Here is a 122,872-nt window from a genome sequence, read left to right on the forward strand (position 1 = left end):
TGCAGAAATATATTCCTTTTCTCAAACTCCTGAGCCAGCTTTTCACAACACCTGGCTATAGCTTTTGCTTCTCCTGACAGAGTACAGGAGCTAGAACTGTTAAAGGCTAAAATGCACACCTTTATGGAAAGAAAGACAGGCGCCTTTGAGATCTCCTCTGCGGCAATGCTTCAACCACCATTTTCCCTCCAACCACCTCTGCCTGTAACCTGCTCTGGCAGTGGATCACCTTCACAGCATTTTCAAGGGAAATGACCCCTGCACAGTGGATGGCAGCAACTTCTCCCGCAGAGGAATCCAATATGGCATTAAGCACAGTGCCCCAGTATTTCAGGAGCATTGTCAAAGCTACTTGGAGCATACAAAGGAGAGGTTGGGTTATTTCAGGATTTGAAAAATTCAAGGAGCCTTGTGGGATCCTCCTGGAGAAACAACTTGGCAATTTCCCAGGATTTTTCTCTGAACACTGCTTCACATTTGAGCAGGATCTTTCCCATCCATTGGTAATAGAGTCCATTTCCACAGAACACGAATATCAGCTGAGGGGGAACCCAGGTTTGAACTGTTCCCTCCTTGGCTGCTGATTGTAGATGTTGCCTTAGATGCTATGAGGAAGGGATTACAAATGCTTTCCTGTACAGGTAGCTTGTGTGGCTCCTTCTGCAAGATGCTGTGTGGGCCAGATTTTGCAGTAATACTTAAATACTTTGACCCATATAGTAAGCCATGTCTTCCTTTGGGAGCTGAAGGGACTTCCTGGAACCTGCAGACTGTAAAAATGTTTCATTTAGCCTCCTAAGATTCTGGGATTACTGCTTCAACTGTCTGATGACAACATGAACGTTGGTTCCCCCCAAATCCAAAACTGCTAACCCTAGCTCCCCTGATAAATCCTTAGGATTCTTCCCAAGCCTCCAGGCTTGCTGGAATGGACAGATTCAAAACCTCTTAGTGTTTATGCAGTTTACACTGTCTACATAGCACAAAGATGGAAGGATCTTCACATGGTACATCATTAGAAGCAACTTAATGAGGCCTATTATTCCCACTGCAGATTCAGTGTGGCCACCATTTCTGCCTTTCACTGACCAACCTTCAGAACAGGAGTCCCCTGTTGCTTGTTTCTCCCAGTGGTGTTTGCCAAGGTCTCCACTTTAGTGGGACCTCCAGCAGACATTCCCATGCTGTGAGCCTAGTTGTAGTGTACTCTTAATGGGTCAACATGAGTCAAATAGATGCTCCTCTGTAGGACCCTCTCCTGCTCCTCTGAGATGGTCTGGCGATGAGAGTAGCTGACTTTGATTGACAAGCAATGGCATTGATGACTCCCCAGACTGTGGTATGGCCTTCTAGTGCTTGATAAAGGAAATAATAAAAATATTTCCGCTTTTATTTCCAAAATTAATTATAAGGCTAAGAGTGATGATAAGTAAATAATGTAAGTTTTTAATGACTGTCAATATAAGGAATTATGCTAACTGAGGATCAATAAAACATTGTTCTGACTTCTCCCTCTTTTACTATCTAGCACAATGCTTCACAAATTTTGGAGTGAATGTTAAGATCTGGGGAATTTGGGAATGACATCACCAAAATAGCAATGTAGGAAGACCTCCATCCCTTCACAAAGATCAACAATCAGACAGCTATCCATGAATAAAAATGGCTCTGGGAGAGCTCAGGAGTCCTCTTAAGAAACTTTAGCAACAAACACAGTGGAACAAACAACCTGAGAATAACTGCATAAGAGAAGAAGAACACTTCATTTTTGCCTGCATCATCTCACCTCTCAAGTGGGCACTGCTCAGTGCCAGAAGGGAAATCCCCAGCCAGAAAGAGTTCCACTGACCAGAAAAGGAAAAGCAGAGTGAGTGACCAGCTTCCCCAGCCTTCAGGGTACCACACAAAGGTCCCACTTCACTTTTACCCCATCCAGAGACCAACAAAAGTGAGATGTACAGAGATGGCTAGGAACAAGAAGAAACACAGGAGCTACTAATAGCAGCCATGCAGCAGGACCCTCTGCAGAGAAACCCAGCAGCTTTTGCCACTGAAGAAATCGATAGCCAACTTAGCCTCCATGGAACCCCTGCAGTTTTCACCAGCTTTGACCCCACAGGTACTGGAATTTGCTGACACCAGTTGTCTGAGTCTCTTCCCACTACTTCCCCTCTCTGGCTCCCAAAAGAGCCTGGAAACTGCACCAGCAGTCAGCCCAGGCCTCTGTAGTTGCACAATTGTAAGATGCCAGCCTAGGCCTGACACTGACCCCACCACCATGTGTGCACTTGGGGCTAGCCCATCCAGCTGTGCACTTGCACACTGCAAGCCTGACAACTTTCACTGGCCTCCACTGAAATGTGCATGCCTGGAGTAAGACTGTGGTGGCATAGGGGAGCACACCGTCAGCCAGGACTTCTGTAATTGCTTGTGGGCCTGGATTAGGCCCTGTATTCTATCACTGGCCGGTGCCACAGCTAGCCCCTCCAGCTGTGCACCCACACACCCTAGGTGTGACTCCTGTCAACAGTCTACACTGCTGTGCACCCATGGCAATACCCAGCAGCCACAGGAGTGCATGCCAGTGAGCCTGTAGTGGGGCTTTACTTGGCTGCCTGCCCTAACCCCACCACTACATTATGTGCCCAACTGGCACATGACACTACACAGGCACCTGCAGCTAGACCCTGCAGCCTAGTATGTCACCACAAGCTCTGGCAACCACCATTACTGCCTGGTTCCTAGCCATCGTACTTGGAAGTGCCACTGAGGACTTCAACGGCCCTTGAAGCCACTACGGACCCGTTGAATGCTCACCAATGACCACAGGGGTATCAATCCTGTGGACCGCAGTGGCCTGAGCCAAAGAGGCCCATCGCCACCCACACCCCACACTTGGTGTCCTGCATCAGCATGCCCCCACTCTGAGGTAAAAGTCTTTTATTACCAAAGTCAGGACATAAAGTTCAGGAGAGGTGACTACTTCAAAACAGATGTTATACATATAAATGTTTCACATAAGCCTCATGGGTAACCAGAAAGCAGAAACCTACAATAGATTCACAAAAGATAAATAGAAGAGAGTCAAAGCATACCACTACAGAAAATCGTCAATTCAGAAAGGAAGTCAGCAAAAGAGGAAGACTGGTATAAGGGAACTATAAAACAGCTAGGAAAAATAAGATGGTGTAAGTAAGTCTTTACCTATCAATAATTACTCGAAACGAAAATGCACTGATTTCTCCCATGAAAAGACATAGAGTGGCTGAATGGATAAAATATATAAGCCCCAAATATATGCTTCCTACAAGAGACTCATTTCAGCTTTAATATACATAGGCTAAAAGTGAATGGATGGAAAAATATATTCCATGCAAGTGGAAACCAAAAGAGAGAAGGAGTAACTATTCTTACATTAGACAAAATAGACTTTAAGCCAAAAATAGTAACAAAAGACAAAGAAGGTCATTATATAATGATACAAGAGTCAATTGATCAAGAAGATACAGCAATCATGAATATACATATGCATCCAACATGAGAGCACCTACTTCAAATACTACTAGATCTGAAGAGAGGGGTGGGGTGCCAGGGTGGCACAGTTGGTAAAGCAGCCAGATCTTGGCTTTGGCTTAGGTCATGATCAGGGTCATGAGACGGAGCCCCACGTCAAGCTCTACACTCAATACAGAGTCTGCTTAAGACTCTCTCTCCCTCTGCCTTTGCCCCTACCCACTGCACACACTCTCCTTCTAAAATAAATAAATAAATCTTAAAAAAAAAGGTCTGACGAGAGAAACAGACAATACTATAAGAGTGGAAGACTACAATACCCTACTTCCAACAGTAGATAAACCATCCAGACAGAAAATCAACAAGTAAATAAATGTCGGGGGGGAAGAGGGCAATAATAAATATCAGAGCAGAAATAAATAAGAGACCAGAAAAATCATAGAAAAGATCAAGAAAACTAAACAAAATTTTGACTACACTAAGAAGAAGAAAACAAAAATTTGGCTACACAAATAAAATCAGAAATGATTTTTCTATTTCTTCCTGATTCAGTTTTGGAAGATTATATGTTCCTAGGATTTTATCCATTTCTTCTAGGTTGTCCAATTTGTTGGCATATAATTTTTCACAGGATTCTCTTATAATACTTTGTATTTCTGTGGTATCAGTTGTTACTTCTCCTCTTCCATTTCTGATTTTATTTCTTTGGGTCCTTTCTCTTTTTTTCTTGGTCACAAAATACCTCATATAGACAAAGAAACCTTGAGAAAAAAAAAAACAAAGCTGGAGGTATCACAATTCCAGATTTCAAGATATACAACAAAGCTGTAGTAATCAAAACATTATGGTACTGGCACAAAAATAGACACATAGAGCAGTGGAACAGAAAAGAGCTCAGAAACAACCCTATACTCATGAGGTCAATTATTCTATGACAAAGGAGGCAAGAATACAAAATGGGGAAAAGACAATCTCTTCAATAAATGGTATTGGGAAAACAGGACAGCTATATAAAAGAATAAAACTGGGCCACTTTCTGAAACCATACACAGGGGCGCCTGGGTGGCCCAGTTGGTTGGGCGTCTGCCTTCGGCTCGGGTCATAATCCCGGAGTCCTGGGATCGAGCCCCGTGTCGGGCTCCCTGCTCAGCGGGTGCTTCTCCTTCTCCCTCTCCTCTCACATAATATGGAAGTTTCTCAAAAAAATTAAAAGTAGAAATACCATATGACCCAGTAATTGCACTACTATTTACCCAAGAAAATGAAAACACTAATTTGAAAAGACATATACATCCCTCTATTTATTGCAGCACTATTGACAATAGCCAAGATATGAAAGCAACCTACATGTCTATCAATAGACAAATGGATAAGGAAGAAATACAAAATGGAATTTTATGCAGTCTTAAAAAGGATGAGATCGTGACATAAGCAACAAAATGGACGGACATGGAGGGTATTATGCTAAGTGAATTAAGTCATACTGAGAAAGACAAATGTGGAATCCAGAAAACCCAAATGAATAAACGGACAAAATGCAGAATCAGACCTATAAATACAGAGAATAAACTGATGGTTGCCAGTGGAGTAGGGGTGAAGGCATGGGCGAAAATGTTTGAAGGGGAGTGGAAGATACAGACTTCTAGCTATGCAATAGATAAGCCATGGAAATAAAAGGCAAAGCATAGGGAATATAGTCAATGTTATTGTGATCGTTTGTATCGTGAAACATGGTAGCTATAGGGGCAGTTAGCATCTGCCTTCAGCTCAGATCATGATCTCAGGGTTCTGGGATCAAGTCCTGCATTGGGCTCCCTGCCCAGCAGGGAGTCTGCTTCCCCCTCTTCCTCTGCCCCTCCTCCCTGGCTTGTGCTCTCTCTTTCAAATAAATAAATAAAAGTTTTCTTTTTTTAGTGGTTTAAAAAACAACATGGTAGCTACATTTGTGGTGAGCATAGCATAAGGTATAGAGAAACTGAATGAGTATGTTGTACACCTGAAACTAATGTAACACTGTGTTAACTACACACAAATAGAAAAATCTTTTAACTAAATAAAATCAGAAATGAAAGAGGAGACATTATAACTGACGCCACAAGTATACAAGTATCATAAAAGATGACTGTGAACAATTATATGGTAACAACCGGAAACCTAAAAGAAACATATAAATTCAGAAAAACATATAACCTATAAAGACGGAATCATGAAGAAATAGAAAATACAAACAGACCAATAATGAGTAAACGACATTGAATCAGTAATCAAAAACCTCTCAACAACAAAAAGACCAGGACCAGATGGTTACATGGATTGAATTCTACCAAACATTAAAGAAGCATTAACAGCAATCCTTATCAAATTCTTCCAAACAATTGAAGAGGAAGGAACACTCCCAAATTCATTTTACATGGCCAGCATCGTTCTGTCACCAAAGCCAGATAAGAACACTACAAGAAAAAAACAAAACAAAACAAAACCACCCCAAAACCACAGACCAATATCCCCTCTGAACGTAGATGCAAAAATTCTCAATAAATATTAGCAAAACAAACTCAACATCACAGTAAAAGTATCATACATTATGATCAAGCAGGATTCATCCTTGTGATGCAGGGATGGTTCAATATATGCAAATCAATAAAAACAATAATAAGAATAGATAATAAATACATCTTTAGTAGAATAAAAGATAAAAATCATATGATAATCTCAGTAGATGCATAAAAAGCAACTGACAGAATTCAACATCCATTCATGATAAGAACCCTCAACAAATTAGGTATAGAAAGAAACATACCTCAACATAATAAGAGCCACATACAGGACAAGCCCACATATATCACACTCAATGATGAAAGCTTGAAAGCTTTTCATCAAGATCAGGAACAAGGCAAGGATGCCCATTCTCACCACACCTACTCAGTGCAATCAGCAAGGAAAAAAATTAAAAGTCTTCTAAATCAGAAAGGAAAAAGTAAGTTGTATCTATTTGCAAATGACATGATTTTATATATAGAAAATCCTAAACATCACACCAAAGCCATTCTGATCTTTTAAATTGGACCTACCCAGTAAAGGGTTAGAATCTCAAATCTATCAAGAACTTATAAAACTAACACACAAAATGAATAATCCAATTTAAAAATGTGCAGAAGACACAGACATTTTTCCAGAGAAGACATACAGATGGCCAACACACACATTTGAAAACATGCTCATTATCATGTATCATCAGGGAAATGCAAATCAAAACTACAATGAGATATCACTGCACACCTGTCAGAATGGCTAAAATGAAAAACACAAGAAGTAACAGGTGTTGGTGAGGAGGTGGAGCAAAAGGAACCCTCTTGCAATGTTGGTGGTGCAAATGCAAACTAGTATAGCCACTGTGGAAAACAGTATGGATGTTCCTCAAAAAGTTAAAAAAAGAACTAACTACCCTACTGGGTTTTTTGTTTTTGGGGTTTTGTTGTTGTTGTTGTTCGTTTTTGTGTTTGTTTTTTGCACTACTGGGTTTTTAACCAAAGATTACAGAAACACAAATTCAAAGGGATACGTACACTCCTATATTTATTGCAGAATTACTTACAATAGCCAAGATATGGAAGCAACCCAAGTGTCCATTGATAGATTAATGGATAAAGAAGATGTGGTATATATAAATGGAATATTTTTCAGCCATAAAGAAAAAACAAAATCTTGCCATTTGCAGCAACATGGATAAAACTAGAGAATATAATGCTAAGTGAAATAAGTCAGTCAGAGAAAGACAAATACCATATGATTTTACTCATATTTGGAACCTAAGAAACAAAACAAATGAGCAAAGAGGAAAAAAACAGAGAAGACAAACCAAAAACCAGCCTCTTAACTATAGAAAACAAACTGATGGTAACCAGAGGGGAGGTGGGTGGGGAGATGGGTGAAATAGGTGATGGGAATTAAAGAGGGCACTTGCGATGAGCACTGAGTAATTAACATAAAAAAAAATTTTAAAGGCAAACTATGAAATGGGGAGAAAATATTTCCAAACCATAACCAGTAAGGGGTTAATATTTAAATATACAAGGAACTCATGTATTTCAATAGAGAGCTAGATAACCCAATTGAAATATGGTCAAAAGACCTGAATAGACATTATTCCAAGACATAAAAATGTCCGACCCATACATGAAAACGTGTTCAACATCACTAATCACCAGAGAAATTCAAATCAAAACTACAACGAGAAATACCTTTATACTTGTTACAATGTCTATTATCAAAAAAACAAGAGGTACCAAATGCTGCTGAGAATGTGGAGGAAAGGGAACACTCATACATTGTTGGTGGGAATGTAAACTGGTACAGCTGCCACTGAAAACAGTATGGAGGTTCCTTAAGAAATTACAAATAGAACTACCATATGATCCATGAGTCCCACTTCTGGGTATATTTATCCAAATGAAATTAAATTATCTCAAAAAGACATCTATACTCTTATGTTCACAGCAGTATTCACAACAGCCAAGGTATGGGAAAAATCCTGTTTCCATTGATGGATGAGTGGATAAAGTAAATGTGATGGATGATGATAGATAGATAGATAGATAGATAGACAGATAGACAGATAGATAGATAGATAGATAGATAGATAGATAGATAGATAGATAGATAGATAGGAATATTATCCTTTAAAATAAGAAAATCCTATCATTTGCAAAAACATGAATAGACCCAGAAGCATTATGCTAAGTAAGAAAGAGAAAATAATTACTGCATGATACCATGTATATGTGGAATCTAAAAAAACTGTTTTTGAACTTGAACTCATATAAACACAGTAGAATGGTGGTTGCAGGGGCTGGATGGTGGGGAAAATGTGTAGAGGTTGGTAGTTGCACACAAGCTTTTAGTTATAACATGAATAAGGTTTGAAGATCTAATGTATAATGTGGTGGCTATAGTTGATAATTCTGTGTTGTATAATTGAAATTTACTAAGAAACTAAAACAAGTGTTCTCACCAATAAATAAATAAATAAATAAAGTAGGGGGCAGAATGCATTAATTAACTAGATTGTGAGAATCCTTTCACAATGTATACATATATCAACTCATCACATTACACATTTTTAAAGATCTTTATTTAAATTCTAGTTAACATACCGTGCAATATTGGTTTCAGGAGTAGAATCCAGTGATTCATCACTTACATACAACACCCAGTGTTCATCATAACAAGTGCCCTCTTTAATACTCATCATCCATCTAGCCCATCCCCCACCCACCTCCCTCCATCACCACTGAGTTTGTTCTCTATAGTTAAGAGTCTCTTATGGTTTGGTTCCCTCTTTTTTTTCACCTCCCATATGTTCCTTTGTTTTGTTTCCTAAGTTCAACATATGAGTGAAATCATATGGTATTTGTCTTTCTCTGACTGACTTATTTTGCTTAGTGTAATACACTCTAGTTCTATCCACACTGGTGCAAATGGTAAGATTTTATTCTTTTTGGTGGCTGAATAATATTCCTATATATATGTATAGGAATATTGTATATATATATATATGCACCCCATCTTCTCTATCCATTCATCAGTCAATGGACATTTGGGTTCTTTCTCCAGTTTGGCTATTGTTGATAATGCTGTTATAAACATCAGGGGAACTATACCCCTTTGAATCTGTAGTTTTGTATCCTTTGGGTAAATACCAAGTAGTACAATTGCTGGATCATAGGGTAGTTCTATTTTTAAATTTTTGAGGAAACTCCATACTGTTTTCCAGAGTACCTGCACCGGTTTGCATTCCCACCAGGAGTGCAAGGGGGTTCCCCTTTCTCCGCATCCTCACCAACACATGTTGTTTCTTGTGTTGTTAATTTTAGCCATTCTGACAGGTGTGAGGTGGTATCTCATCGTGGCTTTGATTTGCATTTCCTTGATGAGGAGTGATGTTGAGCACCTTTTCATGTGTCTGTTAGCCACCTGGATGTCTTCTTTGTAAAACTGTCTATTCATATTTTCCTCCCATTTCTTAACTGGATTATTTGTTTTCTGGGTGTTGATTTTGGTAAGTTCTTTATAAATTTTGGATACTAACCATTTATCAGATATGCCATTTGCAAATATCTTTCTCCCATTCCATAGGCTGCCTTTTAGTTTTGTTTCCTTCGCTGCGCACAAGCTTTTTATATTGATGAAGTCCCAATAGTTCATTTTTGCTCTTGTTTCCCTTGCCTCTGGTGATGTGTCTAGTAAGAAGCTGCCCCAGCCAAGGTCAGAGAGGTTGCTGCCAATGTTCTCCTCCAGGATTTTGATGGTTTCCTGTCTCACACTTCAGTCCTTCAACCATTTTGAATTTACTTTTATGTATGGTGTAAGAAGGTGGTACAGTTTCATTCTTCTGCATGTTGCTGTCCAGTTTTCTCAAACCATTTGTTGAATATCCATTGGATATTCTTTCCTGTATTATTGAAGATTGGTTGACTGTGTAGTTGTGGATCCACTTCTGGGTTTTCTATTCTGTTCCATTGATCTATGTGTTTTTGTGCCAGCAGTATAGTGCCTTGATGACTACAGTTTTGTAATAGAGCTTGAAATCCAGAATCACGATGCCTCCAGCTTTGTTTTCCCTTGTTCAGGATTGCTTTGGCTATTCAGAGTCTTTCGTGGTTTCATATGAATTTTAGGATTGTTTGTTCGAGTTCTGTGAAAAATGCTGGTGGGATTTTGATAGGGATTGTGTTAAATGTGTAGATTACTTTGGGTAGCAGAGACATTTTAACAATGCTTGTTCCAATCTATGAGCATGGAATGTTTTTCCATTTCTTTGTGTCCTCTTCAAGTATTCTCTTTAAGTATTTAATTTTTTATGCAATTGCAAATGGTATCAATTCCTCGATTTCTTTTTCTGCTACTTCATTATTGGTGTATAGAAATGCAACAGATTTTTATGTTAATTTTATGTCCTGTGACTTTGCTGAATTCATGCATTAGTTCTAGCAATTTTTTGGTGGAGTCTTTCAGGTTTTCTACATAGAGTATCGTGTTGTCTGCAAATAGTGAAAGTTTGACTTCTTCCTTGCAGACTTGGATGCCTTTTATTTCTTTTTGTTGTCTGATTGCTGAGGCTAAGACTGCCAGTACTGTTAAATAGTAATGGTGAGAGTGGATATCCCTGTCTTGTTCCTGACCGTAGGGAAAAAGCTCTCAGTTTTTCCCCATTGAGGATGATATTACCTGTGGGTCTTTCCTATATGGCCTTTATGATATTGAGGTAGGTTCCATCTATCCCTACTTTGTAGAGGGTTTTCATCAAGAACGGATGATGTTTCTTGTCAAGTGCTTTTTCTGTATCCATTTAGAGGATCATATGGTTCTTATCCTTTTATTAATGTGGTGTATCACATTGATTTGTAAATATTGAACCACTCCTGCAACACAGGAATAAATCCCACTTGATTAGGGTGAATAATTCTTTTAATGTATTGTTCACTTTGATTTGCTAGTCATGTTCATCAGAGATACTGGCCTGTAGTTCTCCTTTTTAGTGGGGTGTTTGGTTTTCACATTGTACATTTTAAATTAAAAAATAAAAAAGAACAAAAGTGTAGTCATTCCCATTTTCTGATAGTTGTCCCTACCCTTAACCTTTATTTCTTGTTAAAAGTAGATCTTCAGGGTTGTTTTTGTTTGTTTGTTTTTTAGTTTAGTTTAGTTGTTTAGTTTATTATGTTATGTTAGTCACCATAGAATACATCATTTGTTTTTGATGTAGTGATCCACGAGTCATTGTTTTCATATAACACCCAGTGCTCCATGCAGTACGTGCCCTCCTTAATACCCATCACCAGGCTAACCCATCCCCAACCCCCCTCCCCTCTAAAACCCTCAGTCTGTTTCTCGGAGTCCATAGTCTCTCATGGATCATCTCCCCTCCGATTTCCCCCCCTTCATTTTTCCCTTCCTTCTCCTAATGTCCTCCCTGCTATTCCTTGTGTTCCACAAATAAGTGAAACCGTATGATAATTGACTTTCTCTGCTTGACTTATTTCACTTAGCATAATCTCCTCCAGTCCCAACCATGTGGATGTAAAAGTTGGGTATTCATCCCTTCTGATGGCTGAGCAGTATTTCATTGTATATATGGACCACATCTTTACCCATCCATCTGTTGAAAGGCATCTCAGCTCCTTCCACAGCTTGGCTATTGTGGACATTGCTGCTACGAACACTGGGGTGCATATGGCCCTTCTTTTCACTACATCTGTGTCTTTGGGGTAAATACCCAGTAGTGCAATTGCTGGGTCATAGGGTAGTTCTATGTTTAATTTTTTGAGGAACCTCTACACTGTTTTCCAAAATGGCTCTACCAACTTGCATTCCCACCAACAGTGTAAGAGGGTTCCCCATTCTCCAAAACCTCTCCAACATTTGTTTCTTGCCTTGTCAATTTTTGCCATTCTAACTGGCGTAAGGTGGTATCTCAGTGTGGTTTTGATTTTAATTTCCCTGATGGCTAATGATGATGAACATTTTTTCATGTGTCTGTTAGCCATTTGTATGTCTTCTTTTGAAAAGTGTTCATGTCTCCTGCCTATTTTTTGACTTGATTATTTGTTTTTTGGGTGTTGAGTTTGAGAAGTTCTTTATAAATCTTGGATATCAGTCCTTTGTCTGTAGTGCCATTTGTAAATATCTTCTCCCATTCTGTGGGTTGCCTCTTTGTTTTTTGACTGTTTCCTTTGCTGTGCAGAATCTTTTTATCTTGATGAAGTCCCAAAAGCTCGTTTTTGCTTTTGTTTCACTTGCCTTTGGAGATGTTATCTTGAAAGAAGTTGCTGTGGCCGATGTCAAAGAGGTTACTCCCTATGTTCTCCTCTAGGATTTTGATGGATTCCTGTCTCACATTGAGATCTTTCATCCATTTTGAGTTTATCTTTCTGTATAGTGTTAGAGGATGGTTGAGTTTTATTCTTCTGTATAGAGCTGTCCAATTTTGCCAGCACCATCTATTGACGAGACTGTCCTTTTTCCATTGCATAATTTTTCCTGCTTTGTCGAAGATATTTGACCATAGAGTTGAGGGTCCATATCTGGGCTCTCTATTCTGTTCCATTGGTCTATATGTCTGTTTTGGGGCCAGTACCATGCTCTCTGGGTGATCACTGCTTTGTAATATAGCTTGAAATCAGGCAACGTGATGCCCCCAGCTTTGTTTTTCTTTTTCAACATTTCCTTGGCGATTCGGGGTCTCTTCTGATTCCATACAAATTTTAGGATTGTTCCAACACTTTGAAAAATGTCATGGGAATTTTGATCGGGATGGCGTTGAAGGTATAGATTGCTCTGGGTAGCATAGACATTTTAACAATGTTTATTCTCCTCTTATTAATGTGTTCTATGACATTGATTGACTTGCGAATGTTGAACCACCCTTGCATCCCGGGGATAAATCCCACTTGGTCGTGGTGGATGATCCTTTTAATGTACTGTTGGACCCTATTTGCTAGGATTTTATTGAGAATTTTGGAATCCATATTCATCAGGGATATCGATTGGAAATTCTCTTTTTGATGGGGTCCTTGCCTGGATTGGGGGTTAAGGTAATGCTGGCCTCATAGAATGAGTCTGGAAGCTTTCCTTCTGTTTCTATTTCTTGAAACAGCTTCAGGAGAATAGGGATTATTTCTTCTTTGAATGTTTGGTAGAATTCCCCAGGGAATCCATCAGGCCTTGGACTCTTGTTTTTTGGGAGGTTTTTGCTCACTGCTTCAATCCCTTTACTGGTTATTGGCCTATTCAGGTTGTCAATTTCTTCCTGTTTCAGTCTAGGCAGTTTATAGGTTTCCAGGAAGGCATCCCTTTCTTCCAGGTTGCTCAATTTATTGCAATATAGTTGTTGATAATAATTTCTAATAATTGATTCTGTTTCCTTGCTGTTAGTCAATTTTATTAATTTGGGTCCTTTCTCTTTTCTTTTGGATAAGTCTGGCCAGTGGCTTTTGATCTTATTAATTCTTTCAAAGGACCAGCTTCTGGTTTCGTTGATCTGATCCACTGTGTTTCTGGTTTCTAACTGATTGATCAATGCTCTAATCTTAATTATTTCTCTTCTAATGCATAGCTTAGGAATCGTTTGTTGCTTTTTCTCTGGTTCTTTAAGCTGTAAAGTTAGTTGGTGAATTCGGGGTTTTTCTATTTTTTGAGTGAGGCTTGGATGGCTATGTATTTCCCCCTTAGGACCGCCTTTGCTGTATCCCATAGGTTTTGGACCGATGTGTTTTCGTTCTCATTGGTTTCCATGAATTGTGTAAGTTCTTCTTTGATTTCCTGGTTGACCCAAACATTCTTGAGCAGAGTGGTCTTTAGCTTCCAAGTGTTTGAATTTCTTCCAAACTTTTTCTTGTGGTTGAGTTCCAGTTTTAAAGCATTATGGTCTGAGAAGATTCAGGGAATAATCTCAGTCTTTTGGTGTCGGTTGAGACCTGATTTGTGGTGCAGTATGTGGTCTATTCTGGAGAAAGTTCCATGTGCACTCGAGAAGAATGAGTATTCTGTTGTTTTAGGGTGGAATGTTCTGTATATAACTATGAGGTCCATCTGGTCCAGTGTGTCATGCAAAGCTCTTGTTTCTTTGTTGATATTCTGCTTAGATGATCTGTCTATTGCTGAGAGTGGAGTATTGAGGTCTCCTACAATTAACACATTGTTATCAATATGACTCTCTTTTGGTTAACAGTTGGCCTATGTAGATGGCTCCTCCCATGTTGGGGGTGTAGATATTTACAATTGTTAGATCTTCTTGTTGGATATATCCTTTAAGAATGATATAGTGTCCTTCTGTGTCTCTAATTACAGTCTTTAGCTTAAAATCTAATTTGTCTGATATAAAAATTGCTACCCCAGCTTACTTTTGAGGTCCGTTGGCATGGAAGATGGATATCCATCCCATCGCTTTCAGTCTGGATGTATCTTTAGGTTGAAAACGAGTCTCTTGTAGACAGCATATGGATGGGTCCTGTCTTTTTATCCAATCTGCAATCCTGTGCCGTTTTATGGGAGCATTTAGGCCGTTCAAGTTGAGAGTGACTATTGAGAGATATGAATTTATTGTCATCATGTTGCCTGTGAAGACCTTGTCTTTATAGATTGCCTCTGTAAATTTCAGTTCTATATCACTCTTGGGGTCTTTCTCCTTTTATAGAACCCCCCTTAATATTTCTTGCACGGCTGGCTTAATGGTCACATATTCTTTCAGTTTCTGCTGCTCTTGGAAGCTCTGCATCTCTCCATCCATTCTAAATGACAGCCTCGCCGCATAAAGTATTCTTGGCTGCATGTGTCTGAATAGGTCTTGCCAGCCCTTTCTGACTTGCCAGGTCTCTGTGGATAGGTCTGACATTATTCTGATGTTCCTCCCTCTGTATGTAAGCAATCTCTTCCCCCTAACTGCCCTTAAGACGGTTTCCTTGGTTCTAAGATTTGCGAGTTTTACTATTACATACCGGGGCGTTGGCCTGTTTTCCTTGATCTTGGGAGGGGTCCTCTCTGCTTCTAGGACACAAATATTTGTTTCATTCCCCAGATTAGGGAAGTTCTCAGCTAGATTTGCTCAAATATATCTTCTAGTCCTCTCTCGCCACCCCCTCACAGATCCCAGTAATTCTGACATTGGAACGTTTCATGGTGTCACTTATTTCTCTGATTCTCTTTTCATGGATTCTGAGTTGTTTTTCCCTGGCCTCCTCTTTTTCCTTCTTGTCTATTAATTGGTCTTCTAGATCACTAAGTCATTCTTCTGCCTTGCTTACCCTAGCTGTTAGATTATCTAGATTAGATTGGATCTCACTGATAGCATTTTTAAGTTCTGCCAGTTCAGCTTTCATTTCTGCCCTTAGAGACTCTACATTGCCATTAATCAATTTCTCCATCCTAGCTACTGTCTTGACAATTGCTACCCTGAATTCCATCTCTGACATCTTGGTTATATCTGTATGCATTTATGAATCTGTGGCAGAAGTCACAGTCTCTTGAGTCTTTCCTATTTTGGGGGTTCCTTCTCTGAGTCATTCTGTTGAGGGGTGGTTGAGGGAATGTACAGAGTCCAAATTATTGACCACGACCCAAGCAAGATGCACCTTTTTATAGGAACTTTAGGGTTGCTGGACTCTTGTTCTCCAGGCTGTCTTCTGGGGGAGGGGCCTGCCGTGCTGTTACTCAGGCAACCTTGTTTGGGCAGTTGCCCTACCCCCTGTGGCAGGGGCTGGGCTCAGTGAAAACCCGTTTTGGGGGGCTTTTGTTCTCTGGCGGCTTTCCTTGGCGGCTTTCTGCGTCTCTTCTGAGAGCCAGCGCAGAAGAGATCGTTTCCAACCCTCTCTGCCTCAGAGCAGAAATATCGCAGTCTGTTCTTCGGTGAGCTATCCAGGCCACACTATCTCCGTTTCTGTGTGTGCTGCTATGAACTGCAGCATCCTGGGTTGTGAGCCCCTCAGCAGCACTCCCAGTCCTCGCCTCCTGGTCGGGGCATGTCTCTGCCCTTTGTGTCTCTAAAACCGACAGCCTCCCCCAGTTCCCATGCACCCCACTGCTCCACGTTTCAGTCTGGGGACTGCCCTAAAGTCCCTTCCCTGCCGCTACCGGTGTGCGAGTCTGTGCCCCGTCCCCAGCGCGGGAGGCTATCGCTCACTAGCGGTGTAGGATCCTGACGGCCATGCTCCCTCCTGCTGCCGTTTATCCTCCGATAGCTGCCCGCGGAATCACGGCTCCCCGCTTCATACCTCCAAATCAACCGCCTGTGATATTCTGTTTGTAGAGATCCAGATATATCTTCTTATATCTCAGGGTGATTTCCTGGGTGTTCAAAGTGGTCTGGTAGATATCCAGCCCAATTCAGGGACCGGTTGGTAAAGGGTCCCCTACTCCTCCACCATCTTTTCCTCCCCTGAAGTAGATCCTCAGTTAATGATTAAAAAAACAAAACATATTCTTCAAATAATGAAAAACTATATTATTTAAATAGATTTTTTTAAAGACCCGAAGAAAACTTATTTTAAAAATGCCTTAACCCCAACTGAAATTTCTATGGATAGGTAAGACAGCAGACTGGATACAGCAGAGGTGAAAATTAACTAGGAAAATAGAAGAAATAATTGAGGATATAAGGGAAGAGACCAAAAGACAACCATGGAGACATGAAAGAGAGGTTAAGAAATATGGGGCCTAGATAAGAAAGTCTAAATATGTTTAATCTGAGACACCAAATCAGATTCAAAAGGCCAAATGAATTTTGATTATGTTCAGTTAGCCAGCATACAGTACATCATAAGTTTTTGTTGTAGTGTTCAACAATTCATTAGTTGCCTATAACACCCAGTGCTCACCCCAACACGTGCCCTCCTTAATACCCATCGGTCGGTTACCCCATCCCCCTACCCCTCCCTTCTGTAACCCTCAGTTTGTTTCCTGGAGTCCAGAGTCTCTCATGGTTTGTCTCCCTCTCTGATTTCTTCCCATTCAGTTTTCCCTCCCTTCCCCTGTGGTCCTCCGCTCTATTCCTTATGTTCCACATAGGAGCTTGACTTATTTCACTTGGCATAATCCCCTCCACTTCCATCCATGTCAAGGCAAATGGTGAGTATTCATCCCTTCTGATGGCTGAGTAATATTCCATTGTATATATGTACCACATCTGTAACCATTCATCTGTTGAAGGGCCTCTCAGTTCCTTCCACAGTTTGGCTATTGTGGACATTGCTGCTATGAACTATGGGGTGCATGTGCCCCTTATTTTTACTACATACATATCTTCAGGGTAAATGCCTAGTAGTGCAATAGCTGGGTCATAGGGTAGCTGTATGTTTAATCTCTTGAGGAACCTCCATACTGTTTTCCAGAGTGGCTGTACAAGCTTGCATTCCCACCAACAGTGTAAGAGGGTTCCCTTTTCTCCACACCTTTTCCTGTCTCGTTCATTTTGGCCATTCTAACTGGTGTAAGGTGGTATCTCATTGTGGTTTTGATTTGTATTTCCCTGATGGCTAGCGATGTTGAACATTTTTTTTAATGTGTCTGTTAGCCATTTGGATGTCTTCTTCAGAGAAGTGTCTTTTCATATCTTCTGCCCATTTCTTGACTGGTTTGTTTTTGGGGTGTTGAGTTTGAGAAGTTCTTTATAGATCTTGGATATCAGCCCCTTATCTGAAATGTCATTTGCAAACATCTTCTCCCATCCTTTGGATTGCCTCTTAGTTTTGTTGACTGCTTCCTTTGCTGTGCAAAAGCTTTTTATCTTGATGAAGTCCCAAATGTTCATTTCTGCTTTTGTTTCTGCTGCTTTTAGAGACGTGACTTGAAAAAGTTCTTGTGGCCAATGTCAAAGAGGTTATTGCCTATGTTCTCCTCTAGGATTTAATGGATTCTTGTCTCACATAGAGGTCTTTCACCCATTTTATCTTTGTGTATGGTGTAAGAGGATGTCTCGTTTTATTCTTCTGCATGTGGTTGTCGAGTTTTCCCAGCACCATTTATTGAAGAGACTGTCTTTTTTTTCCCATTCGATGTTCTTTCCTGCTTTGTCAAAGATTAGTTGACCATAGAGTTGAGAGTCCATTTCTGGGGTCTCTACTCTGTTCCACTGATCTATGTGTCTGTTTTTGTGCCAATACCATACTGTCTTGACTACAGCTTTGTAATATAGCTTGAAGTCAGGCACTGTGGTACCTCCAGCTTTGGTTTTCTTTTTGAACATTCCCCTGGCAATTCAGGGTCTTTTCTGTTCCATAGCAATTTTAGCATTATTTGTTCCAGCTCTGTGAAAAATGTCAATGGTATTTTGAAAGAGATTGCATTGAAAGGGTAAATTGCTCTGGGAAGCATAGACATTTTAACGATATTTATCCTTCCAATCCATGAGCATGGGATGTTTTTCCATCTCTTTGTGTCTTCCTCAATTTCTTTCATAAGTGTTCTGTAGCTTCTAGAATACAGGTCCTTTACCTGCTAGGTTACGTTTATTCCTAGGTATATTTTGGTTTTTGGAGCTGCTGTAAATGGAATTCTAATTATGGAACATTATTAAGATAAATAGCAAGACACCAAATCTAGACCCATGATAGCGTACCTGCAGTAAACACAAAAAGAAAAAGAATTCCTCCCCCACCCCGCCCGCAAGAGTAAAATCTTTAGAGCAACCAAAAATTGTGGGGAAAAGGAGCAGAGTGGGGAACAGATTATGTTCAAAGGAGAAACAGGCAGACAGCTAATTTCTAAAGAGCAATTATGAGAGACAAAGGGCAGTGGAATGACATTTTCTGTATGATCAAAGAAAGTAACTACTCACCTAGGATTCTCTATGCTGTGAAAATGTGTATCAAGAGTAAGAGGAAATAAAGGCATTTTTATTCTTTTTTCAAGATTTTATTTATTTGGAAGAGAGTGAGAGAGAAGGAGCGAGAGAAGAAGAACAAGTGAGGGGAGGGGCAGAGAGAGAGAGGGAGAGTCAGACTCCACGCTGAGCAGTGAGCCTGAAGTGGGGCTCAATCCCAGGACCCTGGGATCATGACCTGAGCCAAAGGCAGACACTTAATCAACTGAGCCACCCAGGCGCCCAATAAAGACATCTTAAACAGAGATTCATTACCTGGCAGCTCTCGCTCATGGAAATTTTAAAGAATGTACATAAACAAACAGAAGAAAAATAATCCCAAGTAGAAATTCTGAGATGCAAGAGGAGAGGGGAAAAAAATAATTAAATATGTCCTTCAATTTAAATGAACACTGACAGTATCATATAAAAGTTATAAAAATGTTGAGTATTTTTTAAAGATACAAGAGAGAATTAAAACACAAAGCAACAATACACATAAGTTTGGAGCCATGTAAATTGAGTTAAAAGCATTCAAAACTCCTTGCATTATCATTATCCATGAACAGAGAGGACAAAATCCTCACCAAAATTTCATCATATCAAGAGTAGCAATGTATGAAACAGACGAATGAAATCACAACTAAATTTAGTTTACCTAAGAAATGCAAGGTTGGTTTGACATGAGCACTTAATGTAATTCACGACATTGACAAATTTTTTTAAAATTATCTCAATATATGCAAAACAAACATCTATTATCTTTCAACATTCATGATAAAACTTAGAAAACGAGTAGTAGAAGGGAACTTTGTTAATAGAATCGTAACAGAAAGACCCTAGGTGACCCCATAATAAATGCCCTTTGGTGTTCTCACCTTTTACAATCCTTTGCCCTTAAGTGTAGCCAAGCTCTGTGACTTGACTCTAGCCATTAGAAAATGGCAAATGTAATGGAATTTTGCAGATACAATGGTTAATTTTGAGTTGATCAAAAGGGGATTATTCTATGTAAGCCTGATTTAAGCAGGTGAAACCCTTAAAAGAGGACTGAGCCCTCTCTGCAGTGAAATTCTCCTTGTTGGCCTCATGAGGTAAGCAGCCATATTGGGGAAGCCTACCTGGCCAAGAACAAGGAACAACCTTGCTATAGACTATTTGTTCCCCCCACTCCCAAATTCATGTATTAAATCTTAATGTTCCATGTAATAGTATTTGGAGGTGGGGGCTTTGGGAAGTGATGAAGTCATGAAGGTGGAGCCCTCATGAATGGGATTAGTGCCCTTGTAAATAAAGGATACCTGAGAGAGCTCCCTTGGCCCTGTGCCTTATGAGGAAACAGGAGGAAGACCAGCATCCATGAACCAGGAAGCCGGCCCTCACTGGACACTGAATCTGCCAGTGCCTTGATTTTGGACTTCCTAGCCTCCAGAATTGGGAGAAACAATATAATAAGACAGTTTAGCAAGATAGGTGAATCTAAGCTCAATATACAGAATACTGTTATTTCTATAAGCTAGCAACAAACAGGAAATGAAATTGATTTTTGAAAATAATATCTATAATGGGGTCAAAAGTATTCAATTACTGGGAATAAATCTAAAAAACATCGGCAGGACCTTTATAGGAAATTTTTTAACATTGAGAGTTAATCAACTGAAATACTGTTAGGAAAACTCAGTATTATGTCTTTTCCCTATAAAGTATTTATAGATTCAATGCAATTCTAATCAGAATCTTTGCTTTGTAAAGCGTGACAAGTTGATTATAAAAGACCTATGGAGCCTTTTCCCCCCTCTCTTCTTTCTATTCCCAAATTTTCAGTTCAAAAGCATAGAAACAGGGAGCTGTGGTGGCCCAGAGTGTGGTGTTGGAGCCTGGCTAGAATGGGGAAGGCATAAAAGTGGGAGAGCCACCCTGCAGTGTTGGAACACCCCTGAAAGGTCAACAACAGAGAATGTGGTATCACGGACTGAAGGGAAAGAACAGTCCAGCATGGGGTTTTCAGAGCCTGTGGGGGCAGTAAATCATCTGCAGAAGACGTGGCCTGGCACAGGGTGTCTGAGAAAGGAGATATTTACATGTCTCAAAGTACTTCCCCTAAAATACTAATGAGTTAAAAAGTGGAAAGTTAACATTCCAGAGGAGAAACCTGGCAGATATTACCTCCAGGATCAATGCTCACATCACCAACAATGGGACAAACCAAATTGTAGGTCACATGATAGGATGCAATGAGAAGAGTAGAGGACCACTTCAGTCATACTCTTGCTAAAAATGTATGATCTGAATTTTTTTTAAGTTTTTTTTTTTTTTTTTTTTTAAATTTGTCAGCGAGAGAGAAAACACAAGCAGGGGGCGTGGCAGGCAGAGGGAGAAGCAGGCTCCCCACTGAGCAGGGAGCCCGATGCAGGACTTGATCCCAAGACACCAGGATCATGACCTGAGCTGAAGGCAGTTGCTTAACCAACTGAGCCACCCAGGCATCCCTGATCTGAATTTTATCATAAGGAAACATAAGAAAAACCCACATTGAAAGACATTCTCCATTACTGGAATTAACTCTTTAATAAAAGATTAAAAGTCATGAAAATTAAGGAAAGACTAAGGAACTATTCTAAACTGAAAGAACTAAGAGACACAACATCTGAATTAAATACATGGCTCTGAACAGGACCTTCCGTGCGTATAGGATATTACAGACAAGTGACAAAACTTAAAAATATGATGATTAAATGACAGAATGTACAGGGTGCCTGGGTGGCTCAGTTGGTTAAGCGTCTGCCTTCGGCTCAGCTCATGATTCTGGGGTCCTGGGATCGAGCCCCATGTCGGGCTCTCTGCTCAGTGGGGAGCCTGCTTCTCCCTCTCCCTCTGCTTGCCGCTCTGCCTACTTGTGCTCTCACTGTCAAATAAATAAATACAATCTTTTAAAAAAATGATAGAATGTATAGTTGACATGGTTTGAATGGGTGCACTTATAGGCAGATGTTTTCAATAAATACATGATAGTACTCTAAATGTATTTTCTTTTATGATTTCAATAACATTTTTTCTCTAGCTTACTTTATTCTAAGAATATAATATGGAATACATATAACATACAAAACACAGGTTAATTGACTGTTCTGGTACCAGTAAGTTTTCTGGTCAACAGCAGATTATTAGTAAAGTCAAAAGTTGGGGAGTCAAAAGTTATTCACATATTTCTGACTGCAAAGGGTCAGTGCCCCTAACCCCGACATTATTCAAGTGTTAATTGTATGAGAGTTAATTGTCTGATTGTCAGGGTTGTACAGTAGTTATGTGGAATGTACTGACTTGTAGGATATAAATGCTAGGGGAATCAGGCATAATTTAACAATTTACCTGCAAATCGTTCTGGGGTGGAAAAGTTCTTTTTTCTCCAATTTTTCTTTTCTCTAATTTTAAGACTGTTTTCAAAAAGTAAATCAAAAATAAACAGAAAAGGTGAAAAGCCTTAGGCAAATCTTATTTCACCATGAGGAAAGAGCTACGAATCAGTACTTGAAATTAAAATTAAAATTATACGTAGGTTTTATGGCACTATAAAAATTGTAATATATACAAACACTGACAATAGCCTTAGCAGCAATATATCAAAATGATGTCTGTGTAAACCTCTAGGTCCATATGTAGTAATAAAAACTGGAAAATACAAAAAGGCTATCAATTAACACCACTGAAGTACTAACGACAATTTGGTTGGTTGGGTGCTGTTTAAAAAGCTGGTAGTTGGGCAGCCTGAAGCATGTAAAACTCAACAGTGCTGGTTTCCACATATAAAACCTGCTTAAAAGTTAATTAGGTGCCAAGAAACATAGCTTAAAATATTATATAAACTTTCATTACACATATGATCCAAACCCGTTTCCTTTAATAAAGATTTTCACACATCATACGTTTAGTAGGACACAATTAAGATGTTATACAAACATCCAGTAAATGAATTATTATTGATCTTTCAGAGCATGTACTTTTTCTTCAAAATCTGTAAAAATTCTTTTGACGATTTCTCTAGTAGATCGTACTTTACATGTGGTTCACAAGTAGATTCTAAAGAGGAGGTCTTATACAATGAGTCTGATTCAAATTCAGCAGCAGCTGAAAAGAAAAAATTACATTCTTTATCTAAAATTTTAACTTTGTAGTTAACTACAAGTTAGTAAAAAACAAAGTTGAAGCCTTATGAGTGTTAAGAAGAATGAAAAATATCTGCATAGAACTACAAAATACAAGATGACTTTTAAATATATTTTGCTCATGGTTGCCCACCAAGTTAATTGCTATTGTGGATAAATATCAGAGCTTCTAGTTTCTCATTACGAGACGAAATTACATGATGATGACAGAGCCCACCCCTGAACAACCATATACTATAAACTGAAAAAGCAAACAGGCAATTTTAGAGTTGAATATACCATGACAGGTATAAAACAAGACACTATAAGAACACACAAAAGGGACATCCTACTTTTCTATCAATATTGTCTGCTTTTTGGTGGAGGTGATATGTAAACTGATACCTGAAGTACAAGGAAAAAGTGTGCCAGGTGGAGGGAAGACACATATACAAAGAACATATACAAAGAGTGAGGAAGAACACTTGTGGAATTGCAAGTAGTCTACGCTAAAGAGGTGCTAGAGCAAAGCAACAGAGTAGGGTAAGTAGCGACAGAGAAGGCTGAATAATCTGGCAAGAACCAAATTGATTTGGGTGTTTTTATTCCATATAAGGAACTTGGAATTTTACTCAATGGCAAAAGGTAAACCAATGACAAAATCAATGACTGGAGATTTAAATACCATCTGTCAAGTGACAGCTATATGGACTATAATTGCTTAACTATTACTAAGACAAGTCTGGTTTTTTTGGTCTTATACCACTAGCAGAAACAAGAATTTGAGAAATCCCACTTATTCAGGTTGACGGTTCCATAGGAGAGGCAGAAGTGAAGAAAGATTATAGCCAGAAATAATAACAGATACGTAGACGTTTGGAGATTTTTTAAAAAAGTCTGAACAAACACTATGATTAAATGAGGAATAAGTATGTTCTTCATTATGTTTATGTTTTACATTTTTATTAGATAGATATAAAAAAATTTATGTAGTACCTATTATCCAAACAAGGGAAAGGGATGCCATTTACTATTCATAGTTTATTTCCAAAATCAATGATCATCTTAATTCATAAATTTGGCAACATACCTTCTTCTAGTTCTCTAGTTATATTCCTTTCCATCTCCCGCTGCATCTGAAATAAGTCAAATATTATTTATAATGTTCAAGTTAAAGAGACATTACTGTAGGAATTATATATAGCTTATGAAATGCGGTCTTTAAATAACACTTTTAGAGACTAAAACTAAGTTAGGGATTGCTTCAATAGAAAGATAATCACATAAATAAAATAAATCCCTACTTATTTTAATCTTAGGTAACTGAGAAGAAACATATGTAATGCTATTTAGATGAATCTGATAAAAAGTACAATTAATATAGGTCTATTGAATATAGACTTTCTGGAAGAAGAGGAAGATGGCGGAGGAGTAGAGGACCATAGTTTTGTTGGTCCCTAGAATTTAGCTGGGTAGCTTTCCCCAAATCATTCTGAAGACCTGTGAACTCAACCTGAGATCTAAGAAAAGAACTGTTGCAATTCTACAAATAGAAAAGCAACCACTTTCTGCAAGGTAGGAGGTGTGGAGAAGCGAATCTGAGGTGGTGTATGGGAAGATAAACCGTGGGGGCGAGGGAGCCTACATAAGCCGGCTATCAGAAAGTGATAAAGCAGTGGTGCGCAAATCGGAACTTTTAGAAGTCCGCTCCGGCGAGGGACATCCCTGCTTGAAAGGCACTCAGGTGGAGAAGCAGGGTGGAACCCTAGGTGGAACAGCCTTATCTCAGGATCCCCAAGGTCACAGAAAGAATGGGGGTGCCTGAGTATGGGAGAGTTCCCAGGCATTTGAGCAGTGAAGCCGGCTGCAGTCAGAGAGTTGAGGAGGGGGGCGTTCAGCTCAGTGTTGCCATAAACCACAAACCGCAGCCAGTTGGGCGACCGCTCTCAGAGCAGGGGCCATACAAGTGGCAGAACCAGGGCAAGACCTCCCTCCCTCTCCCAGGAGGAGCAGCATGAATGCATGCCACAGGAGACTGCAAAGTTTGGAAACTCCAAAGGGAGTTGGTGTGGCTGAGATAAAAATGTTCAGTCACAGGCTGGGTGTACACAGAAGGCAGACAGAAACCAGGGAGATAAGAGTGATTGACAGCTTCTCCGTGAGGGCACACTGAAGAGCGGAGGGTGCCAGCTTTCAGCTCCAGGGCTGGACGCTGGGAGGCTGACATTTTCATTCTCATCCTATAAAGTGGTGCGGAAAGCCTTCAGGGAACAAAAGCCACATAGAGCAATCCCGAGGCCCTGACTTAGGCTGGCCCCTGGCAAGGGCAGTGCAATACTGCCGGAGCAAAGGCCCCTGGGAATCAGCACAACAGGCCTCTCCTCCAGAAAATCAGCAAGAACATCCGGCTAAGACCAAGTTTACCGATCACACAGAACTGCAAAACTCCAGCACTAGACGAAAATACTATATAGAAGTCAAGGCTTTTTCTCATGATTCCTTAATCTCTCAATTGTAATTTTTCTTCCTTTACAACCAATTTCTTATTTTATCAACTCGTTTTTTAAAAATGTTTTTAACGTTCATTTTTATAATTACATTCTATACTTTCATTGTATTTAATTTTATTTTTGCATATATATAAGTTTTTCTTTCTTTACAATTTTGGGATGTAGTTTCTTCTAACAAACAGACCAAAATACACCCAGAATCTAGTGTATTGCTCTGTTCTCATCAGCTGTCCGATTATATTCTCTTTCGACTTTAATTCTTAGTTTACTTATTTTTGTGGCTTCAGGTCTCCTCTGATTTGTTAAGAGTAGATTTCTCTGGGGGCGTTGTTGCTCTTTTAGTATTTTGTTCTCTCATTCATCTATTCTTCTCTGGACAGAATGACTAGATGGAAAAACTCACCTCAAATAAGAGAACAAGAGGCAGTACTGACTGACAGGGACCTCATCAGTATGGATAAAAGTAAGATGCTGGAATTAGAGCTTGGAATAACAATCCTAAAGATACTAGCTGGGCTTGAAAAAGCATAGAAGACACTACAGAATGCCTTTCTGGAGAAATAAAAGAACTAAAATCTTAACAAATCGAAATCAAAAGGCTATTAATAAGCTGCACTAAAAAATGGAGGCTCTCCCTCTGGAAAACAGTATGGAGGTTCCTCAAGAAGTTAAAAATAGAGCTACCCGATGACCCAGTAATTGTACTACAAGGTATTGACCCCAAAGATGCAAATGTAGTGATCAGAAGGGGCACCTGGACACCAATTTTTATAGCAGGAATATCCACAATAGCCAAACTGTGGAAACAGCCCAAATGTCCATCAACAGATGAATGGATAAAGAAGATGCGGTATATATAAATACAATGGAATATTACTACGCCATCAGAAGGATGAAATCTTACAATTTACATTGACGTGGATGGAAATGGAAGGTATTATGCTGAGAGAAAAGTCAATCGGGGAAAGACAGTTAGCATATGGTTTCATACACATGTGAAATATAAGAAACAGTGCAGAGAATCATAGGGGAAGGGAGAGAAAACTAAAATGGGAAGAAACCAGAGAGGGAAACAAACCATGAGAGACTCTTAACTATAGGAAACCAACTTGAGGTTTGCTGGAGGGGAGGTGGGTGGGGGGATGGGGTAAGTGGGTGATGGGCATGAAGGAGGGCACGTGATGTGTAGAGCCCTGGCTGTTATATACAACTGATGATTCACTGAACACTACATCTGAAACTAATGATATAACATATGTCAGCTAACTGAAGAGAAATTTTAGGGGTGCCTGGGTGGCTCACTTGGTTAAGCGGCTGTGTTCAGCTCAGGTCATAATCCCAGGGTCTTGGGATCGAACCCATGTTGGGCTCCTTGCTCAGCGGGGAGTCTGCTTCTCCCTCTCTGTGCTCTCTCACTATCTCTCTGTGTCAAATAAATAAATAAAATCCTTAAAATAAAAAGAAATTTTAAAGAATTTATCACATACATATGGGTAAGGGTGAAATAAAACATTATTTACTTATCTTTTCCAGACTTACTAAGCTATACTTAATAAAAATTATGTATTTAAAATAAAAAAAATTTGGAGGCTCTGCTAGGATAAATGAGGCAGAAAGGAGAAGTAGTGATACAGAAGACAAAATAAAATGTGGCACCTGGGTGGCTCCGTCGTTAAGCATCTGCCTTTGGCTCAGGTCATGATCCCAGGGTCCTGGGATCGAGCCCCGCATCAGGCTCTCTGTTCAGCAGAAAGCCTGCTTCTTCCTCACCCATGACCCCTGCTTATGTTCCCTCTCTTGCTGTGTCTACTCTGTCAATAAAATAAATGAAATCTTTAAAAAAATTTTAAAAAATTAAGAAATGATGGAGAATAAGAAAGCTGAGAAAAAAGAGAGATAAACAACCACTGGATCATGAGGCGAGAATTCAAGAGATAAGTGATACCGTAAAGCGAAACAATATTAGAATAATTGGGATCCAAGAAGAGGAAGGGGGGTTGGCAGAAGGTATATTTGAGAAATGATAGCGGAGAACCTCCCTAATCTGGGGAAGGAAACAGGCATTCAGATCCAGGAGGCACAGAGAACCCAACCCCCTTCAACATCAATAAAAACAGGTCAACACCTCGACATATAGTAGTGAAGCCTGCACATTTCAGAGACAAAGAGAAAATCCTGAAAGCAGCTCGGCACAAGAGGTCCTTAACCGACAAGGGTAGAAACGTTAGACTGGCAGCAGACCTAACCACAGAGACCTGGCGGGCCAGTAAGGACTGGCAGGATATATTCAGGGTGCTAAAGGAGAAAAATATGCAGCCAAGAATACTTTATTTCTCCAGCAAGGCTGTCATTCAAAATTGAAGGAGACATAAAAGAGTTTCCAGGACAAAGAGAAACTGAAACATTTCTGATCACTAAACCAGCCCTGCAAGAAATATTAAAGGAGATCCTTTACGCAAAGAGAGAACCCCAAAGTAACACAGACTAGAAAGGAACGGAGACAATATACAGAAACAGGGACGTTACAGGTAATACAAAGGCACTAAATTCATAGCTTTCAATAGTTACCCTGAATGTGAATGGGCCAAATGCCCCAATCAAAAGACGCAGGGTATCAGACTGGATAAAAAAGCAAGACCCATCGATATGCTGTCTGCAAGAGACTCATTTTAGACCCAAGGACACCTCCAGATTCAAAGTGAGGGAGTGGAAAACCACTTATCATGCTAATGGACATCAAAAGAAAGCTGGGGTAGCAATCCTTATACCAGACAAATTGGATTTTAAACCAAAGACTGTAATAAGAGATGAGGAAGGACAGTATCATAATGAAAGGGGTCTATCCAACAAGAAGATCTAACAATTGTAAATATCTGTGCCCCTAACATGGGAGCAGCCGATTACATAAACCAATTAATAACAAAATTAAAGAAACACATTGATGATGATACATTAACAAGAGTGAATGACACACTGGACTGTGGGAACAGAACGCCACAACCACCACCGGTGCAGGTTCGTTCGGCCTCCGAGATCTCTGAGAAAACTTGAGATTGCAGGGTTAAAAATGACCTGAAAGGATCAGAGTGAAATGCCCTTGGGACGTGTGTGGTCTGTTCTAAAATAGGCAGCAGCAGATGTTTTGCAGATAGGAAGCCACCTGTAAACAGCACGCTGTGCACTCCCCTCTTTGTTCCCTTGCCCTGTAAATAGCACGCTGTGCACTCCCCTCTTCGTTCCCTTGTCCTGCTTTAAAGATTCTTATCATACACGCTGGACTAATCCTATGTACATGGAAGAATGTGCCTTACTAAGCCCCTGCTGTAAACCATTCTAGATCTATATTGCTGTACGATTATGGAAAATAAACCTCGGGACCTCGGGCTGATTGCTCGGGGTCCCCTGTGCCTCGCTCTACCGTCGTCTCTTTTCCTCAGTTCCTTCGCCGCCCCAGGTCCACGACTCTCCAAGGTCGACACTGGACCAGATGGACTTCACAGATATATTCAGAGCATTCCAACCTAAAGCTACAGAATACACATTCTTCTCGAACGCACGTGCAACTTTCTCCAGAAGAGATCACATACTGGGTCGCAAATCAGGTCTCAACCGGTACCAAAAGTATGGGATCATTCCCTGCATATTTTCACACCACAACGCCTTGAAACTTGGACTCAATCACAAGAGGAAATTTGCAAAGAACTCAAACACATGGAAGTTAAAGTTAATGAATGGGTCAACCAGGAAACTAAAGAAGAATTAAAAGAATTCATGGAAACAAAGGAAAATGAAAACACAACTGTTCAAAACCTTCACGATGCAGCAAAGGCAGTCCTGGGGGCGGGGGGAAGTATAGAGCAGTAACAGCCTAAGAAAGGTCCTAAATACACAACCTAACCTTAAACTTAAAGGAGCTGGAGAAAGAACAGCAAATAAAGCCTAAACCCAGCAGGAGACAAGAATTAATGACGACCAGAGCAGAAATCAATGAAATAGAAACCAAAAGAACAGTAGAACACAGCCATGAAACTAGGAGCTGATTCTTTGATCTTTGAATGAATTAATAGGATCGATAAACCCCTCGCCAGATTTGGCAAAAAGAAAAGAGAAAGGATCCAAATCAATAAAATCATGAATGAAAGAGGAGAGATCACAACCAACACTAGGGAAGTACAAACAATTTTAAGAACATATTATGAAAGACTATATGCCAACAAATCAGGCAATCTGGAAGAAATGGATGCATTCCCAGAGACGTGCAACCTACCAAAACTGAAACAGGAAAAAACAAAAAAACCCGAACAGACCCACAACCAGCAAGGAAATTGAAGCAGTAATCAAAAATCTCCCAACAAACAAAACTCCAGGGCCGGATGGCTTCCCTGGGGAGTTCTAACAAACACTTAAGGAGGAATTAATGCCTATTCTTCTGAAGCGGTTTCAAAAAATAGAAATGGAAGGAAAACTTCCAAACTCTTTCTATAGCAGGCATTGGTGGTATAGTGGTGAGCATAGCTGCCTTCCAAACTCTTTCTAGGAGGCCAGCATTACCTTGATCCCCAAACCAGACAAAGACCCCACCAAAAAGGAGAATTACAGGCCAGTATCCCTGATGAACACGGATGCAAAAGTTCTCATCAAGATACTCGCCAATAGGAGCCAACAGTACATTAAGAGGATTATTCACCACGACCAAGTGGGACTTATTCCTGGGCTGCAAAGGTGGTTCAACATCCGCAAATCAATCAATGTGATATGCTACATTAATAAAAGGAAGGACAAGAACCATATGATCCGCTCAATAGATGCAGAAAAAGCATCTGACAAAGTACAGCATGCTTTCTTGATTAAAACTCTTCACGGTGCAGGGATAGAGGGCACATACCTCAATACCATAAAAGCCATCTATGACACGGTGCAGGGATAGAGGGCACATACCTCAATACCATAAAAGCCATCTATGAAAAGCCCATGGTGAATATCATTCTCAATGGGGAAAAACTGCGAGCTTCTCCCCTAAGGTCAGGAACACGGCAGGGATGTCCACTCTCACCACTGTTGTCCAACATGACACTAGCAGTCCTAGCCTCAGCAATCAGACAACGAAAAGAAATAAAAGGCATCGGAATCGGCAAAGGAGTCAAACGCTCACTCTTCGCAGATGACGAAATACTCTATGTGGAAAACCCAAAAGACTCCACCCCAAAATTGCTAGAACTCATACAGGAATTCAGCAAAGTGGCAGGATATAAAACCAATGCACAGAAATCAGTTGCATTTCTATACACTAACAACGAGACAGAAGAAAGAGAAATTAAGGAATCGAACCCATTTACAATTGCACCCAAAACCATAAGATACCTAGGAATAAACCTAACCAAAGAGGCAAAGGATGTGTACTCTGAAAACTATAGAACACTCACGAGAGAAACTGAGGAAGACACAAAGAAATGGAAAAACACCCCATGTTCATGGACTGGAAGAACAAATTTGTTAAAATCTCTATGCTACCGCGACCCAGAGCAATCTGTGCATTCAAGGCAATCTCTATCAAAATACCATCAACTTGTTTCACAGAGCTGGAACAAATGACCCTAAAATGTGTACGGAACCAGAAAAGACCCCGAAGAGCCAAAGGAATGTTGAGAAAGAAAACCAAAGCTGGTGGCATCACAATTCCGGTCCTCAAGCTCTATGACAAAGCTGTCATCATCAAGACAGTATGGTACTGGCACAAAAACAGACACATCGGCCAATGAAACAGAACAGCGAACCCAGAAATGGACCCTCAACTCTATGGTCACCTAATCTTCGGCAGAGTGGGAAAGAATAGCCAATGGAAAAAAGACAGTCTCTTCACCAAATGGTGTTGGGAAAATTGGACAGCCACACGCAGAAGAATGAAACTGGACCGTTTTCTTACACCATACACAAAAATAGACTCAAAATGGATGTAAGACCTAAATGTGAGACAGGAACTCATCAAAATCCTAGAGGAGAACACAGGCAGCAACTTCTGTGACCTGGGTCGCAGCAACTTCTTGCTAGACACGTCTCCAAAGGCAAGGGAAACAAAGACTTCATCAAGATAAAAAGCTTTTGCACAGCAAAGGAAGCAGTCGACAAAACCAAAAGACGACTGACAGAATGGGAGAAGATATTTGCAAATGACCTATCAGATAAAGGGCTAGTATGCAAAATCTATATATAAAGAACTTATCAAACTCAACCCCCAAAGAACAAATAATCCAGTCAAGAAATGGGAGGAAGGGGCGCCTGGGTGGCTCAGCCGGTTAAACGACTGCCTTCGGCTCCGGTCATGATCCCGGAGTCCCAGGATCCCGCATCCGGCTCCCTGCTCAGCAGGGAGTCTGCTTCTCCCTCTGAGTCTGCTCTCCCTCCTATGAGAGGGGGGAGCCCTCTCATGTGCTCTCTCTCTCAAATAAATACAATCTTTAAAAAAATAAAAAAGAAAATGGGTGGAAGATGTGACCAGACATTTCTCCAAAGAAGACATTCAAATGGTCAACAGATACATGAAAAAATGCCCAATATCACTCGGCATCAGGGAAATAAAGACAAATCAAAACCACAATGAGGTATCACCTCACACCTGTTGGAACGGCTAAAATGCACAAGTCGGGAAGCAGATGCGGGTGGGGATGCAGAGAATGGGGAACCCTCCCTCCCACTCTGTTGCTGAGAATGCAAGCTGGTGTAGCCACTCTGGAAAACAGTACGGAGGTTCCTCCAAAAAGTGAATATAGAGCTACCCAACGACCCAGCAACTGCAATACTAGGGATTTACCCCAAAGATAGAAATGCAGTGATCCGAAGGGGCAACTATATCCCAATGTTTATAGCAATTTTATGTATTTGAGAAAGAGAGATAGAGACAGTGCACGAGTGGGGGGAGGGGCCGACGGAGAGGGAGCAGCAGACTCCCACTGAGCAGAGAGCCTGAAGCGGGGCTTTATCCCAGAACCCTGGAATCATGACCTGAGCTGAAGACAGACACTTAACTGACTGAACCACCAAGGCACCCCTCAGTACCCTACTTTAGACCCCATTTTGGGCATTCAATGAAAGGATACCTTTTACAAGAAAGGTCTAAGTAAGAACATTCTAGATGGGAATACTTGTAATATACAGTTGATCCTTGACCAACATGTGTTTGAATGGTACAGGTCTACTCTACTTACACATGGACTTTTTTTGATACTGCATCGTAGTGTATTTTCTCTTATGTTTTTCTCAATAACATTTTCTTTGCTAGCTTATTTTATTGTGAGAATACAGTACATAATACATGTAATGTACAAAACATGTGTTAATGGATTATTTAATGTTATGGGTAAGGCTTCCAGAAGAAAGAGAAATCAAGTCGAACTAGGCTATTAGTAGTTTAGTTTTTTAGATCCCATGCATAAGTGAAATCATACGGGTATTTGCCTTTCTCTGAGTTATTTTACTTAGCAAAACACTGGGTCTACCAGTGTTGTCACAAATGGCAAGATCCCATTCTTTTTTATAGCTGAGTAATATTTCATTGTATACATATAACATATCTTCTTTATCCATTCGTCTGTTGATGGACCCTGAGGTTGCTTCCATACTCTCGTTATTGTAAGTAACGTTTCAAAAAACACAGGGGTGCATACAACTTTTCGAATTAGTGTTTTCATTTTCTTTGGGTAAATCTCAGGAGTGGAATTACTGAATTGTATCGTATTTCTATTTTTAATTTTTTGAGGAACCATAACACTTTTTGACAGTAACATTATATTCAGGATTTAGACAACGAATAATCTGACAACATTACTAGGCAGGCCTTGTAAAATTAATGACTCAATACCACTTGATGGGAGAAACTTTTATTGAAGCAATTTTATAATACCATTAATAAATACTATGTAAAATATAAACCACTTTTTCATATGACGTGACTTAAGGAACTACCAACGTAATGTTATTATCTTTTCCCCAAAGCTCGTTTCCTAAATATTTACTTCTGTGACCTTTGTTTATTTCCAGGTGAGAATTGTGCTTAGATAGCAGAAATAGCTTTAAGTCCATTAATAAATAGAACACATTTGCAATTTTATTTATACTTTTCCACTTATCAAAGATACAGGAGGGTAAGAAAATTATACACAGAAAAACAATGTACAATGTATCAGCAAATTTTAATTTGAAGAATTATTAACTACAAGGATTTTCTCATAACTGTTCGTTTTCAAACTATGCCCACAGAAATCTAAGGTTCCACTGGGGACACAGCAGGATTGAGGGAAAAGGAAGTCTACAGGTGTAGTCCCATCTCTCCTTTAGCTGAACAGCTCTACCTGCCTCTGTTTTATATAATACAGTTTAATGCAAAAAAAATTTTTTTCCAAAGGTATAAAAGTCACTAACTTCGTCAAAGTCCCTAATCTTACATACGAGACAAAAAGGCCCCAGAGAGATTGTAGTTTGCCTGAGGTCAAAAAACCACCTAGTTGCCAGCCGGGAATGTGGTGTAGGTCTTACTGAGCCTAGAGTTTTATGCCAGTTACTTCCTCATATTCAGGAACAACGCATGCATTTTCAACTATAACTCAGAGAATATGAATACATAAAACTTTGTCATGTGGCTCTATAATAATGTTCAGGCATTAGGCACAAAATAGCTTTCTAACTAAATTATAAATTTTAAAGTCATGAACAAAAATAGAGGAACAGAAGTTATCTTAACTCCTATTAGTAACAGTCAACATACGCAGGATTTACAAGCACAAAATTTTTTAACCAAAGGACAAGGAGCTTGAAGGAGAACATCTTTAGTTGAACCAAAGAACCTGAACCTGAGGAAATTCTTCCTTGAAAGAATTATCCATTTCCTTCAAATAAAACTTGGTTTGTCAAAATCAATCAACAAATGAGTTACCTATGTTGTGGGTTATTTATAACAAAATTTAAAACACAAAACAGATTTCTCTTTACCATCTAGCATGCTCTGACCAACCTCTCATCATTAGTTGGTATGTACAAAAGACATGATTAACTTTAATTATAATTTAAATCAAGTCAGAAATTATAGGTAAACCTTCATTTCCATGCGAGGACTTTTCTCTACTTCCTCACGACAGGAAGGGAGATTTACCTAAAGGGTGAATTTGGGAGAAGGCACTAAGCAATGCCTACGTGGTTCCAAATCTCTTCTTTGAAAAGATGTGCCTGCCACAGTAACATGAATTCAAGTCTGCTCTCATCTTTGTGGGATGGGCATCAAACATTTGTTCCTTCCATTACAACTGTGTGTGGAAGCGTCTAATTTGGGATAAAGTACTGGGAAGCTCGCTGTAGCTACATACCTAAACCATATCCTCCTATTTGTTTGTATGTATTAGTAATAAAGTTACTAAGCTTATCTCCATCTGCCTGACTCCTGTGTTCTCAACTCAGAAAGAGAAGAGCAATGTCATCTGCCACCTACTCCACCACAGTTCCAACAAGAAAAATGACCAGACAACACTTAAAATGTTTTCTCCTTCCTTGACTTTATAACTAACATTCATTGTTCAAAGCAACATACTTGGAAGAGGGAAAAAGCTGGAAAAGAACAATTTCAGAAATAAACATACAAAGTCAGACAAAATGAGGAGACAGAGGAGTATGTTCCAAATGAAAGAACAATACAACACTGCAGAAAAATAACTAAATGAAACCGAGATAAGTAATCTACCTGATAAAGAGTTCAAAGTAATGGACATAAGGATGCTCAGCAAACTTGGGAGAAGAATGGATGGATTCAGTGAGAACTTCAACAAAGAGAAAATATAAAGAAGAACCCATCAGAGCTAAAGAATACAATAACTGAAATGAAAAATACACCAGAGGGAATCGACAGCAGATTAAAAGCTGCAGAACAGATCCGTGATCTGCAAGACAGGGTACTAGAAATCCCCCAAGCCAAAAGGAAAAAAAAGAATTTTAAAAATGAGGACAGGCTAAGGGACCTCCTAGGATTGAGCCCCACATCAGGCGCCCTGATCAGGGAGCTTCCTTCTTCTCCCTTTCCCTCGGGCCTTCCCCTCCCACTGGTGTTCTCGCTCGCTTGCTCTGCTCTCTCTCTCTCTCATAAATAAATTAAAATTAAAAAAAAAAAAGGAGGGGTGCCTGGGTGGCTCAGTCGTTAAGCGTCCGCCTTCGGCTCAGGTCATGATCCCAGGGTCCTGGGATCGAGCCCCACATCGGGCTCCCTGATCAGGAGGAAGCCTGCTTCTCTCTCTCCCACTTACCCTGCTTGTGCTCTCTCTCTGGCTGTCTCTGTCAAATGAATAAATAAAATCTTAAAAAAAAAAAAAAAAAAGGAAAGGCCATAACTAGAAGTAAAAAAATTATGAAAGAAAGTTTTATTGGTAAAAGCAAACATACAGTAAAGGTAATAGATCAATCACATTTATAAGGCCAGTACGAAGGTTAAGACAAAAGTAGTAATATCAATTATATCTACAGTAATTAGTTAAGGGATACACAAAATAAAAAGATGTAAACTAAGCCATCAAATAAATAAAACAAGGTGGGGTGTAAAAATGTAGTGTTTTTAAAATGTGTTTGAACTTAAGTAACCATCAACTTAAAATAAACTGCTATATACATAGGATGTTACATATGAACTTCATGGTGATCACAAACCAAAAATCGAAAGGCATCCAAGCATAACACTAAAGAAAGTCCTCAAATTAGAAGGGAAGAGAGCAAGACAATAACGATGCCGAATGAAAGAACAAGACTGAGGCCTCATTTACCCTGAGCCTATGCTCCTTTTGTCTACGTTAATAAGACCATGAATATACCATCAAAACCATTAAACCTATGTGCATTCATTGAAATGGATATTTTAATAACAATGATACACAATGGAAACTAGCTGCTATTTAAAGACTCCCTATCATTCCCATATTAGTCATCAATCATTCAAGTGATGACAAGGTAGATATACGTGAACTTTTTTTAAAAAATTCAAATTGTGGGGCGTCTGGGTGGCTCAGTCAGTTAAGTGTCTGATCTTGATTTTGGCTCAGGTCATGATCTCAGGGTTGTGAGACTGAGCTCTACATGGGGCTCCGCACTGAGCATGGAGCCTGCTTACCCTCTGCTCCTCACCCCCTGCCTGTACTCCCTCTCTGAAAAAAAAAAAAAAAAAAATCAAATATTTGCTTGATTTAACTACATAGAAAATGCTCTACAACTGCTCAACAAGACATTTTGTAAAACGTGAAACAGAAGTGTTATAAGTAAAAAAAAAAAAATGCTATAAGTAAGAAAGCAATTAAGAATGTACTCTCATGTAAGAAAATAGGTCATGAGACTGGGCCCTACATAGGGTTCACGCTCAGTGGGGAGTCTGCTTGAAAGTCTCATGCTCTCTCTCCCTCTTGTGCACTCTCTCTCTCTAAAATAATAAAATCTGGGGCGCCTGGGTGGCTCAGTCGGTTAAGCCACTGCCTTCAGCTCAAGTCATGATCCTGGAGTCCCAGGATCGAGTCCCGCATCGGACTCCCTGTTTGGCAGGGAGTCTGCTTCTCCCTCTGACCCTCCTCCCTCTCATGCTCTCTCTCTTGCTCTCAAATAAATAAATAAAATCTTTAAAATGATAAAATCTTTAGGGGCGCCTGGGTGGCTCAGTCGTTGAGCATCTGCCTTTGGCTCAGGTCATGACACCAGGGTCCTGGGAGCGAGCCCCGCATCGGACTCCCTGCTTGGAGGGAAGCCTGCTTCTCCCTCTCCCACTGCCCCTGTTTGTGTTCCCTCTCTCGCTGTGTCTCTCTCTGTCAAATAAATAAATAAAATCTTCAAAAAATAAAATTAAATAAATAAATCTTTAAAAAAAAATATGTCAGTTTAGTTATATTTATTAAATAAAGCTAATAATAGGTATCTCTTGAAAGTAAGAGCTCCAGGAACTAAAAAAATATCATAAAATTTCTGTCTCATTTCTTTATTAGCACATATAATTATGACTTTCACTTAGTGTGCATTAGTCAGTTAAACAACTCAGAATTTCACCAAATTAACAAACTATAGAAATGATCCCTGAAAGTACAGTCTTAGAATTTCACCAAATTAACAAACTATAGAAATGATCCCTGAAAGTAGTCTCAGAATTTCACCAAATTAAAAACAAAAATTCTATCAGAAATCTGAAACCCAAGAAAAAAAAAAAACATAACTAACCTTGGTCAAGAAAGTCTCAATGCCATTATTTGTAGGCCGTGAGCGTGGGGTAAAAATCACTAGGTTTTCTCTTGGAGCAACATTTCTATTGAGCAGTGAACTATTATTAATATTTCTAACAGAAGGCAAGTCTAGGACACGCCTCATAGTAATAGTATTAATCAAAGACTGTTTTTGCTGTTTCTCCACCGGAAGTCTGGTACTGCTCTCTGCCAGCTTCTCATTAGTCCTGTTAAGACTACAAAACACAGCGCTTAGTATTTCATTTCTCCCCACATCATTCCTAAATGACTTGCATTTTTTGAAAGTTTCCATAATAGTAAACAGAATGTGCCATTAAACGGTGTTTTAACACTGAAAATGTGACAGAGCAGACCTACAATATATAATGATAGGTTTAAAATTGTTCTAAAGAAGTACATATATTTCTAGAGATTCCTAACTAACAAGTAATTCAAATTAAGGAGGGAGAGAAACGGCTATTAGTGATGCACAATGCTTAACAGGTAATACATGCTGCCTTCTGGAATGGCTGTACTTACAAGGTTCTTGAGGATGCCACGACACATACTTATATTTAGTAAAGCAGCATGCCATTACATATACTTATATTTAGTAAACCAGTTTAGAGATACAAAAATATAAAACCATCCCGGGGGGCTGGGTGCTCGGTCAGTGAACCATCTGCCTTCCGCTCAGGTCATGACCCCAGAGTCCTGGAATCGAGCCCCTGCTTTTCCCTCAACCTCTTCCTGCCGCTCCCCCTGCTTGAGCTCACTCGCTTGCTCTCTGTCAAATAAATACATAAAATCTTTGAAATAAAAATAAAAATAAACCATCCCTCAAAGACATTTTCAAGTATTGGCTTTCACCACTCTTGTACATTTCACTCATTATCTCAGAGAAATTGAGCATTTGACACTGAGGAATAATTTAGACCAACAACTGCTAGATGGCAGAGTTGTGATCAGAAAGACAGAAAACAGCTCCGGAGGCAATTAGGTTATAACACAGTTACCAGGGTACTGGAGGTGGAATCTACCCTTTCTGTCTTTCACCCAGCCCCTCCTCATGTCCACCATGGTGCTATTTTTAGCCACTTTGGGAATTATGCTGCCTTTCACCCCTAGGTGAATCTTGTTGTATTTCACATGTATACCTTTATGTAAGGTAGAAAAACTATATAAAGAACAGTTTGTTTCAAAGCACCCTCTATTTGGTAATAATAACAAAAATCACAATCAAAAAAGTAAATTTACCAAGCTGCCAGGATGTGCAGTTTGGGTTAAAGATGTACTCTTCCAAAAATAAACTCACTAATATTAAGAAACTCATTGCTATTCAGGGCAATTCTGACAAACAATTTTATAATAACATGCTGTCTAAATAATAAAGCTTCTAACAATTAGCTTAAAGACTAGGAGATCAGATTAACTGAAAATATTAAGGGGAAAAAAATAAAATCATGTAAAACCGAAAAAAGGAGGAGAGAGGCAAACTGTCTTGGACTAACATTTCAAAGGTAAGTTCTTTTACAAACATCGTTTTCCAAAATTAAACTATCTTACTCATCTCATGAACTTGGCTCCATAAAAATTATGCTTTAGAGGCAAATTAACAAGCTAAATCTATTTTCTATGATTCTGTTTTAACTTACTTGCTCAGTTCATTTGTCAATGACGTTTGAACTTTTAATTCTTCTACGTAGAGTTGCTTGTGTTTTTCCAATTCTGTTTTATAAAAATCTCGAGAACTTTTCATTCTGGATAGTTCAAATTCCAATTCTTTAATTCGGAGTTCCATTTGACTTCTTATTGAAGCATTATTAGTTTCTCTTAACTGTCCTAACCTTTCTTGAGATGCTACTTGTGTCTAAAGCAAATTAAAAGCATAGTTTTAAAACTGGGTAAATACAGTATATTTCTTTCCTTTAGTTTTGAGTCAATGATTCAGAGAGCAATTGTAAATGTGAAAAAAAAGCTGAAGTGTAAAATATTTCTCATCAATGTCAACTGAATTAAATCTGAATGATAAAGTTCAATCATTCTTATATTAGAACTCATGCAATCTGATAATTCAGAGAATAAGAGAATCCTTTAAAAACTTTAAAAAGTGAACAATACAACTTAAGAATAATCCAAAAACAGGGGGTGCCTGGCTGGCTTAGTCGGTTGAGCGCCAGACTCTGGGTTTCTGCTCAATCGTGATCTCAGGGTCCTGAGATTAAAGCCCTGTGTCGTACTCAGCATGGAGTCTGCCTGGGATTCTCTCTCTCCCTCTGTGCATCCTCTCACCCGTGCTTTCCAGATAAATAAATAAATAAATAAATATCTTTAAAAAAAATAATCCAAGTATGGTACCATCTTTTTTTTCCCAGCAGGCTCCATGCTGGGCTTGATTTCACGAGCCTGAGCTGCTCAACCAACTGAGCCACCCAGGCACCCCATGGTTAAAATTTTTAAAAGACCATTTTTTCTTTTCCTGTCAATAGTCTTGTTTTATACCAACTGGTCTTAAAAAATAAAATGATTCTCTACTGTGAATCATTCTGAAAAATCAATTTAGTGAGAATAATGATGAAAAGTGAAATTTTTAAAGAGAAGGAACAAATGTTCCTTCAAATTTACCAAATGGCTATCAAGGAAGTAGAGGAAAATTATACAATGCATATAACCAAAATGTAACTTGCAGTGAAATGATTAAAGCATACTACAGATCAGTAAATTAACCTGTAAAAACAGACTGGCTTCTTTTAATTTTTCTGTTACGTCCAATCTTATTCTTTCTTCAAGCTCCCATTTATATTGTTCTATTTTACTGTATTCTACCATACTGAGTTCTAAATGACTTCTGAGGTGTACTACTTGTTGTTCCAACTTCTTTTTATTCTTCTCTAGTTTTTCATATTTCTTCTGCATTTCCTTCATAGATGATAACTCCTGGGTAAGAAGCTGGTTTTTTGCATCCAGGTATAGACATTTTGAAGATGCACTTTCCAGTTTTGCTGTAAGATCACCAACCTGCATGAATAAAATAATACCGTTTGGAAGTAGAGTGAAAATAGTCTAATGCAAAACTATGACCAAATTTTTTTTTTAAAGATTTTATTTTTAAGTCTCTACACCCAACACGGGGCTTGAACTCACAACCCCCAAGATCAAGAGCCACATGCTCTACTGACAGAGCCAGCCAGGTGCCCAAATTTTAAAATAAATTCATTTTCAACAAAATGTTATCTATACTCGAAGTAGAGTCTTGGAATGTGGAACCTCAAATAACTCAGAAAATCAAGAACAAAATTAAAACCACTAGTAGTTATTAAAACAGATCTCTGCTATTGTTCTCTTGGCCACACATTTATACTTTTATTTTTCTAGGATTGTTTCAGATCTTTCCTCCATAAAATAACTGTTAGTCATCTCATAGTAGAACGTCTCTTAACCCTTCCCTCATCTTAACACTGTCCCTGTTCATCATCAGACTTTGAAGAAAATGTTTAAAGAAAATTATATTTAAAAATCTAGATACTCATTCTTCTATCATAAAATATTATTTCTCATGAATTCATGAGGAATAACGTGTTTAGAAAGGCTCATAAACTACATTTTATAAATTTATAATTTTAAATTTATATAATGTAGTTTAAAATTTATAATTTTAAGTTTTATATAATGCAGTTTTATAAGCCTGATGCCAATAAATACAAATTTCAAATATAAGGACCTTTCCTAAAAACAGCTTCAACTGATTTTACCTTTTCATCATTATTTTTTCTAGAATTTAAATGGCCAAAATTTACTTGTTAAATACAGAGGTTCTTACCCATATTAATACTAAGGGTTAATGAAAATTTTTAAAAAGTGGTTATATTTACATTTTAGTTTCTAAAGATGCCCTAGAAACATTTTCATCCATAGCTTAAGATACCCTGGGTTTTGTGAGATCATACCTTTTTAAGATCATCTCCGAAAAATTCCTATGCAGGCCCCATTACAGTTTTGGTGATCGTCTGACTTTAGAATGAGATACCCTCATTCTCTGCAAGCATTTCAAGCATCTCTGCAAGGTTTCAATTTCTTCTTTTCTATTAACTACGTTTCTCTTTAAACAAAGTTTAAGTCTTCTCGATATTACATAAAAACTTTTGCTTAGCTCTGGCAGCTTTTTCTATCATCCTGCTCCTCCCCTTTCACGGGACTTGAACATTCTTTAATGTGTCATCTCATCCACAGATTCATCTTTCCAACACTTATTGTCTTCTTTTACACTAAAATCTGAGTTTCAATCCTGGAATTCCACTAAAAAATTTTGAGGGTCATCAAGGATCTTTTTTTTAAAGTCTTTATCCTGCTGTACTTCTCAGCAACAGCTGAAAACAATGACCATACCCTCCCTCTGCTCTTCTAATCCCATTTTATTTCTAAATGACAGCAACCGCTGTTAGTCCCTGACCCTTGCTATTCCTCATATCAAATCCTCTCACAGTTGGTTCAGTCTCAAGGCTTCAAAACCAGATTCTCTAATCTACATTTCCAGCCTTGGCCCCTTTACTGAGGTCATCTCTACTTTCCGATCTTCCTTCTAGTTCGTCACAGACAATATTCTCAACCACACACTCAAAAACCATTACCTGATGTGGATTACCTTTATAGACAGCTAAATTTTTTTAAGTTTTTAAAATTTTTTTCTTTCAAGTAGAGAGTGCTGAATAGGGGAAGGAGCAGAGGGAGAGGGAGAAGCGGACTCCCAGCTGAGCAGGGCTCCATCTCAGGACCCTGAGATCATGGTCTGAGCCGAAAGCAGACGCTTAACTGACTGAGCCACCCAGGTACCCCTAGACAGCTAATCTTGTACCTTTTCTGTTGACTCTTTTTGGTATTACTTTGAGTGTACTGTTATTTTATAATCGCAGGGGGCACCCTGACCCTTAGGATGCTGACCACCATACTCTGTCTTGCTTTTCTTTTCTGATGCAAATGTCTCTCACAAGGGTCAGGCTATCAATGGTTTGCCTTTGTTTTCTTCTGAATAATTTCCTATTCCATAGAGATTTGATCTTATGGAAGTCTTCTTCTGAAGTTCTTTTCAGACACATACTTGACGATATTGTTTGGAAGCTTAAGTCAGCCTAGAGCTATCTCTTCTTCCCAATCCAGATTCTTCACCTCAAAACTATGTCCATCCAATATCTTAACCCAGGTAGTCTCTGCCTTAGGGATTCATGAGATAAAATCCTTCTAGAGATGTGAGGACTATGGACTGAGTTGGTTGAAAGCTAAGTTTTTGTTTCACAGGGTAGACCTTAAAGTGGCTAATAATTTTATGTCATAACCCTAATTCATTTCCATTGGCATCTACAGAATATCTACGGATATTCTTACAAACTTTACAAGATTTGATACCTTCCTTAATAGATTTCTATATGACACCGTAGGGGGACAACTCCTGGCATTCTCATTCACATATTGTCATGTTACTTGCTCAATGAAAAGTACAGTAATACAATGTGACTAATTTATATGACATCTAGAAAAAAAATAATTTTCGATGTTTCTTTGGCCACAAAAAGGACCAGTCAACAGAATGTGCTCGTTCCCCTGACAGGTAGAGCTGTATAATGAAATTTGCAAGTATGCAGCTTTTGTGACTAAAAGAAACTAGTGGTAGGTACATCTACGTCATTGTTCCAACTTAGGACTCACAATGCAGTCTTCTCATCTTAAATCATTGGTAGCCTCTCCTATGAAGGAGGGTATAAATGGCATGATAATCCGGTGCTGCTTGGTAAATAGTTATATAGTTTTCACTACATATCAATAAGTTGGAATCCTGGATTGCACATTAATTTTTTCTGAGATTGGATTGTTAAATCTCTGAAAGGCTGATTAACTCAAATGAATGAGAAAAAAAATTAGTTCCTGAACTTGCAGTGAATGCTAGGAGCACTATGTTACTATGTAAGGCCCTGATTGATCAGTCGTTTCCACTTTTTCACTGGCATCTCTTTTCCTTTTCAAAATCCAACAAAGAGAAAAATATATTCCTTTGAGAAAAATGTTTGCATAATGACCTAGTAGTCATTCTTGATGAAGACAACAAATTACAAATTTATAATTATAAATCACAACAAACTGTCATTAAAGTAATCCATTCTCAAATCTCACTGAAGGGTTTAGATGACAAGAGAAAGTCAGAATTCAACATCAAATTATTACTCAAAGTTTGGGAATTTTTAAACATACTGAAAAATATTAGTAGGGACTCAGACGTTTATATACCAATATTCACAGCAGCATTACTAAACAATAGCCAAAAGGTGGAAAAACTCAATTGTCCACTGACAGATAAATAAAATGTGGTATGTATAAAATATTGCTTATCTTAGACTACCACAATCTTTTTTATTACAGTCTTACTATAAAAAGTATTACTTTATGAATTCAGTCAACTTCATCTATGAAGAGGAATGATACTACCAGTAGCAAGGAGCAATATGAATATAATAAACATTTTTATCAGTGAGAATTTTCATATTATACAAAATAGTCTTATATACTACTATAGAGAAATAGAAAGTCCTTTTCAGTAGGACAGAAATTAAGAGACTGACTTACCGAACTTGTACTTAACAGGTTTTCCTGAAGTTGTTCAATTTTGCCCTCTTGTTTTTTGACTGTAACTTTTAACTTGTCATTTTCAACTCCAAGCCTAAAATGAATATTTTTAAAATTACTCTCACACGCAAATTTTAAAAGTACCGTATAATTTCTAAACAAACATCTGAAGGTCTTACATAAATTCTTAAAAATTTAAAAAGTAGAAGATTTGGCAATTGTGCCATTTTTCTGGTTGTGTTTTGTAGTTAATGTGCAAAATTTAAAGATAATATGCAAAATTTATGGATTTCAAAATAGCGCAAAGCTGAAACTTTTATCCAGCTTCACAATGATGTACTTATTATCGTAACTGATATCTTTCTCATACTACACTGCTTATCTGCTTTAGAAATACTCAAGTTATTTTCTGTGCTGCTTTAAATTGTACTTTTGCACGTGATCTTTCAACGTTTCAATACATCTTACAGCCTCTGCATGTCGATCTTGTGCTTCTTGCAACTAAGAAAGAAAAAAAAGAAATAATTTTAACTACTGGGAATCTAGTATAAAACCATCATCAGCTGTCTTTGTAAATAAAATTTTATTGGGTACAGCTACACTCTCCTCTCCATACTGATTTATGGCTACAGCAGAGTTGAACTGCTGCAACAGAGACCTATGGCCTACGAAGCCTAAAACATTTACAGGGAATCTGTTTCTCTCTCTCTCAAATAAATAAAATCTTAAAATATTTACAATCCCCTTACAAAAAAGTTTGCTGATTTCTCCAGTTACTAAAATGTAACATGTTTAATGTTTTTAAATTATATTTTATCAGCTAAACCTACAAATTTATATATTGGTCAAAGGGGGAAAGATAGGAAATTACCTTATGGGAAACATTTCCATTTTTGTATTCTAAGCACCACATCAATTATAATTTTAAATATTCACATATGTGAATGACCATGGCTATTCCAGGGATTATAAAAGTTAACATGTTGCTTTCAGTGACAACTAGATATTTCATGGAATAGTATGAGAGGCATTATCTTCGTAGGAACCACAATGCCTGGGGTCTGAATCCCAACTCACGGGTATTAGCTGTGTGACCTGGAACAAATTACTTAAAATTTCTGTGTCTCAGTTTCTTCTCTGTAAAATGAAGATAATAAAAGTATCTACCACACTGGGATGTGGGGAAGTTAATTTAGGATATATACATGACCTACTTTTTTTTATTTTTATTTTTTAAAGATTCTATTTATTTGACAGAGAGAGAGAGAGACAGCGAGAGAGGGAACACTAGCAGGGAGAGTGGGAGAGGGAGAAGCAGGCTTCCCACAGAGCAGAGAGCCCGATGCAGGACTTACTTGATCCCGGGACCCTGGGATCATGACCTGAGCCGAAGGCAGACACTTAACAACTGAACCACCCAGGCGCCCCTGTAAATGAACTATTTAGAAGGGTATGTGGCAGGGCGCCTGGGTGGCTCAGTTGGTTAAGCGACTGCCTTCGGCTCAGGTCATGATCCTGGAGTCCCGGGATCGAGTCCCACATCGGGCTCCCTGCTCAGCGGGGAGTCTGCTTCTCCCTCTGACCCTCTTCCCTCTCGTGCTCTCTATCTCTCATTCTCTCTCAAAAAAATAAATAAAATCTTTAAAAAAATAAAAGAAGGTAAGTGGCACACACCAAATTTTGTCTGCAATTAGCATTATTATAGTTGCTGTATGTTATGTTCTAAAAATATTTGATATTTTAGGCAGATGGCAGGCCAATGAAAGTGGTCTCTTATACAAGTTATATTGAAATTGTTCTTCCTACCACTGAAAGGGGCAGCAAATGAGGAGCATGAGGCCCAGAATAAGAATACATCCTCAGTACTTCAAAAAACTTTTACCAATTCCACTAGCTAACAGTACTTTTTCCACTTATAATTTTAACTTACTTCCTCTCTATACTACTCAGTGGACAATCTCATGGACTACAGTGCAAAACAGTACCTCCTAGACTGAGTAATAAATATTTACAGGACCATCAGAGGCAAGGTAAAGCCACTGACGTGGAAATAATGGACTCTTGCTAAATCAACATTCCCAAATCATTTCACGTTTACATTATCTTAGCAACTGTTTGTGTTACACCACTTTAGCAAGTACTCTGATGAATACATTAAGGCTACGTGGTATGGCATATCAGAAAAAACTGTCCCCAGGGGCGCCTGGCTGGCTCAGTGGGAAGAACATGCGACTCTTGACCTTGGGGTCATGAGTTCAAGCCCCACAATGGGTGTAGTAATTACATAAATAAATAAATTCACAAACAAACTTTAAAAAAGAGGTAAAAACAAAAAGAAAAAAGAAAAAAGAAAAGCTGTCCTCGAGCTTTATAGTTGGTAAAGTAATCTCAGTACTGGCTGCAAAATGAAGAAAGGCAAATTTAGACTGTTTTTCCACAGTGAGGGGGAAAAAACAAGCATTTGATTGAACACCTCTCCTCTGTCAGATTAAATGCTCTCAATTTTACATTTAATTGCTTCAAATACATTTAGAATAAAAGCTTTGTTATGTCAGTGTTTTCAATCAGAAATTACTGACATGCTATAAAGTACTTAATTTTATCCTAAAAACTGTTAAGTTAAAATATTCTCAATTTATACAAGGATAGGTACCATGCATATCCCACACCTTCCCCCTTAGATAAACGTGGACGTAGAAAGACAAAATTCTCTCTCATGAAAAAAATAAAACCAACGTAAAATAAAGGACTAAACCGTTCTGCACAGACTAGATGAGACGAGTGTGAAGACAGTAAAGGCCGTGGGAATTAGAATAGTCAGAGAGAGCTTCATGGAGAATGAGAGACTAGGAGCCAGGTCTGAACAGTGTAGGACTAGGCAAGAGGAAGGGAAATTAAAAGGACAGAAAGGACACCACGAGGAAAAGGCTGAGAGAGGGTGAAATCAACCCAATCCACTCCGAGGATGAAATCTGACGGCAGGGAAATCAAAACAGATGCCCAGACAATAATTAAATGAACGTTCAGAGCAGCATTAATGGCCATAAAGTGGGAAACAACCCAAAGGTGCATGAAATGATGAACGAACAAGGGTTTTGGCCCACAATGGAGTAGTGTTTGACAATAAAAAAACAATGAAGCACTGATAGACGCTGTAACACAGATGAACCCTGAAAAGAGGAAGTGAAAGAAGCTAGTCACAAAGGACCACACACCGTGTGACTCCCTGTAGATGAAATATTCAGAATAGGCAACTCGATAGAGGCGGGAAGTAGACTGGTGGTTGCCTGAGGCTGGGGGCTCAAGGGCGAAGGGTTTCTTTTCAGGGTGATGAAAATGTTCTACTTGATGGCAGTGATAGTTGCACAACTCTATGAATACCATCAGAAACATTGAACTATACATGTTAAATGGGCGAATTGTATGGTATGTGCATTATATCTCAATAAAGTTTTTAAAAAATCCACTGGGGGCGCCGGGGTGGCTCGGTCATTAAGAGGTTGCCTTTGGCTCAGGTCATGGGGGCAGGGTCCTGGGATCCAGCCCCACATCAGGCTCCCTGCTCGGCGGGAAGCCTGCTTCTCCCTCTCCCACTCCCCCTGCTTGTGTTCCCTGTCTCGCTGTGTCTCTTTCAGACAAATAAAATCTTAAAAAAAAAAAAAAAATCCAATGGCAGGACCTAGATAATTTTCTTAATTCTTAATTTCTTAATTCTATCTTTTGGGTGTATATACTACATATGATCTGAACATTTCTATGCATTTACAATATATCTAAAAGGAAAAGAAAATGAAGGAAATGCCTAAGTTCAACTGGTTTGTAAAATGACTTTTCTGTACAAGTTATCCTAAAATCAGTACAGATTCTATATCCATTCATAAAAGTGAACATGAGAAATAAGACAATTTTCTGAAACATTCCATTAAACATTATCTTCTGATTTTATATGGCTCACTCATCATGGTAACAGAGATACCATTAAAAAACATTGCAACTGAGTGGCTCAGTTGCTTAAGCATCCAACTCATGATTTCAGCTCAGGATCATGGAATCGAGCTGGCGTGGGGCTCTGTGCTGGGCAAGGAGTCTGCTCGAGATTCTCTCCCTCTCCCTCTGCCTCTCCCCGCACTCACGCGTGTGCATGTGCACGTGCTCTCGCTCTCTCTCAAATAATACATAAATCTTTAAAAAAATTGTTTAGTAGGAAAAAACAAGTCCCTCAATTTCTGTGAGGGATGCACAAGTCTCAACTTTCCTAAGGGTAAATACTGTAAGAAAAAAAAAACGTATAACACAAATAGAAGAATGAAAGTCAAAGTTTAAGAAATAAGTGCATTGTGAAGATACTAAAATTGCACTAAATTATAATGAAAATACAAAAGAAAGTGGTCCATGGAAATTAGCATCCTAAAACACTTTATATTAACCTGCTACAGATTAACTGTTGACACATGCTACATTCAAAACATACCTGACGTCTGATTTCACCTAATTTCTTCCTCAAATCCTGTGTCTCATCTTCTAAATTAATACGGCAACGTGATGTAACCTCCAGTGAAGCCTCTGACATAGACTGTTTTTTTAGGGCATCAGCCAGTTCTAGCTGAAGGTGTCTCACGGCTACCTAATAAGACGTTTGTTACTGATTTTATAAATTATCTTACTATTAAGTTATGTTAATAATACGTAACTCGAACATATGTACTTTGAAAAATATCACCACATACAGGTGTGATCCTCCTGCCTGGTCAGTATTAGGTTACTTAGATAATTAATTCAGCCCCACTATCCATTCCTTGTTGATGAATCTGCAAAGCTTCCCAGCCTACTGAAGTCTCAAAAAGAAATGGGTATATAGGTGAGCCTAGCAGTGGTAAATTCAACATTATGAAATGTTTTCCCTCTTTTTTATTAGAGGCTTAAATTAATGTCAAAGTTCCTCACATATTCCATCCTCTGCTCAAATCCTTCCAAGAGATTACTATCTCAGAACAAAAGTGAAGTCATTCTAATGGGCTTCGAGGCCCTAGATAACCTGGCTTTCACCTCCCTCCCTGACCTCCATTCCTGCTACACAAGAATCCTGCCGCCCCCCATTAATCTGAAAATGGAGATCCAATGCCAAATTAATATATTACAGATACAATTCTCTTTGTATTGGACAAACTCATGCCCAAATGATAGTAATTGAGCTTTGAAAGAAGCAAATTATTTGTAAAATTGCCTTAAAAAATTATAAATAGCAGTGGGAAGATTAAATCAAACAGTTTTGCTAAAGCTCACCACAGTTGTCCCAAATTATAATTTAATGAAAAGTGCCTGCAAAGAGTTAAAAGGTCATAAGATACATGATTTCAGACTAAAAATTCAAATTTATATAAATAAAAATAAAATTATTCCAACCTAAGATGTATAAAAAGCTACCAAAGGAAAAGTACTGACATAGAGCATCTACACTTCAGTTCATGTGGGAAATCTGGAATAAACCGTCAAGTCCATCCACTTAATTGAATCTCAATTTCAAAATGCTCATTTCAGGTATGAACATTTCCATTTATCTATTCATCATGGTATTAAAATGTGGTGACAAAGATTAAAGTTATTATTTTAGCAGTATAAGACTAAATTATTAATATCAGCCTACTATCTATTAACAATTGATAACTTAACCTCTTAAACTTTCATAGACGACACAACAATTTTATTCAAATTAAAGCACCTCTCAAATCTTAATTTTTATTTACTGGATACAAGTTATGCTGAATTAGTGTCTCTATATTTTTTATATTCAACTAGATTCAAAATTCAGCCATAATCATTCAGGTCATGATCTCGGGGTCATGAGGTGGAGTTCTCTGATGTGGAGCCCTCTTGGGATTCTCTCTCCCTCTCCCTCTGCCCCACTCCCTTTCATGTGCAGGTGCACTCTTTCTCTCTAAAAATAGTAATAATCAAATATTACTTGGAATTTTCTCTTAGAAAGCTTGAAAAATATTTATCTTTCTGGATACTTACTTCTCTTTCTGCTTTCTCCTTTTCATACTGATACATTCTTTCTTTTAAAAGATTACATTCATTGATTAACTCTTTATTTCTTTCTTCCAGCCAAAGACCTTGTTTTTCACTTTCAGCTTGAAGTTTTTTTATGATATCCTGAAACTGGTCTTGGATATTAATTACGACATTTTCTTTACTGGCAGCTTTGTTGTGAGCATCGTCTAGTTGCTGTTGAAGCAACATATTTTCACTTTGTAGTTGAGATAATCTCTCCTCTAAGGATTCCTGCTTTCCGTGTTCATTTTGATACATGTGTTTCATTTCCTTTTTCTGACACTGTGTTTGACTTAGGTCTCTTTGTACACATTCTAAAGCCAAAGTCTTTTCCCTGAGAGCATCTCTTGTGTGATGGAGCTCAATTTCTAGAGTATTGAATTTACTTTCAGCTTTAGAAAGGTTTTGAGAAAGAAGCTCATTGTTTTCTTTTAGGTTAGACACATCAAACTTCAGTTTGTCCTGCAGACGAAACCATTCATCTTCTGCTCTCTGGAAAGCAAGTTCTAGGTCTCTTTTTGATGCCTGACTTTGATCATAATCCTCTATAGCAGTAGCTAGTCTAGCTCGGTAAGATTCAACTTTTCTGTCCAGTCTGTCTTTGTTTTGCTTTTCATTCTCCAGTTTAGACTTTAGCATTGTATTCTCAGTGGTCAGAGCATTAATCTGTCCACTATATTCTAATATTGTTTTTGTTAATGTTTCCACCTTCAGTTTTATGATCTCTTGAAGACTGACATTCTTTTCTTTTATAATTTCAATGCCTTCACAATATTTCTTTTCCATGTCCTGGTTCTTATTGTTTATTGTGTCTCGATCCAGTCTTAGCATGGCAATTTCATCCTGCCACATGTGGGTTTTAGGCAACAGATCTTCTTCTTTTTCATGACTATTAGAAATCTAAGTAAAACAAAAGAGACTTTTAGCTGGAATTCAATAAAATGACATTATCATGATTTTCTCTGAAATTAAAGAATAACGTATGTTTATACAATGAATAGGTTGCAGTTGGTGGATAGCCCAACTGGAAAAAAATAAAGTTGGGTCCAAACCTCAAACTTTAGACCAGCATAAATTCCCACAGGTTCAAAAATTTAATTGAAGACAGTGAATGCATGAAAGGAAAAAAGAAACCAAGACAAAATTTTTAAGAATCTCAGAACTGGAAAGGTCTTTCTCTGATTTACAACAAACCCAGAAAGCCTGAAATAAAAGATTAATAAATCTGATTACACTAAAAACTGAATTTACAGTCTGATATCTAACACAGCTCCCCCACAATAAAATCCCTAGCTCTGCATTTATTTTGACAGATTAAATTTCCTAAAATTCTTTTTTCCTGACAATATTCCATAGAAATTCTACTTTTCTAACGTTTCTATAATCAGTTATAAGAATTACACCTACTGATAACTGACAAATCTAAGCACTATAGTATAAACACTTCTACATACATCAGTGAACTTTTTGGTGATCACAATTCTAGAATGGAGAGCTTAAAAACATTAAGTGAGCTGCAGGACTCTCCCCGGGTCTTCTTACTTCACTACTAGTGCTCTTACACCAAACCGCAGCTCTTCTCTAGTGTAAATCATAAATACAAAAGAAGCCTTATGTTTCAAAATACTGATGGTAAATAAGGTAAAATTTATACAGCTCTTAGAAAAATCATGAGATTATTTGCTGCTGCAATAAATTTTATTTCCTCTTCATGATGTTTAAAATGTTTAAAATAGGGGAAAATACACTGAGCTATTTTAGGAGGAATACAACCCTCATCAATACGTTATCATTAGCATAGGATTGTTTCAAAAGCGCTTTGGATACTACTTGGAGCAAATGGCTACTTTTCTCAAAAGTAGAGACTAAATCCAAAATAAAGTCTCTGAACAGGCTACACTCTTCCTCCTGTTCATCACTGGCAGTGTTAAGCTAACTTCTCTTTCAATACAGAGGTGATGAAGTAACTGCCAAAAATTGAAACATATGTTGTTAGTAGCAATAGTTTTGAGCATATGGAAAGCTCATCAATTCTTATGGAAAATAATAAAAGCCTCTCCTTTGGATGAGGACATTATGAACGTCACTATTTGACTCTTGCAGACAAACGCATTTAAATTAAGGATATTACTTTATCCACTGGACCAAAAATGTCACCACCCCCTTGGTCCCCCCAAATACATACACACACACACATATGCTTTAAAAATCCTCTATGCTTTCCATGATCTACGGTGTTGGTTTTTAAAATATATATATGCATACATGGAGAAAAAATAATTTTAGAAAATAAAATGTATATATATACAAATACATACACATATGTACTTAAAAATAACTAAAGAAAATACCCCAGAATTCATTCTGTTATTAGCCACTTCCATCTCTGTTTGTTTGCAAAAGTGATTCTTTAGGATTCCATCTTGTAATACTCTGGCATTCTGTTCTTGAGAAAGTTGTAACTTAGCATCATTTCGCTCTTCTACAACCTAGAGATATGTTTTCATTAGGATTTTGGATCACACCATTAAAAAAAAGTCAAAAGCTTAAGAGAACTTAAAAAAAATGTTCAAAAGTAGTAGCCTTTTTAAATACAAGGATTTTTATCCTGCCTGAATAACTCAAATTTTAATTTGAATGACAGCTAAATTTGTCATAAAGTAAAAGTACAAGAAGATATAGAATGTGAAATAAAATTTCTTTACAAAACATTGAACTAGTTCCATCATAGTCTCAAGGCGATTTAGCCTGTACTTTAACATTAAAAATCCAAAACTGGGGTGCCTGGGTGGCTCAGTTGGTTAAGTGTCCTACCTTTGCTTTTGGCTCAGGTCATGGTCTCAGGGTTGTAAGATCCAACCCCGAGTCGGGCTCTTCATTCAGCGCACAGTCTGCTTGAGCTTCTTATTCTTTTCCCTCCCTCTCCCTCCCCCTTTACTCCTTCCCTTGCTCATGCTCTCTCTCTAAAAATAAATAAAATCTTAAAAAAGAAAAGCCAACATTCACATTTATCTCAATTTACCTTCTATCCCTTCATTCAGGAAATATATAGAGAGCATACAGGAGAAGCCAAGAATCCCAATAAGTTAATAATTTTAGCTAAAAATATTATAGTTCCTATTAGGATAAAATTAAAGTTTTTATCTATTTTATACCTAAATAATATACATTAAATCAAGGGGATATTATAAATAATATTGATCGAAATAGGCAATTTTTATCAAAGATTTACCTGATCCAAATTATTTCTTACAGTCCTCAATTCCACATCTAGTGTTCCAAGAGAAACTTCAAGTTGTTGTTTCATTTCGATTTCTTTATTATACTGCTCTTCTTTTTCTCTGAATTGCTCCCTCATTTTTTCATATAATATATCAGCATTTCTTCTTTTTTCTTTTTCACGTTTTAAGGTAAATCTGCAAATAAATGTGCTTATTTTAAAATGTTTTGTAAGCGATAAAAAGTTCATTTTATGATCTGGTTCCACATACGTTGGTTTATTAGCCAAATGAAATTTCTATGTTCTCAATTTTTTTCCTTTCTCGGGCTCATGTTTAATTTCTCACTTCAATCTCTTCCAAAAGATATATATAGTTGAAAAGAAGCAATGAGAAAGCATTACGTAGCTTAGTAATAAGTTTTAGTACTAACTCTGGTAGATATTGTAGAGAAAGGAATTTTGAAATTATTCAAGAAAGTTAGAATTAAAAATTATCATTTTTCCCATATAGTCATAATTACTCCTCCTCCATTAGAACAGATAATTGAGTTATTAATTAAAAAGAGAAGTTGCTCTTTATAAAAAAGTTTATAAATTCACTAGAAGTACATTTCTATTTCACAAAACATCACAGGTACCTCCAAAAATAATTTGCAGTATAAGACAGCATCTGCAGATGTCATTTACACAACATACACCTGCAGATTACTGTGATCCAGGACGAGGCTGGGGAGTCGAATATCTGTTGCCCTATACATTTTATGTTTCTTCTGCAATACTCTCAATTTACCTTGTTGATTATTATTCATTTTTTTTAAGATTTTATTTATTTATTTGACAGAGAGAGAGAGCACAAGCAGAGGGAGCAGCAGGCAGAGGGAGAAGTAGGCTCCCTGCCGAGCAGAGATCTGGAGATGGGGCTCGATCCCAGGACACCTGAGCCGAAGGCAGACCCTTAACCAACAGAGCCACCCAGGCGCCCCTATTATCCATTTTATAAATCATTTGAAAACCCCTTTTAGAACAACACAGGATCCACATTAAGTAAACAATAAAGAGTCGTACGTGCTTACAGCATAGACTTTTGGATTAATTTTATAAGAGAGAGATTGAAAAAACTGAGCAGTAATCATTTTCCATCTTACTTTTTAATCGCTGCGTATGTTTAAAACTGAATAAATTTTAAAAGTTTTCCTGTCTTGAGAAAAATGGCCGTTTCATACTCTGTTGATGGGCATAGAAATTAATATAAACTTCCCTGAGAACAGTTTAAAAATAGGATCAAAGACCTTCTTTAAAAATTTTTATACTTTAAGCAAACAATACTATATTGAAGAATTTATTCCAAGTAAGTAACCAGAATTGTAGAAATAGATTTATATAAAAGATATTCCTTACAGCATTAATTAAAGTATAGAAAAATGGAAAATAACCAAAATTCAATTTGTTAAACAAGGAGGATTCCATATGGTGGACTTCTATATGGTCATTAAAATTATGATATGGAATATACATTAAATTATCAGTAGAAGTATTCACTGTCAAGAACTTGCTGAATTATTTTGAAGAATCTCATGCTTCACACTACTAAAGAAGTTGTCTTCCCTAGAAAAATTCCAGAAGGTAAGGTAGCAATTATAACACTTCTCCTACACATCTGTATTACAAAAGTAAGTAGTTCAAGGGGAACCTGGCTGGCTCACTTGGTAGAGCATGCAACTCTTGACCTCGTAGCTGTGAGTTCAAGCCCCACACTGGGTGTGGAGCCTATTAAAAAAAAAAAAAAAAGGTAAATAGTTCAAATATTTCCTTAAAACCAAGATGTCATACCTCAAACGGCCAAGCTCTTGTTCCCATTTCACTTTTTGATGCTCCAACTGCGATTTCAATTCGTTTGTTTCTGATAGCTCCTTTTGTAGTCCATTAACCTTATTTTCCATTTTTTTATTTTTTCTTTTAAGTTGTTCTACTAATCTTTCATACGAAAGAATCACATCCTGGATTTTTAGTAAACTAGCAGAATCTACATCAGAGAAAAAAACAAGAATAAATAAAACATATAGGGCGCCTAGGTGGCTCAGTTGGTTAAGCATCCAACTCTTGGTTTCGGCACCGGTCGTAATCTCAGAGTCCTGGGATCGAGCCCCGCATCGGGCTCCACACTCAGCACGGGGTCTGCTTGAGATTCTTTCCCCCCTTCCCCTCTGTTCTTCTCTCCCACCCCCCCGCTCATACTCTCTCTCTCTCTCTCTCTCAAATAAATTAAATCTTTAAAAAAAAAGAAATAAAATATATGAGTATTTTTTGCATATGAAGGACTATGTGTTTTCCCATTCACTCACTCATGCATTAAACTAATATATATTGAATGACTTCAATATAAAAGATATTTTAGAGGTGCCTGGGTGGCTCAGTCAGTTAACTGTCTGCCTTCAGCTCAAGTCATGATCTCAGGGTCCTGGGATCAAGCCCCGTGTCAGACTCCCTGCTTACTGGGGAGTCTGCTTCTCCCTCTGCCCTGCCCCTTCCCCCGCTCGTGCCCTCTCACTCTCCTTCTCTCAAATAAATGAATACAATCTTTAAAAAAGGAAAGAAAAAATGACCAAAACCTTTCTAAATAATGAAAACTATCATCCCACAGATCCAGAACGATCTGGCTAGGAGAGAAGAAATGGAAGTAAGCTATTATACTTTTCTTAAACTACTATGATGGGGTATAACATTACTCAAAGGTGGACTGTGATGCTTAAGTCATATACTTTAAACCCTAATCACTAAAATAGCACAACTAAAGAGTTATAGCTAGAGTAAGCAAAATACACACACACGCATACTCACATAAATAAAACTAAATCATAAAAATTACTTGATTAATCTAAAAGAAAGCAGAAAAAGAAGAGAATAGGAGCAAAAAGCAGAAAGGACAGATGGAAGTCAAACGATATGATGACAGATTCAAATCCACCACATCAATAATCACATTAAATGAAAATGGTCCAAAAGCCTCAAGGAAAAGGCAGACTGTCAAAATGGATGAAAAAGGAAGACCCAACTATATGCCACCCATTAAAAAAATACACCTTAAGTGTAAAGACACAAATTTTTTAAAAGGCCAGAAATATGACAGACCACACTAACAACTTGACAAAAGAAGGCTGAGCCTGAGTGGCTATACTAATACCAGACAAAATAGATTTCATGGCAAAACACATTAGCAGCAATAAATAAGGTCATTTTATAATGATAGAAGGGTCAATTAAAAGAAGCATAACAAACCTAAATGTTTATGCATCTATTAATAGGTTCAAAATACATAAAGCAAAAATCGATAGCATTACAGAGAAACAGGCAAATTCACAATTATAATCTGAGATTTCAATAGGCAGAAAATCAGCAAGGATATAGTAGACTGGAACACCACCATGCTTCTCAGCTATCCATGGAACACTTACCAAAGGAGACTATATTTTGGGTCATAAAATAAATTGTAATAAAAGGAGCAAGTCAAAAGGACTGAAGTCATGAAAGTGTGCTCTGTGACCACAAACTAATTAACACACATCTAAATAACCCCTAGGTCAGGGCACCTGGATGGCTCAATTGATTAAGCATCTGCCTTCAGCTCAGGTCATGATCTCAGGGTCCTGGGATCAAGCCCTACATTTGGCTCCCTGCTCAGAGGGGAGGCTGCTTCCCCTCCAGCTCATGCTCTCTCTCTTTCTCTCTCTCTCTCACACACACACATAAATAAAATCTTTAAATAACCCCCGGGGTCAAAGAAGTAATGACAAAAGAAATTAGAAAGTATTCTGAATTGAATACACATATTAGAATTTCTGAAATCCTGCTATAGTAGCACTCATATGAACATTTACAGCACTGAATGTATATATTAAAAAAGAAGAAAAGTCTCAAATTGATGACCTTTGCCTCCACCTTAAGAAATCAGTAAATTAGTAGTTAAAGTTTGGTAACCTTTGGTTATGTAGAAAATCTGACAGAATTTTTTAAAAAGCTACTAGAACTAATAAATGAACTCATCAAGTTTGGAGGATACAGAATCATTATACAAAAATCAACTGTATTTCTACATATTAGCAATAGACAAAAATTAAAATTTAAGAATTAAAAATTAATTTTAATTATTAATTAAAAAATTGAAACTGTATTGAAAAATAAAAAATAACCACAGGTAGTAACATAAAAGACAGAAAGACTTATACACTAAAAACTACAAAATATTACCAAGAAAATTAAAGAAGACTTATATAAATGGAGAGATATACCCTGTTTGGGGTTGAAAAGTTCAATATTGTTAAGATTAATCTGTAGATTCAACATAATCCAAACCTGATCTCCAGAAGACCACCAGAGTCGTTTTTTTGTTTTTTTTTTTTTTTTGAGAAAATGACAAACTGATTCTAAAATTCATGTGGAAAAAATAAATAAATAAATACAATTCATGTTCTGGAAACACAAAGGATCTAGAATAGAATACCAAAGAACCCTGAAAAAGAACAAAACTGGAGGACTAACACTAACTACCTGAATTCAAAAATCATCACACACTGGTAGTAATTAAAACAGCATGATATTGACATAAAGAAGGTCCAAGAGATCAATGGGACAGTCCATAAATAAACCCACACACATATGGTCAAGTGGTCCTGACAAAGACACAATGGCAGGAAGTGGAGAAAACATAGCCTTTTCAACAAATGGTGCTGGAACAACTGGATATCCATATGCAAAAAGAATGAACCTGGATCCATACTATGCATCATAAATAAAAAAAAGAATAGAGAATGGGGGCGCCTGGGTGTCCCAGTTGGCTGAGTGTCAGCCTTGGCTCAGGTCATGCTCCCAGGGTCCTGGGATCGAGCCCCATGTCCAGCTCTCTGTTCAGGGGGACCCTGCTTTTCTCTCTCCCTCAGCCTGCCATTCCCCCTGCTCATGTTCTCTCTCTGTCAAATAAATAAATAAAATCTTAAAAAAGAATACAAAATGATGACACGGATCACATGGATCACAGATCTAAATGTAAGACCTAAAACTATAAAACTTTGTTTTAAACTACGAAACTTCTAAAAGAAAGCATGAGAGAAAACCTCTGACTTTGTGCTAGGCAAAGATTTCTTAGATAGGAACACTGAAAGCAAAAATCCATAGAACAAATGGATAAACCAGATTTCATCAAAAAGAAAAACTGCTCTTCAAAAGACACTGTGGAGAGAATGAAAAGTCACAGATTGGGAGAAAATAGAGGTGAGGGGCGCCTGGGTGGCTCAGTCATTAAGCGTCTGCCTTCGGCTCAGGTCATTATCCCGGGGTCCTGGGATCGAGCCCCGCATCGGGCTTCCTGCTCAGCGGAGAGTCTGCTTCTCCCTCTTCCACTCCCCCTGCTTGTGTTCCCTCTCTAGCTGTCTCTCTCTCTGTCAAATTAATAAATAAAATCTTAAAAAAATATATAGGTGATAAAGGAACTATCTAGAATATACAAAGAATTCTCAAAACTCAAGAAATAAGAAAACAACCTAATTTTTAAAATGAGAAAGGATTTGGATAGTTCAAAGCAGATATACAGATGGCAAATAAGCACATGAAAATATGCTCAACATTATCAGTTATTAGGGAAATGTATATTGAAACCATAATGATATATATATTACATACCCATCAGAATGGCTAAGATTTAAAAAACTGACAATACTAAGTGTTCATGAATATACAGGGAGAAATTAGAACTCTCATACACTGCTGCTGGGAATGGAAAATGGTACAACTACTTTAGAAAACAATTTAGCAGTTTCATGATAAGGGAATATAAAGAGACATGAGACTTACGGGTGATAGATATGTCAACTGCCTGAATTACAGTTATGTTTTCATAGGCATATACATATGTCAAAACTATCAAAGTATACACTTCCTATATGTGCAGTTTACCTAACTAAAGCTGTTGGGGGAAAAAAAAGCTCTATTATAGGAAAAAACATCGAAAACAGTGGCTGAGACACAGATGGAAAGAAGGATCTGAAACAGGGGTGCCTGGGTGGCTCAGTTGTTAAGCGTCTGCCTTCGGCTCAGGTCATGATCCCAGAGTCCTGGGATCGAGGCCCGCATCCGGTTCCCTGCTCCGCGGGGAGCCTGCTTCTCCCTCTCCCACTGCCCCTACTTGTGTTTCCTCTCTCGCTGTGTCTCTCTCTGTCAAATAAATAAAATCTTTAAAATTAAAAAAAAAGAAGGATATGAAACAATACAAGATGAAGCTAGAGTACTGCGGTCTTTCATCTTAGAGCAATGAGAAGTAATAGCTAAGCTTTAAGCAAGGGGGTAATGTGATGAAACATGAATTTTTAAAAATGATGATAACTACGGTTGCAGTGGAGACCAAGATTCTGGGAGGTGGAATGACAGGGAAAACAGTCCTGAGGTTATTTCAGTATTCTAGGAGAAAAATAATGGTAACCCGACCTTGGGTGAAGGCACAGAATAGAAGCGGAGTTAATAACACATCATGTGTGCCATTCCCATGACAAAACATAGAGTGGAAATTATAGCCCTTTGGCTGAGAGTTTTCAACAGTTCTCTGTTTTCATATACAACATATTTCTGAGATGAGTACCGCATGAGTGTTGTGTGGTACAGCACTATACAAGACGTGCACGTATTATTACGGTGATATACGTACAAAGGCTTTATATTGATAAATGGTCCTACCTTTACAATCCTTGCCAACTTGTGCAGGTAGCGACATGCAACTCATATAATTAGAGCAAGGCAACTTGGAATCCTCTGAAGCTGTTCCAGATGACTCAGTTAAGTCAAGGTCATCCATAAAATTCATTTGCTTTTTGACCTACAAATAAAAAATACTATTTCAGCTACCTAGAGCAATCTACACATTCAATGCAATCCCCATCAAAATACCATCCACTTTTTTCAAAGAAATGGAACAAATAATCCTAAAATTTGTATGGAACCAGAAGAGACCCCGAATAGCCAGAGGAATGTTGAAAAAGAAAAGCAAAGCTGGCGGCATCACAATTCCGGACTTCCAGATCTATTACAAAGCTGTCATCATCAAGACAGTATGGTACTGGCACAAAAACAGACACATAGATCAATGGAACAGAAGAGAGAGCCCAGCAATGGACCCTCAACTCTATGGTCAACTTATCTTTGACAAAGCAGGAAAGAATGTCCAATGGAAAAAAGACAGTCTCTTCAACAAATGGTGTGGGGAAAATTGGACAGCCACATGCAGAAGAATGAAACTGGACCATTTCCTTACACCACACACAAAAATAGACTCCAAATGGTTGAAAGACCTAAACGTGAGACAGGAGTCCATCAAAATCTTAAAGGAGAACACAGGTAGCAAACTCTTCGACCTCAGCCGCAGCAACTTCTTCCTAGAAACATCACCAAAGGCACGGGAAGCCAGGGCAAAAATGAACTATTGGGATTTCATCAAGATAAAAAGCATTTGCACAGCAAAAGAAATAGTCCACAAAACCAAAAGACAACCGACAGAATGGGAGAAAATATTTGCAAATGACATATCAGATAAAGGGCTAGTATCCAAAATCTATAAAGAACTTATAAAACTCAACAACCAAAGAACAAATAATCCAATCAAGAAATGGGCAGAAAACATGAACAGACATTTTTCCAAAGAAGACATCCAAATGGCCAACAGGCACATGAAAAAGTGCTCAACATCACTCGGCATCAGGGAAATCCAAATCAAAACCTCAATGAGATACTACCTCATACCAGTCAGAATGGCTAAAATTAACAAGTCAGGGAACGACAGATGTTGGCGGGGATGTGGAGAAAGGGGAACCCTCCTACACTGTTGGTGGGAATGCAGGCTGGTGCAACCCCTCTGGAAAACAGTATGGAGGTTCCTCAAACAGTTGAAAGTAGAGCTACCATTCGATCCAGCAACTGCACTACTGGGTATTTACCCCAAAGATACAAATGTAGGGACCCGAAGGGGTACGTGCGCCCCAATGTTTATAGCAGCAATGTCCACAATAGCCAAACTGTGGAAAGAGCCAAGATGTCCATCAACAGATGAATGGATAAAGAAGATGTGGTATATATACACAATGGAATATTATGCAGCCATCAAAAGGAATGAGATCTTGTCATTTGCAACGACGTGGATGGAACTGGAGGGTGTTATGCTTAGTGAAATAAGTCAATCAGAGAAAGACATGTATCATATGACCTCGCTGATATGAGGAATTCTTAATCTCAGGAACAAACTGAGGGTTGCTGGAGTGGTCGGGGGTGGGAGGGATGGGGTGGCTGGGTGATAGACATTGGGGAGGGTATGTGCTATGGTGAGTGCTGTGAATTGTGCAAGACTGTTGAATCACAGATCTGTACTTCTGAAACAAATAATGCAACATATTTTCAGAAAAAAGAAAAAGAAGAAGATACCAGGAGAGGAGGAATGAAGGGGAGTAAGTCAGAGGGGGAGACGAACCAGGAGAGATGATGGACTCTGAAAAACAAACTGAGGGTTCTGGAGGGGAGGAGGGTAGGCGGATGGGTTACCCTGGAGATGGGTATTAAAGAGGACACATTCTGCATGGAGCACTGGGTGTTATGTACAAACAATGAATCATGGAACACTACACCAAAACAAATGATGTAATATATGGTGATTAACATAACAATAAAAAATTTAAAAAAAATACTATTTCAAAATGTCCCCCAAATAGTCATAAAATATACCAAGTGTAGAGAGATGATCAATACCCATCTTTTTATAAGAGCAAAAACATAGGTACTTTTTAAAAGAACTGATTTTTATCAAAACGACCTTTATCAATAATTAGTACTTCTGAATAACTTTTTCACAATAAATGTCTATACAACAAAGGAAGATTTTCTATTTTTTCACTATACCTTTCCTAAAGTAATTTCTTACCATGGAATAACATTTCTAATAAGTATTATTTATCAAAGTAATATAAGAAAGTGAAAATTAAAAAATTCATAAATGAAATAAAATTATATATATATTTTTTACCTCTTTCTTTTCATGAGATGTTTTCTTTGCACGTCTAAGAAAAAAAAACAATTCCTTTCAGGCAAGTATTAAATACTTAAAATACAAAGAATATCTAAATCATAGCTAAACAATATTAATAATATTAACAAAGCATTAAATTTAGATAAAATGGACAAAAAGCAAAGGAAAATCAAGTTACTTGCATTATTTGATACGAAGAAATACACCACATTTTTTGTTGTCATGTTCAATAAAAACAAGCTTTTATTGGCTCTAAAAACTATCTGGAAAGTGCAAGTTGAGTTCTTATATGAAAGAAACCCTTTTTTAATAATCATACTAGTGTTTTGAGGATTTACTGTGCAACTACTATGCCTCATTATGAACGCTGTACACATCTTAAAAGTATTTTAAGCCTCACAACAATCTTATAAACATAGGTAATCATATTAGGTATTTTACACAGGAAGAAAATGAGGCACAGAAATAAGTAACTTCCCCAAGCCCATACAACTGGTCAGGAGTAGACCCAGAATTCAAATCCAAGATATGTGCCTTCAAAAACATGTGTTTTACAATATGTGGTGAAAGTAATATTTAAGTCTTTCTAACTAATATGATAGCAAATGAATCTACTATTATTCCATTTCTAGCTATAATTATACTCTATGAATCTTACACATATTTTTTAAAATAAAAAGACTTCATACCTAGGCAATATTGAAAATCCACTCTCAATAAACTAAAGATCTGCTTCTTCTAAAGAAGTTCATCAATGGCATTCATTTATTCATTCAACTGTTTATTCACAACTACATACTTATGGAGCACACAGTATGTGTCAATGACACTGTTGGTACAGGAACCATGGCTTTTATAATTTAGAACTTTTATACTCTAAAAGTAATAATCTATGATAGATTGTTTATTTTTCAACTATAAATAAAGTCTTTTCCCTTTCCCCAGAATCTAAACAAATATTAACTTAATACAACCAGATACTTCAAAGTCCCTAACAAAAACATTGCTATTCATGATACTGTCAAAGGCACTGAATATCTAAAATCATCAAGGAATGATCAGTACCACTCAGAATGGCCTAAGAGTTTGTATATTTACTATTATCTATATATTTTTAAGTCTATGAAAGATAGTATCTGCACATTCAATTATATGAGAATACTCCACTGTGGAACCCATTCTGAATAAACAACTTCTTGCCACGGGCACCTGGGTGGCTCAGTCGTTTAAGCATCTGCCTTCGGCTCACAAGCCCCACATCGGGCTCCCTGTTCAGCGGGAGTCTGCTTTTCCCTCTCCCACTCTCCCTGCTTCTGTTTCCTCTCTCGCTATGTCTCTGTCCAAAAAATGAAATCTTAAAACAAACAAAGAAACAAAAAAACCACCTCTTGCCACAAAACTACATGAATAGGAGTACTAAGGACAATTACTGTAATCTTTAAAAGATAATGTAATACAGGGGCGCCTGGGTGGCTCAGTCATTAAGCATCTGCCTTCGGCTCAGGTCATGGTCCCGGGGTCCTGGGATCGAGTCCCACATCAGGCTCCCTGCTCGACGGGGAGCCTGCTTCTCCCTCTCCCTCTGCCTGCCGCTCCCCCTGCTTGTGCATTCTCTCTCTGTGTGTCAAGCAAATACAAAAATCTTAAAATAGGGGCGCCTGGGTGGCTCAGTCGTTAGGCGTATGCCTTCGGCTCAGGTCATGATCCCGGGATCCTGGGATCCAGTCCCACATCCGGCTCCCTGCTAGGCAGGGAGCCTGCTTCTCCCTCTGCCTCTGCCTGCCGCTCCCCCGGCTTCTACTCTCTCTCTCTGTCAAATAAAAACTAAAAACTCTTAAAAAAAAAAAAGATAATGTAATACAATCAATAAGCTTTCTAATATTTGGAAATGTAAACAAAATTAAATAACCATGTCTATCTCTATTGGATCATCTCCAGCAGCATACAAATGTACTCTAAAAGCTCCCATCTTAAAAAAGGAAAGACAATTCCCTTGAATTCCACATTCTTTTTCAGTTATCATCCATTTCTCTATTACCTTTCCCCATAAAAATTCTCTAAGGAGTTGTTTCGACTTATCCATTACAGTCCAGCTTCCATGGAGACTACAGAAACTGCTCCTTGTCAGAGTCCCTTGTCCTCATCTTAACCTTTCAAGCCGTGTGTCTGATATACTTGACTATTTCCTGCCCGAGCCTATACCTACACTACAGCGTTTTATTTCCAGAAAAAGTGATCACTGCTAAACTTCCTTCAGAGGGAAATGAAGAATTTATAGCTTTTACCTTCCTTCATCCTGATCCATTTCACCTGAAGTGCTCTCATCATTCACTTGTAGTGGACACGAAGTTACGGAATCGGCCTTCTCAAGCCCTGGCGTAGTCACAGATACTTTTGATGTCCATTTTTCATTTTCATCTTTCCTTACTTCCTTCATATGCAAACCAGGATCACTACTTTTAAAAATCCAGTTAAAATATCCATTAAAAAACCAATGTTTTCTAATAATTTTACTGGTAAAGAATAAAAACAATTTTTTTGTAAAATTCTGTTAGCCATCTCAATTGGCATTTATTAATTCACAGAACAGTTATGAAATCCAACCATATACAAGGAAATACACATCCCTTGCTTCAAAGACAGATACATATACAACAACAATACAGTGTCATTTGTGGGGACAAAACTGCTATGGATCTCTTTGTAGGAGCTGTGGAATCAAGGACCATACAGCAAGGGACCTCGGAAAAGTCTTGCCTACCCATGCATGAGGTGACGGGCACACTCACTACATTCCCAGCTGTGGACCCAGCAATAGCCCACAAATCGGTTCCAGCCCCTTCCTCTCAGCCACATCTGGGAGCCCCTGGGAAACACAGTCTTAGATAATCACCCATGGATGAGAGAGACTTTTTGGAAAACCAGGTTTCCTGCAGAAAAGTTCCAGCACACCACCAGAGCAGAAAAAATATCAGGTTTGGACACATTGGAAAGGTAGTCATCAAAGGCTACTTCAAATGCAAAGACAGCAATGCAAAACTTCAAAGAATATAAAAAGTCAAGGATATAGGACACAAAATCTTCCAGTAATTGATCTCAAACACATGGAGATCTGTAATTTATCCAAAAAAGAATTCAAAATAGCAGTTTTAAGGAAACTTAATGAGCTACAAGAAAACACAAAAAGCCAATTCAGGGCTGCCTGGGTGGCTCAGTCAGGTGAGCATCTGACTCTTGGTTTTGTCTCAGGTCATGATCTCAGGGTCATGAGATCCAGCTGTGCATCCTGCTTACACTCAGTGCAGAGTCTTCTTATCCCTCTCCCTCTATTTCCCCCACTCACACACACGCTCTCTCTAAAATAAATAAATAAAATCTTTACAAAAAAAAAAAAGCGCCAATTCAATAAAATGAGAAAAACACTGTATGAATAAAATGAGAAGTTTAATAAAGCGTTGGAAGGGAATCTGGGTGGCTCAGTCAGTTAGATGTCTGACTCTTGATTTCGGCTCAGGTCATGATCTCAGGGTCGTGGGATGGAGCCCTGGGTCGGCTTGAGAGTCTCTCACCCTCTCTCTGTCCCTCCCCCGACCTGCTCTTTTCTCTCTCTCCCTCAAAGAAATATGTAAAATCTTTTCTTTAGAAAAGAGCTGGAAATAGTAAAAAAGAATTAAACAAAAATTCTGGAGCTGAATAATATAGTGAATGAAATGCAAAAAAGCAATAGAAATCACTGACAGGAAAATGGATCAAAGAAAAAATCTGTGAATTTAAAATTTTCAAATTTTAAAACTTTCAAATTATCCAATCAAGGAGGTGAAAGATATGTACACTAAAAACTACAAGACTTTGATAAAAGAGAGAGCAGAGACACAAATAGGAAGATACCTCGTTGTTTATGGATTGGAAAAATTAATATTAAACATCCACATTATTCAAAGCCATCTACAGATTCAATGCAATCTCTGTCAAAATTCCAGTGACATTTTGCACAGAAATAGGAAAAACAATCCTTAAATTTGTATGGAACAAAAAGGACCCCAAACAGCCAAAGCAGCCCTGAGAGAGAACAACAAAGGTGGAAGCATCACACTTCCTGTTTTCAAACTGTTACAAAGCTGCAGTCACCAAAACAGAATATGGAACCTGCATAAAAACAAACACAAAGACCAATGAGACAGAATCAAGAACCCAAAAATAAACCCATGCATATAGTCAAGAACACTCAAAGAAGAAAAGATAATCTCTTCAATAAATGATGCTGAGAAAACGGCATATTCACATACAAAAGAATGAAACTGGACCCCTAACTTACATCACTCACAAAAATTAACCCAAACTGGATCAAAGACTCAAATGTACAACCTTGAGCCATAAAACTCCTACAAGAAAACAGGGAAAACACTCCCTGACGTTGATCTTGGCAATGATTTTGGATATGACATCCAAAGTACAAGCAACCAAAGCAAAAACAATGGAACAATGTTTCTCCACAGCAAAAGAAACAAGCAACACTCTAGTTCCATTTACGTCAAGTATAGGGGAAGGAAGGGAAAAATAAGATAAAAACAGAGAGGGTGGCAAACCATAAGAGACTCTTAACTATAGGAAACAAACTGAGGGCTGCTGGAGGGGAGGTGCGTGGGAAGACGGTGTAACTGGGTGATGGGCATTAGGGAGGGCACTTGTGATGAGCATTGGGTATTACATGCGAGGGATGAATCACTAAAGTCTAGCCCTGAAACTAATAATACAATATATGTTAACTAACTTGAACTTAAGTAAAATCTAAAAAAACAAAAAAGAAACAAGTAACATAATGAAAAGGCAACCTACAGAATGGAAGAAAATATCTGCAAACCACATATCTGAAAAAAGGCTAATATCTAAAATATATGAGGAATTCATACAATTCAACAGCAAAAAACAAATCCTTCAAATAAAAACTCAGCAAAGCACCCTTACAGACAACTTTCCTCAGAAGATATGCAAATGGCCAACGGTACCAAAAAAGGGGCTCAACATCACTATTCATCAGGGAAACGCAAATCAAAACCACAATCATATATCTATCACCTCACACCGGTTAAATGGCTTTTATCAAAAAGACAAGAGATACCACTGGCAAAGATGTACAGAAAAGGGAATCCTTGTACACCGTTACGGGACTGTAAATTGGTACAGCCGCTATACAAAACACTGTGGAGGTTCCTCAAAAAACTAAAAATAGAACTATCATATGCTGCAGTAATCCCATGTCTGGGAACATATCTGATGGAAACGAAATCATCATCTCGAAGTGATATCTGCACCCCTGTTTACTGCAGCATTATTTACAAGAGCCAAGACAGGGAAGCAACCTAAGTGTCCATCAATGGATCCATGGGTTTAAAAAATGTGGTATATATTTACAATGGAATATTTTAGCCACAAAAGAGGGAAACCTTGCCATTTGCGACAACAGAAATGAACCTTGAGGGAATTATGCTAAATGAAATAAGTCACACAAAAAGACAAATACTGTATGATCTGACTTACATGTAGAATCTTAGAAAAAAAACAACAAATTTACACCCTGCTGCTTGCCAGGGGTAGGAGGCTGTGGGAAATGGGTAGATACTGGCCAAAGGATACAAACTTCCTGTTACAAGATTAGTAAGTTCTGAGGGTCTAATGTACGGAATGGTGATTACAGTTAACAATACTGTATTATATATTTGAAAGTTGCTAAGAGAGTTGCTAAAACAGAAATGATAACTATGTGAGATGATGGAGTTAACACTCTTACCATTTTACAATATAAAAGTGTATTAAATTAATATACGTATACCCTAGACTTACACAGTTATCTGTCAATTATAGCTCAATAAATCTGGAGAAAATTCAAAAATACTCATCTGTCATTATATATATCACTCAAAAATAGCAATAACCTGGTTAATTTTGTTTGAAAATAAAAGGATTTGGGGGTGCCTGGGTGGCTCAGTCGGTTAAGTGTCTGCCTTGGCTCAGGTCATAATCTCCAGGTCCTGGGATCTAGCCCTGCATCAGGCTCCCCACTGAGCTTCTACCTCTCCCTCTGCACCTCCCTCCTACTTGTGTGCTCACTCTCTCGCTCTCTTTCTCTCTCTCTCTCTCTCTTACAGATACATAAAAAAATTTTTAATTCTTTTAAAGAAAATGATTTGGTGACTTTTGTATACTTTTAGCCAAGTATTTAATCCTAATATAAAAAGCTAGATTTACCAACAGAACATTATGGTTACTTTTTCATGGACTAAATGTATGCAAGAGAATATTAGCAGCATATAGCTACCTAAATTTACAAAAAGAATGAAATTTCCCACAGGAGATTATTAATTTAGGAATTGAACATGAGCCCCTAAGAGCACTGGAAACCAAAACAGAGCTAGCAATTATTGTTTTAAAACTGTTACACAGATAACTCTTCTAGTTAAAATTTAACATCCAAAAAAGAAGGATCTTCCTGAAGGCAATTATTACACAATTCTTCTTAACCCAAATCTCAAAAATAAATCTATAATTACAGAATATGAAATAGCTTTCATTTTGAACACAGTTGATCGAAGCAACTTTTAAATAGAAAACATCTAGTTAAAGTCACCTCAAACTTGGGGGGGGGACCCAAATATGAAACCATGGGAAAAGAAGCCAGCACAACCAGTTTTAAATGTGTGTGACTGATCAACGCCCACTGGCCTCACTCACCAACCAACCAGTGTCAGCTCCTCCCTTCTCAAAGAAAGCCAGTAGGAGACAAAACCATTCCATACACATTCCTCACGTGCCAACCAATCAACAACAGTCTCACCCAAATTACCATGCTCTTTCACATGATGACAAACCACTTAATTCTCTGAAAGTCCCCCAAACCTTAAACTCTACTCTTCCCAAAACCCTATATAAGAATAGCAGACTGCTCTGTCAGAAAAGACTCTAAGTGACCAGCATAGGTCTATCTTACTAGTAGCCAATAAATTCCAACTTCATCTTTTTATTTCAGATATTGAGGGCTCATAATCTTTTGGCAAGAATTTTTAAAGTCCTATAATTTGCCACCATATTTCGTTTTCCTTAATAAAATATAAATGAAGTTTGTTATTCCTCTGATCCACTTTACCATAATTAAAACTAACATAAATACCAGTAAAAGAATAAATAGCAAGTAACCACAACATTGGGCCCCCAAAATAAAAAAAAATGCATACAACTGACAGATTAAATTGTCAGAATGGACCCATATCAAACTTCCTTTTTGTTTAAGTGAGAGTATTATGTTAAAAAACAATACATGCCGGTGAAACTCCATCCACTCAATAAACATTTGCTGAATAGAACTGTACATGCTAGGACGTTTTCTAGGCCCTGAGGACGTGGCGATGAACAGATAAAAATCCTACTCATGAGTGAAGTAAACACAATAACAATAAACTACACAGGCAAGATAGTACTAGAGGAGAAAAACTAAAGCAGAGAAATCAAATTTTGATGTGCCGTAGGGAAAGAGGTAATCAGGATAACCAAGAAAGGCCTTGCTAAGAAAGTAACTGTTAAGCACAAAATTGAAGGGGAGGGGGGGAAAGGAAGGAGCAAGGAGCAAGGAAGCCATGAGGGCATTGGAGGGAAAAGCACTCCAGAGTCAACAGCAAGGACAGAGGGATGCTCGAAGTGTTTGTAGTGAGGGGAAAAAAGTGAGAAATTCAGTGTGGCTGGACAGCATGAAAGGGACAGAAAATAGGAGTGAGGCAGTAAGGGATAGGGAGAGACCAAGATGAACAGATCATACAAGGCCTTGTAGGTGTTACAAAGAACTCTGGCATGTACTCTGAGTGAAACAGGAGGCAAGTGGGTCTTGAGCAGAGGAAGACATAATCTGACTTACGTTTTAATAGATCCACTGTGTTCAGAATTAATGGAAACAGAGAAAAGACAAAAGAACAAACAAGAAGACCAATTAGTTAATTATTACACTTATACACACAACAGATGATAGTGGCTTGGTCATGGAAGATGTGTTTGGCTTCTGGATATATTTTGAAGGAAGATCTGACAAGATCTGCTGACAGATTAGATGTGACATGTATGAAAAAGAAAAAGACATGAGTCAAAGATGATACCAAGTTTTCTGGCAGAGCAACTGGAAGAATTGTCATTAACTCAATTAGGAAAGACAAGAAGGGCCGGTATAAGAAAGAATATCAGTAGTTCGATTTTGGACATGTTAAGTTCGTAAGACCCAAGAGCTATCCCAAAGAGACATCAAATAGGCAGTTTAATATGTAGGTCCGGAATTACGCAGAGAGATTTGGGCTGGAGATAGAAACTTGAAGATCATTAGAATACACAAGATAGTAAAAGTCAAGAGAAGGAAAATCAAGGACTGATTCCTGGAAGATGTCAATGTGTAAGTAAGAGGTGGGGGATGAGGAGAAAGCAGCAAATCAGGCTGAGATGTACAGACTAGGAAGGCAGGGGGAAAACCAGGGGAGTGAGTGAGATCCTGGAAGCTCAGTGAAGACAGAATTTTGGAGAAGAGAGTTCTCCGTTGGGTCAAATATTGCTGATAGGTTAAATAAAATGAGATCTAAGAAATTATGTCTAGATTTATTAAAATGAAAATCAGTGGAAACCTTTGTAAAATCAATTCTGGAGTAGTGGGAGTGAAAATTACTAGACAGAATTCAAGAGTGAATGGGAGGTAAATCCGGACCAGTGAGTGTACATGGTTCTTTTAAGGATTTCATAGCTAAGAGGAAAGATCATAGATGATTTAATTTTCTTGTTTGGTTCAATCCTTACACAATGATGATGTAGTATTTTTGTAATATATTTTGTAATATAGTTTTTTAAATTACATACATGTAGCACTAAATGTTTTTTAAAAAAATGCCAGACCAAGGGGGCACCTGGGTGGCTCAGTCGGTTAAACCTCTTGATTTTGGCTCAGGTCATGATCTCTCGGTTGTGCGATCGAGCCCCGCCTGGGGCTCTGCTCTCAGTGCCAAGTCCGCTTGTCCCTCTCCCTCACCATGCACTCTCTCTCTCTAATATAAATAAAATCTTAAAAAAAAAAAGGCAGACCAAGGCATTAAATAATTCACAAAATTATACAACCAAAAGACTCCTTAAAAATTTTCTAGATGTAGTGTATATATATATAACACTATATAACCTGATAATCATTTTTTCTCATGCTTAGAAAGACCAAAGAAAAACTATTAAGTTTGAAGAGCAGTATTTCATACTTGATAAAAATCATCTAACTCTAGGATATATCCAAAATAATTAGTCATATTAAAATTCTATAAGAGGGGCGCCTGGGTGGCTCAGTTGTTAAGCGTCTCCCTTCAGCTCAGGTCATGGTCTCAGGGTGCTGGGATCGAACCCCACATCGGGCTCCCAGCTCCGTGGGAAGCCTGCTTCTCCCTCTCCCACTCCCCCTGCTTGTGTTCCCTCTCTCGCTGTGTCTCTCTCTGTCACATAAATAAATAAAATCTTTAAAAAAAATTAAGTTAAAATAAAAAAATTTAAAAAAATAATATTCTGTAAGAGAAGTATAAGGGGTTTGGAATGCAGAAAATATTCCTATTCTGTAAACTGAATTTTCGTAAATTTTAGAATATGAAGTTACTGTTGAAAAATCTGGTGTGGTGCATACAGAAATATATTCTCTTTAAAAAGGAAGGTTAATAGCATGCATGCAAGGTACCTTACAAAGATTCACTGCATTAGCAACATCTTGGTTTATAGCACAAGGATCATCAAATCAAATGTTTATATAGAATATGGGACAAGTTGACATACGAAATCTCTTGGTAATATTCAGATCAATTTGAGGGTCCAAGATTTGAACACTCAAGCTCAACGGGACCAAAACCCAAAACCTAATAACTAGCAATTTTGTTCGTAATAAGACAGAGTGCCAGTGTAGCAGGTAACTTCCTTTAGCAACTCAGCAGATATTAAAAGTATTCTAAAATTTGCATAAGACATGACATCAAACCGAATACTTTAAATATACTTTGTTAAACAATCAGTACACTGTCGACCTAAACTCCTTTTTTCAAATGGTCGCATATTACATTGTTTTATAGGGGTGACAACTTACTTCCTTATCGACAGATATTTAGACTACCTCCAACTTTTTGATATGAGAATGCTATAATAAACATTCTCAACATATGTCATATTTTATATATATAATAATGTACAATAAATGTCCTTAGAATGTGTGTGTGTGTGTGTGTGTTTACACCAGTCATGTTTTCCTAGAGGATCTAGTCCTGGCAATGAAGCGTTGGAATAAAGGGACAGCATCTGGGGCGCCTGCATGGCTCAGTCGTTAGGCGTCTGCCTTCGGCTCAGGTCATGATCCCAGGGTCCTGGGATCGAGCCCCGCACTGGGCTCCCTGCTCGGCGGGAAGCCTGCTTCTCCCTTTCCCACTCCCCCTGCTTGTGTTCCCTCTCTCGCTGTGTCTCTCTCTCTCTGTCAAATAAAGAAATAAAATCTTTTAAAAAAATAAATTTAAAAAAGGGACACCATATTTAAAATTTTTGAAGCACACTGCTAAATCACCCTTCAGAAAGGATTTACCAATTTCATCTAACAACAGTGTATAGGAATGCCTTTTTCCTCACATTTGCTAACTTTGGGTATTAATTTTTTAATAAAATATTTACCACAATGACTGCAAAAAATGGTATCTCGTTATTTGCATTTTCTGATTAGCACCCAGGACGGAATAGCCCTACTAAAAATATAAAATTTGTTAATCATGAATGTTAGCTCCAACTAGAATTTGTTTTATAGGAAAATAATAATTACCTACTATTTAAATATTGCTATAGGCTCACCCATCAGAATCTTCCTTTTTCCCAACAGGAAAGAGGTGGTTTTCAGTTTTTCCACTCTCTCTTTGTTGAATTAGTCCAGCAGCAGCAGCAGCGACAGCACACACGTTTTCGAATACTGCTATCCTACTACTTTGGTGTCTCTTCTTTTCTTCATTAATCTTTAATAGAAATTTGATATTAAGGATAATTGTTACTACTTTGTTCATTAAAAAGAACTTTTTGCATTAATTATACATTTTTTCAAGATTTTATATATTTATCAGAGAGAGAGCACAAGCAGAGGGAGGGAGGTGCAGACAGAGGGAGAAGCAGGCTCCCGCTGAGGAGGGAGCCCGATGCGGGACACGATCCCAGGACCCTGATATCAGACCTGAGCCGAAGGCAGATTCTTAAGGACTGAGCCACCCAGGCATCCCAGAAATTTTTTTCTTAATTATAACATTTGACTCTTAGTCTGTCGTAATTTTAATCGATAAAAATATTTTGTGTTTAGCTTTATCATTATAAATAATTGCAATTTTTATAAATTCTGCTTCATTTCTGTTTGAGTAAAAACAGCAGAATTGGGACGCGTGGGTGGCTCAGCTGGTTAAGCGTCTGCCTTCGGCTCGGGTCTGATCCAGGGTCCTGGGATCGAGGCCCGCATCAGGCGCCTTGCTCAGCGGGAAGCGTGCTTCTCCCTCTGCCTGCCGCTCCTCCTGCTTGTGCTCTCTCTCTCTCTCTCTGTCTGACAAATAAATAAAATCTTTAAAAAATAATTAATTAAAACAGAATTTTCCCAAATTTGAAAAAGGGCTTTCTTAATTTTGTATTCATATCCACGCTTTGCTCCCTACCATTCCCCACCCCACCCCATCTGACCAGCAGATACAAAGAAATAAAAAGACAAAGACACAAAATGTGTCTTCTGTCGTTACCACCTGGATTTTGCAAAAAACAGCCAGATTTAAAGGATGTGACATTGTGGTGCTCCATGAACAAACAGAAGTTTTCCTCTTTCTGCACTGAGCTATTTTTTCCCCAACTACCTTTTACAATTCTTTTTTCATTTGGATCCTAGGGCTATCAAAAAAGTGACAGTGTTCATTAAAATATATGAACCAAATTTCACCACAACACAAAAAGAACAGAGTGAAACTGATGTTAGTGTAGAATTTTGGGAAATGAGTAATGCTCCCCAAATTCCACATTCAGTAACCATAAAATTTTATAGCTAGAGGATATAAAAGTAATTATCAACTTTAATCCTATTTTCCACTGATAAATGGGAGTAAAACCAAAAAAGGTTAATTTTGTCCAAAGTTCCTAAAGTGGCATTACCTAGCATCTTATGGCACCGAAAGAGATGATACAATTCTTTGATGCTGAATCAGGTAAGTTATCAAACACATTCATTAAATTAATCAGATACATTAAAAGTATGACACTGGCACAGTAATTTAATATCTTAATTGGGGACAAGGTGCTTAGCTACTTCTTCTTTTAGAGGAGGATATCTCTAGATTTTTGTCTAGTTTTAAAACTCAAATCACCTCAAAAGTCTGTTTTCTCCCTTCGAGTTAAATACTGAAGGTTTCTGAAGGTTTCTGCCACCTACATTATAAAAATCATACATGTCAAAATGTACCATACTTTACTAAACATAATATGAAGGTTTGACTCAACAGAAACATATGAGAATGGTGACCAAAAAAAGTGGAGGGGGGCGCCTGGGTGGCTCAGTCAGTTGGGCCTCTGACTCTTGATTTTGGCTCAGCTCATGATCTCGAGGTTGTGGGATTGAGCCCCGCATCAGGCTCCATGCTCAGTGGGGAGTCTACCTACCTCTCTACCTCTCTCTCTCTCTCTCTCTCCCCCCCTCTCTCCCTTTGCCCCTCCCTGTGGCCCATGCTCTCTCAATAAATAAATAAATCTTAAAAAAAGAGTCTGTTTTTAAAAAATGTGGAGGAAGAAAGTGATAATCCAAATATTTGTTATTAAAAATATCTCAAAGTGGTCCTGTTGGAATTCTAAGTTCCAAGAGTACAAAGCAGAAAAGATTGCACATACTGAAACAATAAATAGGTTTAGGTGAAATATTTCTTTATATCTTTTCTCTTAGTCACTGCTTCTTTCCCATTTTATTGTTTATGGAAATGCAGTTTATATTTAAGCCAATAGATAAAAATAAAAACCCAGGAGATGGGGCACCTGGATGGCTCAGCGGTTAAGCGTCTGCCTTCAGCTCAGGTCATGATCCCAGGGGCCTGGGATGGAGCGCCATGTCAGGCTCCCTGCTCAGCAGAGAGTCTGCTTCTCCCCTTCTCTCTCCCTCTGCCTCTCACCCAGGCGCCCCGATAATTGCATTTTTTAAGGAATTTTCTTTACGGTTACTCTGGTTCATGAGGTCACATGGTGCATAGCTAAATTCGTTCCCAAGTTCACATGCCACTTGGGAGACTGACGGAGAAACTTAAGGAAAACAAATCATAAGAATGTTTTCCTGCACTCCTATCATTTAGATAGCAGAAATAATCTATTTCCGAACACAATTACGTATTTAGACAACCCCATTTTATACACGATCTCTTCTCCTAAGTGGAAAATCAAAATGACTCAGATAACTGATAAAGAGAAAAAAACAAAAGAGCAGCAGCAAAGTGAACCTCTTACCTCTTTTTGAAGTTGAACTTTCTCTTTTTCCAAATCCAGGAAATCTATCTGTAACATGCCTATCTCGTTCTTAAACTTTTGAACATCTTGCTGTATTTCTTCTTTTAGATATACTTCTGATGTTCCGTAACTACGTGGTGGAGAAGAACTCTCATTTTCTACTTCGGATTCCATACTTCTATAGTTATTAGTACTGTCATTATCTGCACAGAATGGCTTCCGGAACAAGTCTTTTGTCTTCTTGTAAGTGTCTGTAACAGCAGAACTATTGTGCCTTTTTATTTGAGCCATCTGTCTCACCTCATTGGAGCTGGAAAACCTTTTGTCACAAAGGCTTTCCGAATGACTAGACTGAGGTATATGTCCCATCTCTAATTTAGAATTAGTGCTATTTTGGTTCATACTTTTTGCCATTGGCATGTCAAGCTCTTGGTCTTCTTTCACTTCAAACATAGCAAGTGGGTTCCTTACTTTTTTATTTTCTGTATCACTTTTAAAACTCTTATTTTTGTTAAAAACATGCTCAGTGTCTGGTTTGTTATCATTTTCACAGTCCGATTTATTTTCACTTAAAGCAAAATCAGAAGATGACTGCCAAGCATATTTGAGACTAGACGTTTTTTGTTCAGCAGATGCCTGAAATACTAGAGGGACAGGCACTGCAAATGTATCCCTTTTCTCACAATCGAGTCTGTCATTTGTCAAGTTAGAAGGTATTTCCATTACGTTTGCTCCTTCTTTAAAGTTACCATGTAGTGACTCTTCCTTAGGATAAGGAGCAATTTTGTATCTTTCACAAGTTTTACCAAACTTCCTCTTTAACTCACTGGTGATGAGTTTTAAATTCTTTTTCCACTCTAATTTGCCTTGTTTGATCCAGAGTTCCTCATGCTTCTGCACAGGAGGATGTTCTGAATATACAGCTATATGAGCCTCTCTATCACAGTTCTTATTCATCTCTGGTTCTCGAGACTTTTTTTGCAGATGCAAGAGTGGAACATTAATTTGCTTGGTTTGATTTTCAGATGTCTTTTCCGCCAGGATACATGTTTGTAAAATAACTTTATCCTTAAGTAATCAAGTACGGACAAAGAAAAATTAGAAAATAATTAAAATTTAACTGTTAGATTTCTTAATCTATGTAAGCTGCTCCCAAGTCACTGGATTGTAACAAAGAAGGAAAAATAACTCGCCCTAGCTTAAGACAGAAGAAAAACATAAATCCATCAACTTAACTTTGTCAGTGTTTTGGAAATAAACAATTCATTCCATGTTCCATCTACCAAAAAATGAATTACATTATTTTTAATGTGACAAACTTAAAAACATTTTACCTCACCATACATTACATAGTGAGCCCCTACCGTGCACTTGAGGATTTTCTTTAAAGACTAATAACTAGAGAATAGGCAAATTTTAAATTATTAGGAGCCAAAATCAATTAACATCAATCAGAAAGAAAATTCCTAAATCTTAATTCAATTTATATACTATGGTAGTGTTATACATCACTATAATTATCTGCTTCTATCCAGCTCTAATATAATGTCCACTGAGGGTGGATAAGAAAAATGTTAATAATACTGATTTCCTACGCTGAAATGAAATAACTGAGTTATGGTTTATTACCCAACTACAGTCCCATCCTGGAAGGTGGGATTCTAGGCAATTGGCAATTGTGCTGATTTTATGACCCCACTCTCTGAAGTCAACTACACAGGGATCACAAGGCAAAACAATCTTTAATCTTGGCATTAGTGATGGGCAATACAGAACTGCACATTTGGAACCATTGAGAATAATTACTCCTACGTGGATCTAAGTCAGTAGTCATCATTTTTATGCTGCTCATAATTTCAACTGCTTAAACATATGATTCAATATTTGGTGTTACCTTCTTGATCACATAAAAAGTGACAAAAATGGAAGAAGCAAACACTGTTCAGGAATTTTTTTATTCTCTCAATTCCAAGGATGAAGTTTTAGCTATAAGTTACTATAAATTCTAACAATAGTTAAAGGTTTGTAACTTGTAAAATTTTATAAAAACTAAATATTAAATTACAATCTATTGACCTCAATATGTCCATTCAAAAGATAATTTCATTTGAACTATATTATTAAAGCAGGAAAAACAATATAAAAGCAGAAATTTACATTTAAATTTAACTTTTTACATACCTGTAAGTGCTTATTGTCCCTTTCATCAAGTCTTTTTTCCTCTTCCTCTGATGTCCTTTCTAAGTCTCCTTCTGCTGGCAAATCTATATATTTAGTTAAAATGCACTACTAAGAATGGTTAGGTAAAAGCTGTAACCTTCTTAAAAATAGAAAATAACATTTCATCTTTTGATAGTTTAAATTAAACTTAATCTTTAGCTGAATATTTACTTTAAGAAATATTTTTAATTATCAAAAAATTCAACAAACCATTTGAGAAATACTAAATGTCACCAGGTTAAAGACATACAAACATCTCAAAGATTCTTTCACAAGTTCATCCACCTAAGATCAATGAACAAAACACTCAGAAACAAAATTTTAAAATGCAGCAGAAACATGAAAAATCACAACAGTCTATTCTTTACCTTGTAACAGCATATCTTAAAACCCAAAGCTTCAACTACAACATTATTCATGGTTTCCAAAATTATTACTATTTTTTATGCCTTTATTAGTGTACAACCTTCCTATGGGTGTATGTCGCTGCTGAGTGTAAACAGTTCTGAAATGTTTTCCTCTCCTACTTGATAAATTTCTTCACATATTTTAGGACACAGACTGCTATGTAAAGTCATCCTTGATTATGGCTAGTCTTCCCCAGATTAATAGGTGTCTCTTTCTTCAGGGGTACTTTAGTACTTTACAGATTTTTCTAGTGTATCTTCACCACCTGAACTGTAAAGTACTTCTTTCTATATCTATTTCTTTTGCTCCTGGACTGTATGGGACAATCTCTCTCACTCTCTCTCTTTTTTTAGAGAGGGGGAGGAGCAGAGAGAGAGAGAGAGAGAATCTTGACGAGGCTCCAAGCCCAGCACTGAGCCCCACATGGGCCTCGATCTCACAACTCTGAAGTCATGACCTGAGCCGAAATCAAGAGTTGGACGCTCAACCGACTGAGCCACACAGGTGCCCCTGTATGGGGCAATCTCTTAACTCATCTCTATGTAAAGTCTTTATTTTACTCAGTTATTATTTACTGAGTTCCCAGTAAGTGCTAGGCACCCAGGTTTCAAGAAGCACGTAGATAAAAGGTATCAGGAATGGTTTTTCTGGAGCTAATGCCTGAACTGAAACTGAAAACAGTGAGGTCAGCCAGATTCAAAGGGGTTAGAGGGAGAAAAACAGGGAGAGTATGCAAGGCTGTAGGAAGACAAGGGAGAGAAGCACACGACAGGGTAAATATTTGTCTAAAAGGGAGAGAAGCACACAACAGGGTGCTTTTCGTCTAAAATACAGGGATGTAAGAGGAAGACATCACCAGCAGTTCAGAATGCCAGAGAAAAGGGCAGACGGCAGAAAGGGCTAGAGAGTTTGGCAGAAGTCAAGATTATGAAAGCTTTATATGTAAGTTTAAGGTACCTGGACACAAACATATTTTCAACAGTGGTTCCTAGTCATATTGACATTTGAGACAGATCACTCTAAATGCTGTGAAGAGGGATGAATTTGAGGGGCACTGTCACACAAGATGGGAGATGAATTACAAGGCAGTACTGCAAAACAAAGATGAAGTACACCTGAACTGATAGAATATGTTCAGAAATATTGAGGATATGAAATTATCAGGGCACAGTACAGAATAAATCTGTATTAAATGAAAAAGCACACAATCGTGGGTCCCTAGAGAACTAATTTTGCTCACTACTTTATAAAAGGCATCAAGTGAGAAGAGAAACAATCCACATGAACTGTTTTAACTTGCTTGTATTTCTAACTTTTGTTTCAGATCTTCCTTTGTTACAGGAGCCGGTAGGTATTTTAAAAGTCGTCCTTCTTGGATCTACCAAGCTCAGGAAGAAGTAACATCAAACAAGTCACTTGTAGAGGTAAATAACTTTAGATTTCTTGCCTGTATTCACTACTCTAGGAGATCGTTGAAAATCTTTTGAAAACACAGTGTTAATTCTACAATTTAGAAAGAACCTAAAACTACAGGGGTGAAAAAAATATTGTATGATTTATTAGTACAGACCTGATCACATGACTGATAAAAGGTATGGAATTAACTGGTACATTAAATAGAGCACACATTAGATGTGGTTAATCAAAAGACTATCTTAGTAGAATGAAAACTGACTTTCCAAATATTATTTTTAAATAATATAGTGCTCCTTAAAACCAGTATTCCATTTATTCATTAAAAAAAATAAAGGGAGGTGTCTGGGTGACTCAGTCAGTTAAACGGCTGCCTTCGGCTCAGGTCATGATCCCAGGGTTCTGGGATCGAGTCCTGCATCGGACTCCCCGCTCAGCGGGGAGTCTGCTTCTCCCTCTGACCCTCCGCCCTCTCATACTCTCTCTCTCTCAAAGAAATAAAATCTTGGGGGGAAAAAAAAAGGAAATAATGTATAATAAGCTTTCAATATGGAAACAGGACTACAAAAAAGGAAAAAAATCAATTTAATTGCCACAGAATTTTTAGATACTGAAAATCTTTTGTATTTCAAAATGAGTGTCATACTTACTGATAATAAAAATTTTAGCATTTAGGGAATGAATGCTATAATCTCTTTTGTTTCCAAAATTAGTTTGATTTGGTAGATCATGTTAGTCTTTAAAAAGTTTTTTGGAAACAGCTATCATATCAAAAAATTAGCTATCTGAAAAAAGAAAAACAGCCAAAGCTTCCATATTCAAATTAATCTCATTTGAATAATGAATACCAATACAACATATATATATTTGATGTCCCATAGATCTGAGGAGGATGAATGAGTGGCTGTTTTACCCCAAGTTTAGCACTCCATCTGCTTTCAGTATTCTTTTTGGAGCAGCTGTAATTTAATCTGCTTTAGTGCAAATACACTCAAGCCATCTAAAGTGAATTCTCTCAAGTTTCCTCAGCAACTCCAAAATTTCCCAGCTACCACGCCTTTCTTTCTTCCCTCCTTCCCTTCACTATCCACCTTCTTCAAAAGTAATTTCTGGGGGCGCCTGGGTGGCACAGTCAGTTGGGTGTCTTGGCTCTTGATTTCAGCTCAGGGCATGATGTCGGGGTCCAGGGACTGAGCCCCACATTGGCCTCCAGGCTCAGCAGGGAGTCTGCTTAAGGATACTCTCTTCCTCTCCCGTTGACCCTCGCCCGGGTTGCTCTCTCTCTCTCTCTTTCTCTCTAAGATAAATAAATAAGTCTTTAAAAAAAGTAATTTCTGGCTCTACGGTCTTGACTGTTCTGCTTTTACATCCCTTTGATTATGGATTATCTCCACCACTTCTTTCCTCTTTGTTTAGCAGTAGTATCTTACATCTATAACCTCTATTTCTCCATCTCCTTGCTCCCCTCTAGCTAAAAACATGCTCAGCAATAACAACAAAGTCATACTTTTCCTTGATCCTATTATGTCTTGAACTATCCAGTGGCCCTTCCAGATTTCTCTATAGGGAAGTCTACAACCTTGCTACGGAGCACATGACCCAAGGACCACCAACACTGGCATCACCTGAGAGGTCAGAATGCAGAATCCCAGACCTGCTGCTCACAATGTGCATTTTTAACAAGGTCTCGGATGATTCACTACAATTTGAGAAATTCTGGTCCATACGGAGTCTGCTGCCACATTCCTTTACCTTAACTTAACCTTCTAGAAAAAGCCTCAAGTTCCTCACTATCGATTCTCCAAAACTGAAAATGTATTGAAAGTCATAAACTTTCGAGGTGCCTGGGTGGCTCAGTTGTTAAGCGTCTGCCTTCAGCTCAGGTCATGGTCTCGGCGTCCTGGGATCGAGCCCCACATTGGGCTCCCTGCTTGGCGGGAAGCCTGCTTCTCCCTCTCCCACTCCCCCTGCTTGTGTTCCCTCTCTCGCTGTCTCTCTCTCTGTGTCAAATAAATAAATAAAATTTTTTTAAAAAGTCATAAACTTTCTCATGGACTTTTTATCAGGGCGAAAGCTTCCTTGATCTCCCCTAACTGACCCTGCTCTCTTCTTCCTTCCAATTCTCTTATTTTGCACTAAATGATACTATCTTATGAAGTGCCACCATTTTGTATGACATTAAGATATATACATTTATAGCCGACTAGGACATAGCTCTGCATAATCAGCTACGCCGGTCCTTAATGTCTTCCCAACAGTGAGGACATCAGGAAGAGTGGAAAAATTTTGGCATACTTCTCTGACAAACTTTGGTACTGGAAGCTCACTTGGTATTATTCCTGCATTTCAAATACTCTGCTCTTCCTTTTAAAAGAATTATTTTATGTTACCACCTTCCACTATGAGGAGCTGCTTTGCCCTTCATTTACTCCCGGTACTCTCCGCCTTTCTCATCATTCCCTCTTTTGCTCTTTTCCTCTTATTTCCTGATGTTCCTTAGGTCTTAGAGTATCTTGAAATGGAACCAGTAATTTAGCTGCTTCAGTGGCGCTCTCAATTTGATCTGTTGCTGACACCTGATAAGATACCAATTTATCTCCTTTTCACATCTTTCTCCTTTCTATGCATTTAATAGGTGATTTTCTTTGGATATTAGAACATATTACTATTCCCATTTTAAATTAACATTCTATCAAGTGACTTTTTAATAAAATACAATTCTTACCTTCTACTTCTTCACTTAATATACGTGGTCCTTTCTGATCCGCAGCTCCAGATAAACGTTTCACGTCTTTCTCTGGAAGACTCTCAGAAATACTCTGTTAAAATTAACATCAAAAATGAGCTGCATAAAGACTTCCGAATCCTTTTCTAAGAAAATATCTGAATTTCCTACTTTAACAGCAACTAGACTTACAAATAAGAAAAGCATGTATTGAAAACCAAAACACCTAAAAATCTCATATATACTTTCTAGATTAAGTGTACCTTTTAATCTCCATTTGCCCCCTGACTCTGTAAACTGAACATGGAAGGCCAGAGTAAATACTTTCATAGACAGAAGACTGATTTCTATGTACCTTTCAACAGGAACTCACAAAACACCTAACTCTCCTTTGCATTTCCCACCAAAATAAAAGGACATTAAAAATATGTATTTAAACGAATTCTTTAATAAGTATATTTGCTACAACTGTAAACTGTTCCTGACGGTAGAAACGTTTTCAGTGCTCAAAGAAGAAGATATTGGACATGATGAGAAACCTTGGAGTATATCATGTTGAGTATAAACAGAACATTGTGGTAGCTGCTGCTTCATTTAGATAAACAAAGGCTTAGAATTTTTATTGATAGGAAAAATGGTTGAATGAAATGTTAAAGTAGGAAGAAAAACCTTTCTTGAAATTATATTTAAATAATAGCAAAACATTTTCGATACAGGTATGAAACTCTTCAAAAAGTCTAGTAAGCTTTCATAAGGGACGAATAAGAACATTTATTTATTAATTACCTAAAATGTACCAGGCACTTATTTTAGTATGCACATTTTCTTTTCTACACCCAACAGTAACAATAAGGATTATGACAATGGGCTGAATCTTCCTGCTTCCTGGTCATTCCAAGACATAAGAGTGAAATGATGAATAGATGTGATCCATGGTTCTCTGTCTAGAACATCCTTCTCCAAGATCCTCATACAATGGGTCCTTCTCATCCACCACTTGGCAGCTCTTGCCGCATTCAGAGAGATCTTTCCTGACTAACAAAATTCCACTCCCATTCTCATCCCCATCCTAATGACAAACTCCCCCCAAATTCCCTAACCTAACATTTCCATTTTCTTTATACGAAGCACTTATAGTAACTTACAATGGATTGTTGTTTCCTTATTTTTTCTGCTCCTACCACTACAGCCTAACCCCTCAACTTATACAGCCTGGTACATGGGTGATATTCAATAACAGAAATCTATTTAAGGTCAAAACATTTAAAATAATCTCACTGAGGGGGATGCCTATGTGGCAGAGTCAGTTAAGTGTCCAACTCTTGATTTCAGCTCACAGTTCACGCTCTCAGGGTCATGAGATCAAGCCCCATGTCGGGCTCCGTGCTGAGCATGAAGCCTACTTGGGATTCTCTCTCTCCCTCTTCTTCTGCCCCTCCCCACCCCTCGCACACGCTCTCTCTCTCTCTCTCTCTAAGAAATAAAGAAAATCATCTCACTGAGAAGGTCTCAAGTACCAAGTCACTATACTGTCAACCCTTACACAATGCAAGGGGTTAAGGGCGTTCACAGCCGTGCAGTCAAAAATCCACATCTAACTTTTGATTCCCCAAAAATTTAACTACTAATCTCCTATTGAACTTCCTACTTTAATAGCGATTAGACTTAAAATAGGAAAAATGTAAATTAAAAATCAAAACATTTAAATAAAAGACCTCGTATCTGCTCTCTAGATCTAATCTACGTCTTAATCCTCATTTGGCCCTGGACTCTGTAAAGTGAGCATGGAAGGTCAGAGTAAATTATAACCTAATGCTGACCTTACCAATAATGTAACGTCAATTAACACATTTTGTATGTTACATGTATTATATACTGGATTCTTACAATATAAAGAAAAGGCTATTAAGAAAACCATAAGGAAAACAGATTAACAGTACTGTACTGTATCAAAAAAGTCTGTGTGTAAGTGGACGCACAATTCAAACTCATCCCGTTCAAGGGTCAACTGTAACCTATACAGTGTCACTGAAACTTAACATATCCCAAATTAGAAATCCACCTGCCCGTTCTAACTTTGCCATTCTTTTCTTGACACTACTGCCATTTATTTTATTGTCCTTCAGAAATCTTCACGTTTAAAAAAGTGTCCTCAGTATTTAATAAATCACTAAATACTGCTGTGATCATTTTTGTCCTGTGTTTCTCTAGCAACCTTTACAGTACACAAAGTGTTTTCACGTTTGTTACCACATTCGTTCATTACACATACCTGAGAGGTAGGTATTAGTACCACTTTTATGAATGAGGTCACTGACATTCAAACAGGTTAAACAAGTTTTTCTGGGATCCCACAGCTACCAAGTGACAGAACCAGGATGCTAGCATATCTTTTGACTTCAAACACGGTGCTTGCACCATTGTGTAGCACCTGCCTGTGCTAAGAGGTCAGGCCCTTTTTACCTCCTTTCATGGTCTGTCACCTTAGAATAGGTCATCATTACTTTATACTTATGTTACTACAAGTATGGCTGCCACAAAGATACTTAACACTATTTTAACTATCCAAAATGGCTTTTACCTATTAAAACACCACTGAACCAGGGATGCCTGGGTGGTTCAGTTGGTTCTGGGATCTAGCCCCATGTGCTCAGTGGGGAGCCTGCTTCTCCCGCTCCCTCCGCACCTCCCCCAGCTCACGCTGTCTTTCTCTCTCAAATAAATAAATAAAATCTTTTAAAAAATAAATAAATAAAACACCACTAAACCAACTTGTTATTATAATCCCAAAGCTCCTTGTAAATCCACTTGACAATCCAAATATAATACTTTCAGGGCCCCTGGATGGCTCAGTCAGTTGACTGTCCAACTCTTGGTATCAGTAGTGCTCTGCGCCCAGAGTGGAGTCTGCTGCAGATTCTCACTCTCCCTCCTGCTCACTCTCTCTCTCAAATAAATAAATAAAATCTTTTTTAAAATAAATAAAACACCAATAAAACAAATTCTTATTATATTCCAAATGCCCCTTGTAAATCTACTTGACAATCCAAATATAATACTTTCAGGGCCCCTGGATGGCTCAGTCAGTTGAGTGTCCAACTCTTGGTATCAGTAGGGCTCTGCACCCAGAGTGGACTCTGCTTTAGATTCTCTCTCCCTCCCCCTCCTGCTCACTCAATCTCTCTCTCAAACATATAAATAAAATCTTAAAAAAAAAATATATATATATATATAAAATACTTTCAAGTGATTCAATATCTGATGCTATCTTCTTTATCACATGAAAAGTCACAAAAATGGAAGAAGCAAACACTATTCGGGAATTTTTTTTTTCCTCTCAATTCCAAGGATGAAGTTTAGCTATAAGTTACTATAAATTCTAACAATAGTTTAAGTTTTGTAACTTACAAAATTTTATAAAAAGTAAATATTAAGTTATAATCTACTGACTTCAATATGTCCATTCAAAAGATAATATCATTTGAACTATGTTACCTTATTAAAGCAGGAAAAACAATATAAAAGCGGAAATTTAAATTTAAGTTTAAATTTTTACATACCTGTAGGTGGTTATTTTCACTTTCATCAAGTCTTTTTTGCTCTTCCTCTGATGTCCTTTCTAAGTTTCGTTCTGCTGGCAAATCTATACATTTAGATAGAATGCACTACTTAGAATGGTTAGATAAAAGCTATAACCTTCTTAAAAATAGAAAATAACATTTCATCTATTGATGGTTTAAATTAAACTTAATCTTTAGCTGAATATTTACTTTAAGAAATACTTTTAATTATCAAAAAATTCAACAAACCATTTGGGAAATACTAAATGTCACCAGGTTAAAGACATACAAACATCTCAACGATTCATTCACAAGTTCATCCACCTAATATCAATGAACAATATACTCAGAAACAAAATTTTAAAATGCAGCAGAAACATGAAAAATCACAACAGACTATTCTTTACCTTGTAACAGCACCTCTTAACACCCAAAGCTTCAACTACAACATTATTCATGGTTTCCAAAATTATTACTATTTTTTATGCCTTTATTAGTGTACAACCTTCCTATGGGTGTATGTCGCTGCTGAGTGTAAACAGTTCTGAAATGTTTTCCTCTCCTACTTGATAAATTTCTTCACATCTTTTAGGACACAGACTGCTATGTAAAGTCATCCTTGATTATGGCTAGTCTTCCCCAGATTAATAGGTGTCTCTTTCTTCAGGGGTACCTTAGTACTTTACGGATTTTTCTAGTGTATCTTCACCACCTGAACTGTAAAGTACTTCTTTCTATATCTATTTCTTTGGCTCCTGGACTGTATGGGACAATCTTCTCTCACTCTCTCTCTTTTTTTAGAGAGGGGGAGGAGCAGAGAGAGAGAGAGAGAGAATCTTGACCAGGCTCCAAGCCCAGCACTGAGCCCCACACGGGCCTCGATCTCACAACTCTGAGGTCATGACCTGAGCCGAAATCAAGAGTTGGACGCTCAACCGACTGAGCCACACAGGTGCCCCTGTATGGGGCAATCTCTTAAGTCATCTCTATGTAAACAGTCTTTATTTTACTCAGTTATTATTTACTGAGTTCCCAGTAAGTGCTAGGCACCCAGGTTTCAAGAAGCACGTAGATAAAAGGTGTCAGGAATGGTTTTTCTGGAGATAATGCCTGAACCGAAACTGAAAACAGTGAGGTCAGCCAGATTCAAAGGGGTTAGAGGGAGAAAAACAGGGAGAGTATGCAAGGCTGTAGGAAGACAAGGGAGAGAAGCACACAGCAGGGTAAATATTTGTCTAAAAGGGAGAGAAGCACACAACAGGGTAAGTATTTGTCTAAAATACAGGGATGTAAGAGGAAGACATCACCAGCAGTTCAGAATGCCAGAGAAAAGGGCAGATGGCAGAAAGGGCTAGAGAGTTTGGCCAAAGTCAAGATTATGAAAGCTTTATATGTAAGTTCAAGATACCTGGACACCAATATATATTTTTTTAAAGATTTTATTTATTTATTTGATAGAGAGAATGAGATAGAGCATGAGAGGGGGGAGGGTCAGAGGGAGAAGCAGACTCCCTGCTGAGCAGGGAGCCCGATGTGGGACTCGATCCCAGGACTCCAGGATCATGATCTCAGCGGAAGGCAGTCGCTTAACCAACTGAGGCACCCAGGCGCCCACAAATACATTTTCAACAGTGGTTCCTAGTCATATTGACATTTGAGACAGATCACTCAAAATGCTGTGGAGAGGGATGAATTTGAGGGGCACTGTCACACAAGATGGGAGATGAATTACAAGGCAGTACTACAAAATAAAGATGAAGTACACCTGAACTGACAGAATGGGTCCAGAAATATTGAGGATATAAAATCATCAGGGCACAGTACAGAATAAATCTGTATTAAATGAAAAAGCACACAATCGTGGGTCCCTAGAGAACTAACTTTGCTCACCACTTTATAAAAGGCATCAAGTGAGAAGAGAAACAATCTACATGAACTGTTTTAACTTGCTTGTATTTCTAATTTTTGTTTCAGATCTTCCTTTGTTACAGGAGCCTGTAGGTATTTTAAAAGTCCTCCTTGGATCTACCAAGCTCAGGAAGAAGTAACAGCAAACAAGTCACTTGTAGAGGTAAATAACTTTGGATTTCTTGCTGTACTCACTACTCTAGGAGATAATTGAAAATCTTTTGAAAACACAGTGTTAATTCTACAAGTAAAGACAGAACATAAAACTACAAGGGTGAAAAAAATATTGTACGATTTATTAGTACAGACCTGATCATATGACTGATAAAAGGCATGGAATTAACTGGTACATTAAGTAGAGCACACATTAGTTGTGGTTAATCAAAAGACTGAGTATCTTAGTAGAATGAAAACTGACTTTCCATATATTATTTTTAAATAATATAGTGCTCCTTAAAACCAGTATTCCATTTATTCATTAAAAATAATAAAGGGACGTGCCTGGGTGGCTCAGTCAGTTAAACGGCTGCCTTTAGCTCAGGTCATGATCGCAGGGTCCTGGGATCAAGCCCCGCATCGGGCTCCCTGCTCAGAGGAGAGCCTGCTTCTCCCTCTGCCACTCCTCCCACTCGTTCTCTCAATTTCTCTCTCTCTCAAATAAATAAAAATTTTCAATAACAATAATAATAATAAAGGGGCATCTGGGTGGCTCAGTGAGTTAAGTGTCCAACTTTTGATTTAGGCTCAGGTCATGTTCTCAGGGTCATGAGATGGAGCCCCCCCTTAGGCCCTGTGCTGAGCATGAAGCCTGCTTGGGATTCTCTCTCTCCCTATCCCTCTCTCTCTCTCTCTCTCTCTCTCTAAAAAGATAAAATAAAAATAATAAAACAAGGAGATGGACTATGCATACATAGCTGAGAAGATGATACTATATAGTAAATTCTCAACTATTCCCATTACTGCTGGGAAAGCCAACTCTAAAAAAAAAAAGTCATAGAGAACATAGGAAATATTTTAATACTTGATTTGGGAAGGTGCTTTTTTTAGTTACAATGAATACAGCTTGACCAATACTTGTGAATTTAGAGCTATAAAATAAAGCTAGGAAACTATGTTTTGAGTAAGCAATCTTTAGATCTCTACCTAGTATTCCCAACTGGTCCCAAAGTTCTAAATATAATCCTGCTACCTACTCTCAAGTGAATGCTAAAAACTAACCCAAAGGAAATTACATTCTCCTAATTCTTATTCAGGTGTTGCTTTGGTTAGAGGAAGAATACAAATGTCTTGCTAAAAGATATTCTGTTTGGTTGTAGGTTGCATAAAAGGAGTAAACACAAAGTAAATTTTGCCACAAAAGTATTTTTGAAAAATCAGAACTATGGTGAAGTCATGGAGAGGCTGAATTCTCTATGCTTCTTTATTACCTTGTTTGTGCTCTCTGCTTTCTGGTAGCTGTGATTTATACAGGTCATGGAGTTTATAATTCTCTAACAGAAACACAACTCCAATATCATTAATCTTTACTTTCTCTATGAAGGTCGTCTGTCCAAATCCTCTGGATGCTGACTGATTTTGGGTCACCAAGTGTGATACAGATGGGCATTCATCATCAACTCTCAAAGCCCTGGATCTTTGACAAGACACAGTACTGTGAGCCAAACACACTGAAGACTTCCAACTGGACAAAGCTGAAAATAAAATTTCACTCATTAGAATGTAAGTAATAAAATAAACTTAGCTAATTTGTATAAATCCCTTTGTCAGAGGAGTCACATGTCCTACTCTTTTCCCAGACACACTACTACTGATTCGTACCTTATTGTATATTACATGTCCTATACTTGCCATTCATACCGCTGAATTTAACGGTCTCTCTTTTTTTAATTCTCTAGTATTACAGACTTTAATTTACTCACCAAGCTCTATTACATATAGAGCTTTTGTTCGTTAATAATTAAGATTTTCCAGGGTACGAATTTTTTTACTAACAAAATTTATGTCTAACCTTTTCTTTTTTAATACACACCGTGGGGGCGCCTGGGTGGCTCAGTCGGTTAAGCGGCTGCCTTCGGCTCATGTCATGATGTCGGGGTCCTGGGATTGAGCCCCGCATCGGGCTCCCTGCTCAGTGGGGAGTCTGCTTCTTCCTCTCCCTCTGCCTGACTCTCTGCCTACTTGTGCTTTCTTTCTATCTCTCTGTCAAATAAATAAATAAAATCTTTAAATAAATAAATAAATAAATAAATATGTACCGTGTATTCTAAAGACATGGGTTTTAAAAACACTTTTAATGAATGGTTCTACTTTTAATTACAGTGAGATGGTCTCTCCTCAATGCACCAATATCTTCAGAAATTTTTTTTTATTTTTTTAAAGATTTTATTTCTTTGTTCAGAGAGAGAGCGAGCGAGCACAAGCAGGGAGAGCAGCAGAGGCAGAGGGAGAAGCAGGCTCCTCACTGAGCAAGGATCCCAACATGGGACTCGATCCCAGGATCCTGGGATCATGACCTGAGCCAGAGGCAGACGCTCAACTGACTGAGTCACCTAGGCATCCCTATCTTCAGAAATTTTTAAGCCTTGGATAAACACCATAAATTTATCTGAGAAATGAAAGCCTCGGGTGATCTAATCATTTCCATGTAAAAACAGAGTAAGTCTCAGTAGACACTAGATCCAAAAACTACAGTGCCATGAAACAGAAAATGAATATATAACAAAAATACTTAACTTTTTTTTTAAACAAGATTGTCTGATTTGAACCTCTTAAGACAAGTGAAAGAAAAAAGCAAGAAATGCAGAAATGAAACCTTAATGCCCATTTCACCACAAGGGCCCCTTTATCATTTTGTGTCCATGAACCCTGTACATGGTTTAAAACAGTTCTCCCATGTCATCTGAGAATCCCCGGAGTTCCAACATCCACCCATTCAATAACGCTAAATGTTATTTGACATTTTCACTCTCATTCTCTTATTAAGTGTACGGTGACGTTTTCTAAAGATATGAGACGTGACAGCATCACAACTCGCATGATTAGTGGGTCATGGCTCTAATGGCTAACAACGTATGATCATGTACGCTTGTATTTTAAATGCTTGTTTTAATTTCTAATATTGTAAATATCAACACTTAAACAGAAGTTCTTTGGAATTCCTAATAATTTTTAAATAGTATAAAAGGACCCTAAGGCCAATAAGTTTAAGAAATATGGTTTTAAAAGATTGTGTCTACAAAATATTAAGATATAACTAATTACTTCCCGCATTTTTAATAATCAAAGACACCCCCCCACACACACACACACACACAGACACTGCTAATCAGAACACCTGTTTGGCTTAAGATGATCAACATAGTAACACTAAGATGAAATAAACTTAAAACACAATTGACATGTTAGCAAGTGGAGGTCAGAATTGAAATAAACACTGTGAACACTGGAAAAATCTTAGAGTCTAATAATTAACTTCTGGGAATCCCAAGGAAGTAATGGGATTTGAAACTGGGAACTTCAGGATTTCAAAACATAAAAGTAGAAACTAGAGCTAAAGCTTACATTTTTAAAATCTTTTTCTTATGCTTATAAATATCTTTTGTTCAAACATGGGTATCAACAATGGTATCTAACTTATTTATGTCAAATCCTTCAGTTAAATTTGCCACCAAAAAAAAAAAAAAATTCAGAATAAGAAGACTGTGAGCATTTCAAATATTTTAGTGTACTTCTTTCCACTGTTAAATTTGTATTGTAAAATTTACCTGATTTGGATGTTTGTTTTTCCTTCACTTCTACTGTTTTAGTAGGAACGGAATCTTTCACTTCAACGGTAGGCTGAATGGGTATTGAAACAATATGATTAAGACATGATGTACCTTTCATACAATCTGTAGTTAAAAATTCAAAATGAAAATATAAAAGTTTTACCTTCACGTAAGGATATATTTTAGGAGAATCTAAAACGAAAAATGGACATATAGTTAATTATATGTAAACATGAAAGCCAATTAAACATTCATGCACTTCGTACTAAGCTGAATCCTCAGGCTTGGCTCTGAAAATGATTACATTAGGTTTTGGTGTTCTGTTTCTGGAGATAGGAAGGTGGGTTAGGACAGCGACAAGAGAGAAATATGAACGCATTATAAATATTGAAAAAAAAATACAAATACGTGTTCAACAGAACATGCAGTTAGGATTTCAAAAGTAAGATTATGTTTCAAATGACTATAACTAAAACAGAAAAGTGCACATATACCAATGTGAACACGGTGACTGATGGGGAGAAAAGCAATTTTTAATCAGAGGAACAAATCATGACCTGAGAGGATAAACGTGAAAGCCAATGGTAGAAGGCAATAGAACACCCTTAATGCAGTACAGCAGAATCATTTCTACCATTATACTACAAGTATTTACCATGTTCTTCAACTTGTTCCATAATATAGGCAGTACACAGTTGTGATGATAGTTCAACTGAAGGCATAATTAAGTTTTCATCAGAGAAAGTGTTATGAATTGATCAGCTTCGATATACACTTGTAGGGATAATACTAATAGAAGTGTTCATCTTTGTCCATACCCATGTGGCCTACTGGTATGCCTACATTTCTTGTATCGTCTAGTTTAGCCATCTTAAAATTTCTTGATCCACTCACACAAGAAGGTATATAAAACACATCTAAAAAATAGTGTCTATCAGGGAGCCTGGGTGGCTCAGTTGGTTAAGCGACTGCCTTTGGCTCAGGTCATGATCCTGGAGTCCTGGGATTGAGTCCCGCATCAGGCTCCCTGCTCAGCAGGGAGTCTGCTTCTCCCTCTGACCCTGCCCCCCTCATGCTCTATCTCATTCTCTCTCTCAAATAAATAAAATCTTAAAAAAAAGGAAATAATGTATAATAAGCTTTCAATATGGAAATAGGACTACCAAAATAGAAAAAATCAATTTAATTGCCACAGAAATTTTAGATACTGAAAATCTTTTCTATTTCAAAATCAGTGTCATACTTACTGATAATAACAATTTTAGCATTTAGGGAATGAACGCTATAATCTCTTTTGTTTCCAAAATTAGTTTGATTTGGTAGATCATGTTAGTCTTTAAAAAGGTTTTTTTGAAACAGCTATATCAAAAAATTAGCTTTCTTAAAAAAGAAAAACAGCCAAAGCTTCCATATTCAAATTAATCTCATTTGAATAATGAATACCAATACAACATATATATATTTGATGTCCCATAGATCTGAGGAGGATGAATGAGTGGCTGTTTTACCCCAAGTTTAGCACTCCATCTGCTTTCAGTATTCTTTGTGGAGCAACTGTAATTTAAGCTGCTTTAGTGCAAATACACTCAAGCCATCTAAAGTGAATTCTCTCAAGTTTCCTCAGCAACTCCAAAATTTCCCAGCTACCACGCCTTTCTTTCTTCCCTCCTTCCCTTCACTATCCACCTTCTTCAAAAGTAATTTCTGGGGGCGCCTGGGTGGCACAGTCAGTTGGGTGTCTTGGCTCTTGATTTCAGCTCAGGGCATGATGTCGGGGTCCAGGGACTGAGCCCCACATTGGCCTTCAGGCTCAGCAGGGAGTCTGCTTAAGGATACTCTCTTCCTCTCCCGTTGACCCTCGCCCGGGTTGCTCTCTCTCTCTCTTTCTCTCTAAGATAAATAAATAAGTCTTTAAAAAAAGTAATTTCTGGCTCTACGGTCTTGACTGTTCTGCATCCCTTCGATTACGGATTGTCTCTACCACTTCTTTCCTCTTTGTTTAGCAGTAGTATCTTACATCTATAACCTCTATTTCTCCATCTCCGTGCTCCCCTCTAGCTAAAAACATGCTCAGCAATAACAACAAAGTCATGCTCTTCCTTGATCCTATTATGTCTTGAACTATCCAGTGGCCCTTCCAGATTTCTCTATAGGGAAGTCTACATCCTTGCTACGGAGCACATGACCCAAGGACCACCAACACTGGCATCACCTGAGAGGTCAGAATGCAGAATCCCAGACCTGCTGCTCACAATGTGCATTTTTAACAAGGTCTCGGATGATTCACTACAATTTGAGAAATTCTGGTCCATACGGAGTCTGCTGCCACATTCCTTTACCTTAACTTAACCTTCTAAAGAAAGCCTCAAGTTCCTCACTATCGATTCTCCAAAACTGAAAATGTATTAAAAGTCATAAACTTTCGAGGTGCCTCGGTGGCTCAGTTGTTAAGCGTCTGCCTTCAGCTCAGGTCGTGGTCTCGGCGTCCTGGGATCGAGCCCCACATTGGGCTCCCTGCTTGGCGGGAAGCCTGCTTCTCCCTCTCCCACTCCCCCTGCTTGTGTTCCCTCTCTCGCTGTCTCTCTCTCTGTGTCAAATAAATAAATAAAATTTTTTTAAAAAGTCATAAACTTTCTCATGGACTTTTTATCAGGGCGAAAGCTTCCTTGATCTCCCCTAACTGACCCTGCTCTCTTCTTCCTTCCAATTCTCTTACTTTGCACTAAATGATACTATCTTATGAAGTGCCACCATTTTGTATGACATTAAGATATATACATTTATAGCCGACTAGGACATAGCTCTGCATAATCAGCTACGCCGGTCCTTAATGTCTTCCCAACAGTGAGGACATCAGGAAGAGTGGAAAAATTTTGGCATACTACTCTGACAAACTTTGGTACTGGAAGCTCACTTGATATTATTCCTGCATTTCAAATACTCTGCTCTTCCTTTTAAAAGAATTATTTTATGTTACCACCTTCCACTATAAAGAGTTGCTTTGCCCTTCATTTACTCCCGGTACTCTCTGCCTTTCTCATCATTCCCTCTTTTACTCTTTTCCTCTTATTTCCTGATGTTCCTTAGGTCTTAGAGTATCTTGAAATGGAACCAGTAATTTAGCTCCTTCAGTGGCACTCTCAATTTGATCTGTTGCTGACACCTGATAAGATACCAATTTATCTCCTTTTCACATCTTTCTCCTTTCTATGCATTTAATAGGTGATTTTCTTTGGATATTAGAACATATCACTATTCCCATTTTAAATTAACATTCTATCAAGTGACTTTTTAATAAAATACAATTCTTACCTTCTACTTCTTCACTTAATATACGTGGTCCTTTCTGATCCGCAGCTCCAGATAAACGTTTCACGTCTTTCTCTGGAAGACTCTCAGAAATACTCTGTTAAAATTAACATCAAAAATGAGCTGCATAAAGACTTCCGAATCCTTTTCTAAGAAAATATCTGAATTTCCTACTTTAACAGCAATCAGACTTCAAATAAGAAAAGCATGTATTGAAAACCAAAACATCTAAAAATCTCATATATACTTTCTAGATTAAGTGTACCTTTTAATCTACATTTGCTCCGACTCTGTAAACCAAACATGGAAGGTCAGAGTAAATACTTTCATAGACGGAAGACTGATTTCTATGTACCTTTCAACAGGAACTAACAAAACACCTAACTCTCCTTTGCATTTCCCACCAAAATAAAAGGACATTAAAAATATGTATTTAAACAAATTCTCTCATAAGTATATTTGCTACAAATTTAAACTGTTCCTGGCGGCAGAAACGTTTTCAGTGCTAAAATAAGAAGATACTTGACATGATGAGAAACCTTGGAGTATATCATGTTGAGTATAAACAGAACATTGTGGTAGCTGCTGCTTCATTTAGATAAACAAAGGCTTGGAATTTTTATTGATAGGAAAAATGGTTGAATGAAATGGCAAAGTAGGAAGAAAAACCTTTCTTGAAATTATATTTAAATAATAGCAAAAAATTTTAGATTCAGGTATGAAACTCTTCAAAAAGTATAGTAAGCTTTCCAAAGGGAAAAATAAAAACATTCATTTATTAATTACCTAAAAAGTACCAGGCACTTATTTTAGTATGCACATTTTCTTTTCTACACCCAACAGTAACAACAATGATTATGACAATGGGGTGGATCTTCCTGCTTCCTGGTCATTCCAAGACATAAGAGTGAAATGATGAACAGATGTGATCCATGGTTCTCTCTGTCTGGAATGTCCCTCTCCAAGACCTTCGCACGACCGGTCCTTCTCATCCGCCACTTGGCAGCTCTTGCCACATTCAGAGAGATCTTTCCTGACTAGCGAAATTCCACTCCCATTCTCATCCCCATCCTAAATAAACTCACCCAAAATTACCTAACATAACATTGCCATTTTCTTTATATGAAGCACTCATAGTAACTTACAATGGATTGTTGTTTCCTTATTTTTTCTGCTCCTACCACTACAGCCTAACCCCTCAACTTATACAGCCTGGTACATGGGTGATATTCAATAACAGAAATCTATTTAAGGTCAAAACATTTAAAATAATCTCACTGAGGGGGTGCCCTTGTGGCAGAGTCAGTTAAGTGTGCAACTCTTGATTGCAGCTCAGTTCATGATCTCAGGATCATGAGATCAAGCCCCATGTTGGGCTCCGTGCTGAGCATGAAGCCTACTTGGGATTCTCTCTCTCCCTCTTCTTCTGCCCCTCCCCACCCCTCTCACACGCTCTCTCTCTCTCTAAAAAAGAAATAAAATCATCTCACTGAGAAGGTCTCAAGTACCAAGTCACAATACTGTCGACCCTTATACAATGCAAGGGTTAAGGGCGTTCACAGCCGTGCAGCCAAAAATCCACATCTAACTTTTGATTCCCCAAAAACTTAACTACTAATCTCCTATTGAACTTCCTACTTTAAAAGCAATTAGACTTAAAAATAGGAAAAATGTAAATTGAAAACCAAAACATTTAAATAGAAGACCTCGTATCGGTTCTCTAGATCTAATCTACGTCTTAATCCTCATTTGGCCATTGACTGTAAAGTGAGCATGGAAGGTCAGAGTAAATTATAACCTAATGCTGACCTTACCAATAATGTAAAATCAATTAACACATTTTCATGTTATATGTATTATATACTGGATTCTTACAATATAAAGAAAAGGCTATTAAGAAAATCATAAGGAAAACAGATTAACAGTACTGTACTATATCAAAAAAAGTCTGTGTAAGTGGACACACAATTCAAACTCATCCCGTCCAAGGGTCAACTGTATACCTATACAATGTCACTGAAACTTAACATATCCCAAATTAGAAATCCACCTGCCCGTTCTAACTTTGCCATTCTTTTCTTGACACTACTGCCATTTATTTTATTGTCCTTCAGAAATCTTCACATTTAAAAAAAGTGTCCTCAGTATTTAATAAATCACTAAATACTGCTGTGATCATTTTTGTCCTGTATTTCTCTAGCAGCCTTTACAGTATACAAAGTGTTTTCACGTTTGTTACCACATTTGTTCATTACACATACCTGAGAGGTAGGTATTAGTACCATTTTTATGAATGAGGTCACTGACATTCAAACAGGTTAAACAAGTTTTTCTGGGATCCCACAGCTACCAAGTGACAGAACCAGGATGCTAGCATATCTTTTGACTTCAAACACGGTGTTTGCACCATTGTATAGCACCTGCCTGTGCTAAGAGCTCAGGCCCTTTTTACCTCTTTCCATGGTCTGTCACCTTAAAATAGGTCATCATTACTTTATACTTATGTTACTACAAGTATGGCTGCCACAAAGATACTTAATGCATACTATTTTAACTATCCAAAATGGCTTTTACCTATTAAAACACCACTGAACCAGGGATGCCTGGGTGGCTCAGTTGGTTCTGGGATCTAGCCCCATGTGCTCAGTGGGGAGCCTGCTTCTCCCTCTCCCTCCGCACCTCCCCCAGCTCACACTCTCTTTCTCTCTCTCTCTCTCAAATAAATAAATAAAATCTTTTTAAAAATAAATAAATAAAACACCAATAAAACAATTTGTTATTATATTCCAAATTCTCCTTGTAAATCCACTTGACAATCTAAATATAATACTTTCAGGGCCCCTGGATGGCTCAGTCAGTTGAGTGTCCAACTCTTGGTATCAGTAGTGCTCTGTGCCCAGAGTGGAGTCCGCTTTAGATTTTCTCTCCCTCTCTCCCTGGCTCACTCACTCTCTCTCTCTCAAATAAATAAATAAAATGTTAAAAAAAAAATATATATATATATATATATATAAAATACTTTGAAGTCCCAGGCATTAGCTTTTCAATTTCCAAGTTGTAAAAAACTATAATCCAAACTTTCTAGATCTCATTAGGAATTTTGCACATCCATATAAACCACAGAATCACATCCGGCCATAGGTTGGCCTGGAGTAATTCTTTAGTTTTTTAAATAACTGAATTTCAAAACCCAAACTACTTCCTTATCACTCCTGAGCCTTGGTTTTCTGAAATAATACTACACAGCTTTCATTAAGTTAAACTTGCAAAATAGCAGAACTGTATTATGCTGTATTATTATACTTAGCACATAATTATTTTGTCAATTACAGGTAAAAAGTATAAGGAAATAGTTTTTATGGGCAAATGCAGAGATGACAGAGTAGAGGCTAAGCATCCCTTTTATGATTTAACATCATTCAATGCTTACATATTTTTTAAGATTTTATTTATTTGACAGAGAGACAGCAAGAGAGGGAACACAAACGGGGGAGTGGGAGAGGGGGAAGCCGGCCTCCCGCTGAGCAGGAAGCCCGATGCTGGGCTCGATCCCAGGACCCTGGGATCATGACCTGAGCCGAAGGCAGACACTTAACTGACTGAGCCACCCAGGTGCCCCACAATGCTTATATTTTAAAATAAGAAGAAGAAAACAGTACCTCAGAATCCAAAGGTGATTCTCCATCTTCCTCTTCTCCTAATCCTAATGCTGACATCGTAACTATAAAGTACAGTCACAGATACATTAATGAAACATTATTATGAATTTTAAACGTATATACAAGCTTATCCCCACTCTTGAATATTTCAATAAAATTAATAGCAGTAAAGATTTTCAGAGGTGGAATTATTTTCAGGAAGAAAAAGTTGGTAGTAGTCGGGATACTTAATAAGAAAGACAGCAAAAGAAAAATATGTTAATGAAATGCGCAACATATCTGGATCTACATACTTTCAGATTTTTTTATACTAGCATTTGAGCATAGGAAAAAATTCATAGATGTTTACTAACTTACCACTACTATTACTTTTGTATGCTCTATCAGCAGAAGTCAGATTGTCATTAACTGTTTGCTCTTGTGGAGCACTTTCAGTAATACTAATACCATCGTCCTGTTTTCCAATTGCTGGCTGCACCTCTCCTTCCTATAAAAACAACACAAAACAAAAACCCAACTTCAGAAAACATCACATTAATTCACTTATTCACTCACTCACTCACTCACTCACTCAGAATGACAAATACATACCGTACCCGTCAAGTCATAGGCACTCTCCTGGGAGAAGCTGGAAATACAAACGACAGAGACTGCCCTGTATGCTAGCAGGCTAGAGACGGACAACGACAAGTAAGAACAGAAGAGTATCATTTACTAGTTCTACAGGTGAAGTGAATAAAGCACAGTGAAGGCACAAAGGAGAAAAGAGATGCATATGAGAAGCTGAGGAAATGCTGCAGACAGGGCTGTATATTGAAAGACAGACCGAAGGACATTCTAGAAAAGGTAGAATGAGCGAAAGGATGAAGTATGAAATAACACAGTAAGTGATGACAGCTCCAGAATGTGGCAAAACTGGAACACAATTCTTGGGAATGGGATAGAGAGAGATAATTGGAAAATCAGGACTGAACCAAAAAAGGCAAGTGTCATGCTAGAATATGAACTTTCTCCTTCATGTAATGGGGATCCACTAAATAAGCAGAGGAGTTACATCGTCAGAAATATATTTTAGAAAGGTCTGACAGCAACGTGAAGATGAACATAAAGGAACCAAAACCAGAAGAGTATTTCAGAACTATGTGAGAGAGTGAATTATGATAAGATATGAAAAATGGTAAGCAGGGACAAAATACTGAATGTGGTGATTTTTTTGTTTTGTTTTTTATTTTTTTTTTAAGATTTTTTATTTATTTCTCAGAGAGAAAGCACAGGGCAGGAGTGTCAGGCAGAGAGAGAAGCAGGCTTCCCGCTGAGCAAGGAACCCAACTTGGGACTGGATCCCAGGACCCCTGGATCATGATCTGAGCTGAAGGCAGCCCCTTAACGGAGGGAGCCTCCCAGGCGTCCCTTTTTCTAATTTAAATTCAATTAATTAACATATAATGTATTACTGGTTTCAGAGGTAGGGATGTGGTGATTTCTTTTTTTTAAAGATTTACTTAATTTTGAGAGAGAGTGTGCGTGCGTGCAGGGGGAGGGGCAGAGGGACAGGAAGAGAGAGAATCCTCAAGCCGACTCCCTACTCAGTATGGAGCCTGATACAGGGCTTGATACCAGGACCCTGAGATCATAACCTGAGCCAACATCAACAGTCGGATGCTTAACCGAGTGAGCCACCCAGGTGCCCCTGGATGTAGTAATTTCAGGGAAGCTTGGAGTCCAGGAGTTTTCCTGCTTCAGTGTTTCAGTGGTACAATATATTAGGATGGGGAAAACAAATGACAAAGCAGATTACAAAAAGTCAGGGAAGAGGAAAGGGTCAGAAGCAATGTCTTCAATCTGGGACATACCAAATTTGAAGCACCCAGGAGACTTAAGGAGAAAGTTTTAGACAAGTAGATTTGGAGTAGGAAAAAATGATAAGAAAAGCACATGTTAAAAAAACATAAATATCTCTAAAATATACTAACCTGATATAATTAATGTAAACCTACACAGAACTCTGAAATTTTCAGAATAAACATAAAAACGGGGGAAAAAACCATGGGATTCAATATTTCATTTATATACTTCAACATTAGTTTCAAGGATAGAAAATAGACTTTTCTTAATATAGGCAAGTTAGTGGGCACCTGGGTGGCTCAGCTGGTTAAGCATCTGACTCTTGATTTGGGCTCAGGTCATGATCTCAGGTTTGTCAGATTGAGTCCCAAAATCAGGCTCCATGCTCAGTGGGGAGTCTGCTTCTCTCCCTCTCTTTTTCTCTCCCTCGGCCCCTCCCCCCCACTCTCTCTCTCTCTCTCTCTCTGAAATAAATCTTTAGAAAAAAAATATATATAGGCAAGTATTCATTTCTGTAATGAATACCATTTTTAAGATTAATAAAAAGATTTAATTGCAAAACACCAATTCAAAATTTTGTAAGAATACTTTTCTAAAAATTAATTTTAAAAGATTGAAAAGAGAAATACTTATGGGATTATAGAATTCTGAGGCATTTTTAAGTACTAGTATGATGTATGAGAAAAATATAAAACCCTATTTTAAAATTCACATGATTTTCTTATTCCACTGTGAACAACATACTGATAGCTCTAATTTCCTATCTCTGAATATAGGATGGTAGTTAAAGACTGGAGAAAGAATCTAGTATTAAAAAATTAATAATCAAGATCATCCAAGTTGAAGGTATTAAAGTCTCCAAAAACATGTATGATTATCAAGCAGGACCCAATATTCACATGAGGAAAGAAGAAAGGGAGAAAAAAAATCAAATCACCAGTATTTCTGAGTTTCAGATATGAAAGAATTCACGTGTTAAATTTAACAACTACTGGGGTGCCTGGCTGGCTCAGTCGGAAGAGTGTGTGACTTTTGATCTCAGGGTTGTGAGTTCAAGCCCCGTGTTGGGTATAGAGATTACTTAAAATTTTTTAAATCTAAAACAAAAATTAACAACTATGAATACTAAAGTTTCCTGAGAATAATATAAAATGTATCCACTATTGGAAATATTTGAAAAAGTAAAAATCATCTTCCAGAAATAATTCTGTATACTCTGTTGGCAACCTTTCCTTCCTTATGATTCTACAATGACAAATAGTTCATATTAGAAAAAAACTATAAATTGTGAGTTCATTCATTTGATGTGCGTCTATGTATCTATTAAATGCAGATACATTTAAAAATAAATAAATCACAATCCAGAAACAAAATTTTATATTTTTTCTTTAAGAGTGTTGCAGCTTAAAATTTATTTCATTTATTGGATAAAGATTAAGAACCTCACTTACATAATCCAGTTTTAATTAATGAAAAGACTAAATGTTTACTTATTTCCTCTCTTTATTCTCAAAAAGATCTAAAACCTACCAAGATTATACCACACAGTAAATTAAATCAGAAACCACAAGAAAGGGCACCTAGGTGGCTCAGTTGGTTAAGTGTCTGCCTTCAGCTCAGGTCATGATCCCAGGGTCCTGGGATTGAGTCCTGCATCAGGCTCCCTCCTCAGCACCTCCCCCTGATCATGCACTGGCATTCTCTCTCTCACAAAAATAAATATATAAAATCTTAAAAAAAAGAAAGAAACCACAAGAAAGACAACGGCCAAAAATTCAAAATTCATAATAAATCTGATTAAGGCCTAAAACAGATTTCACTTTGCATTATCTATAAACACAGGTTTTGCTAAATTAAATATATCACACTTTATTAAACTTAAATGTAAGGATGAAATTTTCTTCCAGTTCTTCATAAAAAATTAATAGTTGTAAGGATTACAAGTATCACATTTGATAAAATAATTATAATATTCACCATTATCAAATGGGCACCACTACACAGAGAACACAGGTTTTGGAATCATTCAAATGTAGATTCAAATCTCAGTTCTGCCATTTACTAAGCCTACATTTTCTCATGGGATGAGGATTATGAGAGATTTAATAGCTAGTCCCAAAATGTTATTTTCCTTACCCCTAACTGATTATTATATAAATTCTTCCTCAAAAAGTTCAAAATAAAGCTACCCTACAACTCAGCAATTGCACTACTAGGTATTTATCCAAAGGATCCAAACATAGTGATCTGAAGGGGCACCTGCACCCCAATGTTTATAGCAGCAATGTCCACAATAGCCAAACTACAGAAAGAACCCAGATGTCCACTGACAGATGAATGGATAAAGAAGCGCGCGCGCGCGCGCACACACACACACACACACACACACACACACACACACACACACACACACACACACTGGAATGTTACTCAGCCATCAAAAAGAATGAAATCTTGCCATTTGCAATGACATGAATGGAGCTAGAGGGTATTATGCTAACTGAAATAACTCAGTCAGATAAAGACAAATACCATGATTTCACTCATATGTGGAATTTAAGGAACAAAACAGATGAACATAGGGGAAAGGAAGGGAAAAAAAGAAAAAGATGAAAACAGAGAGGGAGGCAGATCCTAAGAGACTCTTAACTATAGGGAAGAAACAGAGGGTTGCTAGAGGGGAGGTAGGCGGGGGAAGAGGAATAACTGGGTGATGGGCATTAAGGAGGGTGCTTGAATTAATGAGCACTGCAACTGATGAATCACTGAATTCTACCACTGAAACTAATAATACAGTCATTGTATATATATATTATTGATATATATATATATATAAATTAAATTATATATAAATTATATAAATTATTATATATATATATATAAATTAAATTGAATTTAATTTAATTTATATATATATATAAATTAAATTGAATTTAAATTTTATATATTTATAAAATTATAAATTATATAAATTAAATTGAATTTAAATTTATATATTTATATATATATATATAATTAAATTGAATTTAATATATATATATTAAATTGAATTTATAAATATATAAATTAAATTGAATTTAAATTTTATATAAATTAAATTGAATTTAAATTTTAAAAATATATATATATATATATTTTTTTAAATTTATAAATTTTATATATATAAATTAAATTGAATTTAAATTTTAAAAAATTTTATATATATAAATTAAATTTTTAAATTATTTTTATTAATTTTTTTAATATATATATATATAAAAATATTATATATTTTTTAAATAAATTTAAAAAATATAAATTTTTAAAATTTATAAATTTTATATATATAAATTAAATTGAATTTAAATTTTAAAAAATTTTATATATATAAATTAAATTGAATTTAAATTTTAAAAAAATTTAAATACTTTCTTTACCAAAGTAATCTAAAATAAAAATTTATTCCTAGGTAACTGAAATTATTATTGAAAAAAACAAACATTAAGATTTAATTATTTATTATATTTAAAAATGTGTTTGCATGATTTATATTTCCATGAATATCTCTTACAGGAGAAAATATTAAAATTTAGTTTTCAGTAGTATCTTATTTAGGTAAGTTGGGATTGCAAACAGTTTAAATTGCTTTTGTTTGTCAAAATGCTAAAGACAAATGATTGTTTAAATTCAGCTCCTTCAAGAGGAAAAGAATAATAATAAATCTTGTGGGGCAATGATTCATGAATGAAAACCACATACAAACAATAGAAAGCCATAACCAAATATGTTGACAAGGGAGACAGAAAGAGATGGACTGAAAGAACAGACTAAAATGTTTTCTGCAAGGAAAAATTAGGGTAAGGATAAGTCATTAAAAAAAAGCATTGGGGGGAAAAGAAGAGAAAAGGAAAAGCATAAGACAGGACCAATCAATCAAGCACAAGCTTAAGACAAGGAAGAAAAGGAAAAACGTAAGTAAAAAAAGGTAAGTGGAAAAAATATTTTTCAGTATATGTAAGTATGATTATGGATATACTATAAACAGAAGTCTCAAATTTTTTCAATTACATGTTATAAATATATGTTACATATATGTTATAAATATATACATTACATATATATTATAAATATATCTAAAACAGAGGCTTTCGTTCATAGTATATCCCTAATAACACTGATTTTTCTCACTCTGCAATTATTTGTTTATAAATACTGTAGTAAAGAATTTAATTTTTTCACTGTAAAGTAAATTGTTCAATTAGTGGTCACCTATCAGTACCTGAAAGCTATAAATTATTACTACAGAGAGAAAAAAATAGAAAAAGAAATGTTTCTAACACATCAACTTTCCACATGGAGAAAGAATCGGTAATGAGAATTCTAAGGAGAAATGTACACCTTGAAAGCATATATCTAATGCGACACAGATGGGGTTAAAAGGTTGAGGAATTTTTATCTAAAATTCTGGGGCACCTCGGTGGCTCAGTCAATTAAGCGTCTGCCTTTGGCTCGGGTCATGATACCAGAGTCCTGGTATCAAGTCCCACATCGCGCTCCTGGCTCTGCGGGGAGTCTGTTTCTCCCTCTGACTCTCTCACCTCTCACGCTGTTTCTCTCTCTCTCTCTCTCTCTCAAATAAATAAATAAATAAAATCTTAAAAAAAATAACAAAATTCTGAGCTCACAATTAGACGATACTAAATAATATACTGTAACCTTTTTTCTTATTTATTTCCTCAACATAATTCATTTGCACTTATAAATCTTAAACATAAAAAGGGAATATAGGGTGCCTGGGTAGCTCGGTTGGTTAAGCCACTGCCTTTGGCTCAGGTCATGATCCCAGAGTCCTGGGACTGAGTCCCACATCGGGCACCCGGCTCAGCGGGGAGCCTGCTTCTCCCTCCGGCCCTCTCCCCTCTCACGCTGTTTCTCTCTCTCTCAAATAAATAAATAAATAAATAAATAAAATATTTAAAAACATAAAAATAAAAAAAAGGAATATAAATTTGAGCCATATTTTTAAAAATTCATATCTTTAATTATGACACATTATGCACATTATAACATTCCATTATACAGAATTCCATCTGTCTGCTCATTTATTCACATTCAGAAAATATTAAATGGCTTCTTCCAAGCAAGACTTTATTCTAGGTGTTCTAGGAGATGCACAATTACGTTTCCTAACATCCAGTAGCTTATACTGATGCAGGGGCTTTAAAATGAATATTTAAATAAGAATGAAATTTTAAATTTTAGAATCTGATACAAAGATTGAGTAGATATTTTTAAAAACTATACTATAAAAGATTTCTGAAATTGGACATTTTACAATATGGGTATGAAGAGCCTCTGCTTCCAGAGCTGATTATTATTTTAGGCAAAACATGCATTCTTCACTTAGATAAAGTTTTAACTATACTCTTAATGGAATTATTTTGAAAACAGTGGAATACCTTTGCAATATAAATTTTGAGAAACTATTTAAATTTCTGAATTTCCACAATTTCTAATATTATTTTAGTCTAAATGTAGAACAAAGGATAGAAATAGAGAAAGAAGTCTTTTGTAACATATGTTACCAAAGTAAAAACTGTCCAAGAAAAAAAATCTCCGCAATAATTGAATCCACTGAAGATTTCATTTAGGCATGAGTATAAACGTCATATTAAGAAAGAAAGAACGAAAGAAAGAAAGAAAGGTCATGTTAAGATAATTTAAAACTCACAGTAAGAATCGTTACCCTTGACCAAGTATCTTATTTCCTCCATTATGGAAAAGCTTTTCCCAATATAATTATCCTGTCATTATGTATTTTCCAGCCCATTTTTTGCAGCCTCCACCTTCAGTATTTACCAGAGTAGTAAAAAAAAAAAAAAAAAATTCAACTCGTCATATTTCTACAAAATGGTTTGTTATGACCAACTTTCCATCACAAACATAAAATGATAGGTAGGCCACTGCTAAATTTTAAGAGTAAATAATATACAAACTAAATTCAGAGCAGGAAAACAAATTTCACAAGAGAGTACTTTACCTGGATACCAAAATTTAAGTCTTCAGCATCTGATGTAAGCCATGAATCATCAGTACTAGGTTTAATGGAAATACTTTAGAGCAAAAACACACAACAAAAACAAGTTCATTAGAAAGAAAAATCGAATGAAAGGTCAGCTATATCTATTTATTGAATGAAGTTTCTTGATATAATTAAAATTTGGCCTCTGTTTTTGTTACTAAGTTTGTATTTTAATTCCTGTATCATTAACATACAAGTACTATATTAGCTTCATGTATACAATATAATGATTCGGCAATTCCATACATCACCCAGTGCTCATCATGACAAGTGCATTCCTTAATCCTTACCTCCTATTTCACCCATTCCCCCACCCATCTCCCCTCTGGTAACCATCAATTTGTTCTCTATCATTAAGACTCTGTTTCTTGGTTTGTCTTTTTTTTTTCCCCTTTGCTCATTTTTATTGTTTCTGAAATTCTACATATGAGTAAAATCACATGGTATTTGTCTTTCTCTGACTGACTTCACTTAGCATAATACTCTCTAGTTCCGTCCATTTCATTGCAAATGGCAAGATTTCATTCTTTTCTCTGCCTGAATAATATTCCACTGTGTATATATATCACTTCTTTATCCATTCATCTATCAATGGACACTTGGGCTGACTCTGGTAAATAATGCAGTAGTAAACATACGGGTGCATGTATCCCCTTCCATTGGTGTTTCTGTATTTTTTGGGTAAATACCCAGTAGTGCAATTACTGGATTATAGGGTGGTTCTATTTTTAACTTTTTGAGGAAATTCCATACTGTTTCCCACAGTGGCTGCACCAGTTTGCATTCCCACCAACAATCCAAGAGGGTTCCTTTTTCTCCGCATCCTCGCCAACACTTTTTTATGTTTTTGATTTTAGTCATTCTGACAGGTATGAAGTGGTATCTCATTGTAGTTTTGATTTTCCTTTCCCTGATGATGAATGATGTTGAGCATCTTCCTATGTGCCTGTTGACCATCTGTATATTTTCTCTGGAAAAATGTCTGTTCATGGCTTCTGATTATTTTTAAACTGCACTGTGTTTTGGGTGTTGAGTTCAATCGGTTCTTTATATTTGTATACTAACCCTTTATCAGATATGTCATTTGCAAATATCTTCTCCTATTCATAGGTTGCCTTTTCATTTTGTGGACTGATTCCTTCACTGTGCAAAAGCTTTTGATTTTGATGTAGTCACAACAGTTTATTTTTGCTTTTATTGCTCTTGCCTCAGGAGACATAATCAGAGAAAAAACAAAAACAAAAACACTGCTACAGCCAATATCAGAGAGATTACTGCTTGTGCTCTCTTCAAGTATTTTTATGATTTCAGGTGTCACATTTAGGTCTTAAACCCATTTTTTAGTTTATTTTTAAAGAAAGTGGTCCAGTTTCATTCTTTTGGATGTAGCTGTCCAGTTTTCGCAACACCATTTGTTGAAGAGACTGCTTTTTCTCCATTGGATATTCTTTCCTGCTTTGTCAAAGATTAATTGATCATATACTAATGGGTTTATTTCTGGGGTTTTCTGTTCTATTCCACTGATCTGTATTTGTTTTTTCCAGTACCATATTGTTTTGATTACTACACCTTTGTAATAGAACTGGAAATCTGGAATTGTGATACTTCCAATTTGTTTTTCAATATTGCTTTGGCTATTCGAGGTCTTCAGTGGTTCCATACAAAGTTTAGGATTGTTTGTTCTAGTTCTGTGAAAAATGTTGGTATTTTAATAGGCATTGCATTAAATCTGTAGATTGCCTTGGGTAGTAGAGACATTTTAACAATATGTGTTTTTCCCATCCATGAGCATGCAACGTCTTTCCACTTCTTCTGTCTTGACACAATTTCTGTCATCAATGTTTTATAGTTGTTAGAGTATAGGTCTTTCAAAATTTGGTCTCTGTTTTTAAAAAGGTTTTCGTTATCTATTTTGCCTCCACCTCTCCGAAGATGTGAAATACCTACTGAAGACCCAGTCTCAGTTCCCATAACTAAGAGTGACAGGCAAGGAATTCTCTGAAATGTTTGAAAGTTAATTGTTCAAAAGTTAACCACAATGAATTATCACCTTACACCTGTCAGAATGGCTAGAATCAAAAACAAAAAAAACAAGTGTTGGTGAGGATGTAGAGAAAAAGGAACCCTTGTGCAAGGGTGATGGGGATAGGAAATGGTGTGAAAAACAGTATGGAGGTTCCCTGTAATATTAAAAATAGAAATACCATATGATCCAGTAATTCCATACTGGTTATTTACTTTCCCAAAGATAATGAAAACACTAATTTGAAAAGATATATGCACCCCCATGTTTACTGCAGCATTATTTACAACAACCCAAGTGTCCATCAATAGATGTATCTCTTACACACACAAACACACACACACACACAGAGGAATGTTACTCAGCCATAAGAAAGAATATGATCTTGCCATTTGCAACAATGCAGATGTACCAGAGGGTATTAGCTAAGTGAAATGAGTCAGAGAAAGACAAATACTGTATGATTTCACTTATATGTAGAATCTAGAAAGCAGAACAAATGAACAAACAAAAAGCAGAAACAGACCCAGAAATAGAGAGAATTCTGTATTGCCAGAAGGGAAGGGGGTGGGGGACGGACACAATGGGTGAAGGGGAATGGGAGGTTCAGGATTCCAGTTATAGTAAGTCACAGGGATACAAGTACAGCATAGGGAATATAGTCAATGGTACTGTAATAGCATTATGCAGTAACAGATAGTAGCTACACTTGTGGTGAGCATGGTGTAACATATAGAGTTGTTCAAGCACTACCTTGTACACCTGAAACTAACATACCATCTTGGGTCAACTATGCTTCAATTAAAAGAAATAAATAAATATATAAATGTTAAAGAACAAATTTATGCTATTAGTGGGAATACTATTCCCAGATTAAAAGATTAAATATTATAAGGTCCAAATTTTTTCCTTCACAGGTCCTGCCTTATTTAGGTCTACATAAACTAGCAAGACCTTAAAAACCTTCACAGGCACTCAGATACCCAAGAAGAGAGACTGCGATAAAAATAGAGTCCGGGTAGCTGTGCCTCCATTTCCCTATACACTGCCTAGTATTTTCTTTCTGTGAGTTCCCACTCCTATTATCACTCTTCTGCAGGGTTCAGTGGTACTCTCCAACCTTTAAGTCTTTAGCCTATGAACACACAGACTCCCAAAACAAGGATAGGCTCAAATGACCAAGAGTAGGAGCCATTTCCTGCTCCTGGAGAACAAGCTAAATGGAGTTTCAGTCCTCCATGTAGTCATCTCAACATAGACATGTTACCAACTACCCAAATAAAACTCTTACTGATTTGACAGCCAGTCCCACCCACCAAACTCTACATGCATATGGGCAGGGCATCAGAGAATTAAGAAAAGAGGTGGAGTGAGGAGACCGCTACCTTGGGCCATACATCTATGTTGTGTAGAATCTCCATTCCGCCTATTACTCAAGAGGATCTAAGCCACTCTCTGTAAGTTGGGGTGCAAGTAGATGATATCACATTCTTATATGCTGTAAAAAGATTCTTCCCAGTGGCTCAAATGATTTTAATATCTCTCAACAGAAAACCTGAAGTATGCTAGTTCATTCAATTAAACCAACAAAACAAAAAAGCTGCTCAAGATTCTCTTCAACCCTCTATTTTAATATGCCTTTCTAAACAACTCCCAATATCCTGTGACTTCAATCCTTTGTGTGTGTGTGAGTGTGTGTGTGTGTGTGAGTGTGTGTGTGTGTGTGTGTGTATCCTTCATTCCTATAATTCATCTTTAACTTATTATAAACCCCACTATTCTGACATCTTTTCTGAAACTATCCAACCAAGTGTTATTCTTCTTTAAACTTGGCCTCTCCTGCTAATTCCTTCCTTACCCACCTTCACTGTTTTCACAAGACCCCCTCCCCATCTTTCAGTTATTAAGACATTCACCTACAAGATGAAAAAAAGGAAAAAAACCTGAATTTAAATCTCATTTCTGTCCCTTATCATATCCAAATAAGTCACTTTTAAATCTTTTGAGTTTCAAATTCTTCATTTAAACAACCACTTGGTGAGGATGTTACACATAGGTTGCAGTACCAGAGGGTATTTTGATTAATTCATCTCTGAGATTCCTTAAAATCCTGAAATTCTATGTGCTTTTGATTTTGTCTAGAGAAAAACAGAGACTATTTAGCTGGCAGAAATGGAAAAATTAATGGACTAACAGAAACACCAAGAAAAGCAGAGAACAAAGTAAAAAAAAAAATTAAGAAAAGATTATAGAAAAGTCATGGAGAAAAGGAAAAAGGTCTACAAAAAAAGAAGAAGCTTCAAAGAACTAGTCAAGGGTACTAGCCTAAAGGGAAAACTAGACTGGGAAGTCAGTAAATAGAGAATCATTTAGAAGTATCCTCTAAATAGATGATAAATTTAATTAACGTAACATGGTCTACACCTAGATTACATATCCTTCACTTCTGGAAAAAATCATTCATCTCAAGGAGAGCAGACATCACTATATCTAAGAATTTGCCTGATTAGGTCTTGCTTGTGTAAAAGCTATGTACTGTGGCCACAGGTAACTGAGATCCACCCTAAAATCTTTGACAGTAAAAACAAGAGACTAGTTACCACTGCAATAATGACCTCTAGTTATCACTAGTCGTCAAATATATTAGGACAAATGCTTGAACGAACCTGGTTTCTTAAGAAAACTCTAAATCAGGGGTAGCACATAACTAAATTTGAATGAGTTGATCTGACTAGGATCTGTATCTTAATCCCTGTGCTGCTGAGGGACAAAAGAAGGGATGTGGGAGTCACACAGGCTGACAGTCAAATCATGGGTCTGCTACTCATTAACTATGCAATCACAGGTCCATTAATCAACCTCCCTGCACCACAGCTGACTAATAAAAAATAGGCTATAATAGCAGACTACTTTGTGAAGCTGTTGTAATGACTATATAAGTAATAAATGTCAAGCACATAATATAGTGTCTAGTCTAGCCCAGAGAACTCAACAAATGCTTTTCTCTGCATTCCCTTAGTTAACACGTAATTTTAAAGACTCCATAAAAAATCCTACCTGCTTAAAGACTCTTCTTTAGAAATCTTATCCGCCACTAAAGAGAAAAGTAAAATACATTTTAAATCAACAATAGGAAAATACAGAATATTAAAAGTATAAGACTGATGATTTGTTAAGAATATTAAAAGTATAAGACTGTTTTGTTAAAAAGTATTTGTTAAAAAGTATTTGTTAAAAAGTATTCCTTCAAGACCACACCTGGAAACCACACTGGAAAGACTATTAGTTATATTATTGGTAGGCAGTTAATGCATTAAGAAATCTTACTTTCTCCTCTACATTTACCAAATGCAAGAAGAGAACGGTATTTATCAGAATGTGATACCTTGTAACCAAACCCTATGAGACTGACAGAAAGTGCTATCATTAGCAGAATCATTATCATAGACTGACAATGTCAAACTTAAATAACATGATTCTTCTGGACTTCCACTACTAGGAGCAGTTAAACGAGACTATATTTATTTTGCTGTAACACAACAGAACTTCTCCAGCTCTTCAGCAGAGACTTAAGTTTAGAATGAAACATGTCATCACAAAGTTTGGTCTATACCACTGTACTTTGTAGCATGGCGAAACATAACCAACAGACTCTCTCTGGCCTTCTTTCCAATTGCAGGTAAGTATGAAAGATTTTAGTGATTTTAGTGATTCTGGTTTTATAAAGTATAACCTCTTGAGACTATCTACTTTCATTGCTAGAGAGTCTATCTGGACCCACCTCTTAGACCAGGATGGTACCAATGGTTAGTGCTAGGTAGCAGTACATGATGTCATTGTTCTCAACCCTCCCCACTATGTGACAAATGTCTACAGAAATCACACTTTTTCAGTCTGTAAGGCATATGTCATCAGATCCTACACTGATGAACACAAACAAAACAAAACAAAACAAAAGGACAAAGAATATCTTGAATCACTACATTCAATTACCTTGGAATTTTAATTTTTTAAACATTCAAGAAGAGGGGCGCCTGGGTGGCTTAGTCGGTTAGGTGGTTAAGCATCTGTCTTCAGCTCAGGTCATGATCTCTGGTCCTGGGATCGAGCCCCACATCGGGCTCCCTGCTCAGCGGGGGTGTCTGCATCTCCCTCTCCCTCTGCCCCTCCCCCTCTTCAAGTTCTCTCTCTCAAATAAATAATATCTTTAAAAAAATAAACATTCAAGAAGATATCCACTGTATGATTGCAACTATAGGACATTCTGGAAAAAGGAAAACTTTTCAAGTTAGGAGTTAAGAGTTGCAGCAAAGGGAGTAGAATGAATAGAAACAGCACGGAGGACTTTTAAGGCAGTGAAACTATTCCGTGTCATTATACATTTGTTAAAACCAACAGAATGTACAACATCAAGACTGAACCGTAATGTCAATTATGGACTTTGGATGGTAAAGATGAGTTAATGTAAATAAAACAAACTATCACTGTGGTACAGGATGTTGACAACAGGGGAGGCTATGCATGTATGGCAACATGGGGTAAATGGAAACTCTCTGTACTTTCTGCTATATTTTGCTGCTAACTTGAAAATGTTCTAAAAAAGTAAGGTCTATTTATCGTGAAGAAAAAAAAAGGCATCCACTGAGCCTGCTATTACCATGTATTAAAGATACAGCCACCATGAAAATTAAGATAAAGACCGAAGTAACAGAATACAGGTATTATCCACCAAATTGAAGTATATGAAAATACATAAAGCAAATAATTTTAATTGCATACTTAGGCAAGAAAATAACTGACAATGATATAATCGAATCTTATTTTATAATTATAAACAGGGATTCACCACCATATGAAACAAAACTGCATTATCTATATAATTAAGAGTTTTTATTCTAATTTTAAATCAGAAATCATTGTTTAAGAATCATAATGAAAGTTTAATAAGATAAAAAAACAGATTATAATTACCTAATATTGCCCCAGTAATTTATGTACAAATACCTGTTAAATATTCACCAAAAGTCAAAAAAGTAACCAGCACTTCAATTTAATACAGATTATGCTACTGAAACCAGTACCATGTTATACCATCACATTACTTGCTGTCAAAATAAAATCTTAAAACAACAAACTTGCTGTCATTACTTGCTGTCAAAATAAAATCTTAAAACAACAACAAAAATTAAGTCAGGGCTCTAATTCCTGTGCAAAAAAGATTCCATACAGCAGGCCAAAGACTGCCACCATTAGATCCCACTTGAATGGCTGGCCCTTGGTTGGTATCTGGGAACTTGGATTTTGGGAGGGTTCCCACCATTCCATAGCTGCTAAGAGTGGCTGTGCCTAAGTGTTGGTACAAACCAGGTGACTTATCCTGTATATTTGATTTCCTTCTGGGAACCTGGAATTTTGGTATACGCTAGGGAGAAGATGCCTACGTGATTATCATTTCAAGAAAACTTCAGGCACCGAGTCTCTATAAGATTCTTGTACTGGCAGACAACATTTCGTACGTGTTGTCATAATTTGATGCCGGAGGAATTAAACACATCACTTGATGCTGGAGGAATTAAGCACATCCACAGGCAGAGGATTCTTAGAAGCCTGCACTTGGGTTTCCTCTAGACTTCACTCCATGCACCTTTCCTCTCTGCTGATTTTGCTTTGTATCCTTTCACCGTAATAAACCAAAGGCATGAGTACAAACATGCTAAGACCTGTGAGTTCTTCTAGTGAATAACCAAATCTGGGTGTCATTCTGGGAGCCTCTAATACAACTGCATTATGTGAAATTTTTATGATTTGGGTTGATGTTTTCTACATGATTACAGTCAGAAGGTTATCTCACAGAACACCTTTCCTTGAATCTGTTTTTCTTAGTATTTGCCTTGGAGATTCCTGTATTTCTCTACCCATCTGAATAAAGGCATAAAAAGAATAGATGACATAATGATCAGAAAATAATGTCAAACAAGCAACAATCTTATTTTAATCAGGAAAAAAAAGAGAATCCTGATGATTATCCATATGTTCTACACAATAAAAGTTCCTATAAAAAAATGAAAAGATCACATAAATTTTCAACTAAATAGGGCTTAATTTGGGGCACCTGGGTGGCTCAGTCATTAACCATTTGCCTCAGCTCATTTGCCTTCAGGGACCATGTATCAGGTCATGGTCCCAGGGTCCTGGGATGGAGCCCCACATCGGGCTCCCTGCTCAGCGGGAAGCCTGCTTCTCCCTCTCCCATTCCCCCTAGTTGTGTTCCCTCTCTCGCTGTGTCTCTGTCAGATAAAAAAAAAAAAAAATCTTTAAAAAAAATAAATACATAAATAAATAGGGCTTAATACCATTTTTATGGTACTTATGAATCAACAAGGTGACCGGGATAATTATAGAAAAATATATAACTATCATACACAGTTTAACAACACACTATTGATTGAGTTTTGTTTCCAGTGTTTTCCTTAATTTCTTATAGAATTAAAAACATAGTTCACCTATTAAAGCCAGTTGTTGACAAACTAGTCAAAAAGCCAAAAACAGGGCGCCTGTGTGGCTCAGTCGTTAAGCGTCTGCCTTCGGCTCAGGTCATGATCCCACGGTCCTGGGATCGAGCCCCACATCTGGCTCCCTGCTCAGCGGGAAGCCTGCTTCTCCCTCTCCCACTCCCCTGCTTGTGTTCCTGCTCTTGCTATCTCTCTGTGTGTCAAGTAGATAAATAAAATCTTAAAAAAAAAAATACTCCATCCAAAATATAAGATGAATTATTTACTCCACCTTGAAAATAGTGGATTTGATCATTAAAGATCAATAGGGCTCATTTGGGGGAAAACAGAGTGAGTTATCTTATATACATAGATGGTTAAAAACTTGGTAATCTAATTGGCCATATATTCTTGCTAAATCACAGTTTACCAATTTCTGAAAAAAATATAAAAGCATGTCACATTAAAACTGTGTAAAAGCATGTCACATTAAAACTATATCAGATGAAAATTTCTGACAATCCAGAAAATACTTTCAGTCTTGGCAGACCATCATCAGTAACTCTGTCACTGTGATACAGATACAAAGAAATTTAGCACAAGAAACTAATAAAATATGAGATACACTTTAGATTAGGTAGCCCATGACCTTAGAAGGAAATACACATATATGTCAAACATACATATGGTAGAAGTGTGTTCTCATACTGTTGGATTCCAAGACAATTTTCCTTAGCGCTTTCTTTAGGGATGAAATTCAGAAAGGAGCAGTAAAAGTGGAGACATTAGAAGAAGGCAAATGAAAAGAGGATCAAGGGAGACAGCACTAACAAAAATAGTCAGGTATTGACTGTTTTTACTGACACCGAATTCCTAAACTAGTGAGACTAGTATATTCAGCGTTATCACCTTATATTTTCTCCTTGGTATTATACCAGTTTTCTGCAATAAAATATTTAAAAGAGGTCAAAAGGCTCCAAACTGCAGGTCTGTCAACTATTTCTGATCAAAATTTAAAACTCTCAAAATACAGCTGCATCATGATTCCATATCAGAGATAGGGCCCGACAGTGGCTTCCTGCCTGTTGCTGTTTTGTTTTCGTATTCATCCAGGAGAGTGTATCAAGGACTTGAGGAAAAACTCAAGTATCTCCACAAGAGACAGGTAAGAAAGACAACACTTTTCCTCACACTTGACTCCTAGGTTTTGACAATTATGGAAAAATGTTGGCAAGTCTACTCACCAGGCTAGACCATTTTCCCTTGACCCTGTCTGGGTAGATACTGCAGTTACAAAAAAGTCACGTGGGACCTTACTTGATGTGTTATTTTTCCATATTTGGACACAGAAAGTACCAGTCACGTAAATAATAGATCTTACAACTCAAAAATTCTTTTGAAAAGGTTACCACCAAAGAGCTTTTAAAAGTTAAATCCAACTTTCTTTCCAGTAATTTCATTTTATACACTTAATACTCCTCCTTGAAATATTTTTTTAAATTTTTTCAACATCACTTCCTCTACTTCCTCTCCTACATTTCCCCAGTCACCCCTCAGTCTTCTCTACTAACTCCTACCCCTCCATCCACCCTTATATATTGGTATTCCCAGGGTTTGTTCACTGGCCTTCTTCTCATTCTATATGTTTCTCCACCGTGGACAAGCTCAATATTTGTCCAAGCTATGACTTCGCCTAATAATTCTTCAAATCTGCACCTCCAACCTAGAAGCTCTATCTCCAGCTAGAAACTCCTCGTATTCAATTACCCAATTACTGAAAATATACTACGTGGACATTCCATCAAATTCAACATATACAGAAAAAAACCTGGTCTTCCCTATTCCCACCGCTCTCCTCTCTTCATCCAACAAAGTCCTACTCATTCTTCCTGTCCCATTTAAATGCTAGTGTACAACCTGGAAACATGAATCTTCTTAGATTTCCTCTCTCCCCTAACTTTTTACATTCCATAATCATGAAATCATATTAACTATACTTCTCTTCTATCTCTGCTTTCTATTTCCCCCCCCACTGCCCTACTCAAACATGAGCTCTTAACTGATGACTTCCAGAGGGGAAAAAAAAGCCACCAACTATTATTGTTATTTCTTAAATGAATAAAGAAATTTTGAGCAAAATGAACGAGAAAGGGGGCGCCTGGGTGGCTCAGTCAGTTAAGCATCTGCCTTCAGCTCAGGTCATGGTCTCAGGGCCCTGGGATCAAGTCCCACATTGGGCTCCTTGCTCAGCTGGGAGTTTGCTTCTCCCTCTCCCACTGCCCCTCCCCCCATTGTTCTCTGTCTCTCAAATAAAATCCTCTAAAAAAAGTATGCATACACATATTTGTATAGAGGTAAGAAGTATGAAGGAGGGGCGCCTGAGTGGATCAGTCATAAAGCATCTGCCTTCAGCTCAGGTCATGGTCCCAGGAGTCCTGCATCCAGCTCCCTGCTCGGCAGGAGGCCTTCTTCTCCCTCTCCCACTCCCCCTGCTTGTGTTCCCTCTCTCGCTGTGTCTCTGTCAAATAAAATCTTAAAAAAAAAAAAGTATGAAGGAATACATTCTACGATATGATGTCTGTGCAATGAGATTATGGAGGATTTTTACTTTCTTCTCTGTATTTTTCTTTTTGGCATTTTTGGCAATGAGCATGTATTACTTTTAGGGTGAGAAAGAAACAATAAGCTCTTTTAAAACTACAGGAATCAAAATTATTTTAGGATACATATTTTCTGCCTATTTCTTTGAAAAGCTTTATTTCAATCAGTTATAGCTCTTCTCATTCAAAAAAGGATTTAAATTGCTAAAAGATGGTTTGATCTCTTCTCAATGAAAAAGTTCACCTTTTGTATCTTTCCTAACTTCAGTTTAAATTCAGGCATATTCATGGGGTGACTAGGTGGCTCAGTCTGGTAAGGGTCAGTCTTCAGCTCTGGTCATGATCTCAGGGTCCTGGGATCGAGTCCCACATCGGGCTCCCTGCTCGGCGGGAAGCCTGCTTCTGCCTCTGATCCCCTCCCCTCTCATGCTGTTTCTCACTCTCTATTTCTCTCTCTCAACTAAATAAATAAAACCTTAAAAAAAATAAATTCAGACATATTCAATGGATTAAGCAACCAGGAATTACAAATGTTTACCATCTTTCAAAGCATAAAATGCATAAGGGTCCTATAGGAGCCCAGTTAAGCCTGCCTATAGTACACAAAATACCTTCACCATCTCTACCAACATCACATACCACTAACTCTCCATCCAGCTGATGATACATTCTCCTAAAATTGAGTCTTCTTCATATAAACTTCTGAAGTTCAGTTTTTTAAAAGGTTTAATACTGTTTTCAATAGGTCAAGTCAGACTTCCTTTTCCAAACAACTGGTAGGACTCCTCCAGATGTAAGCGAGGATGCAATAGGAAGTTACTCAAGTAAGAGGGCGGAAAGCTATCAGCAGAAGAGAGGAAGGAAAGGGACAAAAGCAGGGAAGGAATAGGTTTTGTTTTGTAGAACCAACAGTTCCAGCCAAGGAGACATGTTTCACCTGGGAGCCCCTTACTAGCTGTTGTCTCCCCTGACAGCCCCTTTGGGAGCCAGTATGTGCTGGACTGGACCTGACAACTGCAGAGAAGCCCCTCTGACTTGTCCTGAAGTTACCTTTAGCTCATTATACTACCAAGATCTCCTAGAGGCGGAGCTTTCCACTATTTTTTTGAACTAGCATGTTGACATTCTGGGCACGAGTAATTGAACCGAAGTGCTTACGTGAACTCCCTGCCCCACCCCCTAATACACTGAATAAAAGCTTCCCTATACCAACCCCACCAAGAGAGTGCTTTGAGAACCATCTGTCTCCTTACTTGTAACAAGTAATAAAGTTCTTTGTTTTCAACACTCCCTTGGGTTTCCTTCAGTTTGATGCATCTCAAGTGGCAAACCCCTTGAGTTTGGTTACACAGATAGTGTCATATTGGTAAATAACATTTTCATGCATCCGGCTGATCAAACCAGAAACACTTCTTTCCATCATCCCTCATATCCAATCCCTCATTAAATTCTACTCTTTGGGGGCGCCTGGGTGGCTCAGTCGTTAAGCGTCTGCCTTCGGCTCAGGTCATGATCCCACGGTCCTGGGATCGAGACCCGCATCGGGCTCCCTGCTTGGCGGGAAGCCTGCTTCTCCCTCTCCCACTCCCCCTGCTTGTGTTCCTCCTCTCACTATCTGTCTGACAAATAAATAAAGTCTTTAAACAACAACAAAAAATTCTACTCTTTGAACAAAACAAACAAAAAAAGCTAACTCATCACCTTCTTTCCATAACCATTGCTTCCACTTTAGTGGCATGTTATCCCCCTCCTGGGTTACTGCAATAACATCCTTAACCGAAAACACTTCTACTCTTGCCCTTCTACATTCTCCATAGAAGCCAGAGTGATCTACTGAAAATGTAAATCTGATCATGGCATTCTGTGCTTAAAAACATTCAATGGTTCCCAATACACTTAAAATGAAATCCGAAGTTCCTTATTAGGGGCGCCTGTGGCTCAGTCGGATAGGTGGACCGTTAAGCATCTGCCTTCGGCTCAGGTCATGATCCCAGGGTCTTGGGATGAAGCCCTGCGTTGGGATCAAGCCCTGCATAGGGCTCCCTGCTCAGCGGGGAGTCTGCTTCTCCTTCTCTCTCTGCCCTCACCCGATAAATATATAAAATCTTAAAAAAAAAGAGTACCTTAATATAACTTCCTGTATGATCTGCCTAAGGCTTCTCCCCAATCTCATTTCTGTCATCACACCCTTTAATCCCTACATTCTAGCCAGACTGGCCTTATTTTGGTTCCTCCAATCAGCTAAGCTCTTCCCTTTCTCAGGACCTCCAGATATCCTTGCATATACCTGAGATACCTGTTCACTTCCATTCACTCTTCACCTGGCTAACTCCTATTCAATTTTTCTTCATAGCACCATCAAGATTCCACATTTGTTTTGTCCACCTGGCAGGCACATTACTGATGCCCAATGAATAACTAATCACTTCATTTTCGATTATCCAGCCAGTACTAGCAAAAAAACAAAACAAAATTAAAAAACGAAGACAGTGGGGTTACACAAAGAAACGTAATTATATGCTGAAACTAAAGTGTTAAAAATTATCTTAAAATCTGAATGTGTTCACAAACTGCTTATTTGCAAAACTGAGAACTCCAAAAAAAAAAAAACCTATCAAAATGTTGCCATCAAAAAAAGAGATTTTGGGGGGGCGCCTCGGTGGCTCAGATGGTTAAGCATCTGCCTTCGGCTCAGGTCATGTTCCCAGGGTCCTGGGATCGAGTCCCACATCAGGCTCCCTGCTCCTTGGGAGCCTGCTTCTCCCTCTGCCTCTATCTCTGTCTCTCATGGATAAATAAATAAAATCTTTAAAAAAAAGATTTTTAGGGGAGCCTGGATGGCTCAGTCGTTAAGCGTCTACCTTGGGCTCAGGTCGTGATCCAAGGGTCCTGGGATTGAGCCCTGCATCGGGCTCCCTACTGCGCGGGAAGCCTACTTCTCCCTCTCGCACTCCCCCTGCTTGTGTTCCCTGTCTCGTTGTCTCTCTCTCTCAAATAAATAAAATCTTAAAAAAAATTTTTTTAAATGAACCAAGGACAAAACATTGTCACAAGTGATTACTCCTGAAAGAAGACAATGAAAAACCCTGGGAATGATGTTTTTCTGTCCTATCTTTTGCTTTATGAAAAAATGGGAAAGAGCCTAAATACAAATAGTAACGCAAGCAGTCAATAACTTAAAAATGTTTATTACTCTTTCCTGGCAAGGAAAGAAGGAAAGAAAGAATTCGTGGTATTCAAATTATTACAACATGTTTGAGTTAAATTCCATTTAAAAAGGAAAGAAAGTATTGGGTATCGGGGTTGTTACAGTAAATCCCTGGAGAGGTGATAAGATGGAAAGAAAAACATTACTTGCTCCCTTTCCATCTAAGGCAAAGGCGTTTCCACCCTCACTCCGCACCCCCCACCCCAGAATGTCCGGCACTGAACAATGCCTAATGGATTCTCTACTAAAAATTCCACGCTATCGGGCGCCTGGATGGCTCAGTCGGTTAAGCGGCTGCCTTCGGCTCAGGTCGTGATCCAGGCAGGGTCCTGGGATTGAGCCCCATCGGGCTCCCTGCTCGGCGGGAAGCCAGCTTCTCTCTCTCCCTCTCCCTCTGCCTGCCCGCCGCTCCCCGTGCTTATGCTCTCTCTCTGTCGCTGTCTCTATGTCATATAAAAATAAAATCTTTTAAAAAAAAATTCCACGCTGTCAACTCGAGAAACCAATGTCTCCATCATATCGATCTCTGCTACATCGTCCGCCTTTTACTCTCAGCCTAGCCGCTGATCTCTTCTCAACCCTAGGACTCGCTTTGCCTTGATCGCTTCCCTCCTAGGAGACCGAACGAGAAACAGCTGCTATGAAACGCAAGCGGCAAACAGGAGTGGAGAAAAAAAGGACCGGAAGCCGGACTGACCTGGGGCTGCACCGTACTCGACAGGGAAGACATCTCCGGGCCCTCAGCGACCTCACCCGCCTGCCAAAAGTGCCCCCTCTGTCCACGGCTCGGCGGGGAGGTGCTGAGCCCTTCCTTCCTTCCTTTTCCCCTCTCCCCTTTGCTCTTACTCTTCCTAGAAACAGAAAATGCCTTCCCCTTCTTACAGCTGCTGCAACGACAGACAATCCGCCCCGGAAGGCAAGGCTCCAACGCAACACTACTTACGGGGCAGGTGGGCAATAAAGGGGACTACGCCTGTGGTTCCCCCTGTCCGGGACTGACGTATCTACTGCAGCCGCTGAGGTACCCTGGCCCGCAAACTCGTTGATGTTCACGTTGACTAATACAAGCGCGGGTTCCCCAAGCTCTCTGGTCTTATTTTTTTTTTAAGGGGGGACGGCATTGACCCTGTTAAATCTTTGTACACCTAACTTATCAAATCTTCCAGTATATTCTCCTTTTCCGACTGGGCCTTGAGCTACGATAAACTCTTTGGCTACTATTTGGTGCTCTTTACCCTCCCCACAGTAAATCGAAAATTCTTCCTATTGGTCTTAGTCCGCTTCAGTCAGGCAAGTCACATCCCGTTATAGGGCAGATGGCAGGGCCAACCACCGGCTTCCCGCTCGTCCAGTTTCTCCACATTCTCTGATTTCCACTAGCCAGATCGAAGGGGCTTACATTTCTCGCGAGAGTGCGAAGTCGCGAAGGAGTAAAAAACAGAGAAAACAAAACAAAGCAAAAGTGAGATGAGGGC

General features: G+C 37.7%; 1 protein-coding gene, 1 long non-coding RNA gene and 1 pseudogene across 4 annotated transcripts; 1 reads left to right on the top strand and 2 right to left on the bottom strand.

Annotated features, from left to right (window-relative positions):
* Nucleotides 1–22,741: 22,741 nt before the first annotated feature.
* LOC148163657 (ankyrin repeat domain-containing protein 26-like) lies at nucleotides 22,742–113,301 on the bottom strand. Of its 2 annotated transcripts, XM_088025471.1 has the most exons (29): nucleotides 113,092–113,299; nucleotides 112,156–112,192; nucleotides 107,034–107,106; nucleotides 99,527–99,656; nucleotides 99,170–99,231; nucleotides 95,514–95,607; nucleotides 92,365–92,393; nucleotides 92,199–92,271; nucleotides 89,862–90,125; nucleotides 86,527–86,609; nucleotides 82,967–83,060; nucleotides 78,382–78,464; nucleotides 76,201–77,268; nucleotides 73,549–73,706; nucleotides 64,959–65,129; nucleotides 62,671–62,704; nucleotides 60,342–60,480; nucleotides 55,452–55,644; nucleotides 53,634–53,817; nucleotides 52,753–52,890; nucleotides 50,366–51,301; nucleotides 48,822–48,974; nucleotides 44,781–44,851; nucleotides 44,351–44,444; nucleotides 40,466–40,756; nucleotides 39,394–39,608; nucleotides 37,737–37,974; nucleotides 24,098–24,143; nucleotides 22,742–22,990 (listed from the first exon to the last, which is right to left on the bottom strand). In XM_088025471.1, exons 1-29 carry the CDS (start codon nucleotides 113,114–113,116, stop codon nucleotides 22,851–22,853), a joined length of 5,316 nt encoding a protein of 1,771 aa, XP_087881597.1. In that variant the 5' UTR covers nucleotides 113,117–113,299; the 3' UTR covers nucleotides 22,742–22,850. The 2 variants fall into 2 exon arrangements, with proteins under 2 accessions (XP_087881597.1, XP_087881596.1); XM_088025470.1 differs by lacking the exons at nucleotides 22,742–22,990; nucleotides 24,098–24,143; nucleotides 37,737–37,974; ... (1 more) ...; nucleotides 40,466–40,756; nucleotides 44,351–44,444 and having other exon boundaries at nucleotides 44,466–44,851; nucleotides 64,959–65,126; nucleotides 113,092–113,301.
* On the top strand, nucleotides 24,506–96,440 carry LOC148163658 (uncharacterized). Of its 2 annotated transcripts, none has more exons than XR_015768757.1 (4): nucleotides 24,506–24,582; nucleotides 88,501–88,597; nucleotides 89,975–90,153; nucleotides 96,354–96,440. It is a non-coding gene; the product is annotated as an uncharacterized LOC148163658 (long non-coding RNA). The 2 variants fall into 2 exon arrangements; XR_015768758.1 differs by lacking the exon at nucleotides 96,354–96,440 and adding an exon at nucleotides 94,260–94,406.
* LOC148163659 (small nucleolar RNA U3) lies at nucleotides 37,506–37,611 on the bottom strand (annotated as a pseudogene).
* Nucleotides 113,302–122,872: the final 9,571 nt, after the last annotated feature.

The sequence above is a fragment of the Eumetopias jubatus genome, unplaced genomic scaffold (assembly GCF_037043125.1).
Source record: "Eumetopias jubatus isolate StellerSeaLion01/CBP00866 unplaced genomic scaffold, mEumJub1_p1.0 scaffold_8, whole genome shotgun sequence".
NCBI lineage: Eukaryota > Metazoa > Chordata > Mammalia > Carnivora > Otariidae > Eumetopias > Eumetopias jubatus.

Coding starts and splice junctions, on each gene's coding strand:
- LOC148163657 (XM_088025471.1), bottom strand. CDS start 113,116: ATGTTTAAAAAATTAAAATTCCAAG. Junction 99,232..99,526: donor ATACAAAAGTAATAGTAGTG/GTAAGTTAGTAA, acceptor TGTACTTTATAG/TTACGATGTCAGCATTAGGA. Junction 40,757..44,350: donor ACCTGTTAAGTACAAGTTCG/GTAAGTCAGTCT, acceptor TTATTCATGCAG/GTTGGTGATCTTACAGCAAA.